Genomic DNA, 121,896 nt, shown 5'->3' on the forward strand with positions numbered 1-121,896 from the left:
TAAATATTTAAAAGCAGTTCTTTTTCTTTCTCTTGGACTAGGAAGGGGTCTGATGACCTTTGCTATAAAATGTGGTGTCTTATAAAGGAATCACAGAAGAAGCTATAATAACATTTAGTCAAAGAAACCCATAGAAGTGACTGGTTTCTGCCAGTTGGCTTAGGGATACATATTTCATATCATTTTTGGAGATTTCTGGTCTGAGGACTAAACATTATTGCTCATTTTATGGGCACCAGAAAGCAGTATCTAGTGAAGGAAGCATATTCATTGGTTACCTGGGTGTTCTTTGGAAGGACTGATGCTAAAGCTGCAACTCCAGTACTTTGGCCACCTCATGCGAAGAGTTGACTCATTGGAAAAGACTCTGATGCTGGGAGGGATTGGGGGCAGGAGGAGAAGGGGACGATAGAGGATGAGATGGCTGGATGGCATCATCGACTCGATGGACGTGAGTTTGAGTGAACTCTGGGAGTGATGGACAGGGAGGCCTGCCGTGCTGCAATTCATGGGGTCGCAAAGAGTCGAACATGACTGAGCGAGTGAACTGAACTGATGTTTGTTGCATATATTTAGACGTTGCAGAGTCTTCATTTTTAATATTTCTGTTCTGGTTGGTCTCAAACCAAGACACTGACCTCACACCCCAGTGGCTCTGTGATATTCTGGCAAACAGAGCACAGCCCAAGACGCACATCCCCCACCCCTGCTTTCAGAGCCTCCCTAAGAGGAACTAAGGAGCCTCTGGATGAGGGTGAAAGAGAAGAGGGAAAATGCTGGCTTGAAACTCAACATTCAGAAAACTTAAGGGCTTCTCTGACAGCTCAGGGGTAAAGTATCTGCCTGCCAATGCAGGAGGCACGGGTTCAGTCCCTGATCTAGAAAGATTCCACATGCCACGGAGGAACTAAGCCCGTGCGCCACAGTTATTGAGCCTGTGCTCTAGAGCCTGGGAACCACAACTGCTGAAGCCTGCATGCGCTACAGCCTGGGCTCCACAGCAACAGAAGCCACTGCCGTGAGAAGCTGCTGCTGCTGCTAAGTCACTTCAGTCATGTCCAACTCTGTGTGACCCCAGAGATGGCAGCCCACCAGGCTCCTCCGTCCCTGGGATTCTCCAGGCAAGAACACTGGAGTGGGTTGCCATTTCCTTCTCCAGCAATGAGAAGCTGGCGCACCACAACTAGAGAGCAGTCCCCGCTCACTGCAACTAGAGAAAAGCCTGCACAGCAATGAAGAACCAGCACAGCCAAGAAAAAAAAACAACCTAAGATCATGGCACCTGGTCCTATCACTTCACAGCAAATAGAAGCAGAAAAAGTGGAAGCAGTGACAGATTTTATTTTCTTGAGCTCCAAAATCACTGAGGACAGTAACTGCAACCATGAAATTTAAAGACACTTGCTCCTTAGAAGGACAGTTATGACAAATCCAGACAGTGTAAATATCACTTAGCCAGCAAAGATCCATATAGTCAAAGCTATGGTTTTTCCAGTTGTCAGGTATGGATTTGAGAGTTGGAGCATAAAGAAGGTTGAGCACCCGAGGACTGAGGCTTTCAAATTGTGGTTCTGGAGAAGATTCTTGAGGAGTCCCTTGGACAGCAAAGAGATCAAACCAGTCAATCCTCAAGGAAATCAACCCTGAATATTCACTGGAAGGACTGATGCTGAAGCTCAAGCTCCAAGGAACAGAAAATCTAAACTCTAGCCCTGCATTTCATTAGCTGTATGACATGAATATGCTACCAGATCTCTCTAAACAGCAGTATGACTTTGAGACATACCTAGGACAGAAAGTTGCCCTTCCTTTTTTCTTTCCCTTCAAAAACTAGAGAATTCTGTTTTATTTTTAAAAGCGGTTGTCTTGGAACTACTATCAAGCTTCATTCCAATCTTCTGCGTCCTGTGTCTAGGACTTACTCAGACTCCTTCGCCCAAGCCACTGAACCCCTTGTCCCCTGGCTCCCTGTTCCCTGGCCATGTAGATTGGGAATGCGATCCCTGCCTTGGATGACCTCCCAGATTTGCTGTCTAGACCACCTGTCAACCCACTGCTGATTCTGGATTTTCCTGCTTGCTGCTGAAAAGCCAAGCATGCCACACAGCAGACTTTTGAGTTTGACCTTCGAGATCAGGTAGGAGTTAGGATTTGGATCAATGGAGAGAATGGGGTTGGGCAGTCCAGCTAGTGGGACATGAAGAAAAAAAGGAAGAGGCAGGAAAACACAAGGTATCAGGGAACATGGAGGGGCTTGGAGGGGATTTCTGGAGAGTAAAAGCGCAAACTAGGAACCCACAGGCCAGATCCAGCTCATAGTTGTTCTGCTTAGTGTCACAGGGTTTAAAAGATTTTTAATTCGTTGCTAATTTTTTTTTTTTTTTTTGGCTGCGTGGCATACCGGATCTCAGTTCCCTGACCAGGGATGGAACTTGTGCCTCCTACAGTGGAAGCATGGGGCCCTAACTGAAACAGATGCCCAAATTCTCTTGAAAAAGATAACAATTTGACAACACTGGACCCACAGTCCACAGAAACAATGGAGAGAGCAGTAGATGCTGTCTGTTCCCTTGGGATGGGGCTCCTCCCTCCAGCCTCTGTAACCCCCACTGCCACCGGCTTCATGTCTTCATTTACTGACCTGCCTCTCTAGGTGATCAATAATTATTTAGTCAATTAGAATGGGAGGTAGAGAAGAAGAGGAGGAGGAGGAAGGAGAACCCCCTATTAATACTACTAAAGTGTTATATCAGTGGGATGGAGTGGGAGGTGAGGGAGAGATTCAAGAGAGAGTGGACTTATGTATACCTATGGCTGATTCGGGTTGATGAATTGCAGAAACCAACATAATACTGTAAAGCAATTATCCTTTAATTAAAAAGCAAGAAATTTTAAAAAAGATAATGCTAATGAGTTATATCAAATCCTCACACTGTACGAACGTACAAAATGTTGTATGTCAACAATATCTCAATAAAGATATCTCAATAAACTGTGTCTCAATGAAAAAAAGAAAATACTAGAGTGTGTTCTTGGAAGACCTCCAATAGCACACCAGTAAGTGTGGACTATGGCCTGGGGTGAGAGGTAACTATAGGCATTTTCCCACGTAGTAACACAACAAGGTAAGTGCTTGAAAATATTTTAGGTACAACTTGAATAAATAAGCACATATATCAAGAGCGCTTACTTAACTTTATGAGACACTGGCAAAGCCAGGCCCTCCAACCTTTCATATGCTGTACAGTTGGGAATAAACAACAAAAAATAATGCTAAGAAAATGAATAATTATAAAAAAAAGAAAACCTACTTTAAAGGTAAGTATATCTTCATACCTCACCAAGTTCCATGAAGAATTTAAGATGACACTAGAAGGTAGGATGAGCTGAAGTGTGAAGTACCACATCCAGAAATAATAATAGCTGGAGGGATTTTTAGAAAGTATGAGCATGAAGTAAGTGAAGCAATGGAGGCAGCTGGGATAGCGGGACACAAAAGAAGGCCAGGCTTTGAGAAGGGCTAACAGTCAAGACTTAGGGACAGCCAGAATAGCCCTATGGCTTAAGGCCCAGTGCCCGGGAGGCTCAGCCCATGAGGGCTGGAACACAGCACTCGTGGGGCTGGGAAAACACAAAGCAATTGATTGGGAAGGGACGTGGTAACACTCATCAGCACTTTCACGGCCTCAGCAAAACAGGCTTCAGACCTAGAGGGAAAGTGAAATTCTTGGAAAAAAAGACAAGCAGTATTCTGGTGCCCAGGAGGAAAGGTGGTACAACTGTAGCCCTTGCCAGGTACCACAGGCTCAATTCAGGCCTACCCAGGTTATAGCAGTAAGACTCAATTCTAAGATCTATCAAACTGTGATCCTTCTCGGTTGCTACCATGATCATCTCCTAAACAAGTTGAGTCCAAGCCTGGAGGTGTTGGGTGTCCGAGGTCTCAAGTTTGTTTGTTTTTGGCCTTTTTTGGCTGTGCCATATGATATGCAGTATCTTAGTTCCCCAACCAGGGATTGAACCTGGCCCCCTGCAGCAGAAGTGAGGAGTCTTACACCACTGAACCACCAGGGAAGTCCCCAGGTCCTAAAGTTTAAGGCAGGAGTTGAGCTAAGAAGTCCAAGGTGAGCCAAATAAACTTGGATATCCCCAGAAATTAACCAGAAACATGGGAAATAAGTTGAGCTTGAAAGAGAGACTTGGGAGCCAAAGAATCGAAGCTAAGGAGTGAGTTGTAAGACAGAAGCACAGGTGACTCTCACAGCCTGAAGTGGAGCTGCAATCAAGGGATGAAGGGAGAGGAAGCAGCTACCATAGTCGTCAAAGACTCACACGAAACATGGGAAGAACAGAATCACTTAGCATCGCAGAGGATAAGAGGACAAGAAGTTCAAACAAAGGGCCTCTTAATAGTCACTTACCAAAGAAAGGACACAGCACAGAGACTGAAATGATGTCCAGAATCCGGCTGGTAACCTTCGAAAGAATTTTCACAAAACCAGATCTCAAGGAGTTAAGAGTAGGATGTTAGAGCTGCCAAACAAATCGGTTGGTATTTATGGTAGTAAAGTTTGAGCTGTGTTTGTTTTGGCTGTGGAGTTGCTAGGCTATGACAAGCACACACTGAACTCCTGCCCCACTACCCCCCTTTTACGTCAGGAACTCTAAGATATCACCTGAATTACTCAGTCTTCAGTTCAGTTCAGTTCAGTTCAGTTGCTCAGTCGTGTCTGACTCTTTGTGACCCCATGAATTGCAGCACGCCAAGCCTCCCTGTCCATCACCAACACTCAGAGTTCACTCAAACTCATGTCCACACCCACTCCTAATTAATAACTGTACTGGTTGTATTTCTTCTTTTTTGATGTGGAAGTCAATGGTTCTCTAATTCCATCTCTGGTTGCCAACAATCCATCATGGAGTGGGCTGTGTTAAACAAAGGACCATGGGGCTCATGCCTTTGAGAACAGAAAGGGGGTTACCAAGCAGCAGACTGTGAAGAAAGGGATATGGTCTTCCCCTCCGTTTCATATTTGTTTTTACTTGCCAGTGCCCAGCGGCCTTGGCATAAAACACTGAAAAGTGTAAATAATGCAGGCATGGCCGACAATTGCCAGCCTTCTAGCAGTTGTCCCCAGCCATCAGTGTCATCATGGAAAGAGGACTAAATCAGGAATGCGGACACCAATGGGCAGGCTGCTAATTTTATAATTGTAATCCTTTTACACAGTTCCCTCTTCGCATGCGTGCAAAGGGTAACATGAAGTTGAATTCACAGCATTTTCCACATGGTAGGTGCTCAAATAGACGTGTTTAAGAAGTCAGAAAATGGTCACTTCTAAAAAAGGTTAAGAAAAAAGAAACATGACTCCCTTAAAAGGTAAAAAACTTACATTTGGACTTTATTTTCATCCTCTTTAAAAAGACAAGTGGATTGGGCTTTTTCATAGGCAGTTTCAAACCAGAAACCTTAGTGAAAATTTTAAGAAAATTAATATCATAAAGTTAATGTATTTTGCTGAAATATTTATGGACAAAATGAAATGATATCTGGCATTGAATATGACAAATAACATAGGGGAAGTAGGTAAGAATACAAATAAGATAAGGTGAGCTTTGAATTGATCATTATTTAAGCTTGGTGATAAATATGTGGAGATTTAATATAATAACCTCTCTACTTTTATTTGTTTGACATTTTCCATAAGATAAACTTTGTTAAAGTAATACTTTTATAAGTAGGATAATATTTTGTAAACAAAGTCGAAAAGCAAGCACTGAACTAGGGGGAAATAATGCAAGATGCTGCACTGTCAGGGTTTATATCCTTAAGGGAGAAAGACTTCTTACAAATGAATGACAAAGACTAACAGCTAATAGAAAAAAAATGTCAGGAATGGGTAACTCACAAAAGAAGCAACACAAAAAGCTAATAATCATATGAAAACATATTCAATTTCACTAATGATGGGAGACAGAATAATGACCCCCTGAAGGATGTCTGAGTCCTAATCCACAGACATGTGAATATGTTATTTTACATGGCAAAAAAGGGATTCACCAGATGTGACTGATTAGGATCTGGGGATGGTGAGGCAGTCCAGAATTATCTGGGTGGGCCCCAAGTATCCCAAGGGTCCCCTAGAGAGGGAAGCAAGAGGGCCTCTGTCAGAGAGGAAGGACAAAGGAAGCAGAGTCGGGACGGAGCTTCAGTGATGTTATGTGGCAGGTTTTGAAGATGGAGGAAGGGACCCATGAACCAAGAAGAGCAAGCAGCTTCTAGAAACTGGCACAAGCGAAAAAACTGATTCTCCTCTGGAGCCTCTGGAAGGAAGCAGTCCTGCTGACATCTTGACATTAGCCCAGTTCCAGTACTGGAAGAAAACACAACGCTGGCTGGTCTCACTTTAAATTCCAGCCCACTGACTTCCAGCGGGCCCTTAGGGACCCTACCACCATAGCCACTGCAATCATGCAACATTTCCTATCAATTTACTCTCCTTAAAGACTATATCACAGCTTCTCTGTCATCTTCAAGGTGCCAGCTTCCCCCACCTCCCCCCCAGTACATGCTCTTTGGTGGTGCTGTCTGCTAGCGAGACTTAATTCCACAACAGTCAAGAGTGACCAAGTCACTTGCAAACTCTCCCAGCTGCCAGCATCTGCACCCACCCACTCTTCTGTCGCACCTGCTGCTTTGCCTACACTGTGCTCCCACCTAAGGCCAATCCTCCCTTCTCATGTACTCAAGAGCATCACTCCTGCAGTTCTCCAGCATCACCAGTCTTTCTCTCCACTGGATCATTCCCATCAGCACATGCTGCTCTGCTCAGTCGATTCACTTGTGTCTGACTCTTTTCAATCCCATGGACCATAGCCCACCAGGCTCCTCTGTCTATGGGATTTTCCCAGCAAGGATTCTACAGTGGGTTCCCATGCCCTCCTTCAAAAATCTTCCTGACCCAAGGATCACACCCACATATCCTGTGTCTCCTGGATTGCCGGTGGATTCTTTACTGCTGAGCCACCAGGGAAGCCCCAATAAACGGACTTCAAAGCAATAACAAACTTTCCTACCACATTCCCCTCTAGCTACCATTCCATTTCTCTGCTTCTCCTTAGAGTAAAATTCCTCAAAAAAGAGTTTTCTATACTTGCTGTCTCTAATTCCTCTTCTTCTCTTTTTGAACCCATTCCCGTTGGTTGGTGCCATTCTCAGTACAGAGCTGCATGGCAGGAATCATTTCCATTTACAGAAGAAAGAACTTGTTCAAAACCACACATCAGTTCACAGCTGACTCTGAAGGCTGGGCTGTTCCTGTCCACTGCTTCAGCTTGGCCCTCCCACTGTCCTTTCTTACTTTTCTCCTACGAATTGGACCACTCAGCCAGCCTCCTGTAACATTAGGCCTATGTGCATGTCTTATAAAGTGTTTATTAGATTTGATTCTAATTAGTTTATGAGCCACAGCATACTATATTGATTTTGAAACTATTATATTTCAGATTTTATCTGCCTGTTATCCTGTAGCTCTTGCTTTTAGGGAAGATCTCATGAATATTCCCCCATATCACCCATTCATTTAGTTTACTCATTATTTTCATTTTCAGTAATACGTACTCAACACAAAAATGTAGAAAATGGGAAGCAAGACTACATCAGCCATAATTATACCACTGAATACAAATAATGTTAGCACTTTTATTTCCTTCTGTTTAAATATGTATGCTTTTTCTAGTTATAAGCATAGCAAATATGGAAAAGTAAACCTGTATTATCCATTAAGATATGCAAAGAAATCAACATAAATAAAAACAGGAGTACTTAAGGACATGAATGGATGTTTTAAACATATGAATGTTTAATTCAGCATGAAAAAAATAAATATCCATCAATAAAAGATTAACATAAGTTGTTTCCTCTTCTTTAAAGTCAAAATACTAGTACTTTATGAGATTGTTATAAGAACTAAATCAAAAAATGTTTAGAAAGCATATAATATATCAAACACAACTGATCAGAAAGCATATTATTTGTATAACAGCTTATCTCCTCAACTCTATATTTTCTAATTAGCCCTTTCCAGCTCAGGTCAAACTTCTTTAACTTGGCATCACTATTCTAGAAAGCCTCATTACTCTTTGGATTTCTAGGTTCCAAAGAGATGAGGTCATTCTGTCAACCCAACCGATAAAGGATATTTCTTCTTCTGTGTCCTACTTCCCAAAAAGATAAGGTCTGCTACATTACTTTGTAGCTATTAGGTCTTTTCTCCAACTTTAGCCATAATTTACCAATTCTAACCGTTCAAGAGTTGACCGCTCAGCCTGCACTTTTCCCTTTCTCTTTTGGTGGCTGGCTTTTGCCTTTCTTGGCCTACGCTTTTCCCTTTCTCTTTTGCTGGCTACTTCCTCACAGTTTTCATTCACTTCTTCTCCCTTGGGGTAGCAAGTTCTGGTCTTTTTCATCCTGTATTTAGTTTCCATGTCCGTCTTTGGCATATCACAGAAATCAAGGTAAAATAAAACTCCCAGCAAGTAGGAGAATGCTTGTACAGTAAATATTTCTTGAATGACCAAGATTATTTTTTACTATCATAAAAAGCAAAAAGGGTGCTGAAAATATACTATTAGAGTTTATTAATTCCACACGTAATACCAGGGAAAGATTAACTAGAATTAGACTAATCATTTTAAACCATTTGGTTTGAATCAAATTGTTTCCTTACTCCTCTTAATTTGCTAAAAGGAATCATGTTGAGTAAACAATATTTTATGCTTGGAACAAAGTGTCATCTGGATCCAGTAAATAATATCCTGGTCACTATGTTTGTTTTTATTTGTTTTATATTCTAGTCACTTGTTTGAAGGTTTCTGGCCTCAAATACAAATACTGATATAACTTGGGAGAAGAATTTCATCCAATTATCTTCTACCCACTGGAATATTCTAGAGTAAAAAAGAAAGGTCCAGAATATGTCACTGTAGCATAACACTTATTTTGAGCAGAAGGCATTTGAGTTCTTGAAATCTCTTATCTGTATAAGAGCAGAGCCTCCCCAAAGAACTCAAAGAAACTGTCAGAAGTCAACCAAAGAACATTCTTATCACCAAAGATCATGAGAAGTCACCACACCACACTTACACAGACATTGTCCCAAAAACTACCACATCTCTCATGTTACCTGTCTCCTGCCAAACCTGTATGCAGGTCAAAAAGCTGGACATGGAACAACAGACTGGTTCAAAATTGGGAAAGGAGTACAACAATGCTGTATATTGTCACCCTGCTTATTTCACTTCTGTGCAGAGTACAGCATTCAAAATGCTGGGTTGGATGAAGCACAAGCTGGAATCAAGATTGCCAGGAGAAATATGAACAACTTCGACTAAGGTCCGCCTAGTCAAGGCTATGGTTTTTCCAGTGGTAACGTATGGATGTGAGAGTTGGACTGTGAAGAAGGCTGAGTGCTGAAGAATTGATGCTTTTGAACTGTGGTGTTGGAGAAGACTCTTGAGAGTCCCTTGGACTGCAAGGAGTTCCAACCAGTCCATTCTGAAGGAGATCAGCCCTGGGATTGCTTTGGAAGGAATGATGCTAAAGCTGAAACTCCAGTACTTTGGCCACCTCATGCAAAGAGTTGACTCACTGGAAAAGACTCTGATGCTGGGAGGGATTGGGGGGCAGGAGGAGAAGGGGACGACAGAGGATGAGATGGCTGAATGGCATCACTGACTTGATGAACATGAACCTGAGTGAACTCCGGGAGTTGGTGATGGACAGGGAGGCCTGGCGTGCTGCTATTCATGCAGTCACAAAGAGTCAGACACGACTGAGTGACTGAACTGAACTGAACTCAGATAAGGAGATGATACCACTTTAATGGCAGAAAGTGAAGAGGAATTAAAGAGCTTTTTTATTTTATTTTTTATTTATTTTTATTTATTTATTTTTTTTTAAAAAGAGCTTTTTGATGAGGGTAAAGAGAAGAGTAGAAAAGCTGGCTTAAAATTCAACATTCAGAAAACTAAGATCATGGCATTCGATCTCATGACTTCCTGGCAAAGAGAAGGGAAAATGGAGAAGGAAATGACAACCCATTCCAGTATTCTTGCCTGGAGAATCCCAGGGACAGGGGAGCCGGGTGGGTTGCCCTCTATGGGGTTGCAGTCAGACACGACAGAAGCGACTTAGCAGCAGCAGAAGCAGCAGCAGCAGAAGGGGAAAAAGTGGAATAACAGATTTTATTTTCTTAAGCTCCAAAATCACTGCTGACAGTGACTGCAGCCATGAAATTCAAAGATGCTTCCTCCTTAGAAGGAAAGCTATGACAAACCTAGACAACATATTAAAAAACAGAGGCATCACTTTGCTGATGAAGGTCCATATAGTCTAAGCTATGGTCTTTCCACTAGTCATGTATGGATATTAGAGTTGGACCATAAAGAAGGCTGAGTGCCCAAGAATTGCTTTCTAACTGTGGTGTTGGAGAAGATTCTTGAGTGTCCCTTGGACTATAAGCAGATCACACCAGTCAATCCTAAAGGAACTCAGTCCCGAATATTCATTGGAAGGACTGATGCTGAAGCTCAACCTGCATCCAATACTTTGGCCACCTGATGCAAAGAGCCTTCTCACTGGAAAAGACCTTGATGCTGGGTTAGAGTGAAGGCAAAAGGAGAAGAGGGTGGCAGAGGATGAGATGGTTAGATGGCATCACCGACTCAATGGACATGAATGTGAGCAAACTCTGGGACATAGTGGAGGACAGAGGAGCCTGGAGTGCTACAATCCATGGGGTCACAAAGAGTTGGACACCACCACCAACTCCTGTGATCCTTCTCAGGGCCCATTTACCTTTCCAAAAACTCATCTGTTTTCCAATATAGGCCCTTTCTCCCTCTCCCTTCTCTTAAAAAGTCTCTTGTTTTCCTGCAAATGCCCTTCTCCCCTTCCCTTTCCTCCATTAAGATGGTATATAATCCCCAAATCCTAACTTCCCCCAGAGTCACAGTCTCTGTGAACTCCTATACACACATTAATAAAAACAAATGGTTGAATTTAGTTTTTTTCCTTAACTGTCCTTTGTCAGTTGAATTCAAAGGTACCCCAACAACTGAACCTAAGAATATAGAGCAATTCTTTCTCCTTGACAACCTGATAACCCAATATTTCACTGCAAATACTCAACTGTAAATCTCTAATAGGCCCTGCTATAAGTATAAGCATTATTTACGTTTGTATCAGCAGACGTATGGGCTTCTCTGGTGGCTCAGATGGTAATGAATCCACCTGCGATGCGGGAGACCTGGGTTGGGAAGATCCCCTGGAGAGGGGCATGGCAACCCACTCCAGTATTCGTGCTTGGAGAATCCCATGAACGGAGGAACCTAGCGGGCTACAGTCCATAGGGTCATAAAGAGTTGGATACAACTGAGTGACTAAGCACAGCACAGCAGAAGCATATTTGGAAGCTACAAGCAAGGTGATTACTGCCCTGGACATCCCTGCCCACCAGGCCCATGCTGGAGTTTGGAAATGAGATTGGCATGAGAAACAGCAGAGATGTGTCAATGGCCCAGAAGAGACTTCTAAATGCTTCCATGAGGTAAACCTGGACCTAACCGGACTGAAGATGTAAACAGGAGTCAGTGAGAAGGGCAGCTGGTCAACATTGAAAGGATAAAAGAAAGGCACCCGGGGCCCAGTTTGGGGGCGATTCCTGCAGCCCAGGGCTAGCGCCACTCCACCGCTATGGTGCTGCCTCCATAGCACAGAGAGCAGTCTCCTAACTGCCTCTGCTGAAGCACTGTCCTTAAAATCACTCACAAGCTTCTGTTCCAATGGGGCAGGCACTTAACAAGTAAATGCTTACAGAAGGAAGGAAGGAAGAAGGCTCTCACAAGCAAGCTTCTGAGTGTAATCTGGCTTCCTTGTAACTTCCTGTGGGAAGAAAAAGTGCTGACAAGTAGTCTCTTCCTCCCGACAGTTACTACATCTTCTTACACATTAACAAATGAACAGACTTCAGGCTGGTGCAAGGTTCAGTTAGCAGAAGCCAGTTTCTCTGGGTTTCAAGCAATTTATGGGCCAGTCGTAAGGACTAGACACTCAGAGATCTGACACAGAATGAGGGAGCAGTCCCTAGTCCACAAAACTCCACCTATCCATCCTCCCATCCGGGACACTTATCAATTATGCAGCTTCCACTGGTAGCCTCTCCCCCGGCCATCCTTTCACTCAACAGCTACTTACTGTCTACAAGAGTCTTCCCTGATAGCTCAGTTGGTTAACAATCTGCCTGAAATGCAGGAGACCCCGGTTTGATTCCTGGGTTGGGAAGATCCGCTGGAGAAGGGATAGGCTACCCACTCCAGTATTCTTGGGCTTCCCTTGTGGCTCCGCTGGTAAAGAATCTACCCACAGTGCTGGAGACCTGGGTTTGATCCCTGGGTTGGGAAGATCCCCTGGAGAAGAGAATGGCTGGCTACTCACTCCAGTTTTCTGACCTGCAGAGTTCCATGGGCTCACAAAGAATCAGACACGACTGAGCAACTTTCATACACAAGTCAAACACTAACCTGGATGAAGGCCTGTGAAACAGACAAAGCTGGGTTCTTGGCCTTCTGTAGACCGAGGTCTGCTGAACTATACAACACGGAAGTTTAACACAGCCGGATAAAATCTGTGAGAGAGGCAGATTCTGGGGGGTGGGGCACTGAAACGGAAAGAGAATAGGCAACTTTGTGGATGGGAAGTGGCCTAGGTAGAGGGTAAGCAGGGGCAAATTCCTGAAAGGAAGAACAGTTAGGAACTGAAAGTTATTTACTGAAGCTGGAGTTTAGGAAGCTGGGGTAATGAGAGGGCAAATTTGAAGCCTCAAGGACTTTTATAAATCAAACATTTTAAATTTAATCTGAAGGCAGTGGGGAAGTACTGACTTATGTTAGCCAAGAGAGAAACCAGAAGTGCTTTCCTTCTTAAAAATATCACACAGGCTCCAGTAAGAACAAAGGAAGGAGCAGGAGAAAGACAGACGGCAAGGTGTGCCTTTAATATCTTAGGCAGCTGGCCTAATATCTTACGTTGCATTCATAATTCCTCCCCCACTTTCACTATTCATTTGACTCATAAAATGTTTTCAAGGTCATTTCATTTTTTTTTTTATTATGAGGTGTCTTAGAAGATCTATTTTAACCTAAATATAATTTCATTTTATGGCAATGTCTCTTGTCTATCACAGAGGAAATGCTTCTCTTGATAAATATACTTTGGTTCTTAGGCTAAATGCTCTCTGTAATTTTTCTAAGAATTTTTATTATTTATTTATTTATTTTTAATCTCTAGCCCTGCCTTGAGATTTCCTAAACTCAGTGCCCAATTTAGAGAGGATATGCCCAGAAGGGATAATCCCCACGGAGGGGAGGGTACATTTAACTGCCTGAGGTCCCCACCTGTAGTTCCTCAAAGATGCAAATTGCCCGACGGAGGAAACAGAACACCCACACCAGCCTGAGCTGCACCTTCAGGCTACCTAGGAGGTAAAAGCCCACCAAGAGAAAATAAGATCTGTTTTATTCTCAAAAGCAAAAGCACAGAGGCAGAGCCTGAAGGAGGCTCTAGTTTACCATTTCAATGGAAGTCAAGATTATGGACTAGAGCCAAACTAAGTCACTTTTGTAATTTCTTATAGATTTTCCTAGGCTTGTTTCCAGTCAGTTCCCCAGCAGGGATTAGCTGTAAAGCTTATTTAGAAAACAAAAGGCTTGTGCTGAGAGGACTGCCTGAGCACTTCCCACCCACACTGGGCCTGGGGAGAGGGGTCTCCCAAGAAAGAGTGAAAGTGGGGGCAGCCTGGCTGGGAAAGAAGGCGGCGGGGCGGTGTGGGGGGGTGGCAGCACGTGGACCCAGGTCCCTAAGGACACTGGAAATGGTTTTCTACAGTCACCTATGACAGTTCACATCTGAGCACTGGCAGTGCCCTTTAGAGCTGGAAGAGGGTGAATAAGGACCTGTAATATAGCAGAGAACTATGTTCAACAACTTGTAATTATCTATAATGAAAAGAATCTGAAAAAGAATATATATATATATAACTGAATCATTTCGCTGTACATCTGAAACACAACATTGTAAATTAACTATACTTCAATAATAATAATAACATAAAGGGCTTCTCTGGTGACTCAAAGGTTAAAGAATATGCCTGTCAATGTAAGAGACACAGGTTCAATTCCTAGTCCAGGAAGATTTCACATGCCTTCAGTTCAGTTCAGTTGTTCAGTCATGTCCAGCTCTTTGGGACCCCATGGACTGCAGCACGCCAGGCTTCCCTGGCCATCACCAACTCCCGGAGCTTGCTCAAACTCATATCCATTAAGTTGGTGATGTGATCCAACCATCTCACCCTCTGTCGTGCCCTTCTCCTTCTGCCTTTAATCCTTCCCAGCATCAGGGTGTTTTCCAATGACTCAGTTCTCCTCATCAGGTGGCCAAAGAATTGAAGTTTCAGCTTTAGCATCAGTCCTTCTGATAAATATTCAGGACTGATTTCCTTTAGGATTGACTGGTTTGATCTCCTTGCAGTCCAAGGGACTCTCAAGAGTCTCCTCCAACACCACAGTTCAAAAGCAACAATTCTTAGGTGCTCAGCTTTCTTTATAGTTCAACTCTTACATCCATACACGACTATTGGAAAAACCATAGCTTTGACTAGACAGACCTTCATTGGCAAAGTAATGTCTCTGCTTTTTAATATGCTGTCTAGGTAGGTCATAGCTTTTCTTCCAAGGAGCAGACACCTTTTAATTTCATGGCTGCAGTCACCATCTGCAGTGATTCTGGAGCCCCCAAAAATAGTCTCTCACTGTTTCCATTGTTTCCGCATCTATTTGCCATGAAGTGATGGGACCAGATGCCATGATCTTAGTTTTCTAAGATTATGCCTTGGAACAACTAAATCCCTGAGCCACAACTACTGAGCCCACGTGCTGCAACTACTGAAGCCCGTGTGTCCTAGGGCCCGTGCTCTGCACCAAGGGAAGCCACTGTAATAAGAAGCCGGTGCACGGCAACTATGAGTAGCCCCCGCTTGCCACAACTAGAGAAAGCCCACACAGCAGCGAAGATCCAGCACAGCCAAAACTAAATAAATAAAATTATTAAAAAGAAATAAAAGTGTTGGTAGAGAGTAAACAAGCTGTGGGAAAGGGCTATGAAGGAGGAATGAGTGTAAGGGCTTCTCAGTACCTAGACCACTGGATATCAGAAAGCCTTCCTAGCCTTGAAACCAGTGGATTATTGTAAGAACAGCTATAACTTATTGAGCACAGGAAGAGTGCTTAGCATAATGAGTGCTTGCTATATGCCGGGTCCTGTTTAAGATTCTTCACATATGCATGCATACATATTGATATATAACATAATACACACATCTTACTCATTTAATCCTCAAGTAGTCATATCAGGTTGGCTCTATTATTCTATTTTATAGTTGAGGAAATAGTCTCAGAGAGGGTATATACGTAGCAAGATATCATTCACAGGTGAGTCCTTTGGAAACTCTACTAAGATTCTACTAACTCTTAGACTTCAGCTAGTCTAATACACCTGAATATTGAGGCAGTATTGAATATTCTTGCATAGTGTCATAGACTCTGTAGCCCCAGTGGATTTGAATCCCAAGCTGTGCTTCTTTCTGGCTGTGTGACTTCGGCCAAAAAACCACAAAGTGGCATGATAACAGTAGGTACGCTACTAACCATCTAAGAGTAGTTATGAGGATTGTTTTAGCTAATACCTGCAAAGTCCTTAGAACAATGCCTGGAACACCGTACATGTACAATAAAAGTTAGCCACTACTAAGGGTCCACGTTAGATCACAAATAGCAAATCAGAGTGCAAAGGACTATCCTGATAGCAGCGAGAACTGAAAGCTAACAACCTTAATAACAAAAGGGAAATGTAAAAGCATAAATAACCAACTATAAACATAGAAATGTGTTTGATGGGAGAAGAGCATAATAAAAAAATATGTGGGCATGACACATGGTCCTTCAGTCCTGCATATTCATAACCAGGTGAGGGAGAAGGAATGAACTTGAGATAATATCTATAAAATTTCAAATAATAATCAAATTGATGAATGAGGATACCATTCACCTTTCTTCTATTGGTTAGCTTTATTAAAATCCTGAAGAAAAAGTAAACGTGTCAGTTACTCAGTCATTTCCAACTCTGCAACCCCATGGACCGTAGCCCACCAGGCTCCTCTGTCCATGGAATTCTTCAGGCAAGAATACTGGAGTGGGTTGCCATTCCCTTCTCCAGGCAACTTCCACACCCAGGGATCAAACTCAGCTCTTCTGCATTGCAGATAGATTCTTTACCTACCATCTGAGCCACCTATTGGATAGCTTTATTAGAATCCTAGGATTTAACATATCAATGCAGAAAAACGTTGATTGACCATAGTCGTGCCAAATGTAAATTTTATAATATTAAAATAAATTTGTATCATTCAAATTTTATGACATTTATTCAGAGCAGAATTGGATTTAATAAAAGTAGAATCTATTATTCAATTTTAAAGATTGAATCTTGAGAATGAAGATGTAAACATAATCCCATCCCAATGGAATGAATTAGCTAATTTGATTTTCTTAGTTGTTATTCTTAATATCTGCTTTTGGGCCAATTTATATAGATACTTATTTCATAGGAAATTCAAAGGCATATGCAACAAACAGACCCTCTATGATAGACTATGTGGGGTGGGAATTTACAAAATCAGTTAGGACAGTGCTGAGTGCTGGAGTGTCTACTCCCTGCTGGGGACAGGTGTTGTCTGAAAGGAAGCAGCCTCAATGTCAAACCAGGCACCGTGAGGGTGGTTCTAAGGAAGACTGGCAGGCCTCTCTCTTGCCATGTCTCTGACTCTGATAAGGGACCTTGCATTTTGTTCTGCCAGACCCCAAGCACCAAGTCTGGTAAATGATTCTTCAGTGCTGGGAGTAAACGGGGTCAATCTGCATCAATAGTTCAAGAGCTGGAAGACAGGATCAATACACTCTCCTCATAAACCAGATTATAAAGACTGGCGTCACTGTCACTCTGGGCGTTTATTTTCCTGTGGTTAGCTCCTAGCAGATAGAACTCAGCTTGAGTCAGGCTCAGCTGGAGATCTGATTCATAGCCAGCGATGGGTCCACAGCCACCGAGGGGAAACGGTGCCTCCTAGAGGCCACCATGTTTGTGGCAGAAGTAATTTGTGAGAGACCTACAGAGGCACTCTTGCCTGGAAAATCCCACGGGCGGAGGAACCTGGTAGGCAGCAGTCCATGAGAAGAATTGGACACGACTGAGCGACTTCACTTTCACTTTTCACTTTCATGCATTGGAGAAGGAAATGGCAGCCCACTCCAGTGTTCTTGCCTGGAGAATCCCAGGGACGGGGGAGCCTGGTGGGCTGCCGTCTCTGGGGTCGCACAGAGTCGGACACGACTGAAGCGACTTAGCAGCAGCAGCAAAGAGGTACGTCGTGGGGACACAATGATGACATTATGGTCCTGCTGACCTCACTGCACTGGGATCTTCTTCAAGTATAAAATCTGAAAGTTTGTGGCTAATTTTTACTTCAAAAGTATACTTTCTCCCCCTACAAAATCATCTATCAGAAACATTGCTAACCTGTTAATCATGATTCCTTTCAATTCCATCAACTCACCTTCAACTGCAACTTGGTGCTAAAGTCAGAATATTTGTGTCCCCCTAACAGATAGGGCCTTTGAGAAGTGATGAGATCATAGTACCCTCAAACTGGAGGCCTAAGAAACCTCCCTTGTCAGGTCTGCCTTGGGAGGACACAGCAAAGAGACCAACGTTTATGAACCAGGAAGTGGATCCTCACCAGACATGAAATCTGCTAGTGCCTTGGTCTTGGGCTCCAGTCTTCAGAACTGGGAGAAATAAATTTCTCCAGTCTACGGTATTCTATTACAGTGGCTCAAATGGAGTAAGACCCTTGGGTAATAACAAACCAGCTCTAATGATGCTTGGCTTCAATTTTATTAGAGGACATAAGATAAAGTTGGCTACTTCAGTGTAACGTGGGAAAAAAGCTTACTGAACGTACCACCACATACCAGGTACTAAGCACTAAACTATTACTGAACACTAACGATAACTTATAACTTATTTAAAAGCCAAAGTGTAGGCTGTTTGGACTATTTCTTAAGTTGGTAGATGACTCAATATGAGAAACCAAGAGAGCAGCCTCTTCTTGCCTACATAAGTTCTGGCAAGATCACAGCTTTGTTTCAGACTGGAAACTGGGAAACACTGTTACAGGGTGGACCTCTCTGTAACCCACTGGTGAGAGTTCCCCTTCTCACAATGTATCTATTTCTCCAAAGAGAGAAAGCTTACTTAGGGGAAGTAGCCTGGTTAAGCTATGGCAGTGGTCAGAAGCAGTCAGTGACACGCCCCCAGGGAGAGATGTGGAAAACCAGGAAAGGGCACAACCTCTCCTTTCTGAAAAATCTCAGCTCAAATCCCAGTAGTTGAGGTCTGTGACCTCTGCAAGTTACTTAACCTCTCTCCTTCAACAGTTAGTTTCCTTTTGCATAAAGGAGATGAATGTAAGGAGGTTGGGACCTTTAGGAGACAATATATATAAATGGCTTAGCACAAGAACTTGCTGGTAGTAACTACTAGTACTACTGGAGTGGCCTATCCCTTCTCCAGGGGATCTTCCTGATCCAGGAATCGAACTGGGGTCTCCTGCACTGCAGGCAGATTCTTTACCAAATGGGCTATCAGGGAAGCCCAGTAACTGCTGTTGTTAGGAACTAATACCAACTCCCACTACACTCAGGTAAAACCTAACAGCCTAAAGGGTCTTCACAACAGGATGCAGCAAATCGTCTGTCTTCCCACCCCCCGCCCCCTCCCACTACACTGTAAGCCAAGATAAAAGAGAACGTAGGCAATGATAATGAGGGGGTTGAGTTGTGAGGTTACACTGAATATGGGCTGGGGTCCAGGCAATGGCCAAAGCCACTTGCAAGCTTGGCAGCCGACAGGCAGTGAGTCTGCAGAGAAAGCAGGAGAATGGAACAGACTCGCTGAAAAAAGCACAGACGAGACTATGACTACAAAGCCTGACACAGATAGAAACACATACATTTCCACCACACACACACTACCTGCCTGTCACTCTTCGGTTCTCATGAGGCCAGCCTGGACTTTCTAAAGACTTCTTTGAAGATTTCCCTCTATCCTTAACAAGAGACCCTTCTTGAGCTGAGTTCCTTTGCAAGATTCAGGATGGACTCCAGACTCTCAGGGAACTTCTTCACAACCTTAAGTGATGCAATCTCAATATAACAGGAATAGAAGCACCATCATGGCTGAGGAGGAAAGTGAACCAGAGAGAGGACGGAGGATTTGGAGACAGAGATGTACGTATGAACCTCAGTGTCTATGTGTTTTAAATCTTGTAATTTTCACAGACCTAGAGGTCTCTGACAGTTAATGAACTGTCATTTAAAAATGTTGAGGCAAAAAGGAAAGCATCTGAGTCAGTTCTAATGAGGTGGATGAACCTAGAGTCTATTATACAGAGTGAAGTAAGTCAGAAAGAGAAAGATAAATATTGTATAGTAACGCATATATATGGAATCTAGAAAGACGGTACCAAATAATCTATTTGCAGGGCAGCAATGGAGAAACAGACATAGAGAACAGATTTATGGACACGGGGGAGAGGGGAAGAGAGGGAGAGATATATGGAGAGAGTAACATGGAAACTTACCTCACCAGATGTAAAATAGATAGCCAGTGGGAAATTGCTGTATGAATCAGGGAACTCAAACAGGGGCTCTGTATCAACCTAGAGGGGTGAGATGGGGAGGGAGGTCCAAGAGGGAGGGGACATACGTATACCTATGGCTGATTCATGCTGATGTTTGTCAGAAAATGACAATATTCTGTAAAGCAATTATCCTTCAATTAAAAAATAAATAAATTTTAAAAAAATGTTGAGGAAGAGGCAAGCTACTGAATGAGTAGAGGACCTCCATTTTACCCCAGTGGGACTGTTACTGATTCTTACACCTTTTCAGAAAAGGTATTCATTCACTCTTTTATTTATATCTTAAGCATTTCATGAGAGAAATTACACATTCTAGGAGTATTTGACAATGTGAGGATTTAAGAAGGTCACAAGCATATACCTCAGAAATGTCCTGGTCCTAAGACACTCTTTAATTGGCTAGCGAGGGAAGGAGGAAGGGGGAGCTATCTAAACCTGGGAAGACTTCGGCATCTTTTCCCAAGACAAACTCATAAATGTTAAGAATGAAATTTATTCCTGGAATTCTACCACTGTTCTCTACCACCGTTCTCTTTTTATCCCTGCATTGTCCTTTTTACCTCTGCCTTGCCCTTCTGAAATTGCCCCTTGATACCGGACCCTCCTCCTGCTTACTCTGAAACCCACTTAGGTCTCCCCTTCTCAGATAGTACCTAATGGTCCTCTCTTCAATTAAAATGTTCATTCTTACAAAGCATGGCTTTCATTTAGCTCCTGAGGTATACGACAGAATTAATTCATACTAACCTACGAAGGGCAGTTAAGCGTGATGATGACGTACTTTTTCCACCGATATTTGCATTTTAAAAGAAGATGTTTGTGGATCCAAAAGGCTAAGTCCTTCATGGCGTACTTTTATGCATTACAAACAACTGTTGGGAAGATATTTTTTCATCCAAGGGCCTTTCCTGGACCTTTTAAATCACACTGTCTACCCCCACCAGAACATGTTTCACAAAGATGAACATTTTTATCTGTTTTAATCATTGCTGAATCTCCGATGCCTACAGCAGGACATGGCATACTCATTGCTCAATTAATGTTTGTGGAATGAATGCCAGGATTTAAATCTAAGTCAGTCTGACTTCAAACTGTAATGTTCTTTCTACTGTATGAAGCTCTCTTTCTTATAATTAATCTCTTCACCTGCATGCTAAGGCGTTTCAGATATGTCTGACTTGTTGTGACCCCATGGACCCCACTAGGCTCTTCTGTCCATGGGATTCTCCAGGCAAGAATACTGGAGTGGGCTGCCATTTCCTTCTTCAGTCTCTTCACCTACCTTACAGTAAAAGAGAAAAGAAGTAAAGAAAGAATGGAAGAGAGGGAGGAAAAGAGATGGTACCAAGATGGATAAAATGAAATAGGCTCAGGGATTAGCTGCAAATTGCGACCTCTGGGGTCTCTCCTCCAAAGCAGACTAACTTTTGTCTGGAGCTCCTGATGTTTCCTTCTGAAAATGTTTCTACTTAATATCTTTTCTAATCTTGCTATTATTTGTGATTATTTGGGGGGGGGGAAATGCATGTTTGTTTAAAGAAAAATGTATCCAGTAGAAATTATGGAGCAGTTGAAAGAAAAACACATGACCCATATCCTTCCATCAGAATACAAACACTCTGAATTCATATCCTACATTTCTTTCTAGGTTTCTTCCTATGCATACATTTAAAATATTTACTCAATTTTATTTGCTTATTTTATCTTTTTTTTTTTTTTTGGCCATGTCATACAGCTTGCAGGATCAGCTTACTGCTGCTGCTGCTAAGTCACTTCAGTTGTGTCCGACTCTGTGCGACCCCATAGACGGCAGCCCACCAGGCTCCTCCATCCGAGATTCTCCAGGCAAGAACACTGGAGTGGGTTGCCATTTCCTTCTCCAATGCATGAAAGTGAAAAGTGAAAGTGAAGTCACTCAGTCATGTCTGACTCTTAGCGACCCCATGGATTGCAGCCTACCAGGCTCCTCCATCCATGGGATTTTCCAGGCAAGAGTACTGGAGTGGGGTGCCATTGCCTTCTTCGGCAGGATCAGCTTGCTGGATCTTAATTCCCTGACCAGGGATCGAACCTGTGCCCCATGAAGTGGAAGTGTAGAATGCCAACCACTGGGCCACAAGGGAATTCCCCATATATTTTAAACTTAGCTGTTAATTTCCCTGGTAGCTCAGATGGTAAAGAATCGGCCTGTAACGAGGGAGACCCAAGTTTGATCCCTGGGTTGGGAAGATCCCCTGGAGAAGGAAATGGCAACACACTCCAGTATTCTTGCCTAGAGTATTCCATGGACAGAGGAGCCTGGTGGGCTAGAGTCCAAGCAGTCACAAAAAGTTGGACACAACTGAGCGACTAACACTCTCAGTTTTCATATACAATTTTGTGTATCCTGATTTATCATTTTTCTACCATCATATTTTATTTCTGTCATGTACTGATATTACTCTCCTCCATGATATTCAGTGTAAAATTCTAAGTTAAATGAACTGAGGTTTTCTGCTGCCAGTTGGTATTAAAATTTCATGTTCTTTCATACTGATTCTGTGACAAGGGAATTTTAAAATTCCAATTCTTATTGTTGGCAGGAGACAAAAGAGTTTTACAATTCTCTCTTTCTGTTAAATATTTTAAAAACTACAAAGAATCAATAAAACATGTGGTTGTATTTATTTATAATGCTGAGCAAATACACTTATTCTCTAACCATTCTTCCCTCCCAAGTTTTTCCAGATTATGATTCCTGGAAGAATAGCCATTGCCCCAAAAGAGAACAATTGCCTGGGACTACACAAAAAGGAACATGCCCAAATATAAAGAAATTAAGTCAGGTTTTTATTTATTGAACATACACATAATGTTATCTTCATCTAGTGAATAGAACCATTCCACAAGAATTATATAGATTAATGTAGAGTTTTATATATTAAAATACTATAGAGGTAGTTTTAGTCATATAGCTGAGAAGATTTAAGAGACTGCTGCTGCTGCTAAGTCACTTCAGTTGTGTCCAACTCTGTGCGACCCCATAGACAGCAGCCCACCAGGCTCCCCTGTCCCTGGGATTCTCCGGGCAAGAACACTGGAGTGGGTTGCCATTTCCTTCTCCAATGCATGAAAGTGAAAAGTGAAAGTGAAGTCGCTCAGTCATGTCTGACTCTGAGCGACCCCATGGACTGCAGCCTACCAGGCTCCTCCGTCCATGGGATTAAAGAGACTACAGAATGTTTAAAACCAGCAAAAGGAAACTATAGTGTAGGAACCAGACTAAGGGTTGTAGACCTGTTCTGTTATTTACCAGCTATGTGACCACAAGTGATCAAAAAAACAAACAAATTTCTGTTCCCATAGGTTGCAGAGGAATATTTTAAAGTATCAACCATGTTATAGGTTCCTTGGTAGATGTTTTACAAAGACCATTTAATTTAATCCTTATGACTCTGTGCTTCTAATGCAGGGGCTCTGGTTTGATCTCTGGCCAGGGAACTAAGAACTAAGATTCCACATACCCCTCGGTGCTGCCAAAATTTAAAAACAAAAAAGAAAAGTTAATTCTTATAAATTATGCTATTGGGTTGGCAAGTTGTAGTAAGCTTTTATTCTCCCCTCTTTACTAAGAGAACCCCAATTTTCCTGGGGAAACAAATATGCTTATACCAAAAAATATATATATATATATATATATAATAATGCATTTCCCAGGCTCTCTTGGGATCCAATTAAGCTTGGATGCAGTTAAGGTGGAGAATCCCAGAGACGGGGGAGCCTGGTGGGCTGCCATCTGTGGGGTCACACAGAGTTGGACACGACTGAAGTGACTTAGCAGCAGCAGCAGCAGTTCTTAAGGGGCTTCCCTGGTGGCACTAGTGGTAAAGAACCCATCTACCAATTCAGGAGAAGCAAGACATATGTTTGATCCCTGGCTTGGGAAGATCCCCTGGAGAAGGGCACTGCAACCCACTCCAGTATTCTTGTCTAGGAAATCCTATGGACAGAGAGGCCTAGTGGGCTACAGTCCACAGTATTGCAAAGAGTCGGACATGACTGAACCAACTTCACACGCACAAGGACGCAGTTCTTAGCAAAATAGGTAGAGGCTGAAAGATGGAGCTTCCAGGAAAGGCTTTATGCAAACAGCAGACTGTGTGTGCTCAGTCGTGTCCAACTCATTTCCTCCTCAGGGGATCTTCCCAACCCAGAGATCAAACCCATATCTCCTGCATCTCCTGCATTGGCAGGAGGATTCTTTACCATTAGTGCCACCTGGGAAGCCCCTAAACAACAGACTGGCAACTACTATTGATTCAGGTAACAATTATCAACGGATCCTAAAAAAGAAGGGTGAAAGTTTGAGGAGAAACAGGATATCTAGCAATATTAAAGCACATTCCTCAAATGATATACATTAATATCAAAGGGAAAAATCATTAAATGTATAGTAGAGAGGCAGACAACACCTTAAACAAAGGATCAAAATTAATATTACTAATAGCGGGGCAATGTATGTTATGTATCTCCTGAGATGATGCACTGTGAGAAGAAGAGCATATCTGGGATATTCCTAGCAAAGATGCCAAAGATGCACCATCCAAACTTAATCAGGATGATCCAACAAACTCCAGTTGAGCAGCGTGCTGCAGAGTAACTGATCTAACCTGTACTCTTCCAAATATCAAATCACAAAAGACAAAGACAGAGAACCATTCCAGATTAAAGGTGACTATAGACAGATAACATCTAAATGCAATGTGTGATCCTGGTTTGGATATCGGGCCAGAAAGGAAAATAATTGGGACTCCTGGCAAAATTTGAATAAGGTCTGTAGATTAGATAACTGCATTGATATCAGTGTTAATTTCCTGGATTTGATCACTGCACTGTGTTATTTAAGAAAACATTTTTTTAGGAATTAGGAATTAGGTACTAAAATAAAGGGACATCATGCTTAAAAATTCTTTCCCAGATGGTTTAGAGGGAAATGCATAATTTAGAGAGAAAAAAATGATAAAGTAATTGTGATTAAAATGTTAGCATTCAAGGAATCTGGGTGAAAATATTTAGGAATTCTTTGTATAATTTTTGTAACCTTTTCTCAATTCTAAAATTAATTCAGAATAAAAATTACATGAGTAAAAAAGTAGAGGATGGACAGATAACTTGTCCATAGATAACTTTTGATCTTGACCTTTCTCCTTCTTTCTTCCCAGATAAGGATACAACCACAACCAGCTTTTAACAAAAAAGACAACGCTTCGAGCCAAGCATGGCTTAGCAGAAAGGTACCATCTTAGATCCCAGACAATTTGTTTTAAGGCATTCTTTGTTTTTCTTTTGCAATGCAGTAGGTAATCAAAACCAAGACACCAAAGTTAAGTCTAATTTGCCCAAGACTACACAATTCCAAAGAGGTAGGACCCATTTCTGTTTAGGCTTGCAAACAAAACATTCCTTTCTACTTTATACCATGCTGAAGCCCAGGCTTCCTCTCTGTGAAAATACAAATAAGAATTTCAGCATTCCAGAAGGAACGTATAGTGGGAAAGAAGCTATAGCAGGGCCTGGCAGAGAGGACAGACACTCAAATGTTTGCTGAATCAGTAGCTCAGGAAACCAAGCACATCTGTTTTCAGTATTCTGCTATACTGAGCTATTTTTAAGTACTGAAGAAAAAAAAAAAAAAAACACTGTATTTATGTGGGTGTAATACTCTAGCTGCAGATATTAGTCAGCAGTTTCATTCAGTTTCTCGGATCTCTTTCTCTACTCTCTCCCCTTTCTCTTCCGTGACTGTTCTCTCCTTCACAGAAGCCCCACTAACCCCCTCTAAGCCCCTTCCTTATCAATCAGCTCTTGCAATTCCATCTCCCACCCCAACCCACCCTCAAAAAGGGAGGGGCTGAGTATGAATTAAGAGGAGAAAAGTTCTATAAATAAAGGGGCTCATTCTGCCAGGGAGGTCAGGAGTTAACCCACAAGGACCATCTTTCCTAAATTTGGCAAGGAAAAATAAAAAACAAGGAGCCCAAGTCTCTGGCCAGAGCCGAGTAGCTACCTACAGACCAAGATTCCAAAAGCCCCAAACAGAAAAGTGAAAGGTACAGAAAGGTGCTGCATTCAGGCCTAACCAGCCCATCAGGTATGCAAGATACAGCAGAACACAGAACCACTCATTCTGTTAAAATGAAATGGGTTAAATTTGTAGTTTCATTGATATGTTTTCAATGGTTATGAATTTTGTTTTTAAAAAAACAAAGATCTTGGTATTTACTATACCATGAAAGAAGTACCCAAATACAAGTACAGTCATTTTGCTTCCCAGGTGCCAGTAGTGTAAAGAACCCACCTGCCAATGCAGGAGATATAAGAGACTGCAGCTCGATCCTTGAGTTGAGAAGATCCCCCATGGAGGATACCCACTCCAGTATTCTTGCCTGGAGAATCCCATGGACAGAGGAGCCGGGTGGGCTACAGTCCATGAGGTCACTAAGAGTTGGACACAGCTGAAGCTACCTAGTATGCACACACAGAAACTTGTACCACATCTAGACAGCAGCACCTGCACAAGAAGACTGGTTGCTATTTAGGACTCATCATGCATATACCTGGGAGAGAGGGGGCAGTTTAAGGACTTGGGTCTGGGTCATCTTGGGTCTCACCAACTATGGCCCTGCCCTGGAAAGGCCATGTGTGTATTGGGGTATTAGAGGTAGGGAGAGGGTTCATGCATGCATGCATGCATGCAAAGTTGACTCTTTTCGACCCTATGGTCTGTAGCCCACCAGGCCCCTCTACCCATGGGATTCTCCAAGAAGAATACTGGAGTGGGTTGCCATGCCCTCCTCCAGGGGATCTTCCCAACCCAGGGACTGAACCCGCATCTCTTACATCTCCTGCATTGGCAGGTGGGTTCTTTACCACTAGCGCCTCCTGGAAAGCCCAAGGAGAAGGCAGTGGGAGAATAAGCTGGAGCTCTTCTATTTCTTTATATTACCCATTAGTGTGGTATTTGAGATCCTGGGCAAGACAGCATCAGGAACAGTCGAACCAGAGAGAAGGCTTCTGTCCTCGGCCTCTCTGTGCTCATAATCTTCTATCTTCTATTCCTATGCGCATAGACTCTTGAGCTGCTGGCAGACAATTACATCCACAGCCAACTCCCTCTTCTTTCTTCAAACTGTATGCCAGTTCTGGACCCTCCATCTGATATCTGCAACTTATTGAGCTTCCCCCAATTATTCATGTAGTATGTTGGTTGCTTATAGTCAACATCATTAAAGAACTGGAACTGGGGAGAGAGGAGACCTTGGAGATCTGGGCTGGCTTTGAAATGCTCTGGTCCAAATCAGTTACCACCCTGCTGGCCCTGGAGGCCCAATCTACTTTCCCCTGATCTTGTACTCACCTGACCACAGACTCAGGCAGATGAGACAGTCAGCTGCAACTGCCTGGTCATGGATTGCTAATGAACATGGCAATGACTTCACAAGAAGTTACCTTAAACTTCCAGGAAGTCTTAGCATCATCCAGTAATTCGAACTTCAAAAGACTCAGTTTAGCTGTGGAATGGGGCAGTAAAATCTTCAACCCTATTCTGGCTATGCAGGACTTGCCTGTTTAGCTAGCTGCAGGGAGTTGGGGAACACAGTGGGTGTGGAGAGATGACAGTCAAATTCTCTACAGGAGATAAGAGTGCCTGGGCCTCGAGCTGATAAATTTATCCCTCAATAAACACTCTTATAGGACTTCCCCAGTGATCCAGCGGTTAAGAATCCCCCTGCCAAGGCAAGGGACATGGGTTTGATCCCTGGTCCAGGAAGATCCCACATGCTGTGGAGCAACTAGGCCTGCGTGACACAACTACCCAGCTCACATACTTAGAGCCCGAGGGCCACAACTACTGAGCCTGCGTTCTAGAGCCTGTGCTCCAAAACAACAGAAGCCACCGCAATGAGAAGCCCACACACCACAACTAAAGTAGCTCTCCACTTGCAGCAATGACGACACAGCACAGCCAAAAATACATTAATTAACTTAAAAATTTCAGTCTTACAAAAAGTCCTTTGGAACTGAAAATGGGATTTCCTAATTTAAGTGCTTTATTAAATAAGCACTTCTCTTATGTCTTCTGAAGAATGGAAACATACCTGGACTGTACTCTTGTAAAAAGTGGGTATAGCTATAGCTTTGCTTGCAGATATAAATACAAAGCAATGTGAAATTACTTTTATTAAGTAATGCAACATGATCTTTTGAACATTTTGTAGAGCAACAGTACTTATGCTAGCTAGTGCTAGTGGCACTGCAGAAAAAAAAAAAAAAAACTGGCAAGCAGTCAAGTCCATCAGGGATGTAGCAAGCATCTATTGTTTTTCCTATCCTGATAAATTTTCTGCTGGCACAGTAGTCCAGCTTCCCTTTGAAGAAAGTCCCTATTTCCCTGTTCTTACGCCATATGCCCATTGCTTATTTTAGAGGTGGGCAGGTAAACCAAGGCTAGTCAGAGCATCTCACACACTGGACTACAGGAACTCGCCCAATACAAAGGTACATGCCCCGGTGAGGTCCAGTGAGTAATAAGAGGACTTTTGCTGGGATTCGAAGGAGAGAGGTAAGGAGCCTTCCTCTATAAACTCGGTCCTTGGAGGTTACAGGACTGCAGGAACTGACAGCAAACTTGTCCTTGCATGGAGTCAGAGAAGGAAACCAACAGAAAGAGCAGAGTCCAGATAAAATCCAGATCCTCGAGAGATTATCTGGATGTTCCCCAGAGCAAGCCATGTCTGAAGTAACAGACTTTTCTGTAACATGAGCCAACAGTTTGAAGTGAGTACTGTTATAGGGTAATATCTTTAAATGTTCAGTTGTTAAGAAATTGATGATATGCACCAAAGATACCTAGGTCTCCACTCTGACCTTTACTGAGTATTTACTCTGTTTCATGCACTAAAGTACTAAGCACATTAAAGCTATTATGTAATAAAATTCTAACAACAACCACATGAGGAGGATATTATTATCCTTCTCAAAACAGGTAGAGCAGGAATTTGCATCCTGGACTCTAGAGCATGTGAAACTACTTGACTATTCAGGTCCTTGCCTTGGTCATGTTTCACATCTCTTAAGAGAGGTGGCTATCCAACATTTTAGCCTCTTTTCTTCCAAATAACACAGGAAGTATAAACAAATGAAATCCATCAAATGGAGCAGGATGGGGCCCAAGAACCCTCTGTCTTGCACCCCTCTCTTCCAAGGAATTCCTAGGGCTTCAAAAAGTATTTTAAAAGCATTTCACAGAACACAATAAGAAAGGATAAAGAATACTTCTTGTATGGAACAATTTCCAAGAATTATTAAACAGGAAAATGTAAGGTGCAGAACAGTTTATACAATCTGCTACATTGATTTGTGTTATTAACAGAGAGTACATATACATATATGTGTATCTGGAAGGATAAACAAGAATTGTCTATATTTGCCTGGGTGGCCAAGGAATTGTAGGGAAACTTTTTGCTAAGTACACTTTTGTCACTTATATTTTAACCATGTGAATGTATTACCTGTCTTAAAGAAGGAGGAGGAGACCACCATGATGACAATAATTGCATTAGTGTAATGAATTTCAAGCCAAAGTGAGCTTGCCACTGGGAGGTTGAAATGGTTCTCCCAATGGGCTGCTATCTGATCCTCAAAATTTAACCCCTTTCTTTGACATTTATCTTTACATATGACTAAGTGTTAATTACGAAATTGATTGCTGAAAGCAAACAAAATATTCAGAAACTAAATTTAGTTAATCAAATTTTTGGAGGAAAATTTTCTCAGACTCTGCTGAGGAAGTGTGGATGCCATGCAACATAGCACTGCAGAATTTCTGCTTCCATGCACACAAGCTGAACTGGGAATTTCCTCATTTGAGGAGTTCATTCATCCCTTAAAGAGCTACTAAGTGCTGATCATGTGTCATATACTGTGCTAAAGCACTGAAGACAGAACCTGAAAGTGTTAGTCGCTCAGTCGTGTCTTGACTCTTCGTGACCCCATGGATGTACCCTGCCAGGTTCCTCTGTCCCTGGAATTCTCCAGGCAAGAATACTGGAGTGGGTTGCCATTCCCTTCTCCAGGGGATCTTCTCAACCCCAGGGTCAAACCCGGGTCTCTTACATTGCAGGCAGATTCCTTACCATCTGAGCCACCAGGAAGAGCTACTGAAGGAAGAGCAATTTACAAAAGGGAGCATTTAAAATCCCTACCTTTATGGGTTTACATTCAGGTGACAGTGGAGAAATATACTATAAACAAAATAAAGATGTAAAATAAATACTATATTCCATTAATCCTATGATGAACATTTCTTCCCATTTTATGAAACCTAAAATTGGCATGCATTTTTTGATAGGTGGCATCTTACAGTCAAAGCTATGGTTTTTTTTCCAATAGTCAGGTATGGATGTGAGAGTTGGTCCATAAAGAAGGTTGAGCACCAAAGAACTGATGCTTTTGAACTGTGGTGCTGGAGAAGATTCTTGAGAGTCCCTTGGACTGCAAGGAGATCAAACCAGTCAATCCTAAAGGAAATCAACCCTGAATAATCATTGGAAGGACTGTAGCTGAAGCTGAAGCTCCTGATGTGAAGAGCTGACTCACTGGAAAAGACCCTGATGCTGGGAAAGATTGAACGCAAAGTAGGAGGAGGTGGGATGAGATGGTTAGATAGCATCACTGACTCTATAGACATGAATTTGGGCAAACTCTGGGAGACAGTGGAGGACAGAGGAGCTTGGCATGCCATAAACCATGAGGTCAAAAAGAATTGTTACATGACTTAGCAAATGAATAACAATAACAGTCTTTTTTTTTCTTTCTCTGAGGTACACTTGATGGCATCTTAGATCTGATGAAATACGGAAAAATTATATATATATATATATGGAAGAATAAAGTAAGACTGATAAGGACTACAGAGGACCACAAGCAGAGCAGAGGAAGAAGGAGTATGGGGAGATGGCAACTTACAGTCAGGAGAGACCCAAGTAACATTTACGTGTACGTCCATGTACAGTTGTGTCTGACTCTATGCGACCCCATAGACTTAAGTCTGCCAGCCTCCTCTGTCCATGGAATTCTCCAGGCAAGAATAATGGAGGGGTTGCCATTCCCTTCTCCAAGGGATCTTCCCTACCTAGGGATCGAACCCAGGTCTCCTGCATTACAGGTAGATTCTTTACCATCTGAGCCACCAGGGAAGCCCAAGTAACATCTGAGCAGACTTAAATAAGGTGAAGGGAGTGAGGCATTTCTCTATGTAGGTAGAGGAGCAGGCATCCAAAACACAGCAAAGACAAGCACAAAGGCCATGAGGGGAAATCAAGTTTCAGAAACCTAAGGAAGCCAGTGTTGCTGGAGTGGAGGGAATAAAGCAGGAAGTGAGTGGGGTCAGGGAGACAACAGAGAGGCCAGATTCCACAGGGACTTGTAGACCACCTCTCTACTTAGTGCAGGATCATTGTCTTGAGTCTAGAGAGGTCAGACAGGGTAGTACATAAGAGCACAGGCTTTGGAGTCAGATTGCCAATTTACGTTCCAGCTCTGCCACTTTCTACCTATATGACATCAGGCAAGTTACTCTCTGTCCCTGTTTTGTCACGGGAAAAATGAGGCTAATAAGATTATTCAGTTCATAAGGTTGTTGGGAGAATTAAGCAATTTATTTCTTGTGAAGTCCTTTGAATAGTCTGGCAAAGAAACAGCACAAGTGTATTTGATACTGTTATTATTGGTTGGTTCTGAATGTCAATTACTGCTTCATCATTTTCAATTTATTTTGCTGTGTGTTGTTTGGTTAATGAATAAAACTTAATGCAAAATTTTATCAACAATATTTTTGAACCCTGACTTTTCCAGTAACTAGTCTTTAAAAACCTGTATGTGACTGATACATTTTAGACACAAATTATCACCTCCACTCATCCTCCAAAGCAGGTATGCACAAAACTCCACTGCATTACCACCACCCTCAACCAATCTTGTGCAGTGATATTTCATTGTTATTGTTGAGTTTGCTATAGAAAATAAAAAAGGATTAGGAAAGTGGGCCACTGAAGAGAGCCACTCAGCTAGGGGATTGGAAGCAAGTAAATCTAAAAATGAATTTCAAATCAATGAGTTTTGTTAGTTGTTCTGTTCTCAGAAAAATCACTTTTATTTACCCAAGTTAACATTTTGAAAACGGAAAGTCACTCAGTCGTGTCTGACTCTTTGCAACACCACAGACTATACAGTCCATGGAATTCTCCATGCCAGACCACTGGGGTGAGTAGTCTTTCCCTTCTCCAGGGGATCTTTCCAATCCAGGGATCAAACCCAGGTCTTCTGCATTGCAGGCAGATTCTTTACCAGTTGAGCCATGAATTATATGTATTTTAATGATTCGCATTCTTCCATTGAATATTTAGATTTATAAAAGTGAGAAGTATAACGGCATAAGTCGGGCAGTCACAATTTTTTCATGTTTTCTTTTCCTTTATTTAAGAAATGGTTCTTGAGCGTCTGCTATACTCACGGAAATTTAAAACAAAGCAGGGCATTTTGGAAAGGTTGGTGCCTTAAAATGATTCTGCTAAAATGTGAAGGCGCTGCTTTTTATCACCAAATAATACATGTAATAAACATCCATGAGCCCCACTCCATCTCAGAGCTTTACCCCTAGAGGTGAGGAGAGGCTCAGGGAGGGGTGACACTTAAGGACTAGATGAAGTTCTTTGCAGATATTACTTGGTAATAAAAATGCTGAGCATTTATTGGTTACTTTTTTTAGGCTGCAAGGAAATGCCCTGGTGGAAAATGTCTAAAGCAAACTGTCAAGTGTCCAGTTTTAAAACAGAGGACAATGCTTAGTGTACAATATTTTTGGCAGTATAATCCCCACTGTTCTCCAACTCACAGAAGCTTAAAACCTTGGCACTAGCAAAGGAAACTGCACCATAGCCTTTGTGATATGTGTTATCTGCAAACCCACCTTACAGATGAAAAAAAGGACCTTCCTCCTCATCATTATATTCATATACCCTTTAATGCTTTCTTCATGTATCTATCAATATCACCTTTTATGTGACAATGCTAAGCCACAAAGATATAAAAATGAATAACACATTCTGCCATTAACAGTCTGGCTCAATAGGCATTTATTGAGAGCTTCCCACATATCAACAACTGCAAAGGAATAGCATATACACATGTATCTAGATTTCAGGGAGAGCTTTCTGAAGATACCAAAGTTAAATTTTAAGGAACTAGCAGGAGTTTCCTTGATGAAGTGGAGGGAGGGGAAGGACTTATCCAGGCATGTATCCAGAGTATGTGTGGGAGGCAGGAGCTGAAAAAACAGGCAAGAGCCAGAACATAACAGGCCTATACATCAAGCTAAGGAGTTTGGATTTTATTTTGGGGTGAATGGGCGACAACCGGAGGATTTTCAGACGAGGACTAACATGGACAGATGTTTTGTCATTGTCAGGCTCACCCAAGGGTGGACTTGGGTGACTGGAAGGAACCCAAGGCTTAAATGCTGACAAACTAGTTAGGAAGCTATTGCCCGTAATCTTGGTGAAAAATGATGAGAACATAAACCACGTCAGAGGCAGACAGCATGGAGAGCAGAGACCTATTTGAAAAATAGTCTATAAATAGGCATGACAGGATTTGACTACTGGACATGCGGGGGTGAAATCCAGAGTTTCAGATTCCTCCCAGCCTCCTCCTTCCAGCTTAGGCAATTATTTGGCTAGTGGTACTGATGAGTGCAGCAGGGCACATGAACGAAGCATACTGATTTTTTTTTTTTTAAAGGAAGGTTGGGGAGTCTGAGACCTGTGGGGCATCCAAGGGGAGTGGTGTATGAATCAGTTATAACTAGACTCTGCGCTTTCACGTTCAAGACATTGACAAGACTACTCCATAAGCATGTGTATCTGGCACTCTCATTTCAAAAGAAACAAGGCATACCGATTTGAAAAACGAATATTTTTCATGCTAACCCCCCCCACACACACGCTGAAAATCTAAGAGTTTAGCATTAATAACAAAACATCATGTTCCCTGCTGCCAAAATGACACTGCAGATCAACGTATTTAATCTAGTAAGCCAAACGCAGGGTTGGATTGGTTTCCTCTTCACACCCCTAGAAAATAGCGGTGTACCTGGTGTTTAGATTCAGGAATTCCTTTTAGCAGGTTGGAAGAGCAAAAGCTGAGAAATGCGCCCTCCCGTGGCAATGGAATGAGGGGGCTCAAGTACCCTTTTTTTCACCAAACAAAGCCCTGTAAAGAAATGCAATTTGTGGGGATGAGAAGGCCACAAAGCTCGTACTGCTATACCGCAAAACCAGATGAACCCTCCCAGAGGCCGGGACCCCTTACCTGTCACGTCGGCCGAAGGAAAATTTCTCTTTCTACTCAACAAAACACAACCCCAGACTTGACAGCTTGCAGTAAGTCCCGCCCGGCAACAATTAAACACCTTGCAAGCCAAAATGCGTACACAATCCGTAAGGTCCCCTGCCGGCAGGGCCGGGCTCGCACCACGTGGGTCGTTGGGGCCAGCAGGAGGCACCAGCCGAAGGCGGGAGTGGGAGGCGTGTTCTTACGGGGGAGGGCGGAGCCTTCACAGTGGGCGGGGCTTAGGAGGACCTGGGCTACCAGCCGCCTCTCGCCTACTATCCTCGTTTGCCTTCGCCCTTCGAGCCGCCACGTAATGCCACGTCGCCGCGCATGCGCATCTCAACTGGTGGCGGACGCTGTTTCCGGGCTTAGGGGGCTGGAGCGGCCGCCGAGTAGGCTGTGGCGGTGGCGGCCGGGGAGTGCAAAGTGCAGGCTTGGGGGTCAGGCCCTGCGGAGGACAGGGGAAGTTATCTCTTCTCCCCCGAAAAGGCCGGTAGAGCCCGTGGCTGAGCGGCAAGATGAATTTCCTCCGCGGGGTTATGGGGGGTCAGAGTGCCGGACCCCAGCACACAGAAGCCGAGACGGTGAGAGGAGCGGCGGGTCCGGGACTTGGGAAGGGTCCGGGCGGAAACCGGGACGGAGGACATAGGGGCCCGGAGGTCACCCCCCTGCGCGTCACCGTGGGCCGGGAGTCTACATGCCGCCTCCCCTTTTGCCCCCGTGCCTCTTTTCCTCTCCTGAAACCCGCAAGTTATTCCCTCACACCCGCAGCACAACCCCCAGCGCGGCGGTTTGGCCCTGCTGACAGCAGCCGCGCCCCGAAGCTCCACAGGCCGCTTGGTGGTGGTCAGCGGTGGTACCGCCGGGAAAGGCATCAATCCTGGGCAGAAGTGGCCTGACCTGCCTCCCACGCCCTTCGGGGCCGCGGGCCTGTCCCTCCCTTTTCGCCAGTGTCTTCATTGGCGGTGATTAACCTAAAGCCCACCTCCCTCGCAGTCTGGAATGGGGCTTTGAGGAAGACTGCAGGAAGGTTTAAAAGCAGCAGTTGACCAGAGCAAGTGGCTAAGAATAATACGATAGTTTGGGTCACAAAGCCACCTGCCCCTGCCCATTCAACTGGAGGCAGGTCGTTCTTTCAGGTGTCATTAGTTCGGACCCCGTTTTTCAGCCTCGCCCACTATTTGGGAAATACTCGCTTGGACGTTGTGGGGATCTTTCGCGCTCAAAATGCTTTGGGAACACGCGTCCTTTCCATTCTCCCCATTCAGAAGTCTGAACTCGTGGTAACAGGATTTGCAGCGTCACTTTAAAAAAACTGTTAGCTACTCAACACAATTTTTGATAAGTTGGTTCGATTTTAGGTTTAGGACAAATCTCGAAGTTTGGTTAGTGTCTGTTAGGAATAAGTGTATGACTTTTTTTTTTTTTTAACTTGGTTTGAGAGTAATTTTAGGTCTACAAAAAAGTGACAAAGTATGGCATTGTAAAAGTAAACTGTGGTTAGTATTCGTAGACACTACTGGATTGTCTGTGAATGTTGATCCTATGTTCTGTGTTACTAGGATCCTAAAGTTTCAATAATAGCTTTCATTTGCCAGGTTCTTACCTTGTGCTGGGTTCTGTGTTCTTTGTAGTTTACATTCTCATTTTCCTTAGCTCCCCAACCACCTTGTAGGATAGGTGATAGTATCCTCACTTTACAAGTGAACACTTGAGGCTTAGAGAGGTGAAGTCACTTGACCTAAGTCACACTAGTAGTAATGGAGCCAGGATTCAACCAAAGCTTGCCTTACATCAAAGCCTAGACTTTATTGCTGATGTCTGTATTTTAATACATATCTGGGAATTTTGGGAATTTATGTAATTATTAAAATTAATGTCATCTGAGTTAGAACTGTTTAAAGCAGAAGCTGAAAGCTGGTGAATCTGCTTTCCTTCATTTGAAAATCAGGAGATTTCACACACGGTCATGTGCACACACACATGCGCGCACACATACACATGCTCTCTTCAGGTTACCATAGTCACAGCCCACCTCTTCAGCTTTTGTTCATGTATTTTATCTATCAGATATTTTTGTTTGAGGCACTAGGTTTTAAAGTGTGGTTTATTAGAACTTGATTTGAATCCTTGCCTTCCACCTCTCATTAGATTGAACAGGCAAGAGATGACTAATACCCTACGAGTAAAATCAGAAAAATGCCTACTCTGATGGGTGTAATGAGGATTAAGTGAAATAAAAAATGGAAAGAAACTAGCACTTAGTATGTGTTCAATAAAAGCTAAGTTTTTATTACCTTTTTTTTTTTTTTTCTTTCTTTTTTGGCTGTGCCATGCAACATGTGTGATCTTAGTTCCCAGGCCAGAGACTAAACCTGTACCCCCTGCCTTGGGAGCTTGAGGTCTTAACCCCTGAACTGCCAGGGAAGTCCCTTATTACATGTTTTCAGGAAAAGAATACTTTCTTTTTTGTTGTTGTTATAGTCTTGTCACAATGTCCTCTCCAGAAAAGATGGTGTACGACTAATTGAGTATAGGATATTAAAGCAGAAAGGCCCTTTGCGCATCATCCAGGTGGAACCGCATTATTTTACAAGTTAGGAGACTGAAGCACAGAACATTGAAGCCACTTGCACAGTAATGCAGGGCTGAGACTAGAGCACTTTGATCTTGTCATAGTGAATGGAACAACACAGCTTTTATATCATGATTTCAAAGTGAGACTGGAATCGCTTGTGTATCACGTGTATATAAACTGAAAGGGAAGTGGGGGGCCCTTGTTCTTGCCTAACCTTGAACGTGTATATTCAAAATTGGAAAACCAATGTCTTCTGATGAGAATTAATAGTTTACCCTGAGTTACTATTACACTGTTTACTCAGTATGAATAAAATTTATTTCACCATCTCGTTCCATCAGGAAGAGTAATTGGTATACAGCCTCATAAGCCACCAATTTAGGAGTATTTGTAGAGCATTGGTAGACTGTTGGTATAATATTAGATCTTTTAATTGGTGATTTGATGTGACCTGGATATTCTAGTTGCCAGAGCTTAGAATTTCTAACTTCTGCTTTATCAGTATTTTGTAGTTTTGTCCATTTCTGCAAAATTACATTATTTCCATTGTGGTTTCCCTTCTTTCTTGCTTCCTCATCTTTTCCAGTGGAAAGCCTCTTTTCATTGTCCTAAGTTCTACCTCTCCTTCAAATCCATCATGGATCCCTTCCCTAATTTGCACCCCTTATTTTTCCATCCAGTTAACTGCAGATAATATTTCTCCTCTGATTATCTTCAGATTAGCTAGATTGTGCATTTGTTAGACTTTCTACCCTTTATATCTGCCCCATCTCTTCTAGATTCTTAAGCATCTTTGGTGCAGTGTTCATATATATTTTAAACTGTTTTTCCATAGTAGTACTCAATATTTGTTAAATTATTTATTACAGTATAATGAAAGAAATCACAGATCTATAATCATATCAACTGCAAATTACTAGGTGTTAAAACAATACTTTTTAAAGACTGTAGAAGTCAAAGTTCTGAAATGATTGAAATTAATTATGTCAAACTTTTTACTTCAGGGATTTTTCAGATTCGCTGTGCTTTGACTGCTTTCCTGCTTTTCCTTAATTCAAATTTCTTCTAAATATTTGAGTTGTATTATTGATTGTATGTTACCTAGCTTTTCATACTCAGTTAACAGTAACTTTGGACTGGTATTAAGATGTTCTCTCGAAACAAAGTAGTAAATATTTGTGTTTATATCATATGATGGTCAATAATTCTATAAAGTTTGAAATATTTTAAGTCTGGAGTTTCATTCACATTAAACCTTTCATATTTCAAATACTTTTTAATTTGATTTCTCTTTTTTACTTCAGTAGAGAAAGGCAGTAACTGATTTCTGATGATTAAAGCCTCCTTAGCCTTGGCATGGGAGAAGGCGGTGGCACCCCACTCCAGTACTCTTGCCTGGAGAATCCCATGGACGGAGGAGCCTGGTAGGCTGCAGTCCATGGGGTTGCACAGTCAGACACGACTGAAGTGACTTAGCAGCAGCAGCAGCAGCCTTGGCATACTTTGCTAGGTCCAGATAAACACTGATTATAGTAAATATCCTACTCGTTTGTTTGAGTGCTCATGCTAAGTGCTATGTCACCTCAGTCCTGTCCAGCTCTTTGTGACCCAATGGACTGGTAACCCACCAGGCTTCTCTGTCCATGGAATTGTCCTGGCAAGAATACCAGAGTGGGTTGCAGTGCCCTCCTCCAGGGAATCTTCCTGACGCAGGAATTGAACCTTAGTCTCTTGAGTCTCCTGCATTGGCAGACAGGTTCTTTACTACTAGTTCAAACTGGGAAGCCCTTTTGAGGGCTCAGACATGCTTAATTTTCCATCTGCCTTCCAACTAATATCTTCTTTTCTTTTTTGAAGGTGAGTTTCTTGCAGATTCCAAGAAAACTGTTAACTATTTGTGATGATAAATCATAGGGGTGGAGTTCTCCTCTCAAATTGTGTCCCAAAACATGAAAGCTGCAAAAGTCCAGAAAAGATATGTACAATTACTGTACTGCTAAAGTGTCTTTTTTTAGATCAGACTTTGGTCAGCTGACTTGAAAAGCAAAAGGGCTTTATGGACACAGCTGTAGTTTCTTTTAATAAAAATTGTTATTAAGGAATGTGCGCTTAAATTTAGACATAGTTTTGGTTTAGTCGAGCACATTATATACCACGTTACTATAAAATATGTAGCCTGAAACTCCTATATCTGGATTCGTGGTTCATATTCTGTATTAATAACCCAGTCAGTGTTGGAACTGGTATGTGTTTTCTCTCTTAGCTCTCTTACAATAACAGTATCAGAGAAAGCCATAATAATGATTTGTGTTTTGATCACTGCTGCTGCTAAGTCGCTTCAGTCATGTCCAACTCTGCGTGACCCCAGATGGCCTCCCACCAAGCTCCCCCGTCCCTGGGATTCTCCAGGCAAGAACACTGGAGTGGGCTGCCATTTCCTTCTCTAGTGCATGAAAGTGAAAAGTGAAAGGGAAGTCGCTCAGTCGTGTCCAACTCTTAGTGACCCCATGGACTGCAGCCCACCACTATACCCAACCAAAGGTGTCTCATAGTCTTTAAAAGTAGTGCCTATTGAAAACTACATGGCTTTCTTGAAGGTTAATTATGTAGAGTATTTGTATCATTTAAATTTTACATATCAAAGGATATCCCAAAGAATGTGAGTAGCTTTAGTTGAAAGGATTTTGTTACTAAAGACATATACTGTGTGATGGTCAAAAACAAAACAGAAAACCTGATATTTGTACAAGGTTTATTAAATAGACAGTATGTTAAGCTTCAAATATTTTCAAGATGGAGTTAGAAAGTAAGTTGTGTTTGCCAAATCTGATTGATCATATCCTTTTTCTCCCTCCAGGAAACCATGTAGGTCTAGTGTTCTGAGAAACATATATTGGATAAAATGTTCCTAGAGGATATATTTTTTAAAGGAATGCTGCATTTAAAATAGAAGTCCTTTGTTATCATCAGTTTTATAGAGTTCATGAACTCTTGCCCTTTGGGTAACCTAAAAGACTAAATAATTCTTGATGTTTTATGATTTATAATTGTAATCACTTGAATTATCTTTTAGGAGAGAATAGAAGAATTTCTTATATAAATTTGTCTTTCTTTTTGTATATGTTCCTCTTATTATTTATACTGCTTTGTCTGGTTTTTCTGTTGTAGATATCCTAGAAAAGGCATGCTTATATTTTTATACCTCAGGCAGAAATGCCATGAACTCTGTATAAAAAGTCACAAATTTTTATAATTTATAAAATTTATAATTAAAGTTTATAATTTGGAAACTTATATACTGTTAGACTTTGAAATGCTAGCATTTGTGATAGGTTATTTGTTAGACAAGTTTCAGTATGATGCCTTGCTTAAAAGCGTTTGCTTTTGGAAAACAGGTAATTTCTTAGAGAAAGCATGGGGAATACATGAAGCAGTATATTATGTTGGCTAACTTATTAGTAATTGTAATGGAAATAGATTGTGTTAGGTTTATGGATTGATCTGAAAAGAGACTGGTGTTTGACTTTGTAATCCGACCCCCCCCCCCCCACTTTAAGATTGAAACAGTTCAGATCATCTGAAGATAAGTCTGGCTCTTGCTTTGTTTTTTGTAAAATCTTCTCAGTGATAGAATTTGTTTTAAAACAAATTTCTGGCTCTTTCTGTAATCAAAACCAGTAACTTTTTATTTCATTAAAACAACATAAATCGAATTGACTGTTGATCAGCATGAATTATTTTAGTCCTATAGTCATAGTTAGGGAAGTTCTCTCAAAAGAATTTATAACTATGTTTTAAACCTCATGAAGGCAAAGTTATATCAAATAACTTGGGGGATTTCCCTGGCAGTCTCATAGTTAAGACTCTATGCTTCCAGTTCCGGGGGTACAGATTCCATCCCTGGTTGGGGAACTAAGATCCTATATGCATAGCAGCCAAAAAGATGTTTTTAAAAAGGAAGGAAAGAAAAGAAAAAAGTTGGTGTTAGGTGCTTGATAAGTATCTGTTGAATAAATGATTGAATGGTTGAATTTGATTTTTTTTTAATGGGCATTACTGACTTTCATTTTCACATGTCAGTCAAATAGTTACTGAATACTAGAAAATATGAATTTCTAATAGGAATTGTGAAAAAATATTGCAAACTGCTTTATGTCAGAGTCCTTTAAACGTACCTCAGCATCCTAGTTTTATGGTACCTTCTCTTTTTCCCTTCTTAATTCTCAGTGATTTCTTATTTTCATATTCTTCATCTCAATTTTTTTTCCCTATTCATTCCTTTTCCTTTTGCTTCTTTTTTGGTCTCTTTTGTGTATCACTGAGTAAAAATAAACTATTAGTAAACAAATTTGCACTATTAGTAAACAAGCAAACAAATTCAGATTATGCTGTGCTTTCATGCTGTGTCCAACTCTTAGAATCCCATGGACTGTAGCCCACTAGGATCCTCTGTCCATAGAATTTTCCAGACTAGAATACTGAAGTGGGTTGCTATTTCCTACTCCAGGGTATTTTCCTGATCCAAGGATTGAACCCCCATCTTCTGCATTGGCAGGCAGATTCTTTACCACTGTGCCGTAGGTTATGAGGTTGTAATTCTGACTATGCCCGCTTTACCAGTTATTAATGGAATTTTTTGTCCTTTTCATATTTTTCTTGACAAGTGAACTTGTGAATTTCACATGACAATCTCATCAGGCAAGGGTCCTGATACGTAATCACCTCCATGAGCTACATGATGTTATACATATTGTTTTACTAGTTAGCCTTTTAATTTTATTATACAAAATGGCAAACAATACTGGTAAAGTTTAAGTCCTCTTTGACTACCGTCTCCAATTTCAGTTCTGTTTCCTGAAATAATTACTATTCTTATTTTGGTATAAATCCTTCCACACGCTTATAAATAATCATTCAGTATGGAATTATATATTTGTATGAGCGTGTTTATCTCTTTTTCATAAATGATACACTGTTTATAGGGTTCTGCAGCTATCTTTTTCATTGGTATGTCTTGGAGATCTTGGCATATTAAAACATAAAGCTACTTTATTAGAAATTACTTAAGACACCGGATTTTTTTGTTTGTTTGTTTGTTTTACTCTATTTTACTTTACTGTATTGGTTTTGCCATACATTGACATGAATCCACCACGGGTGTACATGCATTCCCAAACATGAACCCCCCTCCCACCTCCGTCCCCATAACATCTCTCTGGGTCATCCCCATGCACCAGCCCCAAGCATGCTGTATCCTGCGTCGGACATAGACTGGCGATTCGATTCTTACATGATAGTATACATGTTACAATGCCATTCTCCCAAATCATCCCACCCTCTCCCTCTCCCTCTGAGTCCAAAAGTCCGTTATACACGTCTGAAGACACCAGATTTTTAGTTTTCTTAACTACGTACCTTCTTCTAAGAGACTATATCTTGATAACAAGAGTGAGTGGTCAGTTCAATTTTGTCTGACTCTTTTTCAATCCATGTCTAGTTCATCATTGTATTTATCTCTGAGAAAATCTAGTACCTAGTTAGCATAGTATGAATTAGTTGAAATACTGCTGTCTCTGAAGTTTTTCCTTCTTAATTACTCCCATCAATCCTTTTAAATAAAACTGTCGGTTAAATTTTGCTCATATGTATGTTTTCTCATTAGAACTGGGTTTGTTGTTGTTGTTAATACATAGTACTCTGTTTAATGCAAGAATCACAATATCAAATCCCAGCAGTGTCAGGTGGGTAACATCATTATTCAGTGAAGCAAATCAGGTTAGAAAAGAGAGCAGAGAGGCCTGGGATGGAACTGAAGCCTGCACATCCTGCCTTGAGAATGTAGCTAGTGTTCAGCTTCACCTAGTTGCTGCAGAGCTTAATGGTTTTAAATCCCATCCCCATACTGTAAACGTGCGTCTTTTTCACAGTCTGTTTAGTGTCATGTGTTTTGCATTTTTGTGCTTTTTGTTGATTTCACAGTTAAAACTGGCCCCAAGTATAGTGCTGAGCTCTTACCGAGTGTTGCGAAGGATAAGGAAGTTGTGATGTGCCTTATGGAGAAAATATGTTTGTTAGATTAACTTTCCTCAGGCATAAGTAGTAGCACTTTTAGCTGTGAGTTCAGTGTTAATGAATCAAGATATATATTGAGCAAGGTGTCTTTAAACAGAAGCACACATTAAACAAGCTTATGTATTTGATCCAATGATGAAAATGTTACCAGAGGCTTATAACATCCTGGGCCTGCATTTCCCTTAGGTACAGTGGTTCTGCTGCTGCTAAGTCACTTCAGTCGTGTCCAACTCTGTGTGACCCCATAGACGGCAGCCCACCAGGCTCCCCCGTCCCTGGGATCCTCCAGGCAAGAACACTGGAGTGGGTTGCCATTTCCTTCTCCAATGCATGAAAGTGAAAAATGAAAGGGAAGTCGCTCAGTGGTGTCCAGCTCTTAGCGATCCCATGGACTGCAGCCTACCAGGCTCCTCCATCCATGGGATTTTCCAGGCAAGAGTACTGGAGTGGGTTGCCATTGCCTTCTCCAGTACAGTGGTTAAGTATCTGCCAATTCAGTGTCCATGATAACTGTAGAGCATAACTATCAGGAATTACAAGCACCACTTGTGTTCAGAAAGTAGATGAACAGTGAGTCAGTCAGGTGATCTGTTAAAGCAGGTACTAGAATAAGAGCAAGGGCTGATATATTCTGGAAGTGTCTTTAAATGTTTCTGTTATTGAAGCACTAGTTGAAAATGTGCTTTTTATAAATAATCCAAATCAATATATAGGCTCAAATTGCCCCTTTCTTCCTCTCTCCACAATCTTATTTCCCGTTACTAGGAGTAATCTCAAAGGAAGTTTTGTGTACATCCTTCCAGAGTGTTTGCTTTGCATTTACCAATGTTTATCACATAAATGAGTTTATTTATAAACTAAGATAGTTATATTCACAGATATTTGATTTTTTTTTAATTTTAGCAGTAGGTATTAGAATATTTCTATTTACTAATTAATGAACATAGTTGGGTCCCCACAGCAAGAGTTGTGTTTTTTTTTTAATTTTTATTTTTTTAATTAAAAGTTTCTTTGTTTCAAGTAAACAGGCTGAAGTGTCTTTTTTGGTTGTTACCAGTATTCTGTTATATAACCTTACATGTATTGACTATGCATTGACTTTTGAACAATACCAACCTTCTGCACAGTGGAAAATCCTCTTGTAATTTATAGTTGTCTCTGTGTATCCTCTGTTCCTCCATATCCTCAGATTTAATTGATTGAGAATCTATAGTATTTACTGTTGAAAAAAATCCAAATATAAGTGGACCTGCACAGCTCAGATCTGTTGTTCAAGGGTCAGCCACATTTGCATCTCTGTTGATTCAGGCAGTAGAATTCTTTGAAGGTCACTTGTTTCAAGTCTGCAGAATGGTCATCTGAAATGTTGTGCCTTGGTAGTATGCTGTGATGAGTACTTTGCTAAAAAGCCTGGGAAATAATTGACTTTTTACAAAAGTAGACTGGATTCATATTTTCTGTATTGTAACTCATTCTTTTCATCAATAATGGCAGCAAAATGTTACCTGAAAAGGAGCAAGGTAGCATTAAAATCTGTGGGATTTAAACTTGTAATTCCTTTGTAGGTAAGAGTGTCAACTAGGATAACAGCCTTTGACTAGTAAATTCATGCATTTTCTTTAAATTACTAAGTGGCCTCATCGGTCAGTTTCTGAGAGAGTGAGTGAGTTGCTGGCAACAAAGTCCCTCACCTCAGGATCCCATGTGGGACACTGAATAAACATATTCTTCAGTTCTAAAATACTGTCCTTTTTTCTTCTGATGGTAAGGTCCTCTTTCACTCTGCTTCCCTGCTTTTCTGCTTGCTGTATTCTTGTTACCCTTAACCCACACGTCCACCAAATCCAAATCACTGCTTAACTTGAGGCCTTCTGATCGGCTGTACTATCCAAAGCAGTATTGTCCTTCCAGTCTCTGTCTCATTTCTCTATAATCATTTCCTTCATCATACTTAGTATTTTCTATATATTTCTTACTTGTTTTTAATTTATTCTGTTGTCTCCTTGCTTTTATAGTTTCATTTGAGTATGTACCTTCTAAAGTGATCCACTGCTGTTTTCCCAAAATAGAATTTTGCAGGCCCCAGCAAAATATTAAGCAATTTAGCTGTATTTCTCAAACTGACCGTGGTGAAGGACCAGTGGATTGGTTTCCCCGTGCCCCCTGTTCCAATTCATCACAGACCAATACTTTCATAAAACATAGTAAAAATGGATTGCTAGGGAAAATGAAATGACAACACAGACACTCATACTCATGAACATATAATATGCAAGCCCAGTTATTTTTAATTAACCATAAACGTAACCAATTGTTACAGAAGTTGCTAATGTATAATCATAGTTTCTTTCTTTTTATTGAATATAATTGATTTATAATATAAGTTTCAGGTGTATGATGTAGTAGTTTGATATTTTTATACATTACAAAATGATCATCACTATAAGTCTAGTTACCATCTGTCACCATACAAAGCTACTGCAGTATTATTGACTATATTCCCTATGCTGTACATTATATCTCTGTGACTTATTTTATGACTGTACCTCATCTCCCTCACTGTTTTACTCATGCCTCGTGCCTTCGCTTAGTCCAGTTTCTGAATTTACCTTGTCACAAACACAACTCTGATTGCACTGACGATGGCTCCCATGAGGGTAGCAGCACTCTGTAACATTTTTTGAATGAATGAATTACCAGCTTCAAAATTACGGCACCGACTTCTTCAGACTCTGTCACTCCTTTAACCTTACCAAAGCTAGAATATTCTGAGATATTGAAGAGTGATTGCTGATTCATGTCAAACTTCAGCTAGCTTATTCACTGATGCTTTTTGATTCTCTGAATCTTTTTTTTTTCCTAATGATAAGAGAGACATTTGAATACATACTTGTTGAAGGAAAAGCTGTAGAAGTATGTAAAGTGAAAAATGAAAGTCCTCCAGGAATGGGCATTGAAGGTACTTCTGTCTTGTTCCCTTTCTGTTACTGTGCTGGAGTGGTGGTTCTTGTAATTATGAATGCACATGTGCATGTATTGCCCAAGGACAAAATGCTAGAAGTTGAATTCTAAACAGTAGCTGTTTCGGACAGTTTATTCTTCTCAAGCCTCTTGGCCTCTTAAATTCAGTTTTTTCAAGTATCCTTTTGCCTTATCTATCTCTACAGCTCTTTGCCCATTGTCCGCACCCTAATATCTTTTTTTAAAAAAACCTTACTTCATGTTTGTTATAATGAACTGACATATTTTCTATAACCTCCTTCTGTTCCAGTTTGTCTTTGTTATCTCAGCCAGATTCTTTCAAAGTGAGTGTATTAATTTCTCAAGTACTTATATATGGTGCTGCCTTTTTCTTAAATACCTGATAGCTTCTGATTATCAGAGAAGGCAATGGCAACCCACTCCAGTACTCTCGCCTGGAAAATCCCATGGATGGAGGAGCCTGGTGGGCTGCCGTCTATGGGGTCGCACAGAGTCGGACATGACTGAAGCAACTTAGCAGCAGCAGCAGCAGCTTCTGATTATAGCTTTCCCAATGTAAAGCTCCAACTCCCTTGGAACAAGGGGCTATTCCATCTGTACTGTGACTGGACAGTTAAGGCCAAGGTTAATCAGCATCGTTGGTGGGGTGTACTGCTAGTGGAAGCATTTCACAGAAACTGTGTTACCATGTTCCCTTGTTTCCAAGGAAGAAATCTTGCAGTGCCTGTAGTTTGCAGCAGGTGCTCAGGCTCACATTTCCCTGCACAGTGTAAGATAAGTGTTAGGCAGTGTAAGAATAGTAGAAACAGCGTGGGCTTTGGAATAAGACCTCTATGGCTCATTTAGAATCTAGACCGTACCACCGAACTAGCAGTGTACTTTGGGGTGCATTTCTTCACCCCTGAACCTTAGTTTCCACTCCTGTAAAATGTCTTAGAAGTTTAGGTATTGGATTAGCTACTATAACAGAGGTCTAACCAGGATAAGGGAGAAGGCAATGGCAACCCACTCCAGTACTCTTGCCTGGAAAATCCCATGGACGGAGGAGACTGGTAGGCTGCAGTCCATGGGGTCGCTAAGAGCCGGACACGACTAAGTGACTTCCCTTTCACTTTTCACTTTCATGCATTAGAGAGGGAAATGGCAACCCACTCCAGTGTTCTTGCCTGGAGGATCCCAGGGACGAGGGAGCCTGGTGGGCTGCCGTCTATGGGGTTGCACGGAGTTGGACACGACTGAAGTGACAGCAGCAGCAGCAGCAACCAGGATAAGAGTTTGTGTCTTTCTCCAATAGAAGTCTCATTAGAAGGTGATCCCTTGGGTAGGTTAGTTATGCCCCTCAGGGTCGTCCAGGGGCCCAGCTGCTGCTTTATATTTTGTTCTGCCATCCCCTACGATAGTGTATTGTGGGCGATGCTTCACTAGCATCAGGTTCAAGTCCCAGGCTAAGGGAAGGAGAAAGAGAAATGAGCATATAGCTTCCTTTTAAGGACATGACTTGGAAGGTACAACTCACTGGCCAGAAGCTAGTCACTTTCTATGCCTGAGTGTAAGGAGAGCTTGGAAGGTAGTCTAGATGGACAGCCTTTGTGCCCAGCTAAAACACAGAGGGTTCTAATAACTCAAGAAGAAAAGAATAGATAATGAACACAATTATGCTGCATTTCATTCATGTTTCAAGTCAGGAATAAATAGAATAAGTGTCTTTGAAATATTCAGTGGTCTTTGAAGTATTTGAAATACTCTGAATAGGAGTTAAGTATATTTGACATTTACCAAGGAAAAAATTTGTAGCACAAATATACTTAACTCCTATTCAGAGTATGAAAGAGGAGAGTGAAAAAGTTGGCTTAAAGCTCAACATTCAGAAAACGAAGATCATGGCATCCTGTCCCATCACTTCATGGCAAATAGATGGAGAAACAGTGGAAACAGGGGCTGACTTTATTTTGGGGTGCTCCAAAATCACTGCTGATGGTGATTGCAGCCATGAAATTAAAATATGCTTACTCCTTGGAAGGAAAGTTATGACTAACCTAGACAGCATATTGAAAAGCAGAGACATTGACCACAAAGGTCCATCTAGTCAAGGCTATGGTTTTTCCAGTAGTCATGTATGAATGTGACAGTTGAACTGTAAAGGAAACTGAGCGCTGAAGAATTGGTGCTTTTGAACTGTGGTGTTGGAGAGGACTCTTGAGAGTCCCTGGGACTGCAAGGAGATCCAACCAATCCATCATAAAGGAAGGAGATCTGTCCTGGGTATTCATTGGAAGGACTGATGTTCAAGCTGAAACTCTAGTACTTTGGCCACTGGATGCGAAGAGCTGACTCACTGGAAAAGACCCTGATGCGCTGGGAAAGATTGAGGGCAGGAGGAGAAGGGGACGATAGAGGATGAGATGAGTGGATGGCATCACCGACTCAATGCACATGGGTTTGGGTGAACCCCGGGTGTTGGTGATGGACAGGGAGGCCTGGCATGCTGCGGTTCATGGGGTCGCAAAGAGTCGGACACAGCTGAGTGACTGAACTGGACTGAAATGTCACCTAAAAGATACAGACCTGTGTTTGACCTAAAATATGGCTAAGTCTTTGTAAGGTTTGAAACATATATAATAATTTCCTTCGTTTGGTTTCCATTGTCTGTAAAAACTAGGAGCATAACACTTCATCTTGGAGAGATCACTTACTCAGAAACTCCAACTCTGTGAAATATTATTACAAGGTAATAAGGCTTTCCTCACAGCAAAAGTAGAAGTTGCAAAGTCCATGTACTCAGTCTTGAGTTGAAGCCTGAATAGTTTGGAGTTATAGACATATTACTTTCTAGCTTAATGATCAGATTTCTCACTGAAAATCTGCAAAATTTGAATGATCTGTTAGAAACATACGTGATGTCAATGTCAGTCAAAAGCCTAATAGGATAGAAAAATAATACAAAGGAATCATAGAAGTTTAGTAATAATTAAGTTTGTTAACATTTATTGAGCATTTATAGTGCCAGGTACTGTTCAAAGATTTTTATATTCATTTCTTCATTTACCACCTAAAACATCCCTGTATCTGATATTGGAGAGGACTTAGGTTTAAATGCCAAGAAAGCTTATAATTATGTTCTTTAAGAAGCCAGAGAAGGTTGTAATTAGTTTTAGATTGCTATCAGAAATCAATAAAATGAAAAGGCCGTTTTGGTGGCTGACAGAAAGTATCTGAAATAGCTTAATTTTGGCTCTGGATAAATAAGTTGTTCTTACATTCATTTTTGACTTATTGATTTTGCAGCGTGGTGATTTAATTGTCTTAAGGCACTAGAGAGAAAGTTTGGATTAAAATCACCAGTTGAGAAGAATATGTGCTTGCCACTAAAACCCAAGTTTAATAGATAAAAAGCATGTTTATAGTCTTTTTTTCTTTTCATTTTGTTTGGCTGCATCAGGTGGCTTGCAAAATCTCAGTTCTCCAAGCAAGGATTGAACTTGTCTACAGCAGTGAAAGCCTGGAATCTCAACCACTAGGCCATCAGGGAACTCCCAGCATGTTTGTTGTCTTAAAAATAGTCTTGAGACATATTTACCCAAACTCAGGAATTTTCATATATACATAGTACACTTTAGTAATTAGTTTTTAAGTTACATTTTACAACTTTCTGAAAAAACTAGTGATTTTATTTATTAATCAAGTTAATTGAAGATATATAATTTGAACTCATTAGAAAAGAAATCTATCTTTAGCTAACAGTTTTACAGTCATACTCAGGAAAACTCTTTAGCTTTAGGAATTCTTTAAGTTGAGAATAGTGAGATTCGTGTTTGCAGAAGATAATTGTGTAGTTTTCCTGGTTAAAAAAAAAAAGAAAAACTGTCAACCAATTACTTAATAAAGAGAACGTTTTATTCCATTTTTGAAAATCAGTATAATTACTAAGAAATAAATTCAATTTAAGGTATGAATAATTTCTAAATGTGAGCAGGAAAACAATGGGAAAGAATGGGAAAGACTAGACATCTCTTCAAGAAAATTAGAGATACCAAGGGAACATTTCATGCAAAGATGGGCTCAATAAAGGATGGAAATGGTATGGAACTAACAGAAGCAGAAGATATTAAGAAGAGGTGACAAGAATACACAGAAGAACAATACAAAAAAGATCTTCACGACCCAGATAATCACGATGGTGTGATCACTCACCTAGAGCCAGACATCCTGGAATGTGAAGTCAAGTTGGCCTTAGAAAGCATCACTATGAACAAAGCTAGTGGAGGTGATGGAATTCCAGTGGAGCTATTTCAAATCCTGAAAGATGCTGCTGCTGAAGTGTTGCACTCAGTATGTCAGCAAATTTGGAAAACTCACCAGTGGCCACAGAACTGTAAAAGGTCAGTTTTCATTCCAATCCCAAGGAAAGGCAATGCCAAAGAATGATGAAACTACCGCACAATTGTACTCATCTCACACGTTAGTAAAGTAATGCTCAAAATTCTCCCAAGCCAGGCTTCAGCAGTACGTGAACCGTGAACTTCAACATGCTCAAGCTGGTTTTAGAAAAGGCAGAGGAGCCAGAGATCAAATTGTCAACATCCTCTGGATCATGGAAAAAGCAAGAGAGTTCCAGAAAAACATCTATTTCTGCTTTATTGACTATGCCAAAGCCTTTGACTGTGTGGATCACAACAAACTGAAAAATTCTGAAAGAGATGGGAATACCAGACCACCTGACCTGCCTCTTGAGAAACCTATATGCAGGTCAGGAAGCAGCAGTTAGAACTGGACATGGAACAACAGACTGGTTCCAAATAGGAAAAGGAGTACATCAAGGCTGTATATTGTCACCCTGCTTATTTAACTTCTATGCAGAGTACATCATGAGAAATGATGAGCTGGAGGAAGCACAAGCTGGGATCAAGATTACCGGGAGAAATATCAATAACCTCAAATATGCAGATGACACCGCCCTGATGGCAGAAAGTGAAGAGGAACTAAAAAGCCTCTTGCTGAAAGTGAAAGAGGAGAGTGAAAAAGTTGCCTTAAAGTTCAACATTCAGAAAACGAAGATCATGGCATCCTGTCCCATCACTTCATAGCAAATAGATGGAGAAACAGTGGAAACGGGCTGACTTTATTTTGGGGTGCTCCAAAATCACTGCTGATGGCGATTGCAGCCATGAAATTAAAAGACGCTTACTCCTCGGAAGGATAGTTATGACCAACCTAGACAGCATATTGAAAAGCAGAGACATTACTTTGTCCACAAAGGTCCGTCTAGTCAAGGCTGTGGTTTTTCCTGTGGTCATGTATGGATGTGAGAATTGCACTATAAAGAAAACTGAGCGCTGAAGAATTGGTGCTTTTGAACTGTGGTGTTGGAGAAGACTCTTGAGAGTCCCTGGGTCTGCAAGGAGATCCAACCAATCCATCATAAAGGAAGGAGATCTGTCCTGGGTATTCATTGGAAGGACTGATGTTCTAGCTGAAATTCCAGTACTTTGGCCACCCGATGTGAAGAGCTGACTCTTTTGAAAAGACCCTGACGCTGGGAAAGATTGAGGGCAGGAGGAGAAGGGGACAACAGAGGATGAGATGGTTGGATGGCATCACCAACTCAATGGCCATGAGTTTGGGTAGACTCTGGGAGTTGGTGATGGACAGGGAGGCCTGGCATGCTCTGGTTCATGGGGTTGCAAAGAGTCTGACACGACTGAGCGATTGAGCTAAACTGAACTGAGAATAAAATCAAAAGGTCAGGCTAAGCTTGGTTAACATACTGCATCTGCAGTGTGAAGAAATGGAAATCAATATAGTAAAGACTTAGAAATTCTGCATTGCAGAAACCTGATTTTGTATATAACCTTATGTTTCCCATTGGTTGTGATCTTAGAAGTCTGTTAATATCTTCTGGGACACTGGAAGTCTACAGAACATAATTTGGAAAACACTATATGTATTTAAACACCATTAATTTTGATACATTGGATGCAAAATTTGTGACATGCCAAAATCATTTATAGAATCTGAGTAAAAACTGTTATTAGAGTGAATAATAGCATAATAAGACAGGAAAAAACTGTTGGAGCTATAAAGGACCCGAGTGTAATGGTTTTAAAAACTGTTCTTTATCACATGTTTTCCATGTTTTTTCATCCTTTCTATGGCTTATCTTTTCATTCCCTTAACAGTGTCTTTTGAAGAACAGGAGTGATGAAGTCCAAATTATTATGTTCTTCTTTTATGGATTGTACTGTTAGTATATGTGTCTGAGGAACTCTTGCCTAATTTGAAGCCACAGCATTTTCTCCAGTGCTTTCTTCTAGAAGTTTTATAGTTGCTTTTAAGTTTCCAGATTCTTCTTTAGTGCAGTTTTACATACATACATAGTTTGGTTCTTTTGTTACAGTGAGCTCACAATTTACATAGTTTTACAACTTGCTCTTTTTTTTTCACTATTTATTAAATCAGTATTTTTATGTCAGTACAGTTAACATCTTTTGAGTAGTTTTAATAGTATTTGACTGGCAAATATACCATAATTTATTTAGTTTTTCTTCTCTTGATGGACAGTTGTTTCTAATCTTTTTCTATTCTAAATAATGCTCCAAGGTTTATTTTAAAATTCAGTTCAGATTTTAATTCCTGAAAATTTATGAGACGCTTAGAACATTTTACCCTTCTAGATTTTTGAGGCACACTTAAAACTAAATTTTTGGTAAACAGTTTCTGACTGTTCTCATTCAGATATGTAGTGGAAACATTAGGGTGAAGTTATGATGTAAGCAATCATCACTTTAAAAATTTTTGTTTATTAACTTTATTAACACATCATATACCATAGCCCTAATGGATCCTTCTTAGTTCAAAGAGCTGTAATAGGTACATTTGCAAAGCTCTGATTCTACTAATTTCTTTTAATTTTTTAGTTTATATGACTTAACTTTGACTTCTCTTGTACCACTTCCATTTTTCAAGTCTCTGTGAAAAATCTATTTGATATCTGTAATACTACCTAAATAGTGACATCCTTTCTTTTCCCCCTCAGATTAAATGGTATAAATTTTGGAGGAAACTTTATGTATCTTTTTTTTCCTTTTTATTCTATTTATGTTATTTCATTTTTCCACAACAGATTCAAAAGCTTTGTGACAGAGTAGCTTCATCTACTTTACTGGATGATCGAAGAGATGCTGTGCGAGCCCTCAAATCGTTATCTAAGGTCTGTAACACTTTATCAGTTAGTAAGGTTATTAAGTTGGATATTCCTTTCTTAAATAACATTTTTCTTTTGTGCAGAAATACCGCTTGGAAGTGGGTATTCAAGCTATGGAACATCTTATTCGTGTTTTACAAACAGATCGGTATGTCTCTGTTTAATGATTTTTCTCCCTAATTTTTCTTAAAATTTTAATTAATTTGTTTTAGAGTCCCTGTTCCAGAAATGATTAAGGCTACCTAAGTTTTTACTTTCAGTTGTCATTTCAGTAAACAGTTAATGGACACTAGATCCAAACCATTGTGCTAAGCATTTAGGACAGACATAATCTAAACCTTCAGGGATTGAGAGCTTACCATTATATAAAAATGGAGTGAAGTAACTGTCAATTAAAGGTTTAAAATTTGGAGTTTGAATTGAACAAATTAATGTATTGATTTTCACTTAGATATACTATAGCGTACTATTCTGTAATATACATATTATATGTTATATCACTTATCTAGACTTTGTTTTTCTGAGGGGAGAGAATTAAACTCATACTAATAGAGTGACGTCTTAAGAGAAAAGTCACTCAACCTAGTTTTTGTTCTTTCAATTTCTCTTTAAGAGAGCATCTGCATCTTTGTTTTTAATTAACAACTGTGCATGAACAACTTTAGATCTTATCCCTAGTTAAAAATATCTTACAAGCTTTAGCTGGTCAGTTTACATTTCCACCATATCAAGATCTCTTCACAGGTGTCTTAAATTCAAAATGTTCAAAAGTAAATATGTCTCTGGTTGTCCTGCTAATATAATACTCCACCACATCCCCTCACCCGCCTGATCCACCTCAGCTACCTTTGACCCAAGTTCATCCCAGTATCACCTTTCCATTAAAATGAGAAACTGGAAGTTTTGTGCTGAACTCATCCCTCTGCTTAACCCATTATGTCCATCCAGACCAAAAAAAAAAGCTGGAATCCATGAATTCTCTTGATGTCAGTTGTCAGTCCTAGTTTTGGTTCTCAGTATCAATCACTTAAGTCATTTTCATAGCCACTGTATTAGTTATCTATTGCTGTGTAATAAATTACCTCAAAGCTTCCTGGCTCAAAATAACAAATATTTATTATGTCATAGTTCCTGTGGATCAGGAATTCAGAAGTGGCTTAGCTAGCTGGTCCTGGCTCAAGGTGTCTTACGAGGTTGTACACAAGATGTCAGCCAGGACTGGAGTCATCTGAAGGCTTGATTCGGGCTGGAGTATCTGATTCCAAGATGGTGCACTCACCTGAGGCGAGAGGCCTCAATATCTCACCTTGTTGCTCTTTTTAAAGGACTGCTTGAGCATCCTCATGATATGGGAAACTGGCTTCTCCCAGAGCAAGTGATCTTAGAGGGAGAATAGAGAGAAAGCCACAATGCCTTTTAGGACTTTGTCTTAGGAGTCACCTATCGTCAATCCCATTACATTCTACTTTACTAGAAGCAAGTTAATAAATACAGCCTGTACTTAAGAAGAGGAGACTTAGGGTCCACCTTTTGAAGAGAGCTGTAACAGAGTGGTTTGTTTGTGTTTTTTTTTTTTTTACATAATTTAAAACCACTCACCACCTCCAGACTCTATTCTTTGCCTCTGACCTGTCTTTCCATTCATTTCAAGAATTATCTGTCTGAAGTGTAAATCTTCTATTACTCACCTGTTTAATGCATTTAACCAACTGAGTGCAGTGTGAAGTCCAAGTTCCTCAAACAAAGCAAAGCATACAAGCATTTAAAAATATATATATATTTCTTTCTTTATTTGGCTGCATCAGGTCCTAGTTGCAGCACACAGGCTCCAGAGCTTGTGGGCTCAGTAGTTCCAGCATGTGGTTCTGAGCACATGGGGGAGCTTATTTCCCTCACCAGGGATTGAACCCATGTCCCCTGCATCAGATGGCAAGTTCTTAACCACTGAACCACCAAAGAAGTCCCACATGTAAGCTTTTTAAAGGCTTAGATGCTGCCTGTCTGTCAAAACTCATAACCTCTTTTAAAATTGTATTTCATCAATGCCCAGCTGCTTGTTCATACTGAATAGAATCTTTGCTATCCTCCTCAGTGTAACTCATGTTGGCCACCTTTCAAAGCCAACTAATTTTTGTTTTTGTTATGCATTTGGCTGTACTGGGTCTTAACAGCCCATGGGATCTTTGCTCTTCGTTGCAGCATGCGGACTCTTAGTTGCATTTAGAATCTACTTCCCTGACCAGGGATCAGTCCTGGGCCACCTGCATTGGGGTCGCAGAGTCCTAACCATTGGACCACCAGGAAAGCCCCCCAAAGCCAATTAATTCTAATGTGTTTGATTAAATCCATCAGATGTTATTCTAGAACTGTCTGTTATTAACACTGGAGTGGGCAGCTGCAGTACTGTTACTTTAACACCAGGTGGGCAACTGCAGTAGGAAGATAATGGTCACCCAAAGATGTTTATATTCTCTCAGCACAACCTATAAATGTTGCCTTAGATGGCAGAAGGAACTTTGGAGATATGATTAAGTTATGGATTTTTAGATAGTGAAATTATGTTGGAGTAGCCAGTTGGGCCCAGGGTAATCCTAAGGCTTCTCAAAAGTTGAAGAGGAATGCAAAAGAGGAGGTCAGAATGAGGTAAAATGAAAAGACCTCCATCTGTCTTTGCTGGTTTTAGAAGTGAGAGGGGACCTCTAGACCTGGAAAAGGCAAGGAAATGGATTCTTCCTGAAAGGCATCAGAAAAGAAGGCACCCATGATGAGACCCTGACTTTAGTCCACTGAGACCCATTTCAGCTCTCTGACTTCCAGAACAGTATATTTGTGTTGTATAAACCACTGAATTTGTAGTAATTTGCTACAGTGTCAATAGAAAACTAATAAAGTAACCCAAGATTGCTATCTGCTTTAAACAATATAGATCAAAAAAATTAGTGTGATTATTAAACATACATGTAATTTTTTTCCATGTATCTTTATGCATGCCATTTCTTATTGAGTCTTACAAAATTGGTTATGAAACAACTACTATTTTGATACAGAAAGCAGAATGCTACCCCTTATATAAAGTGGCCCTTATTGTCATTTTTAGGGCACAGTAGAAAATAATAGTCTTGATATAAAGGTTAAGAAGTACATTTTAAAAAACATTTATTGCACATTTACTCTGCCAGGCATCATAAGGTGTACCATATAGAAATAAGGTGTACCACGTAGCCTTGTGAATGTGTGAACTAATAATTGATCGTATTAGAGGCTGATGGGTATTTTGTTATGCATCTTAGACAACAAAGCCAAACGTCTGTGAACCTTCTTGTGTTTTATTTCTTTTCTTGTGTCAAATTCCATATCCATTTGTCTGCTATATGTATCTGTTATCTTCTATTCTCAAAACATACTACGAGTGCTTTCTTAACTTCATTGATTGCAAAGGTATATATTCTGCAGCCATCTCTTTCCACTTCTCATCTTCATTACTCTTTTATGCTTATGCTCTTGGCCCATCTAACTAATACTCTAAGAATCCTTCAACTGAATCCCCTTCATCCTTGGCTGCATCACAGAGAGCTGTGTTCCCTTTCTTGGCATGTCTTGAAACTCCATCTGTCCATGGGTCCATTTCTATTAAAACTCGAGGAGCGACTCCTTATTCTCCCAAGTCTTACATTCGGGGCCTGAAAGTTGTCTGATAGAAACTAATGTTTCCAAACCATGTCATCTCAATAGTTGTTTTTTTTTTTTTTTTAAGTGTACATTTCAGTCCCTGGTGGCTCAGAGGTTAAAGCATCTGCCTCTAATGCGGGAGACCTGGGTTCGATCCCTGGGTCAGGAAGATCCTCTGGAGAAGGAAATGGCAACCCACTCCAGTTTTCTTGCCTGGAGAATCCCATGGATGGAGGAGCCTGGTGGGCTACAGTCCATGGGATCACAAAGAATCGGACACGACTGAGCGACTTAACTTTTCAGTGGTTTTAGTATATTCACAAAGTTGTATAACTATCACGACTGTCTAATTCCAAAACATTTTCATCACTTCAAAAATGATAGTATCCATTAGTTGTCATTGCCTAATGCCTACCAACCCCATTCCAAGTGCCTAGCAACAACTAATCTGCTTTTTGTCTGTATAAATTTGACTGTCTTGAACATTTCATATAAATGGAATCATAAAATGTGGGACTTTTGTGTCTGGCTTCTTTCACTTAGCATAATATTTCAAAGTCCATCCATGTTGTAACATATATTAGTATATTCCATCCCTTTTGATGGCTGAATAATATTCCAGGAAAGATCCCCTGGAGAAGGAAATAGCAACCCACTCATTTTTGCCTGGGAAATTCTTTGGACATGGAGCTGTCACAAGAGTAGGACACAACTGAGCGACTAACACACACACACACACACACACACACACACACACACACACGGATATTGCCTGTTTGTTTATTCATTCATCTGTTGACAGACATTTGGGGGTATTTCCACTTTTTGACTTTAGGAATAATGCTGCTATGAACATTTGTGTACTGGTTTTTGTGTGAACATATATTTTGTATAAAAGAATGCAATTGTTGGGTCATGTAGTTTAACTTTTTGAGAAACTGCCAAACTCTTACGTGAGGCGGGGGCTGTGCCATTTTACATCTTAGTCTGCAGGTGTAAAGGTCCAGTTTCTCTTCACCAACATTTTTTATTGCCCTTTTTTAAAAATGGCCATCCTAGTGAGTATAGCTGGTAGTTTTCCTTTGCACATACCTAATGACTTATGCTTTGCATATTCCTAATTATTGTTGAGTGTCTTTCCATGTGCTTATTTACCATTCATGTGTCTTTATTAGAGAAATGACTGAGCCTTTTGCCTAATTTTAATTTGTTTACTTGTCTTTTTTTTAAGTTCTTTTTATTGTTCAGTTGTATATTATTCTAGATACAAATCCCTTAATAAACATATGATTTGCAAGTATTTTTTCCCATATTTTGGGTTTTCTTTTTACTTTCTTAACTGTCATTTGAAGGACAAATGTTTTTACTTTTGACAAAATCCAGTTTATCTGTTTTATCTTTTCTTGCTTATGCTTTTAGTATCATATCTAAGAAACCATTGCCTAATCCAGGGTTTTGAATATTTGTACCTGTGCTTTCATCTAAGAGTTTTACAGTTTTAACTCTTATTTTTAAATCTTGTATCCCATTTTGAGTTAATTTTTTTTATATAAGGTGTGAAATTAGAATCCAACTTTTTGCATGTGGGTGTTAATTGTCCATCACACCATTTGTTGAAGATACTGTTCTTTCCTCATTGAGTGGTCTTTGCACCCTTGCCAAAAATCAACTGAAATAAACTGAAATAAATGTTTGACTTTATTAATCTGTGTCTGTCCTTATGCCAGTATTGTCTTCATTACTATAATTTTATAGGAAGTTTTGAAATCAGAAAACGTGAGTCCTTCAACTTCATTCTTCTTTTTGAATATTATTTTGGCTATTCTAGATATGTTGCATTCCCAGCATTCCCATACAGGTTTACTATCAGCTGGTAGCTGGGATTTTTATAGGGATTGTGTGAATCTGTAAGTCAAGTTGGGGTATATTACCGTGTTTACAACATTACATCTTCCTATTCATGAACACAGAATACCTTTTCATTTATTTGAGTTCTAGGTAATTTCTTTCAACGCTTTTTTGTAGTTTTCAGTGTACAAGTCTTGGACTTTAGTAAAATTTATTTCAAAGTATTTAAAACTTTTCTATGTTATTTAAATGGAATTTTAAAAGTTTTATTTTCTGATTATTCGTTGCTAGTATAGAGAAGTACAGTTGATTTTTTTTTTTATGTTAAGCATGTGTCCTTCAACCTTGCTGAATTTATTTACTAGTTCTAATAGGTTTTTAGTGGCTTCCTTAGAATTTTCTATGTACAAGGTCATGTCATCAGTGAATGGGATAGTTTTAGTTCTTCCTTTCTAATCTGCATGTTTTTTATTTCCTTTTCTTGCCAAATGCTCTAGCTAGAACCTCTAGTTCAATGTTGGTTAGAAGTGGCTAAAGGAGACATCATTATCTTGTTATTAATCTTAGGGGTGAAGCATTTAGTCTTTCACCATTACATATGATGTTAGTTGTCAGATTTTCATTTTGAGGAAGTTTCCTTCTATTCCTGCTTTCTCAAAGGTCTCTTAAGAGATGTCCCTCTTAAGTTTCTCAAAAACAGGTAATAATAATTTTAAAGATCTGTTTTATTTGATATTTGCATCCTCTGGTTGTGACCCTCTGTACCTCATTTTTGCTTTCACTCCTCATCACTTCTTTATATTTATTAAATCTTTCTGACCTGTGTCTCATTCTTGCTTTTCACTCTGAATGCCATCATCTTCCATTGTGCTTTCAAATTTTATCTGTTTATCAACAACAAAAATTTATTTCCTTAGACTTCCTTGGCAGTCCAGTGATTAAAAGACTCTGCACTTCAAATGCAGGGAGTATAGTTTCAATCCCTGCTCAGGGAACTAAGATCCCACATGCCACAAGACAAAAAAACAATTATACTTCCTGAAACAAAAGAGAAAAAGATTAAAAAAATCTTATACCTCCTGAAACAAATGAGTAAAAGGAAATTTTATACTTCCTGATGTTTTAAATGTCGTAAATGTTTACTGTATTTTTTTTTTAAAGAAAATAAAATACAGATCAAGGAAACAAATTCTAGAGATCCAACTAGAGATAACACTTTATAATACATTTATGTTATAAAACATATATGTAAACATACACACAGACCTAAAAAATTACCTGGCTTGTGCTGATTTTGCTTGTTTTAAAGTTGGGTTTCTTTTCCAAATTGATTTATAAGGTTTCCTTAAAATATATACATACACACGTGAATATATATATATGGTTTTTCATAGATGGGATCATTCTTCACATTGATTGTTGTATTCCATTTTTTTCCTACTGGCATTAAATCAGGGGTGTTTTAATTACCATGTCATTAAAGATTCTTTAAAAATACATTTTTAAATTGCTGCTATATATGGATTTACCACACTTTTTAAAAATATTATTGGACATTTAGGTTGCTTCCAATTTTTCAGTATTATTACAAAAAATAGACCTTTATATGTCTTTACAGTTTGCACTCTGATATTTTCTTAAGGTAGGGTCTTCAGAAGTGAGATTAGTGTTTTATACAATCTTGTTAAAGAAAAGTCTAAAATAGTCATAACAGCCTATACTCTTAACTGGCCGTGTGTAAGTGTAATAATTTCTTTCTTCCAGTTCGGATTCTGAAATAATAGGTTATGCTTTGGACACACTGTATAATATAATATCTAATGATGAAGAGGAAGAAGTAGGTAAGTTTCTTTCACTGTGTTTCTGTACATAAAATTAACTGGATTGTGCCATTTTTGCTGTTTTAGGGTTGATTTTATAAATTTATTTTTAAGATTTTTTTTTCTTTTGTTCTAATCAATAAAGGGAAAACATTAGAAAATATCTTTAAGATGACTGCTTTGTATGTGATTTGGAGGTGGAATTAGATTCTTTTTAAAATATATTATTCTCTATTGGTTTAGTTAAGCAGAATGATTATTAGTAATCTCTCAGTTAAATAATCATTTTTGGCTATTGATTAAAAATCAAACTTTTATGTTATATGGTGAGCAGTATGAAGTTAGAGGAATTGTTCTTGATATATACTTGAATTTCTAACAGATCTTATGTTAACTTTTTTATATTTAGAAGGTTTTTTGTTTTTGTGTGTTTGATTTTTGGCTGCACCATGCAGTTTGCAGGATCTCAGTTCCCCAACTGGGGATTGAACCCAGGCCATGGCAATGAAAGCCTGGAATCCTAACCTCTTGACCACCAGGGAAATCCCAGCATGTGAAATACTTGACTGGAAGTCCTTACATTTTATTCCATGTATTGTAAAAACAGACACTGAGTAACATTTTACAATGCTATTGAAGAGTGCTTTCCTTATTTCACATTGACTGTTGCAATAGGACATAGTGGGTTTTTCATTTTTCTAGACCATCTAAAGGGTGATATTCATGTATATTATAAGTCTAATTTAGACTGAAATTATAGGGTCCTCCAAAATCTGAGTAGGTATCATAAAGAAATGTACAGATAATATAGTTTACACACATTTTATTAAAGTAAAAGTGAAACAAATATATATAGATACTAATTTCACAAAATACCAGTAATAACATTTGAAACTGGGTTGTGTTACAAAATCACAATTTCTTAGAGTCGAATATCCTTTCTCTTAAATTTTTATTTCTCTGTGATATCTGCCTCACAACTTTATTAATTTCTCAGGGGTAAAAAAATCTTTAGTAAACATAATTTTTTTCTCATTGAAAAAGAGGCTATCAGTTACATAACAGTACTTAAATACAGTACCACCATTTTGAAGAAAAAGATACTTATTTCGACTAGTCATTTCTCAGAAAATTAGATGCAGTTACGCTTATTAGCAAACATTAAATTTTTTCTTAGTTGTTTCAGATCAAAAATTTAGCTCTTTTTTTTATAATTTTTGTGTTTTTAAGAAACTGTTTAGCATCAATTAGGTGATTTTCCTGGAGAAAGCAATGGCACCCCACTCCAGTACCCTTGCCTCGAAAATCCCATGGACGGAGGAGCCTGATAGGCTGCAGTCTATGGGGTCGCTAAGAGTCGGACACGACTGAGCGAATTCACTCTCACTTTTCACTTTCATGCATTGGAGAAGGAAATGGCAACCCACTCCAGTGTTCTTGCCTGGAGAATCCCAGGGACGGGGGAGCCTTGTGGGCTGCCGTCTGTGGGGTCACACGAGTCGGACACGACTGAAGCGACTTAGCAGCAGCAGCAGATGATTTTCCTTTGTTATAAATTCATAATCTAGTAATGTTTAAGTCCATTTTTTTGCTTCTGTTTAATGTATTTGGGCTCCTTATTTTTAATTTACCATCCAAAAAGTGATTCTTTGGATGAAACCGGGTAAACATTTCTAGAAACTATAATAGTGGAGTCATTTTTTTCTAGGAAAGATTAAAATATGAACTTAGGCTAATAGCCTGAGTCAATTTTTAGAAATCTAGATACTGAGAAATAGGGCCTTCAGTTTCTATTATTGATACTTTCTCTTTACTGCTTCATTAAAAGATATTTCTTAGCAGACATAATGAACTTCATTTTAAAATGAATTCAACTTCATTGGAGTTATTTTAATAATCCTTCAATTGATTGGTAAATATGTCTTATAACTCTGCATATATAGCACATGCTATATCTATTAGAATATCTAAAGTATTTGAGTAAAATGAGTATGAAGCGCTTCCCTTAAGAAATGATATTGCTTATTTGATGTTTTTAAGCTTGTATTTATTTTATTGTGAATACTACTACATAAAAAAGTTTTATCACCCACTTTTATTTATTTTGTCTACCTTTTCAGATGATGTTGAAGGTAAAAGATAGCATTTAATATGCATGATGCTTTTAGGCATAATTTCTGATAATATAAAAGGACACTGTCAAGTGAGTTTCTTCTGGCTGGTAAAAAAAAATCTTGAGATTTATTTTAATATATAAGAATTCCTTCATTAAAAAGGAATATTTTATAACCTTATTATTTATCATTTCTGTGACTACTAAATTATTTATTATCCAGGACACAGAAAATATTCTAGTACATATTTTAATGAAATTAAAATTTTTTCTCTGGTAGGACAATTTATTAGAATTACTTCTTATGTGTTTGCAAGGGGGAATTTTTGAGCCAGTTTATTTTAAAATAAAAATAATATTTGAATATGTATACATATATATACATGTATACATATAAATTTTACCTATATTCAAGAAGAACTGGAAGGTATTCCAGTTCAGAGAATACTTATATGTTGATATTGTCCCTTTAAAATTATGCATGCACAAGGCCTGGTTACTGACATTTTTTAATATTAATTTATAAAACTCAACAATATTGCCTTTTTTCTAGTGGTCCGATTCAGTTTCCATTTACTTTTTAACATTGATTCTTCTTTTCCTCATACTTAATTTAAAGTAACCACACTTTTTTTGTTTTACTATTTTTCCTGAGATCCTTAACTTTTTAAAATGAAGAAAAAAAATCCTCATCTAAAGTAGGTTTAAAATGGGACAAAATTTCCTATACCTAACAAAAAGCTAACAAAGAAACTAACTTTTAAGCTGTATAACATTACCTTTTGTGAAATTTGAACCCCTTGTTTCAAAATAGATAATATTGACTGCCTAATTAATTAATATGCCTTGACTCTTGCGAAAATGCTGTGTCCTTGTTGAGTAGTACTATTATTGTTTCGTCCTGTTTATAGAGTTTAAATTTTACAGTGCTTTTATGTCCATTATCTTATTTGATCCTGTTAGCAAACTGTGAGGTAGGTAATATTTTTCTCTTTACTAAAGAGAAACCCCAGAGATATATAACTTACATAATATTGTCTACTAAATACGGTAACAAATTTTTTTATACGTTTTTTTGAATTCCATAGTTTTCTGATTTAATAGTCAGAAAAGCAGAGAGATGTTTAAAAGTATAGGTCTGCTTCTTTAACTAATTGACCACAGTGTAAAAGATTATTTGGTATTCCCTCACTCTGAGTTATAACTACTTTTATCAGAATATCTCTTTTGTCCTCCATAATACGGATTATGAACTTAATGTGGAGTTTCAACGAGAAGGTCCAGAAATGTTTTTTAATATTGTATATGTAACTGAAAAAAACACAACTGTAAATACATTTGAAGAGTAAATGTATATATACATATTTAGTTAAAAGCCACGTAAATAGGTGTGAAATGTTTCCAGAGGTTTATATGGACTTTTTAAAAAGCAATCTTTAATTTGATATGCCTGTCTTAGGTTTATTTTCACTATAATTTCAAAAGGTCATTTTGTTCTTAATTTTTCATTTGGGATTGCCTGGTGGCACACAATCTGCCTGCCAGTGCATGAGACTGGGGTTCAGTCCCTGGGTGGGGAACATCCCCTTTAGAAGGAAATGGCAACCCACTCTAGTATTCTTGCCTGGGGAATCCCATGGACAGAGGAGCCTGGCGGGCTACAGTCCATAGGGTCGCAACAGAGTCAGACATGATTTAGTCACTAAACAACAACAAAGGGATATTTACTTTTATAAGTTATAATAAGTATACCAAATAATGCATAACCTATAGGATGTTAAAAAATAGACTTAACTCTGGAATTTTTTAAATTATGTTGAATGAAAAGGGATTGTTTACGTGTTTCATACTTTTGCCTACTTATAAAAACATAGTATTTCATGAATCTAGTTTTGTTTTACAATCTTTAGATATAATTAGTATTGTAGTTTTAGCTTGACTAACTTCTACGTCAAAATAGCTTTGTATGTTACTTTAATCACTTAGCAAATTTTTGTGGGACTCTTCATTAAAATTTAGAAGTACTGTCTTATGACTGTAACTTGAAGGAAGTAGAGTACATCTCACTAACACTTTTTTAGTTAATATTAAATCAGAAGGAACAATAGATCCTTGGAACAGGCTCATACTTTACTAGTTCAATTCAAAACACAGATCTTAATTATATACTGCTAAGCTATAGTATTTTATAGAGTATAGCTACAGAATAAATTGCATGTATAGTATTAAATCTACTTCTTGCTAAGTTATTAGCTTGTGCTCAATGCCTGCACTAAATTAAACTTTTTCTTCGGTTAAACTTGTGTTCCTTATAGTATAGCACAAAAGTTCTAGAGTTCTCTGTATTAAAAGGTGTCTGTAGTTAAGCATAACATACTGTATCTCCCTCTGAAATGTCACAAAATTTACATTAGTGTAGAAAATATTGAGAATTCTGCAAAAAGGAGCCTATTCAGTTTTGTTTAATCCAGATATATTTGTGTACCTGTTCTTGCTTTCATGAGATACCTGTTAACAACACATGCCGCGCAATCCTGGATTTTGAGAAATACTAACCAAGACTTAAACCCACAGCTTGGTTATTTGCATTTGTCCACATAAAAATATTTCATAGGAAGAATCCATCAAATCTGTGTTTGGTTTTCCTCCCTTCCTTTTAAGATTAACTTATAAGTTTGAATATTCTCCCAAATGTCAATCTTTTTTTTTTGGCTGCACTGTGTGGCATGTGGGATCTTAGTTCCCTGGCCAGGTATCAAACCCATGCACCCTGCAGTGGAAGCATGGACTCCTCTAACTACTGGAGCGCCAGGGAAGTCCCCCAAATTCCATTGACTTTTATTTTGAACCCTTCTCTAGAGGTCACAGTCCTTGGGACCAAGGGCATTGTCTGTCTTACATGAAAGGTTGTTTGACCACTTAGTATTTTAAGTAATAAATAAGTTGCTAACATTAAAAATGGGGTACTTTGATATCACTTTTTAGATTTTGAACTGCTAAAAAAATCTGAAGACTGATGACACCTGGGCCTGCACTGTCCCATGGCAGCAGTCAGTTGGAGCTGAGTAACTGCTGCTTTCCTTAGATGAACACATAGTCTCCATCCTCCTTACAGTCTTACACCTGGCCTGCTTCATTCATGTACATTACTGTCTTGTCCCTGTAGTTGAGTTTATATTCTCTACTATATTCACAGCACTCATAAAAACCATTTTAAAATAAATTATATTTCAAAACATTGTTACTTATATACCCAAGTGTGCTTTCATGTAATAAATATGAAAATATGCAAATGTAAAATAACCTTCAAAGCATCACAATTAGGTCATTGCATTGCTGTGACTGTATTAATACGCTCTTAGAAGGAAACAGTTCTAAGGGGGAGACAGTTAAGCTACTTGCCTTTTCAACATTTCTCATGTATATGGAGTTTTTCTCTTGACATGTGTGGGCCACTTTTTGCACAGTTTTCTTTGCTTTTTTATCTATAGATTTTGGCTAAGTATTTGTTCTTGGTACCATCCGCCACATAGCCATGGTTTGTTAGGGTTCCAGGGTAGCTATAAACAAGATAGGCTCATTAGCCCAGCAAACCTTGTGAAATTTTATGGGATTAAAAAAAAAAAAAAAAAGAAAAGAAATTTTATGGGATAAAGGGCATTTACCATACCATGGGAATCAGGGCTGTTTTTCATAGCTGATTCTAAAGAGGGAGATCTTCAAAAGGTCTTATTAGCTTCCAAATTCTCATATCTTTCCCAGTTTCTTTGTTATCTCCCTTCCCATCATCACATCACCTTGCAAATAAAATGGAAAGGGGGTGCAGTTCCTGCTACTTACCTAGTCTGAGTTTTTTTCCAACTCCATAGATAAATTCAGCTTTGAGTATTGAAAACCACAGTGTACCATGCAGAATTTTACTTTCAGAGATGTGTGAATAATCAGGGCACAGGATTTTATCTGCTCCCAAAGGAACAGCAGAAAATCTTTTAAGCAGATCAGTGATAGATATTGTCCCTTGAGTCTATGCGAGTTATGTTTGAGTATTAGACTTCCTTATGATTTTATTAGGCCTTTTTTGCATCAAGCCTTTGCCCCTTTAATTTAGTACCCTTGACATAATAATTATGCAGTAACATGATGATAGCTTTCAAATGTAGTTTTTTAAATCCCTTCATGTCGTCCTTTACCTGTTTTCCCTGAAATAATGGAAATATTTCAATGGAAATAATGACCGCTTACCTAGGCAATTCTTCTGAAGCCACCATTAATCTAAAAAATTGAACTAAAAGGAGAAAAAATTGTTTACTAATGTTTAAAAAAAATGAAACAAGTTTATTTGGCATCCAATCAATCATGAACCCAAATAACTACTTATTTTAGTAGATCGCATGCAACTTTTATGAGAAAGATACAAGGTAAAATATCAGTGACAGGATTTGTTTACAGATAAGCATGTTTCTGGGAATATCATAGGTTATACTTTTTCTTAGACATCTCTTGCATCTTGGTATAATACTCATTGATAGTAACCTTATAAGAATCTGAAAATTTTTTTAAATCATTAAAAGAAGATTGTTATGTTCTGTATAATTTTGAAACTTGAGGGAATTCCCTGGTGGTCCACACTTTCACTGCCAAGGACCCAGATTGGATCCCTCGTCAAGGAACTGACCAAAAAAAAGAAAACTTGATAATATTAATGCATGTAGATATATAATATGTTACAAATCTTAGGACTGTGGTTCTTAAGGGCAGTTCGGCCCCTCCTGCCACCTGAAGGACATTTGTCAACCTCTGGAGACCTGTCTGGTTGTCCCAACTTGAGTAACTGTAATGAATTGCAATTGGCATCTTGTGGGTAAAGGCCAGGGGTGCTGCTAAACATCTTCAATGCTTGGGGAGCCTCTCACAACAATGTCATTGTCAGTGGTGCCAAGGTTGAGAAATCCTGTGTTAGGGATGATGATGACCATGTTGTTACTGTTACTGAGCACTTACTATTCACCAAACACCGTGCTAGATGTTTTAGTTACTTCAGATCCTTAAAGGAAACCCTGTGTAAAAGAAAACTGTTCCATTTTACAAGTAAGGAATCTGAAGCTTGATATAGTAGGGCTCTTTGCCCAAAGTAATGTGACTAAATGGATGAATATGGGTATAATCAGTCTCACTTAAAACCTTTGTGAGCTTTCTTTTCACTTTACTGCCTTTCAGAAAAGTGACTGACTACACCACACACGCTAGCCATTCTGTTCATAAACAAATTCTGCCTGTTAGCAGTGCTACTTTATTTCTCAGTCATGTTAAGTTCAGAGATAGTATTTGACAGGTAATTGCTCCTCTCTCCTTGAAACATTTCTTCATTCATTTCTCAGTCTCCCTGATTTTCTTCTGGTCTCCCTGGGCTACTTTTTCTTTTGTCTCATTTGTTGTTTTCTTTCTTTTCTCGCCAGTCTTTAACATTGGAATGTCCCAGGGCATGGATTTCTTTCCTTCTCTATTTTTTCCTTCGGTAGCCTCATCTAGGCTTGTGACTTCAAGTACAGTCTGGATGCCTGCCTCTCAAATATATATGTCCAGCCCAGACCTCTCCACTGATATCCATATATGTATATTCAAATACTTAACTTGATGTCTCCAATTAAATTTTTTCCTCCCACACACGTGTATTGAATTATAATTAAAATATAATAAATGTGTAAATATACAGTTTGATGAATTTTGACATATGTATAAACCCATGAAACCATCACTACCACCAAAATAATGAACATACCCAAGTTTCTTTGTGCTTGCTCATAATCAATTCCTCCTTCTAGCCCCATTTAATCATAGATCTGTGATTACTATAGATTATTTGCATTTTTCTGGAATTTTTATGTAAATAAGATCATACAATATATACTCTTTTTGGTTTATTTTGGTCTGGCTTCTTTCAGCATAATTCTGAGTTTCATTCATAGTGAATATCTAGAGTTTAATCCTTTTTTTATTGCTGTTGTATGAATATATAACAATATGTTAATCCCTTCCCTTGTTGGTGAGCATTTGGATTGTTTGTCCAAGTTTTTAGCTGTTACCCGTGAAGCTTCCATGTACAAGTCTTTTTGTGGACATATATTTTCATTTCTGTGGAGCAAATACTTAAGAATAGATTAGCTAAGTGATAGAGTAGATGTATGTTTACCTTTACAAGAAATAACCAGACTGTATTTCAAAGTAGTTATACCATTTAACATTCCCACTGGCAGTGTATAAGAATTCTGTTTCCTCCGCATCCTGTCCAATACTTTCTATCTTTTTAAATTTTAGCGGTTCTGATGGACGTGAAACAGTATCTCATGGTAGTTTTGATTTATATTTTCATAATAAATAATTATATTGACAGTTTTTCATGTGACTATTTGCACCCATATACTTTCTGTGAAGTGAAGTGAAAGTCGCTCAGTCGTGTCCAACTCTTTGCAACCCCATGGATTATACAGTTCATGGAATTTTCCAGGCCAGAATACTGGAGTGGGTAGCCTTTCCCTTCTCCAGGGGATCTTCTCGATCCAGGAATTGAACCAGGGTCTCCTGCATTGCAGGTGAATTCATTACCAACTGAGCTATCAGGGAAGCCCTTTTACTTTCTTTGGTGACATGTTTATTCAGATCCTTTGTTCTTTTTTTTTTAGCTCGATTGTCTTCTTATACTTCAGTTTGTAAGAGTTCTGTATATATTCTGGATATAAGCCCTTGTGATATATGTTTCACAAATACTTTCTCTCAGTCTTTGAGCCTTTTTATTTTCCTAATGTATTTTGAAGAGCAGAATTTTTAATTTACATTAATTCCAGTTTATTAATTATTTTTCTTATATAATTTGGCCTTTTGTTTCCTATTTATGAAATCTTTTTTTTTCCTATTTATGAAATCTTTACCAAACCTAAAATCATTAAAATTTTCTCCTGTGGTTTCTTTTAAAAGTTGTATAGTTTTAACTCTTGTAATTAGGTCTGCGAACCAATGGGTCTGTTTCTAGACTTACTATTCTGTTGGTCTCTGTGTCTTTCATATTGCCTGCATGACATGGTATTGGTTACTATTTGTGTGAATATGCTCAGTCATGTCCAGCTCTTTGCAACCTCCTGGACTGTAGCCTGCCAGGCTCCTCTGTCCATGGAATGTTCCAGGCAAGAATACTGGAGTTGGCTGTCATTTCCTACTCCAGGGGATCTTCCTGACCCAGGGATCTAACTTGTGTCTCTGTGTCTTCTGTATTGGCAGGTGAATTCTTTACCCCTGCGCCACCTGGGAAGCCCCTGTTGATTACTCTTATCTTTATAGTAAATCTTTACCAATGTAAGTCCTCCAACTTTGTTCTTTCTCAAAATTATTTTGGCTCTTTTTGGCCCTTAACACTCCCATATCAATTTTAGAAGCAGTTTGTCAGGTTCTACCTAAAAAAAGCTTATTGATATTTTGATTGGGATTCCATTAAATCTGCAGATTGATATGAGAGTAAACTGATATTTTAACAATCTTGAGCCTTCTAATACAAAAGCTTTTCCCTGGTGGCTTATTGATAAAGAATCCGCCTACAAATGTAGGAGATGCTGGATTGGGGCAATCCCCTGTAGAAGGAAATGGCAACCCATTCCAGTGTTCTTGCCTAGGAAATCCCATGGACAGAGGAGCCTGGTGGGCTACAGTCCATGGGGTCACAAGAGAGTCAGACACTACTTAGCAACTAAATAACAACAACAATAATACAGGAATGCAGAGTGTGTATTATTTAAATCTTAATTTCTCTCATCACCATTTTGGAGTTTTCAAAGTATATAGATTTTATACATCTTTTATCAGATTTACCCCTAAGTCTTTAATACTTTCTGGCACTCCTAATTAGTGCTATTTTTTAAATTTTGAATTTCTAGTTTTTTATCATCAATATATAGGAAATGCCATTAATTTTGTATATTGGCGTTTTATTCAGAAACTTTGCTAAACTCACTCTCTAATAGGTTTTTTATAGATTCCATAGGATTTTCTACATAGACAAGCATAAATACAATTCACTTCTTTGTTTTTAGCCCGTATGCCTTTTATTCCTTTTCTGCCCTGTGACACTTAAGAACTCCCGTATGATGTTGATTAGAATTGGTGAAAGTGGATATTCTTGCCTCTTTGCTCATCTTAAGTAAAAATCATTCAGTCTTTTACCATTAAGTTCTGATGTTAGCTATGGTTTTTGTAGATGTCCTTTATCATCCAGTCTTATGACTATAACCATTTTTATGTTTACCATTCTAGTATATATGTCCAACCCAAACCTATCCACTAACAGTTATGCTTTCATTTCTCCAGTTGATTGATAACCCCAGTCAAGTTTTTATGTGCCTCAAACTGAACACATTCAAAACTAAACCTCTGGTTCTCTATGTATTGTCAGCTTCCTTCTTCCAGTGTTTGCAATCTTCAGTAAGTGGCAGTGCCATCCTTCCACTTCTTCAGGCTGAAACCTTAGAATCACTCTTCCTTTTATTTTTCTCCCCTTTTCACACTCCTCTAAGGAATATGCCAACAAATCCTGTTCCTTCTGTTTTCATGAGAATTATGACCACTCTCTAAGCCACCTTCACTGCTCACCTCGATTATTGCCTTCTAAATGAACTGCCTATTATTTCCCTCCTTCCCTTGGCATCTTCTTAGCACAGCCAGACTAGTCGTTTTAAAAGTAAAGTATATTTTAGTAATATAGTTTTAAGGTTCAGAAACAGTGAATTCTTCTACTGATAAGAAAAGATGATAAGAGAAATATTTCTTAGGATTTCTGAAGGATGAACCCAGCATATTAATTAATATGCTAGAAAATTAGGTTATATTAATAACTTTGTGAAAACTTGTTTTCTACTTTGGTCTCTTTCTTTTCTCTTCAAATAATGAGATTATCACTATCGGTGTTGGATTGCTTTTTTGGTCTGCTGTGTTTTTTCTATTTCTAAAGTATATTAATATTAAAACCTAACATTTGAATAAGGAACAATTTGAGGGATAATAAATATGTTTGATCTTGACTGCCAACTCCATTGTCTATAGTCACTGCCTGGAGCAATATGTGGAAAAGGAATAGATGTGTCTGGAATAGGTGAGGGGATGGGAGTAGTGTATTTGCCATCTCTATATTGCATTTATAGGGTAGGCAGATTTTAAATGCTAATTTGCTTTGGCAATTGTTGCCTCAGTTTTTAGTGACCCTTTATATTTTTTTTGACAGAGTACATTGAAACAACAGATAAAGAATTAAATCTTAAGGACAAATATAAAATCTTTTAAAAAATGAATGAAAAATTACATGCAAATTGGTTTTACTGCCAAATAACTTTCTAGGATGAATGTGTTAATTTTTTTGAAAAAGATACTGAAGAATCTTTAGATGTTTGGTTTAACTTTAAAATTAAATTATTTAACTCAGTAACACTAAGAGACTAAGAGTCAGCAAGGACTATGTGTTAAGTAATCTTTTGCAGTGAGGGGATTTTGGGGTATAATTTACGTCCATTAAAATTTATTCTTAGGGATTGTATAGTCCTGTGTGTTTGGTCAAATGTATATAGTAGCGTAGCCAGTATCCAGTATCACATTTGAGATAGACTATTTTCATCACCCCAGTAAGTTCCCTTGTACTCTAATTAGAAGTTTAACCTAAAAATGACCTTGAGAAAATGTGGAGATCTAAATACATTTTCTTTGAATACATAAACATTTAAAGAATAAAAATTTATTTAAATGACACTGAAAGTAATTTTAGGGATATGTCCTTCCAGCATAATCGTGATACCACTTCCAGCCACACTGTTCCAAGAAAATTATCATTTCTGCTTAGCATCTTCAGCAAAACAGATACTTTAAAATAATAAAGCATCATGTTCAAGTACTTTATCTTTGAATGTTACAGAAGAAAACTCCACAAGACAGAGTGAGGATTTGGGAAGCCAGTTTACAGAAATTTTCATTAAGCAGCAAGAAAATGTCACTCTTCTCTTATCTTTATTGGAGGTAAGTAAAGAACTTTGTTGTTTTTGTCATCTTAATAAGCTTCTTTTGTTGCCCTTTTGGGTGTTATTGAGGAAGCAATACATATGTTCCTTTTTAAGATAGTGAAATTTGTTGTATTGTTGCAGGAGGTTCACATGTTTGTTTTAAGACCTAAATAATCTCTTCAAATACTGTCTTGCTTGTTTCCATTTTTACAAAGTACAACTATATCTAGTCAGTAATAGTTTAATCGGTTTGATCATTTATAACTTTTCTTTTTATTTCTTAAATTACTTTTTTAAAGTTTGCTAAACTCTTTTTGTTTGCTTATAGTTTTTGGTACCATACTACTAATTGAAAAAAAAAAAAGTTTTTCTTGAAAATATGAATTACAGATGTTAAATATTTCGAATTCTTATATTGTAGGAGTTTGATTTCCATGTCCGCTGGCCTGGTGTGAAGCTTCTTACTTCTCTTTTAAAACAACTAGGGCCTCAGGTTCAGCAGATTATTTTAGTCAGTCCCATGGGTAAGTGACTCATCTTCCATATATTATTTTTATTTAAAAGTGAGGATCACAGACTTCTCTGGCAGTCTAGTGGTTAAGACCCTGCACTTTGAATGCAAGGGGTGTAGGTTCTATCCCTGGTCAGGGATCTAAGATCCCACATGCCTCATGACAAGGCAAAAAAATTTTTTTTTTCTAAGTGAGGATCATAAAAAACAAAACAAACAAACAAACAAAAAAATAACAAGAAAGTAAAAGTAAGGATCACTTTTATAACTGAAATGATGTGTTAATAAATTGTTTATAATTTGAATCACTATTGGTATTTTTTATCTACCAGTGTTTTACACATGGTTATATGTTCTAGGTGTTTCAAGATTGATGGACTTACTAGCAGATTCCAGGGAAGTTATACGTAATGATGTAAGTTGAAAATAATTTTTTTTAAGCCTAAGAATATGCAGCTTTTATTCTCTCTTTGCAAATGAAATCTTTGTTGACCCTTTTTCAGAGTTATAAGAAATTAGATTTGGAAAATTGGGTTAATGGTTTAGACCTTTTAAAGTTATATACAAGGCCCCATTATTTCTTTGTTTTCTGCCTATTCAGTATTTTGGTTAGACAGATGATTTTGCTATCCAAATTTATGCCTTCTACAAGATTAGGATTTCTTCCATCTTTTTCTGAAAGGTTGTACTGATCCCAAACTGTGTCTCCAGAGAGAGTACAGGAAACATCCCTAAACACTGAACTGCATAAACTTAACAAAGTGCTGCATTTGAACTCTCCACCCTTAATTGATTGAATATATTTCAAAGGATTTTCCTTGTAATCTCTATTTAACTCACATGATTTGCTCTGGAGTTAATTCTTCATTCTGATTTATTTTAATATTTGCATATACATTTGAGTATTTTATGTTGACCTGTACTGTTTTGTTTTGATGCAGTACTGTTTTGCTGCTTGACCATTTTTTTCTGTTATCTACAACTTGACCAAACCACATTACTTTAGATGGCAATTGGAAAAATCTTTAAAATTAAACTTTAGAGCTAGGAGATCTTATCAAACTAATTTAGTCTCCATATTCACACTGAGAGACCCAGGATGCACAGAAACCAAGTGACTTGTTCTTTGTTAGGGATGTCTTAAGATCTTTGTATTTATGGCACCCGGCCTTGTTCCTTCCTCATCTTAAGTGCTAATAAATACCATTTGGATCGTTCTTGGTCTCACAACTGGTTCATGGCAAAGCAAAGACAAAACTGAAGTGCTCTTGACTTCTTATCCATATAGACAGTATTTTTAGTTTTGTATTTAAAACTTTGTAGTATGTATGTGAATGCAGTATTATAAGTGATGAAATAATATAGTAATAAAACTCGTAAGAAGGGCTTTTTTATTTTTTTAAGTTATTTTTTAATTGGAGGAAAATTGCTCTAAAATTTATTGGTTTCTGAGGACATTTTTTTATTCCTTAATATTGTTTTAAGAATTGTGTACCTCTTAGGAATTTTGAGTGTCTTTTCTTGACTAAAATACTACTGTGTGTCTTAAACCCAAATTTGTTATTCTGTTCCTTTCTTGGTCCTCAGTTCAAATAAGATACATACCAATTAATAAAGAAATTCTCTCTTCCTATATTGTTATTAGTATTATTATCATTTATTTTCATTTTCAGATATAATTTGTGTGTGTATATAAATGCATTATCTTGGTTTTTAAATACAACACTTCTTTTAACTATGTAGTGTTTTTCTTTTTTCCTACTCCCAACCTTTTTTCCTGTTTTTATTTGAGACGGATAAAATGATTCTCTATTTATGTTGGTTTTCATTGATTTTACAATTAGGGATTAAGTTATATTTTTGCTATAATGTTTCTTAGATTTTGGAGTTTTACAGCCACCTTTCCTGTGGTTTAACAAATTCATTTCAATTTTTTGTGCATACTTACTATTGAGCGTTAAGTAATAAGCAGCATATTATACCATATAGCAATCAGAAGAAACTAACCGGCACCCTGGCGGTCACTAGTGGCACCCTGTGACTGCCTAGAATAGTATACTGCTTCCCCTCGCTCTTTTGTATTGTTTTCTTTCTTCATCCTTCTTTTAAAACTTTGATTTCCTTCTTTTCTTTCTTTTTAATATTTCTCATTGCATTCAGTGATAGTTATCAACATGACTAAATCTCTCAGGGAGCCTATTGGTAAAGATTTTTAGTCTCAGTTTGTTCTGTATTTGAAAAATTGATTTTGATCTGGATTTAGAGAATTAGTTGGTCATTTTTCATAGGTGCACTGAAATATCATATTTATTCAAGTTAGTGCTTAAAAATTAGTGAGAAAGGTTGAGAAAACTCTAGGTACCAGCTCACTTCTAAGTGATAGTCTGTAATTGCATTCTTTAGTTTATTATTATGAGAAATGTAAGCACACACAAAAGTAGAGAAAACACAGACAAACCCATCTCCTAAACCCCTTAATTTTCAAGATTTTATTATACTTGCTTCATCTACCCCTCCCCTCACCGTTCTCCTTTATTTTTTTTAATTTATTTCTCCTCCTTTATTTTTAACTGAAATATTTAAAAAGAATCAACCTGTCTGATTTCACTATTTCTGTATAATTTCTCTACTGCATACTTCAGTATACATGTAGTGTGTATGTGTTTCCTTATATAACTACAATGCAATTGTCACATTTAATGAGATAACAAGTTTGTCTTAGCCCTCAGTTTAAATACGATAACTATTCTGTACTCAAGTTTCCCATTTCTCTCATAAATGTCTTTCACAGTTGGTTTCCAAATCAGGATCCAGACAAGGTTCTCTCATTACATTTGATTGTTAATGTCTGTTACTTTTCTAAAGGCCTTGATTAGGTTTTGGTTCACCTCTTTGCTTTGATGTTCCCTGGGTGATGCAGTTTGCAACACATCAGGAAATGAAATACCTGGCTGTCTCACTTGTATGATCAGTGGATTTGATTCAGGTGATGACATTCGGATCCCTGCGTGGATCCTTTCGTCCATTATGGCCTATCATTCAGTAATGAACATTGCCTGAATCAGTTATTTTGTTAAGAGTTTCAAAATGATTTCTAGAACTTGTCATTCTTTCACATTTATTCAGCTGTAATCTTCCTCAAAGAGGAAGTTTACTTCATGGAACAGTGTATTTTATTACCCTGAATTACAGTTCATACTTGAAAGAAAGGATAAATTGATAAATCCCTTTAATTGCCAGTTTTTAAAGTCAGGAATTGGTGCCCACTTACTTTCAATGACCAATGAGTGTATATTTTGATTTTCAATAACATTTTAGTGGATATGTTTGAATAGAGGAATACTTCTCATAATAGGTAAAAGAAACTGATATGCAGTGAAAACTTGGGCTCTGTGGAGGCTATTTTATTTCCTTTAGTCCTCATTAAAACCCTCTGACAAAGATACCATCCTCATTTTACACATGGGTGTGCTGAGACTTACATTGTATAAATTACACACAGAATTTATGCAATTTGCTTCAAGTTGCACAAGCAGTAACCAGAACTTTAAAAAACCCGCTGTGTCTAATTCATAGCCTTAGTGTTCTTCCACTGTATTTCTTCCTCCTTTGTTAGCAGTTAAACTCATTAAGTAGGAGAATTTGACGTAACCACTTTCTCTTTCTCTCTCATATTGATGTTGAGAGTGGACAGTCAGAAAGATGAATAGGACAAGTGCAATAAGGCTCTAGGCATTTTTTGTCTTGTATGAATACTGACCTGCCAAGTATGGACAGCCAACAGCTAATTGGCCTCTTAGGCACTTTTGAATTAGTTGCTATTCCTCTTCCTCTAAGTAATATCTGCTTTTTTCATTAAATATTTTCTATCTCTTTGACCATTATGATACAGTTAGACTCCCTGTGAACTCGTAAAATTCTTGTTTGATAGTGAAATAAGCAGAAATGGTTAACAGTTTTTCTTGAATGATTAAGTGGTTGCAGATATATAAACTAAATCTGGCTCAATAGGAACTGAGTAAAACTAAAAATCATAATCAAAGACTACAGAGAATTGTTTTGTACTAGACATGCCAGTCATGAGATATGAATTCTCATCCTTCCTTTTTTTTTGTTTTCTCCCAAGTGTCAACTTTTAGAATTAAATCTGGAGAATTTGTAGGCTGAATAATTACAAGAATAGTTGAACTTTCCCTGCTAGAATGTGGTGATGTTTATTGACTTATATTATTGATTTCACAGTTTCTTACTGTTACTGTTGTGAAGTCCATACAGAGGCATTACTGAGGTAGATAAAATCATGTTCAGCTCTCTTAGACCACAGTGAAAACTATGTAATATAGACTGATGAATGTGCAAGAATTGTTGTATATTTGTAATTGAGTGGTGAAAAAAGGAACTGAATTAGGAATTGCTAGACATGGATTCTAGTCAGGGGGTCTGTCTTTTGAAGTCTGTATAGTTTAGGGAGGCAAATTGCTCACCTTCTGTATCCTTTTTTTCCCTATCTGTAAAGCAGAGGAGTTGGACTTGTAAAATTCCTGCCACTTCTAAATCTCTGTGATTTTTAAAGTAATCTTTAAATGTCTTTAAAAAGTTGTATTGCACTCAACATTATCTTTCTTCTCCATAAGGGCGTCTTACTACTACAGGCACTAACAAGAAGCAATGGAGCAATCCAGAAAATTGTTGCTTTTGAAAATGCTTTTGAGAGACTACTGGACATTATTACAGAGGAGGGGAACAGTGATGGAGGTATAGTATGAAGAGATTGATTTGAGAAGGTTCCTTTTGCTCTCATTGAATTGTTAACTTCTGAGGAATGCAACTGAAGGGAGAAAGGAGGGCTTATGCCTTTTTTTGTTGTTTTGTTAGATGTTGAAAGAGGCTTTCCTGAGGGAGGATGGATGCTTTATAGTCTTTCTTTCTTCCTCTGTGGTTTGTTGAGTATGGGTTTCTTTTTATTTATCCTGCTTAATATTTCTTAGACTTTCAGAATCTGTTGGTGTCTTTCCTCATTTCTGGAAATCTCAGCTATATCTCTTCCAATACTGCTTTGTCACGTTTTTTGAAATCTTCCTAAACTCAGAGTCAGTTCTCTGACATCTGACTAGATAGATTCTCACCTTATCATCGTACATTCTTGTCTGTTTTTTCTGTCTTTTTATCTTTCCAGAGTTTCTTCTGGATTATTTCTTCTGATCTATTTCCTATTTCACCAATTCTCTCTTCACCTGTATTTGATCAGCTTTTGCATGTATCATTGAGTTTAAAATTTTTCCTTTCTATAAGTTCTGTCTGGTACTTTGGCACATTTGCTAGGTAATTTTTTTACAACTTCCTTTTTTCTGTATGGAGCTTCCCTGGTAGCTCAGACGGTAAAGCGTGTGCCTACAATGCGGGAGACCCGGGTTCGATCCCTGGGTCTGGAAGATCCCCTGGAGAAGGAAATGGCAACCCACTCCAGTATTCTTGCCTGGAAAATCCCAGGGACTGAGGAACCTGATAGGCTATACAGTCCATGGGGTCGCAAAGAGTCGGACACGACTGAGTGACTTCACTTTCACTTTTCTTTTTTCTGTATATATTTTCAATTTATCTTTTCATTTCTTTAAATGTAAGAAACAATTATTTTATGGTCCCTGATAATCCCAGTATTGTAAGTCTTGGTGGTACTTTGCTCTACTGGTTTTTACACATGGTACAATGTTTTTTGTGTACGTGGCTTTCTTTTACTGTGTTTTGTGTCGTACTTAAGAGAATTAGTTACAGGAATTTGAATCCTAGGATGAAGGTAATTTCTTGCATAGAAAATGTGTTTGTCTTTGGCAAGCCCTGGGGTTACAGTTTATGTGGGATCACCTTATTCCCGATAGAAGGCTTGACATTTCCTGGACCATCAGACAAGGCAAACCCAGGCCAATCTGTGAGTGCTGGTTAACTTTTCACTGTTTGCCCCCTGGGGATATGTCCTTTTGAGTTTATTAGGTGAAGAGTTTTCTGTTAGATTCCTTGCCTACCTTGTGTATACCTTTGGCTTTGATTTATTTTCCTTTTGTCCCATGAGACTATCAAAATGAAAAGTTTAGATTTATCAAAATCGAGAAATGTACCGCCAGCCAAAAGGTATTTTTATACTTAGCTAGCTGTGTAGATACCCATTTTCTTGTCAGTTTTAGCCTGCTGTGCTGTCACTTCATTGCTCTTAGACTTGTTTTTGTTAGTTCAGCATTTTTAGATATTTTTAGTGAGAAATTGATCGAAAAAACCTAGCTCTAGAGTCAGAGGAGAAAAATGAGTATATTTGCATTCACTGAACTGGAGTTAGTAAGTACCATAGTATGGTTGAGAGTAGGCTCACTAATCTGGAGGGCAGGGCCATGCTGGTGATAAAGATTTGGGTCATTAGAATATAGATGAAACAAAATTAGATAAGCAGAAAAGATTGGATGAGTTACTTAGGGCTTCTGCAATGGTTCAGCAAGCAAAGAATCCAACTGTAATGCAGGAGACACAGGTTCAATCTCTGGGTAAGGAAGATTCCCTGGAGAAGGAAGTTGCAACCCACTCCAGTATTCTCTCCAACAGATAGAGGAGCCTGGTGGGCTATAGTCCACAGGGTTGCAAAGAGTCAGGCATGGACTGAGCGCACATGCAAAGAAAGAGAATTATCTTACTGAGATTTTATTTCATTACTTAAATTAATACTGAGATTGAGCATATTTTCATGGGTATCTTGTTGTTCAGTCACTGTCATGTCTGACTCTGCGACCCCGTGGACTGCAGCATGCCAGGCTTCCTGTCTTTCACTATGCCCCAGAGTTTGCTCAAACTCGTGTTTGTTGAGTTGCTGCATCCAACCATCTCATCCTCTGTCACCACTTCTGCCCTCAGTCTTTCCCAGCATCAGGGTCTTTTCCTATGAGTCAGCTCTTTACATCAGGTGGCCAAAGTATTAGAGCTTTAGCTTTAGCTTTAGTTCTTCCAGTGAATATTCAGGATTGATTTCCTTTAGAACTGACTGGTTTGATCACATTTCAGTCCATGGGACTTCCAAAAATCTTTTCCAGCACCACAGTTCAAAAGCATCAATTCTTCGGCGCTCAGCTTTCTTCACAGTCCAACTCTCACATCCATACGTGACCACTGGAAAAACCATAGCCTTGACTGTGAAGTGAAGCTGCTCAGTCGTGTCCGACTCTTTGTGACCCCCAAGAGTCACAAAGAATCGGACTATAGCTCACCAAGCTCCTCCATCCATGGGATTCTCCAGGCAAGAATACTGGAGTTGGTTGCTATTTCCTTCTCCAGGGGATCTTCCTGACTCAGGGATCAGACCCAGGTCTCCCGCATTGCAGGCAGATGCCTAAACCTCTGAGCCACCAGGGAAGCCCATAGCCTTGACTAGATGGACCTTTGTTGGCAAAGCAATGTCTCTGCTTTTGAATATGCTATCTAGGTTGGTCATAACTTTCCTTCCAAGGAGTAAGTGTCTTTTAATTTCATGGCTGTAATCACCATCTGCAGTATAGTCACTGTCTATTTTTGTATATCCTTGAACCCTCTGAATTACCTTCTTGCCCATTTTTATATAAGATCATTTTTCCATTTCCAGTTGATTACTTGGAAGCTCTTATATATTCTGGACACTAATCATTTGTTGATTATACATGTTTTAGTTATTTTCTCTTAGTCTGTTTATAGTGTTTCTATTAAAGTTTAAAATTTTAATATAATCACATTAGTTTTTTAATAGTTTATGCTTTTGGGTTTTGTTTAAGAAATCTGTGTCTATCTCATGGTCATAAAAAGAGTTTCCATCACTTTCTTGTACTAAAGGCTTTAAAAATTTGCCTTTTGCATTTAATTAATAGAGATTTTCTTTCGAATGATGGTATAAGATTTGTAATCAAATTTCATACATGTGAAGGTCTTTCTGAGTTCTCTGTTCTATTCCATTAGTGTTTGTCTAGTTCTGCACTAAAACCATACTTTCTTAATTACTAAAGCTTCATAATAATCTCCTATTAGAATATTGAAAGAATTTCCTGTCTTGGCCCTCTTCATAATTTGTCTTAGTGTGTGTTTTCTTTATTCTTCATTTAAGTGAAACTTAATAGCTAGTCAAGTTGTCTGAAAATCCCAGTTGGGATATTTATTGAAAATATACAGAGTTTAAAGATTAAAGAGAATCATCATTGACGTTTTCTCTCCATGAACCCAGGTATATCTTTTAGTCTATTCAAGTCGTCTTTTTATCTCTTTCAATAATGTTTATAATTTTAAACAGAAGAGTCATATACCTTTTTTAAATTAGATTCATTCCTAGGCATCTTATACTTTTTGTTACCTATGAATGAGATCTTTCTCTTTAATTACATTTTCAAATGGCTGCTATTTGATTTTTTTATATATTGATTTTGAATCCAATTATCTTATTGAATCATTAGTTCTCATTGGACTTTCTGTGTAGATACGATGTCTTCCACAAATAGTGAAATCCTGTTTTCTGTCTTTCTTGTCCTCTTTCTCTCATCACACAGACTAGGATCTTTGGTGGTGGTTTAGTCACTAAGTGGTGTCCAGCTCTTGCAACCCCATTGACTGTAGCCTGCCGGGTTCCTCTGTTCTTGGGATCTCTAGGCAAGAATACTGGAGTGGGTTGCTGTTTCATTCTCCAGAGGACCTTCCTGACCCAGGGATTGAACCCAGGTCTCCTGCATTCCAGGCAGATTCTTTACCATCTGAGCCACCAGGGAAGCCCATTAGAATCTTTAATACAGTGTTAGAATAATTGCTGACTTTAATGAGAATGTTGATGTTTCACCTTTAACTCTGATTTTTGCTATGACTTTTTATCATGAGTGAGTCTTGAAGAAAAGAAAGAGGAATGAATAGGTGGATCACAGGATTTTTAGAGCAGTGAATCTATTCTATGTGACACTGTAATGGTGGGTACATAAAATTAATACATACTTTGAAACCTATAGAACTTAAAAAGAATGAGCCATAGTGTAAACTATGACCATGAGTTAATAATGTATCAGTATTCATTCATCAGTCTAACAAATGTACCTCACACTAATGCTAAATAGTAAGAGTAATGGACACTGGCAGGGAGAGAGTATGTGGGAGTTCCCTATATTTGTTGCTCAGATTTTCTTTAAACCTGAAGGTGCTCTGAAAAAATAGTCTTAATTTTTAAAAAGCAATTAATTCTTATAATCATACAGCTCAAGTAGTAGGCACAAAAGTGTGGGTATATATACAGAGGAACCTACTCACTATAAGCATGCAGCCTTCGTCATAGGCTTTGCAGAGGAAACAGAGAGCTCTTTGCCTAGGACGCCTGAGAAGTGACCAGACATCTGTAAGGAAAACCAGGGAGGGAGTCATTAGTGTTTTAGAAACCAAGAGAAGAGGAAGTTTCAAGGAAGAGACATTGAGACAACAATGTCAAGTGCTTCTTAGAGATTACAATAATTGATTCATTTAACAAATGTTTAGTAGGACTAAATATTACAGGACTTCCCTGGTGGCTCAGATGGTAAAGCGTCTGTCTACAATGCAGGAGACCCGGGTTTGATCCCTGGGTCGGGAAGATCCCCTGGAGAAGGAAATGGCAATCCACTCTAGTATTATTGCCTGGAAAATCCCATGGACAGAGGAGCCTGGTAGACTACAGTCCATGGGGTCGCAAAGAGTCGAACACGACTGAGCAACTTCACATGCATACGTGCATACCTTGTATGTGGGGCTTCCCTTGTGACTCAGCTGGTGAAGAATCCACCTGCAATGCGGGAGACCTGGGTTCGATCCCTGGGTTGGGAAGATCCCCTGGAGAAGGGAAAGGCTACCCACTCCAGTATTTTGGCCTGGAGAATTCCATGGACTGTATAGTCCATTGGGTTGCAAAGAGTCAGACCCGACTGAGAAACTTTCACTTTCACTTTATTTTGTACATGTCTGATGTCTTATCTCTATATCTGCTGAGAATACAGAGTGAGTAGGACATTCACAGATTCCTGTCTTCATGAATTACAATCTAGTGGAGAAGACAGATGCTACATAATAATAAAAGGAGCAGGCAACTGTGAGAGCATTATAGCTCGTGATCCTAACGTAGTCATTGGATCTCACTAATCATTCCTGAAGAAATGATGTGTAAGCTAAATGTGAAGAAACAGTGTGAGTTACTGAGATGAGTGGCTAGTCAAAAAGAGAAGTCAAGAGATCCCAGGGGGACCTGAGGAAGAGCAGGCTCACTGCCATGCAAGCTGAGGAGATGCTGTGCATGGAGATTTTTGTTTTTAAAATGTTTGGGGATTGAATTTTCCTTCAGGTTCTGTCAGCCTTCACATTTCTGTTTTTTACATTCTTTCCCCAGGTATAGTAGTGGAAGATTGTCTGATTCTGCTCCAAAACTTGTTAAAGAACAACAATTCCAATCAAAATTTTTTTAAAGAAGGCTCGTATATTCAGCGTATGAAACCTTGGTTTGAAGTTGGGGATGAAAATTCTGGCTGGTCTGCACAGAAAGTGACTAATCTGCACCTAATGTTACAGGTACGCTGTCCTCAGACATAAATGTGATAATTTTCACAACAATCCTTTTAAAGAAAAAAAAATGTTTTGCCTTTGGTCAATCCAGGATGGTGAGTTGGTTTCAGGTGAGCTTTAAAAAAAGAGTAAGAACGTTCTGTTACGGAGATTTGCAGTTATATTCAGAAATAGAGATTCCCTTCCTCCCACACATACGCTTTGTTTCAATAACTGTTAACATCTGACAATACTGTTTCATCTTTTATTCCCCTCTCTTGCCCTGTTGGGTTATTTTAAAGCACATCCAAACATAGTTTCCTGATAGGTTTTGCACTAGAAGATAATAAGTTGAGTTGAATTTTTTAAATCTATTTTCTTCATTTAAGGTTCTAATATCATAAATTTTAGTATTCAGAATATTAAGTTCAGCATAGAAATTCATTCAGTAAACATTTACTGAGAGCCAGACACTGGATGCTTGGAAGTGGATGAAGATGTCCCTACCCTCAAAGATTAATAGTCTTGAGTTTTATGTTTAATTTAATATAAATTAAATTAACAAGTCACATGTAATTTCATTTAAGCTCTGTGGTGAAAGCTTGGTGGTGATGGATAGTAAAGGTGAAGACAGTAGGATCCCAAATGAATTCTGTGTCAGAAAATTATGACATTTTTTAAGTATTTTACTTATTTATCCCTTTATTGAATACCCCTTCTCCAGACCCTTAAGTTTATACCGGTTTCCTAACTTATTCTCTAGTGATTCTTGTGGGTCTTTGAATGTCCCTGTGTTCCTAAAGTTGTGTTCCTCAAAACTAGGTGATTAATGAGACTGATAATTAGAATCTGCATATTGTTGCCTTCTCTGGGAATTTCCCACATAGGGTTGATTGATAATTAGGGTGACCGTATGCCCCAGTTTACCAGGTCAGTATTCATTTTGTAATTACTAATCATGTCCTCTTTCACGTCAGAAGTGTCCCAGTTTGGATAATAAACTATAGTTAGCCTATTTAGAATATGCCTTAAAAACTGTTAGGGAAATATTTTACAGGGAACATGGACAGAATCTGTTGATATTCCCAGCTTCATTGTTTCTGTTTTTACATGTCAGTATCACACATTTCAAGGCTATTAGTTTTTAATGTTTCAGAAATAGTGTCCCAGTGGTAAAGTTGATATCTTTGCTCAACACTGCCTTCTTAACAAAGGAAATTCCTCTAGAAAAATGATTTTTAAAATGTGATTAGAGAAAATGAAGGGTTCTCATGATGTACCAGTTACATATATATTTCCTTCCAGAGTGAAAATCTAAACTGCTTGAGGAGCTTACTCGTATCTTATAGCTTTGAGTACTACCTAAAGAATTAACTTTTGCAAAAAGTAATTGTTAACAAGAAAGTCACTTGTTAAAAAGTAAAGCACTATTTTACCAAAAAAAATTTAGAATAGAATGCTGCGTATAAACAGAAAAACAGTATTCTAGTTATATATAGAAGTAAGTTAGTTCTTTCAGTATTCTTCTAGAAAGTGAATAAAGTAGATAGTAGTTATTGAAGAAGATAAACTTCGAAATAAACTGAGTTTAATTCACTGTAATGTATTCTCCATTCAAAGACGAAGTAGTTGATGTATTTCATAGCTTCACAGACCACAGGTTATCTTCTGGTTTTCAAACTATTAGAACGCTTTCTTGATAGCTTTATTGCTTATATTTAGGGTTGCTTATATTTCAAGTTCTCGGTTATATAACAAGTGAAAATGCATTGTAAATGGTGATGAACAATCCTTTTTGGATATGTATGTCCAAACTGGAATTATTCATCATCCCAGTTATAATTATGATAGAATTCTAAGCCACTAAAGATTGAAATTGATCCACTTGAGGATAGTTCATTTAAATTTCGCAAATTAAATGTGAAGAAGGCGTCTTTTTGAAATTTTTTTAGTTGTGAAACATTTAAATTTTTTCCTGGAATGGTAATTTCATGATTGTTTCTACCTGTAGGAATCCCTTCTATTTCATTTTTTGGACCGATACTGCCATTGACTCTCAGAAAACTCATTACCTAATGAGAGACTCCTTTTTGTTGTTGGATAGTTCTAATTATAAAAAGCTTAATCTATATAATGAGTCAAAATCTGCCTGGATATAACATCTACAAACTTCCCCCTGGTTTTTCTCTCTGGGAAAATATAAGTCAATCTATTGTGATATTTTGCATATTTATAATGTATTTGAATATAACTATTTGTTATCTAGAAATGTGATTATTTATAGCATCAGTTAAGATACCCAACGGCTATTAAATGACATTAAGGAATTATTGGGTTTCCCTCGTAGCTCAGTCAGTAAAGAATCTACCTGCAGTGTAGGTACTCAGGTTCAATCCCTGGGTTGGGAAGATCCCCTGGAGAAGGAAATGGCAACCCACTCCAGTATCCTTGCCTGGAAAAACTCATGGGGTTGCAAAGAGTCGGGCACAGCTGAGTGACTAACACTTACTTAAGGAATTATTGTTGATTTTGTTAGGTATAATAATGGCATGATTATGTTTTTAAAATCTTTTTATCGGAGACATATAGGAATTATTATGGGAACGATGACACATAATTTGGTGTTTGTTTTAAATACAGGTATACCTCAGTTTACTGTGCTTCACTTTATTGTGCTTTGTAGATAATTGTACTTTTTACAAATTGAAGTTTTATGGCAACCCTATGTCAAGCAAGTTGTCAGCTTTTGTTCACCAGCACTTGCTCACTTCATGTCTCTGTCACATTTTAGTAATTCTCAGTATTTCAAACCTTTTCATTATCATTTGTTATGGCGATCTGTGATCAGTGGTCTTTGCTATAAGTGTTGTAATTGTTCTGTGGCACCGCGAATCACGCCCTTGTAAAATGGACAACTTAATCGATACATGTGTGTGTGTGACGGCTCCTCTAACGGACCATTCCCTGTCTCCCTTTCCTTGGGTCTCCCTATCTGCTGTGACATAAGTGTTGAAATTAGACCAGTTAATAACCTTACAGTGGCCTCTAAGTGGCCTCTAAGTGTTCAAGTGAAAGGAAGAGTTGGATGTCTCTCACTCTAAATCAAAAGCTAGAAATGATTAAGTTGAGTAAGGAAGACATATTGAAAGCAAAGACAGGCTGAAACCGAGGCCTGTTGTACCAGTTAGCCAAATTGTAAATCCAGAGGAAGAGTTATTGAAGGAAAGAATAAGTGAATACATGAGTGATGGGAAACTGAAGCAGCATTATTGCTAATGTGGAGAAAGCTTCAGTGGCCTGGATAGATGATCAAACCAGTGATAACATTCCCTTAAGCCAGAACCTACTCTAGCACAAAGCCCTAACTAACTCTCTTCAATTCCATGAAGGTTGAGAAAGGTAAGGAAGCTGCAGAAGAAAATTTTGAATCTAGCAGAAGTTGGTTCATGAGGTTTAAGGAAAGAAGCCATCTTCTTCATAATGTAAAAATATTAACACAGGTGAAACAAGTGCTGATGTAGAAGCTGCAGCAAGTTAATGAAGGTGGCTACACAAAGCAACAGATTTTCAATGCAGATAAAACAGCTTTCTCTTGGGAAAAGATGTCATCTAGGACTTTGATGGGGTTTCCCAGGTGACACAGTGGTAAAGAATCCATTTGCCAGTGCAAGAGATGCAGGAGATGTGGGTTCAGTCCCTGAGCTGGGAAGATCCCCTTGAGGAGGAAATGACAGCACGGGATATTACAAAAACTTAGCTGATTAAGCAGTGTCAGGGTTTGAGAGGAGATGGCTCAGACAGTAAAAAATCTGTCTGCAGTGCTGGAGACCTCGGTTTGATCCCTGGATCAGGAAGATTCCCTGGAGAAGGGAATAGCAACCCACTCTAGTTTTCTTCCTGGAGAATTTCACGGATATAGGAGCCTGATAGGCTGCGGTCCATGGGGTGGCAAAGAGTGGGACATGACTAAGTGACTAACACTTTCACACCAGTTTTGAAAGAAGTGTGTGTAAAATGCTGTCAAAGCATTGAATGCTATAGATCTGGCTGAGCATTTTGGGGAATCCATTACACAGGTTTTCCATTCATATAGATCAAATTTGTCTCAAGACTTTTCCAATCTCTGAAAGACAGATTTTGTGTTCTCTTTCTTTTGCAGCTTGTTCGTGTACTAGTATCTCCCAACAACCCTCCTGGTGCTACCAGTAGCTGCCAAAAAGCTATGTTCCAGTGTGGCTTACTGCAGCAGCTTTGTACTATCCTAATGGCCACTGGAGTTCCTGCTGACATCCTGACTGAGGTAAAATGGAAGCCACTCTGGAAGCTAAAATCAGGAAGCCTGGGAAGAACTAGATATCAGCTGAATGAGAAACAGCAATTGTTAACCATTCTTATCCGTTAAATTCCTTATTGACACTATAAAGTATAATTAGCATAATGAAGACAGTAGCAATTCCAAAAGGTGTATTCATTCCACACGTTTAATGGCATGTACATAATGTTAACGCTTAGAACATTTCTTGTTAATTTTATTGTATTCAACAGGAGTGCACAGTAATGATTTATATTTTTAATTTTGAGACCATTATGACTTAGTCAAGTCAGACGTGAATCTTATTCGTAGAATAATAAATTCTTTTTCCTTGATGTATCGCGTTTTCTGTTTCCTGCCTATTAAGAAAAAGAAGTTAGTTTGAAGAAAAGAAAGGTTTATTTAAATTTCTTTTCTTAAATTAACACATGTACATTAAAAGTACAGATAATAGTGAAAGTTTTATAAGAAAAACTATCTTTGGACTCCCTCCTTCCTGTCTAAGCCTCACTTCCCCCTGTATAACTGTCCCACTTTACTTCCTCCTGTCAGCCTAGTAATTTATTTTTAAATTGATAATCAGAATTTATAGTTTTGTCACTATTCCAATACTGTTTTTTGCTAAGCCAAACAGAGCCCCATGCTTTTTTTAAAAAATAACCTTTTTTTCTTTCCTGAGTTATAATAAGATTCTTATTCATTTTACTGATTTTCTGTCTATCTATGCATATTAACACTGTCATGTGCTTAACAGTATGTTCCCCACTTCAGACCTTCTGGAAGTCCTCTATCCTCCTGCTCCCATATGGGCTGCTTATTCTCTTCTTCCATCACACAGCTCTTATCCTGGAACTTACCTTTCATTTATTTATTTGCATCTTCGTTGTGTGTGGCATGTGGAATCTTAATTCTCTGACTAGGTATTCAACCTGGGCCCCCTACATTGGGAACATTAATTACGTCTTAGCTCCTGGACCACCAGGAAAGTCCCTATCCTGGGACTTTGATTCACTGTCTCTAATGATCCTTTTGCCATGCTTAGTCGCTCAGTTGAGTCCGACTCTGCAACTCCATGGACTGTAGCCCACCAGGCTCCTCTGTCCATTGGGAATCTCCAAGCAAGAATACTGAAATGGGTTGCCATGCCCTCTTCCAGGGGATCTTCCCAATCCAGGGATCAAACCCAGGTCTCCCTCATTGTAGGTGGATTCTTTACCATCTGAGCCCTCAGGGGATTCCTTGGTTATCTAGATTCTGTGTCATTTTCTACCACCCCTTGGTTCATTATCTTATTTTACTTAACTTCCTGAAAGGGGGTGAATGGCAAGATAATTTGGTTTTAGCTTTTTCATGTCATTCCTCCACCTTCAGAATTAGTCTAGTGTTTGGTTAGGTATGGAATTCAGAATTGGAAATCATTAACGCTCAACTTCGGAGAAGGCAATGGCACCCCACTCCAGTGCTCTTGCCTGGAAAATCCCACGGACGGAGGAGCCTGGTAGGCTGCAGTCCATGGGGTTGCAAAGAGTCGGACAGGGCTGAGCGACTTCACTTTCACTTTTCACTTTCATGCATTGGAGAAGGAAATGGCAACCCACTCCAGCGTTCTTGCCTGGAGAATCCCAGGGACACGGGAGCCTGGTGGGCTGCCATCTATGGGGTCGCACAGAGTCGGACACGACTAAAGCGACTTAGCAGCAGCAGCAGCAGCAGCGCTCAACTTTCAGAACATTATTCCAGTGTTGCTACTAAGAAGTCTGAAGCCATTTTGCGTCTTTTTATGTAACTTACTTTCTTTCTCTAGAATCTTTCTTTCTGGTTTCTGAAATTTACTGATGATGTGCTCTATTACAGACTCTACCTCTCAACCCCACTAAATTTTAGTACTCATTGGGCCCTTTCAAACTAGAGACATAAGTACTTCAGTTCTGAGGAAGTTTCATGTGTTCCTTGACAGTTTCCTCTTTTCTGTGTCTTGAACTTTATTAATAGATTATTAGACTTTCTGGACCCAGTGTCTTTTTATTCTGTTTACTTGGAGGTTTTTTTCAGCCTTATCCTTAAATTGAATTTGTAATTTGTTACATTTTAAATTTGTTCTCTGATTTTATTTTTAAGCATCCTTTTTCTTGCTTTGTAGAAATAGATTCTCTCTTTTGGAGGGTATTATTAATTTTAGTTTTTTTGAGATTTTAAATGCATGTGGTCAAGTTTAGTTGGAGGCGCTCAGTGTTTTAAAATATAATCTCACAAAAGTATTACAAGATTATAATGCTGTAACTGACATTTTTGGTATCTAAGTTTTGTTGTTTAAAAGCAAAAGAATGTAACATTTTCTTCTTTTAAAAACAGGATTTTTCCTTCAACTCACCTTCTCTAAATTTTCTTCTCCACTCATGTTCATTTCAGACCATTAATACTGTATCAGAAGTTATTCGAGGCTGCCAAGTAAACCAAGACTACTTTGCTTCTGTAAATGCACCTTCAAACCCACCAAGGTAGGAAAAGAGAAATGCTGAGATCCTGCAGACGAATTAGTATATCTTGTCTGCACGTCTTATTCTTTTAAGGAGTTCAGTTATGTGTTTTGAAACAAGAAATTATCTGACAAGATAAATATGTTGGTATTTTAAGAGTTTCCAGTCTTTAGAACCTATGTATTTGTACTTGGGTATCACTTCCTAGCTGTGTGCCTTAGCAAGCAGATCACTTCGTTTCTCTCAGCTGCAGATATCTTTTCTGTGAAATGGAGATGAAATTGTTAGCTTGCTGGTATTCTGCCTCTGGCTTTTCAGTCAACAAAAATGACTAGCTATTGATGTATGTACGTAGACTGCAATATTTCTGTTTGTTCTTTTCTTTTTAAATGCAACAGACCAGCCATCGTAGTACTTCTCATGTCCATGGTTAATGAAAGGCAGCCGTTTGTGTTACGCTGTGCTGTTCTCTACTGTTTCCAGTGTTTCTTATATAAAAATCAGAAAGGACAAGGAGAAATTGTGTCAACACTTCTGCCTTCCACTATTGATGGTAAATAATTTAATTCTAACTTTTAAAATAAATAATTATCTTTTAATAAAAAAAAGTGCAGTAGATATTTAAAATGTAGAATATTAGTATGTAATGTAATGTTTAAAATATAACATTTCCTCTCAGTTTGTTTTAGAAGTATAGTTTTCAATTAAGGTCATAATTTCTGGAATATACCATCATCAGTTTGATGCCTGAAGTGTTCTAATATTTCTTTGTTTTGCTACTTTTCTTTCAAGATACTTCTTTGTCATCTTTTAAATTTTATTTTGTAAAATCAGACTTTTGAAAGTGTTACTTAATACTGCTAATTAACAGATTTTTAAGTATTATTTCATATTATTTTTGTGTGTTTGGAAACAACATAATTCATTTTCACCTTATTGTTATTTGCCTGCCACCTTTTTAGCAACAGGCAATACGGTCTCAGCTGGTCAGTTGTTATGCGGAGGTTTATTTTCTACTGATTCGCTTTCAAATTGGTGTGCTGCCGTGGCCCTTGCCCACGCTTTGCAAGAAAATGCTACCCAGAAAGAACAGCTGCTCAGGGTTCAGCTTGCTACAAGCATCGGCAATCCTCCAGTTTCTTTGTTGCAGCAGTGCACCAACATTCTTTCACAGGTAAAGTGACCAGCAAGACTTCTCTAGGGAGGGGGTGGGAAGTTTCATTTTGATGTCAGTGACACAAGGATTTAAGGATGTCCTTAGTAGATACAGATGGAAAGGGAACAAGGCAAAGACTGCTCATTAGCTCACTGTTACAAGAAATGGTTTTGTGGAGAGAAAGCAGGAAATAATACTCCTGTCAGAATGGTTTTGCCAAATAATGAATAAGGTCTGCATCAGGATGGAATCACATGTTCTGGACAGAAGGTGGTGGATTTTTTTTGAAGGCGGGGGGATTTGTTTTCTTTTTATATCATCCACACAGTTTCTCTTACTGTTCAGTAGCTGAATTCGGGTCATGAGAGGGAATAGAATAGAGTGGTTCACAGCTTGCTCTTTCTCTTCCCAGGGCAATTGATCTTCCTTTCAGAAAACAGAAATAAAATACCAATCCATTGCTTACATAGTTAAACAGTACACCCCTTGATGTTTGTGAGCTCCCAAATCCTCCGAACCCCAAGGTGTATAGTTTACCTAGTAAGATGCAAATAAACATAAAATGTTTGCGTTCCTTTAGATGCCTAATGAAAGTAGCAAAGCTTCATTGAAACGTGAATGCTAAAGGATTGATATTTAGGAATATCCCTTACTATTTTTAGATGATTTGCCCACATGTGCCAGCCTTGCTGTTAAATGATTCAGGTTGATGCTTAAGCAAAACTTTAAAGTCATAGGTGTTCAGAGTCATTCAAGGAGAGTGAAAATGTCCATAAGTCTAAAATTGCTCTATCCACTGGTATTATCTTATTCCTTCCCCATGATATGTGGAGTGCTTCTCAGTTTTTATTTTTGCCATACTTGTTGAATTGTTTTATTATGAGCTTTTAAAGAAACATCATTACCATCCATAGGGAGTTATAAATGAAGGCTTAAAAATTAGCTAGTGAAAAGAGAGTTGAACTCTCCTTTGTTACTTAGAATCAGTGTACTTTGATTGAAAGCCTGCTTTATCTTTATTATCTATCTTAGTGATTTTTTAGAAGTGGCCAAAATATTCATAGTCTTATTTATTTAATACTTGTTTTTCTCTCATTGCTGTATATGGAAAACAGCTTTTCTTTTTTTAATTTTGTATTAGAGTATATTTTATTTACAATGTTGTGCTAGTTTCAGGTATACAGCAAAGTAAATCAGTTATACATATATCCATTCTTTTTTAGATTCTTTCCTATAAAGATTTTTACAGAATATTGAGTAGAGTTCCCTGTAGAGTTCCCACTACATCCTTATTAGTTACTTATTTTAAATATAGTGGTGTTTAACAGCTTTTCTTAAGCCAAATAGTAATTAACTGTCTGACCATCATCACCACATACTTAGCTCTAACATTGCAATTCTAACTAATGCATAATGAGAAATCCTCAAGATAGTGATGTCTTCCCACTTTTAAGTAATCACAGTGCTATAAAATTAGCCTTTCTCCTCTAAAATGTACATACGTTGGTAAAATAAAAGATTAGATCTATCCTGTTCCAAACTGTTGGCTTGGGTTGCTAGAGAGACTGTATTTGAGGGATTTTTCTGGGTATACATTTTTCTCAAGCAGTAATATTTTCAAATAATCTTTAATGTATAATTTGCAGGGCGATAAGATCAACCGACGGGTATGTATAACTTGTTTGGGCTTAGGCATTTCTTCCTACAGCCAGCCTTTTTCTTTGTCTTGGGTTTTGTTAATTGTTTTTTTTTAACTGCTTGTTTGAAGTTATATCCTACTCACACTTGTATGTGTCAGCAAGTTAATCTCTACCGTGACTCTCGGGTTTCTCTCTGGGTACTGTAGTGGTGTTACTAAGGACTGTGGGAGTAAGCATCTGAAGCTCTTCTTGTGCTTCCTCTGGGGATGCTTGCACTTTCTGGAATTCCTTGGTTTGGGGTTTTTGGTGTGATTTTTTACCCAAGCTTGCTGCTTTATTTCCAGTGAAACCATTTCAGAGGTAGTAAAATTTAAGAGTTAAAAATTTTGTCTTTAAAAAAAAAAAAATTTTGTCTTTAATCAGCGTGTGAAAGAATATGATGACTTTTATATTATATAGGTTATTGAAAATATACAATAGTAAGTATAAATTTGTAATTTGAAAGAGTTTAAACATCTTGAGTTATTCTGGGTGTTACGTATGTGCTACACTACCATTTCGGATTCGTTTTTGATGTGTGCTGGGGGAGAGTGTGATTTGTGTTTGATTTTGATCTGTTTTCTGGGATATTTGGCCAAAAATGTGTGTACTTTTAATTCCATATTTGGGCATGTATTCAGTTATGCAGTGTGGATACTAATAACTGAAGTTCTATTGGGAGTTGTATCTTTGTGTATGAGCATGATTTAACGCGTGTTAATACCTCACACACAGATTTGGCAGCTTTAGCTGTCAGAATTTTCATTACTAAGGAAAGAATTTTATAAGTGTGCATGTCATTCATTTAAAAGGGAAATTTTGGAAAGTATAATTTATATACAGTAAAATGCACAGACCTTAAGTGTTCAGTCTGATGATTTTCATGGTTGAATATATTTCTGTAACCACCACCCAAGACAAAATATGCAGCGTAGTGTTCATAATCCCACAAGTTCTATCTTGTCCCTTTCCTATTAGTTCTCTGTCTCCAGAGGCCACCACTAGAAAGTAAATCTGATCATAACACTCTTGAACCTCATTTTAATACTTAAACACTAGTTGTTTAAAATGTTAACTTTACATATCTTTTATTATTAATGTATTTTTAGGAATAATACTTTTTTTCTTCTGAAATGTTCGAGGTTCTCTGCAACAAGATTTGAAATAATTCTCAGCCATTTTTTTTTCAGTAGCTGTGTAACTCAAATGCATCATGCAATTTGTGAATGGCAGGCAAAAGTATTCTCAGATAGACAAAGGTTCCAACAGTATTTTGAAACATTTTTAGTTTAGATAGAGCTTCCCCCCCTCCCTAAAAAAAGAGAGCATTTTTCACTAGTTAACAAACTAAGATTTTTGGTCAGTTTTAGCCTCTCCCACTTTTTTAAGGCTCCCTTTAATTATACTTTTATCTATTTATTTTTTCAAGCTGGAAAAAATTCCAGTAGTAGAATGAGTACATCCATGTTGTCAACATGTAGAAATATTTGACTTTGGTTGTTTCTTACAGTGGGGAATAATTGATAACACTGAGAGAGAGTTTTTTTTCTATTTTTGGCTGTGCTGGATCTCAGTTGAGGCACACAGACTTTTCAGTCTTCATTGTGGCAGGCAGAATTTTTAGCTGTGGCATGTGAACCCTTAGTTGCAGTATGTGGGATCTAGTTCCCTGACCAGGGATTGAACGTGGGCCCCCTGCATTGGTAGTCGGAGTCTTAGCCACTGGACCACCAGGGAAGTTCAGGAGAGAGAGATTTTAGTAGCAGTTAGTTTCACTATAATTAAATGACATCATGATATAGCAGTGAATTATTTTTTCTAAATCATATATTAAAAAATTAACATTTTGTTATTATTCTTATAATACTATTGATGAGAACATCTTTAGAACTTTCATTTCTAAATAAAAAGAGCCCTCCGTGACTACTCTAATTGAATTTCCCTCCTATTTTGTTTGTTTTGTTTTTGATGTTTTTAATTGGAAGATAATTGTGTTATAATGTTGTGTTAATTTCTGATGTACAGCAGCAGGAATCAGCCATATGTATACATACACCCCTCCTTCTCTGAGCATCCCTCTCACTTCCCCCATCCCACTGCCCCACCTGCCCGGGTCATCTCAGCACTGAGCTGAGCTCCCTGTGCATACAGCAGCTTCCAACTAGCTATCTATTTTACACATAGTAGTGTACATATACAACTTTGATTAGGCTCAATCCTAATCAGAACTGTTGCTGTAATAAACAAGGTGGTCCATTCTATCTTCTACCTGGTTCTAACCAGTTGTGTTTGACTTTGCTCTTTTTAACCTTCATCTAGACCCCAAAGGACATACTTTTCAAAACTGAACCTAATTCCGTTTTTGTTTACTCAGACATCAGTCAGTGATTTGATAGGATGCCCTTGTTTATACAATGTCAGTATGTTTGGTACCTGCAAATGGTATTCCCATAATAAATTTTATTTTCAGTTTACCTGGGTAACATGAAGATATACTGTGGACACAATAATGACATAAAGGCAAGGAAAAAGTAAAACTAGTGCTTTATGTAAAAACTAAATCATGCTAATAAATGCTTACTTGGCATTTGAAGAGGTCTAATTTGAATTTAATTAAATATACTTGAAAAAAGGTTATAGAAAGGCCAAGATGTTGATATTAAGGTTCATAAAATTAGAATAGTCTGGGTGAGTGATAGAAATTTTTCAAAACATAGTAATAGTTACTTTTGAATCCCTCCCTTGTCTTGATTTTTAAACAATTGTATTTTGGATATTTTCTGAAATTAATCCCAGAGCAATGCATTATTGTGCTAATTTCCATTATTTTCTTTCAAGCAAGTTTTGTTTTGCTTAAACAGAAATGCAGGTTATGTAATATAATTTGGGCAAGGGCAATAGTATGGCCATCTGATGCGAAGAGCTGACTAATTTGAAAAGACCCTGATGCTGGGAAAGATTGAAGGCAGAAGGAGAAGGGAATGACAGAGGATGAGATGATTGGATGGCATCACCAACTCAGTGGAATGAGTTTGGGTAGACTCCGGAAGTTGATGATGGACAGGGAGGCCTGGCATGCTCTGGTTCGTGGGGTCACAAAGAGTCTGACACGACTGAGCAACTGAGCTGAACTGAATATTATGAGCTAAGAAAATACCTCATATAAGGGATGTAAATGTGCTGTATGGAAATTTAGGAAAGTGTAATGTTGATGGACATGCTAGTTTTCAATATTGTTTAACATACTTAGCAGCAGTATAGTTAGAGGTTTGAGGAACTTAGTTAATTTAAATAAATCTTTTTCTTCTCCATTATGCTTGTGATTTCTCATTATTTGGCATTTCTCAGGAGTTTGTAACGTGGTTTATTTATTTTCCTGTTAGAGAAATATATTCTTTAATGGAATTTAACTAAATAATTCAGGAGATTATGTCTTTGTTTTGTTTTAATATTTTTTGAAGGAGGTAGGATTTGTGTTTTTATTAGGAACTAGTTTTTTTTTTAATTCCTATTGAAACATATTAAATTTACCAGCAAATTTATGCTAAAGTGTTTTAAGATTGATAAATTATAAGCATCCACATCATATATTTCTTCCTGAGCATATCAGGTTTTACACTAACAATATTTTAGATAACCTGGTGTATGATTATAAATATGGATCAAGTCTAATTTCTGCTCTCTGTTTCGGAAGTACAGTCCAAAGAGGACACAAGAGTGCATTTTCTTGTTCAATTTTTAAAATCCAGATTCCCGGTACATCTTTTATAAGCTGTTAAATGTCTTTTTATGTAGATGGGGAGGGATCTTAGGGCAACTTCAAGTTTGAAAAACATAAAAAGATTTCTGCTAACTTGTTTATTGCAGGGAAGCAAAATACAGACAAGAGTTGGATTACTAATGTTGCTTTGTACCTGGCTTAGCAACTGCCCCATTGCAGTGACACACTTTCTTCACAATTCAGCCAATGTTCCATTTGTATCCTTTATGTTTTAGTAAAATACATGTAAGTATTTATTTTTTCTATTTCTTCTTCTCGATTAGAGGTAGCTGATGCTTGCTTAAGCTGTGTGTTGCGGGGGGTGCGGTGTGTGTACATATATACCACTGTTTTATGTTTTCTTGGGTTGCATATAGAATTTCTTGTTGAAAATTACATGAAATACGTGTCAGATTCAAATTGTAAAATGAATTATTCTTGATACTATGAACCATTAGTTTCCTTAACAAAGATTTCAGCTTACAGGACAAATTGCAGAAAATCTTGGAGAAGAAGAACAGTTGGTCCAAGGCTTATGTGCTCTCTTGTTGGGCATTTCAATTTACTTCAATGATAACTCTCTTGAGACCTATATGAAGTAAGTAAGGGGAAAATGATTTGCTGATGTCATCAATAGATAATGATAAATTTTTTTCTGCCAAAGCATAATGTAGACCAGGCTTTTCTGTTTTGTTATGACTTTTTAAGCATCTCAATATACTTATCTCTGTAGAGAGAAACTAAAACAACTGATAGAGAAGAGGATTGGCAAAGAGAATTTCATAGAGAAACTAGGATTTATTAGCAAACATGAGCTGTATTCCAGAGCGTCTCAGAAACCCCAGCCAAACTTCCCCAGTCCAGAATACATGATATTTGATCATGAGTTTACAAAACTGGTAAAAGAACTTGAAGGTAAGACGACAAGAGTTCATCTTGATACTCGTTAGAAAGTACCTGTGATTTTACTTTATATGTATATTCTGGATGCATGCAGATTATATGATCAGCCTAAAAGTATCCTTTTTTTAGCTCTTGGTCTGTAGCCCATTCAAGGACTTTTGGCATTCAGTAAGATTGGAAAGATGACTTCTGATCTCTCATGCAGTTGTTGTTTAGTTGCAAAGTCATGTCTGACTCTTGTGACTCCATGGACGGTAGCCTATCCATGGGATTTCCCAGAAAAGAATACTTGAGTAAGTTGCCATTTCTTACTCCAGGGAATCTTCCCAACCAAGGGACTCAACCCACGTCTTTTGGATTAGCAAAAGACTTTACTGCTGAGCCACCGAAGCCCAAAGCCTCATGCAGTTAGGCCATGTGTTTTTACTGATAAGTCTTGATAATAAAACAGTATTTTTAAATGTCTTCTTTTATAGGTGTGATAACTAAGGCTATTTATAAGTCCAGTGAAGAAGATAAAAAAGAAGAAGAGGTGAAGAAAACATTAGAGCAGCATGACAGTATTGTGACTCACTACAAAAATATGATTCGGGAGCAAGTACGTACTGATTAATTGTATACAGTCTCTGTTATACTAGAAGCTTAGATACTTTTCTGGGGCTTCCCTGGTGACTCCGATGGTAAAGAATCCACCTGGAACACAGGAGACCCAGGTTCAGTCATTGGGTTGGGAAGAGCCCCTGGAGAACGGAATGGCTACCCACTCCAATATTCTTGCCTGGGGAGTCTAGCGGGCTACAGTCTGTGGAGTTGCAGAGTTGGACATGACTAACCACTCATACTTTTCTGCTTTAGGGAAGAATTTCTCTTGGCATTTCCAAATGCAAGAGGATACACAAAGTAAAACTCATCATTTACCTAAATAATTCAAAAGCATCCTAGTGTTCAGCAAACTGAGAGCTTAATATGTGTTTAGCAAGTCGAGTAGTAAAGATAATCAAAGGTGTATAGCAGCACTGAGAGGTACCTAATTTATCTAGGTAGAAGCTTGGGGAAAACAGAGAAGCTGAGTCCCCCTAAAAGGATAACTATGAGTAAGCTTAGCAAAAGGAAAAAGAAGGAAGACAACTGTTGCTGATGTGTACACAGAATCTTTGTTGGCTATATAAAGGGAAATTTGAGAGGCAGGGCTGGAGGGAAGGAAGGATATGGTTGTGATGGCTGGAAATTAGGGAGCTGACAGTGCTGATGGTGACTGCTGGTTTTTGTTTCCTGTGTTGTGGGTACTCACTGAGCACATTTAAATACTGTCACATTTAATTTTCACAGCATTTTCACAATATCCCTACAAAGTAGGGGGAGCTGATTTATTAGAGTAGGTAATGATTGAAGTTGAAACTATAGTTTCACAATCATCAACTGACATTTTCTCTGCAGGATACCAGTGAAGCCCACACTTGAATAGTATTCAGCACCTTAGCTTCTTATTCCTTCAAGCTGTGTTTCTTGATTTTCTTCTCTCATTTAATTCCTCACTGTGGCATATGTACCTTTATTGGAATGGAATCCTAGAAAGTGCTGCAGTATTATCTGTAAAATGAGATTACTGGTGTTAAAGTTCAAGGGTCATGGAGACAGTTTCACGTGAGGCAGGTCCACCATCCCTTTCCTGCACTGCCCTCCACTCCCTGCTGACTGTGCACAGCTGAGGCAGGTGTGGCAAGAAGGAGCTTTAGGGTAGAGCCCTCTAAATGAGAGCTAACTTCACTTTCTTTTCCCCACAATGTATACTGCTGGGAATGAAACTCTAAAAAAGAATAAAAATATACTGGAGGTATATTTAGCATTCAGTCTGAGCTTTTCAGTTTATAAGCAAATTAGTAAATTAGAATCATCTTTGAATGATCCAAATTTGAATCATTACTCTGCTCATGGTTATTAGAATTTTTCGTCTATCTTAGTACAAAATGACAGTCATTTCCAGATGGTAAAATGTAATCTTTACAGCAGTGGGAAATAAGAACTTGGAAGGCAATATTATAGCCTATACTTGGAGCTGATAAATATGGTTGATTTGGAAGAAGAAAAGAGTGATTTGACACAATTACTGTAATGATTCTTCTTTAGAAATGTTAATTTTAAATATTCTCACCAATTAGAATACCATTTGGCAATTAGGCAACAAGCCTCAAGAGCTATAAAATGTTTATATAAACTTTGAATTATATTTGGAAATCAATCCTAAGGAAATTCTCCAAAATTCAGGAAAACAGTTATATTGACTAAGATATTTATTGTAATGATACTATCACTTAGAAAAATGGAGAGCAGCCTTTGTGTTGTTTTTGAATATAAATTATATTGTATCTCCTGATTAATATGAGGAAATTATGATTGAATAGTAGGCAGATTAAAGGTTAAGAAATTATGTATGGACTGATTATGATAAGTTTAAAAAACTTGGGTTGGAAAAACAGATCACATTCCAACCAGTTAAATTAGGAGGTGGTAAGAAGTGAAAGCCTTCTTTTTTAATTCTAAATGTTCTGTGATTGTCTTTTTTTTTTTTTTTAACATGGACTGTTGTTAAAGTCTTCACTAAATTTGTTACAGTATTGCTTCCTGTTTTATGTTTTGGTTTTTTGGCCAAGAGGCATGTGGGGTCCTAGCTCCTGACCAGGGACGGAACCCACACCTTCTGCATTGAAAGGCGACGTCCTAAGCTAACCGCTGGACCAGCAGGGAAGTCCCCTGCATGTCTTTTAGTGTTAAAAGTAATAGAGGTACATACATATGCTAAGCTTAAATAATTTGGTGTACATTTTTTTTGTGTGTGTACATTTTTTAGTTTGATGGACCATAAAATGAAGTTTTCAAAATTGACACTACCACCCCCCTCCCACCGCTGCCCCCAAACCAAAACTCACAGTGAGATTGCAGGTTGTATCTTGTAGTGAGGCCTTGAAATCTTACAGTTCTGCTACATGTTAACTGGCCTTAGTACATATATTAATATGTTATTGCTTAATTATTGAATGATTTTGAAAATGTTGAATAGTTTAACATCCTCATCCAAAGTAATCTCTAATTTTTAACTTGTTCTTAATTTTAGCTCATTAGTATGAATTTAAAACACTTGAGTTATGTTTTGTTTCACAGGATCTGCAACTGGAGGAATTAAAGCAGCAGATTTCTACATTAAAATGTCAAAATGAACAGCTCCAGACAGCAGTCACACAACAAGTATCTCAGATTCAGCAACACAAGGATCAATATAATCTTCTTAAAGTACAGCTAGGTAAGTGTAGCTAGCCATTCCTATTGTAGTGTCCCCTAGAGATTATTCTTGTGGACTCATCTTTCTTTAACTTTAATCGCTATGACAGAAGTGTAAGTCAGAATTTGAAGTCTAATCTCTTTGTTTTCCATTGATTCTCAACCTTAGCTACCTGCACATTGAGATCCCTTGAGATTTTTTTTAATACCGATACTGAGACCCCCACTGAAGTTTCTAATTAAATTAGTTAGGGATTGGGTCCAGGCATCAGTGATTATTACAAGCTCCCCAGGTGATTCTAATGTATATAGCCAGTTTTGAAGGACTGGTCTAACCTTTCCATTTTTTTTTTTTTAATCTGCAAAGTGGAGCTGAGATTTAAATAAAATAATATACATAAAATTCTGGTTTGGTGTCTGGCACATGCTAAGGGCTCAAATGCTTGTAAATAGTCTCATTCTATACTGCTTATGATTGTAATGCTGGCTACTTAGAAACATAGTTTGACTTCCCTGGTAGCTCAAACGGTAAAAGCGTCTGCCTACAATGTGGAAGACCCGGGTTTGATCCCTGGGTCAGGAAGATCCCCTGGAGAAGGAGATGGCAACCCACTCCAGTACTCTTGCCTGGAAAATCCCATGGACATAGGAGCCTGGTGGGCTGCAGTCCATGGCGTCACAAAGAGTCGGACACGACTGAGCGACTTCACTTTCACTTTCACTTTATTTATATGAAGGTAACCAAAATTTTCAGAAGAAAAGAACTTTTACTTCCTCTATTTATGACAATAATTCGTCAGTTCTTTTAGGCCTTAAAGGAAGCTATTCTTTTGTGAAGATTTCTAAAAAGATTTTATTTTCTCTTATATTAAGTGATGGAATTGAAACTACTATAATTCTTAATTTTAGATCACTAAGCCAGTTTAGTCTTAAGACTATGCTGTTTTTCCTCCCAGAAACCGTGAAAACATCAGTTCGTTATTTTTGTCAGTGCACTGGTTTGCAAAGATGAAATGTGCATGCAAAAGTGCCTCCAAAGTAATTATTCAGGAAATTATGTATTTATTTTATGCTTGAATTATCAGCTCAAAAAATGAAAAGTTTCATGCTGACTTCTCAAATTTCATGGCTAATAGGAAAAGACAGTCAGCATCAAGGTCCTTACAGTGATGGGGCTCAGATGAATGGCATTCAGCCAGAAGAAATTAGTAGGCTGCGAGAAGAGATAGAAGAATTAAAAAGTAATCGGGAACTTTTACAAAGTCAGCTGGCTGAAAAAGACTCTTTGATTGAAAATTTGGTAAGTGAATGTTACAAAATTTTTAAACGAGATCAAAAATAATTCTCATTATCCTGCTTGTTTCTATTTCTGGATCCCTTAAGCTAAAGTTATCATTTTAAGGTTTTAGAACGTGAGCTCTGGAGTCAGACAGTCTAAAGAATGAATGCATCCTAGCTAACTGAATTTGAGCAACTTAGTTAACCTCTTTAAAGTTGTTTCCTGAGCTGTAAAATGGTGGTGGTGGTATCTGTCCCATTGCTGTGCGATTTAAATGAGGTACTCCATATGAAGCTCTTTTAATACATGGAAATCACTCAGTAAATACCTGCTTTTATGCTCTTTTCTTCATATTATCTCAGTTAAGTGCTTAGATTTAATAAATTACTTGGTATGAGTTGATTAGCTATGGAAAATTTGTTGGCAAGATGTGCTATGTTGAAATGTTATTTTGGGCATAAAATTTTAAATGTCAGTGTGGAATTTTTTGGTATACATGTACCAGGCATAGCTTATATGTGTACAGTTTTTCGTTTTTTCCTATTTAAACTGAATTTATTTCACAGTTTATCTTTCTGCTCTTTGTAGAAATCTTCCCAACCATCACCTGGCACAAATGAACAGTCTTCAGCAACAGCAGGAGATTCTGAACAAATTGCAGAGTTAAAACAGGTCACTTTTCAGCTTGATTCAGGCTCTGTTTTGTCTTGTTTTAATTATAATAGCATAACAGCCCTGCATTAATCTAGAACTGCTTTGTCAGGCGTCTTCACTTCTCTATCAAGTGAAAACAGCCATTTGAAAATACAGAAGCTGTTTTAATTGTACAATAATGGTATTTTGCTTTTTATGGTGTATATTTTTCAGTGGTGTTCTTTTTTTTTTTTTTTTTTAGCCATGCATTGATCTTTATTTTTATTTTTTTTAGAGTTGCCAATTTTAATTTTCCAAGTATTGTCAGTTTTAAAATTACAAACAGAGAAAATCAACATTATTAATACCAACATTTCATAAAAGCTAGGGAATGGCCTTTTAACACCAAAAGAGTAGAATAAAACATAGTATAAGATACGTATTAATAATATTATGAAAATTTGCCCCATTCTACTTATTTTTCTCATTGCACTGTATATTAGTGGAAATAAGCATAATTTAGGAAGCACTCCTTATAGGTGACTGGTTTCCTTCCTACTTGTGCAGTCTCTCTCTCTTTTTTTTTTTTTTTTTTTAATTTTTATTTTTACTTTATTTTACTTTACAATACTGTATTGGTTTTGCCATACATTGACATGAATCCACCACGGGTGTACATGCGTTCCCACACATGAACCCCCCTTCCACCTCCCTCCCCATAACATCTCTCTGGGTCATCACCGTGCACCAGCCCCAAGCATGCTGTATCCTGTGTCGGACATAGACTGGCGATTCGATTCTTACATGATAGTATACATGTTACAATGCCGTTCTCCCAAATCATCCCACCCTCTTCCTCTCCCTCTGAGTCCAAAAGTTCGTTATACACATCTGTGTCTATTTTGCTGTCTTGCATACAGGGTCGTCATTGCCATCTTTCTAAATTCCATATATATGTGTTAGTATACTGTATTGGTGTTTTTCTTTCTGGCTTACTTCACTCTGTATAATCGGCTCCAGTTTCATCCATCTCATCAGAACTGATTCAAATGTATTCTTTTTAATGGCTGAGTAATACTCCATTGTGTATATGTACCACATCTTTCTTATCCATTCATCTGCTGATGGACATCTAGGTTGTTTCCATGTCCTGGCTATTATAAACAGTGCTGCGATGAACATTGGGGTACATGTGTCTCTTTCAATTCTGGTTTCCTCGGTGTGTATGCCCTGCAGTGGGATTGCTGGGTCATAAGGTAGTTCTATTTGCAATTTTTTAAGGAATCTCCACACTGTTCTCCAAAGTGGCTGTACTAGTTTGCATTCCCACCAACAGTGTAGGAGGGTTCCCTTTTCTCCACACCCTCTCCAGCATTTATTGCTTGCAGATTTTTGGATCGCAGACATTCTGACTGGTGTGAAGTGGTACCTCATTGTGGTTTTGATTTGCATTTCTCTAATAATGAGTGATGTTGAGCATCTTTTCATGTGTTTGTTAGCCATCCATATGTCTTCTTTGGAGAAATGTCTAGTTCTTTGGCCCATTTTTTGATTGGGTCATTTATTTTTCTGGAATTGAGCAGCATAAGTTGCTTGTATATTTTTGAGATTAGTTGTTTGTCAGTTGCTTCATTTGCTGTTATTTTCTCCCATTCAGAAGGCTGTCTTTTTACCTTGCTTATATTTTCTTTGTTGTGCGAGCTTTTAATTTTAATTAGATCCATTTGCTTATTTTTGCTTTTATTTCCAGATTCTGGAGGTGGATCATAGAGGATCCTGCTGTGATTTATGTCGGAGAGTGTTTTGCTATATTCTCTCTAGATTTTATAGTTTCTGGTCTTACATTTAGATCTTGAATCCATTTTGAGTTTATTTTTGTGTGCAGTGTTAGAAAGTGATCTAGTTTCATTCTTTTACAAGTGGTTGACCAGTTTTCCCAGCACCATTTGTTAAAGAGATTGTCTTTACTCCATTGTATATTCTTGCCTCCTTTGTCAAAGATAAGGTGTCCATATGTGTGTGGATTTATGTCTGGGCTTTCTATTTTGTTCCATTGATCTATATGTCTGTCTTTGTGCCAGTACCATACTGTCTTGATGACTGTGGCTTTGTAGTAGAGCCTGAAGTCAGGCAAGTTGATTCCTCCAGTTCCATTCTTCTTTCTCAAGATTGCTTTGGCTATTCGAGGTTTTTTGTATTTCCATACAAATCTTGAAATTATTTGTTCTAGTTCTGTGAAAAATATGGCTGGTAGCTTGATAGGGATTGCACTGAATTTGTAAACTGCTTTGGGTAGTATACTCATTTTCACTATATTGATTCTTCCGATCCATGAACATGGTATATTTCTCCATCTATTAGTGTCCTCTTTGATTTCTTTCATCAGTGTTTTATAGTTTTCTATATATAGGTCTTTAGTTTCTTTAGATCAATATATTCCCAAGTATTTTATTCTTTCCATTGCAATGGTGAATGGGATTGTTTCCTTAATTTCTGTATTTTTTCATTATTAGTGTATAGGAATGCAAGGGATTTCTGTGTGTTGATTTTATATCCTGTAACTGTACTATATTCATTGATTAGCTCTAGTAATTTTCTGGTGGAGTCTTTAGGGTTTTCTATGTAGAGGATCATGTCATCTGCAAACAGTGAGAGTTTTACTTCTTCTTTTCCAATTTGGATTCCTTTTATTTCTTTTTCTGCTCTGATTGCTGTGGCCAGAACTTCCAGAACTATGTTGAATAGTAGCGGTGAAAGTGGGCACCCTTGTCTTGTTCCTGACTTTAGGGGAAATGCTTTCAATTTTTCACCATTGAGGATAATGTCTGCTGTGGGTTTGTCATATATAGCTTTTATTATGTTGAGGTATGTTCCTTCTATTCCTGCTTTCTGGAGAGTTTTTATCATAAATGGATGTTGAATTTTGTCAAAGGGCTTCTCTGCATCTATTGAGATAATCATATGGCTTTTATTTTTCAATTTGTTAATGTGGTGAATTACATTGATGGATTTTTGGATATTGAAGAAGCCTTGCATCCCTGGGATAAAGCCCACTTGGTCATGGTGTATGATCTTTTTAATGTGTTGTTGGATTCTGATTGCTAGAATTTTGTTGAGGATTTTTGCATCTATGTTCATCAGTGATATTGGCCTGTAGTTTTCTTTTTTTGTAGTATCTTTGTCAGGTTTTGGTATTAGGGTGATGGTGGCCTCATAGAATGAGTTTGGAAGTTTACCTTCCTCTGCAATTTTCTGGAAGAGTTTGAGTAGGATAGGTGTTAGCTCTTCTCCAAATTTTTGGTAGAATTCAGCTGTGAAGCCGTCTGGACCTGGGCTTTTGTTTGCTGGAAGATTTCTGATTACAATTTCAATTTCTGTGCTTGTGATGGGTCTGTTAAGATTTTCTATTTCTTCCTGGTTCAGTTTTGGAAAATTGTACTTTTCTAAGAATTTGTCCATTTCTTCCACGTTGTCCATTTTATTGGCATATAACTGCTGATAGTAGTCTCTTATGATCCTTTGTATTTCTGTGTTGTCTGTTGTGATCTCTCCATTTTCATTTCTAATTTTATTGATTTGATTTTTCTCTCTTTGCTTCTTGATGAGTCTGGCTAGTGGTTTGTCAATTTTATTTATCCTTTCAAAGAACCAGCTTTTGGCTTTGTTGATTTTTGCTATGGTCTCTTTTTTTTCTTTTGCATTTATTTCTGCCCTAATTTTTAAGATTTCTTTCCTTCTACTAACTCTGGGGTTCTCCAATTCTTCCTTTTCTAGTTGCTTTAGGTGTAGAGTTAGGTTATTTATTTGACTTTTTTCTTATTTCTTGAGGTATGCCTGTATTGCTATGAACTTTCCTCTTAGCACTGCTTTTATAGTGTCCCACAGGTTTTGGGTTGTGGTGTTTTCATTTTCATTAGTTTCTATGCATATTTTGATTTCTTATTTGACTTCTTCTGTGATTTGTTGGTTATTCAAAAGTGTATTGTTCAACCTCCATATGTTGGGATTTTTAATAGTTTTTCTCCTGTAATTGAGATCTAATCTTAATGCAATATGGTCAGAAAAGATGCTTGGAATGATTTCGATTTTTTTGAATTTATCAAGTTTACATTTATGGCCCAGGATGTGATCTATCCTGGAGAATGTTCCATGTGCACTTGAGAAAAAGGTGAAATTCATTGTTTTGGGGTGAAATGTCCTATAAATATCAATTAGGTCTAACTGGTCTAATGTATCATTTAAAGTTTGCGTTTCTTTGTTGATTTTCTGTTTAGTTGATCTGTCCATAGGTGTGAGTGGGGTATTAAAGTCTCCCACTATTATTGTGTTATTGTTAATTTCCCCTTTCATGCTTGTTAGCATTTGTCTTACATATTGCGGTGCTCCTATATTGGGTGCATATATGTTTATAATTGTTATGTCTTCTTGGATTGATCCTTTGATCATTATGTAGTGGCCTTCTTTGTCTCTTTTTCACAGCCTTTGTTTTAAAGTCTATTTTATTGGATATGAGTATTGCCACTCCTGCTTTCTTTTGATCTCTATTTGCATGGTATATCTTTTTCCAGCCCTTCACTTTCAGTCTGTATGTGTCCCTTGTTTTGAGGTGGGTCTCTTGTAAGCAGCATATAGAGGGGTCTTGTTTTTATATCCATTCGGCCAGTCTTTGCCTTTTGGTTGGGGCATTCAACCCATTTACGTTTAAGGTAATTATTGATAAGTATGATCCCGTTACCATTTACTTTATTGTTTTGGGTTCGGGTTTATACACCCTTTTCGTGTTTCCTGTCTAGAGAATATCCTTTAGAATTTGTTGGAGAGCTGGTTTGGTGGTGCTCAATTCTCTCAGCTTTTGCTTGTCTGTAAAGCTTTTGATTTCTCCTTCGTATTTGAATCAGATCCTTGCTGGGTACAGTAATCTGGGCTGTAGGTTATTTTCTTTCATCACTTTAAGTATGTCTTGCCATTCCCTCCTCGCCTGAAGAGTTTCTATTGAAAGATCAGCTGTTATCCTTATGGGAATCCCCTTGTGTGTTATTTGTTGTTTTTCCCTTGCTGCTTTTAATATTTGTTCTTTGTGTTTGATCTTTGTTAATTTGATTAATATGTGTCTTTTTAATAGATTTCAGCATCTTACCCAGATTATTTGTAGATTACCAGTAAGCAATTAAGGAAACTTTAAATATATTTATAAGCTGCAAATATGAACATACAAAGTCTTGTGCTTAATTTTCTTGGTGACTGCTTGGTTAAATGTATCAGGCATTTAAATTGTTCTATCCAGAAAAATGCTGGTTATTAGAATTGGAAAAGGGAAAAACAGAAAGTAAACTTGTATATATTTCAGTTAGATGACTCTAGCTAAAAATAAAGCAAAATAACTTTTTCTGCTGTAGTAATGCAAATGTGCCTTTTCTTCCTTCCATCCCCCTCTGCTTCCTTCCTTTTCTATAAAAGGAATATTTGTTTCTTTTTTTTAAAAAAAGTAATACTAAAAAAAGAAATTAACAGCTTGACCAACCTAGGACTGACTTCCTTCTCCAGTAGTCAGCTGGTCGTCACCCTCTGACATGCCTGATCAGATGGGAATGCCTGGACAGAGAGAAGCAAAATGACTTATTTTGGTAATGTCTCTGTACCCTAGAGTGGATTCTACAATGAAACATTTTAAAAAATAATAATAATTTGTCAATAATGATTTACAATTCTCCAATAATGTGGCCATAATGTTTTCTTCTTATGAGGAAGAGTTAATATGCTGTTCTGATTTTATGAAATCTAAAATTATATTAAAATGAAATTAATTTATTAATATATACTCTTAGTCTATAACTCCTAAGTAAAAATTTACTTTTCATATTTGCCAAAGATATATTTTAAATAACAGTTTTGGATTTTTTTATAATATATAGTAAAATAGAGTATAGAAAGAAGACCAAACGGTCCATAATTTTTACATAATTTACTTTGATAACCGAAGAAACAAAACGGTCAGAGAAAAGACATACATGTACATGATGGAAAATATTAAGAGAATAAGAAACTTTTTACATGACAGCATCCTAGTATCTCCAGACACTGCCAGATATCATGGGGGAAGATAGCCCTTGATGTTGCTTCATTTTCCTGGACTTGTTTTGAGGGGAGTGAGCAAGAAGGTTGGAAACTTCAACCTTAATACATAAACTTCCAGTTAATTCCACCACTTTCACTACAGTACTACTACTTTCATCAGTGTTTGGTGGCCCCCTAGTCTATAACCATCTTATTTTGCCCATTCCAAATAATATACCTCTAGTCTTTAGACAAAAGAAAAGGAGACGTTACCTGAGGCATGAGTTAGGACAGGGATTCAGTGCTCTATTTCTAAGCAGACTTTCAACCAACCCTGCTGGGTTTTGTTATTGTTGTTTTTATTTATTTGGCTGAATCGGGTCTTAGTTGCGGCGTGTGGACTTCGTTGCTCCGTGGAATGTTGGATCTTAGTTCCTGGGCCAGGGATCAAACCCATGTCCCCTGCATTGCGAGACGGATTCTTAACCACTCTATCACCAGGGAAGTTCTAAGCCTACTGTTTTTGACCCCAGTTTTACTCACAGTTCCAAAATATCTGGTGGTACCAGTTCCCAGGCCTTTTGGTAGTTCTGCATTATAAATCAGGCAGCAGAGTGGCTCTCTAAAGGTCAGCTTCTGTGTCAGCTCTCTCTGGTGTGCCAGTTGGTTACCACTGTCATTTGCTTTCTGAAATTCCACACTTTAGTGCTGTTTTCTCTTCTCTTGTTCTCTGTCTCTGTGGGTTTCTCCCTCCTGCCTGTCCTTTCTCACTCCCTCTCTCCCTCCTTCTTCCCCACCTTCCTCCCTCCCTTCTTCCCACCTTTTCTTCCTTTCCTCCTTCTATCCTCCCTTTGTGATTTTTTTACACTGGATCTTGCAAGGAAGCAGTGGTAAACATGTTTAATGTATGCATTTAATTCTCCATCTTGAACCCAAAGTTCAAGAGTAGTTCTTTCACTTAATTTTTAAAACTTGGAAGTGATGATTTTAGAGAGAAGGGCCAAGGAAGGAAATAATTTCTTCCTGTAAATAGGCGTTTCCTTAACGAAATTAATACTATTTAATGTTACAACCCAACTATTTTTGTCCCTTAGGAACTGGCAACTTTAAAGTCTCAGTTAAACTCACAGTCTGTGGAGATTGCCAAACTACAAACCGAAAAACAGGAGCTGTTACAGAAAACTGAAGCATTTGTAAGTTGTTTTTTGTTTGTTTGTTTGTTCTGAAAGGTAGTATATACAAGGTCAGGAGGTTATTTCTCAGCCACTATGGAAAAGAAGCAAATTTGTCAGATAGCACCTTCCATGGTTATTCATTAGCCAGAGTTTCAGATACATAGGCTTCTTGGCCATGCAAACAGTGTATTATAGTCAGACTTGCCAGGTCAGTTTTATCAGTTAGTTATGGTTCATTTTGTTGGCATTTTATTTGTTTATTTGGCTGCCCTAGGTCTTAGTTGCAGTGTGTGGGCGCCAGTTCTCTGACCAGGCATTGAACCCCGACCCCTGTATTGGGAGGGCAGACTCTTAGCCACTGGATCCCCAGGGAAGTCCCTGTTGGTATTTTATATTTCACCCCATCTTTCAGTCTAAGCTGGCAGGTTTTCTACTGGTATAAAATTATCAAAAACCTTATTGATGACCCATGCAATTCCCAGGGTTCCAAGCCAACAAGCAAGAAGGTTCTCCTGGATCTCTCCCGGGGAACTGCATCTCTGTTCCAGCTTCTGCAGAGATGGTTGATTGGGTCCGTGTGTCACACGAGTAACCTCTTCCCAAATGGTTGTGCAGCCACACACTGGTGTTTCACTGGGACGTGCTTTGTCGTTGATTGCAGTAGGGATAGGCCGGGAATTTTCTAAATCATCAAGTTCTGACTCCCTTTTGCTTAACAGTTCCCTTTTCAATCCATCTTCATCCTCTCATATTTTACTGTAAGCAGCGAGGAGAAACCAGGTCACACCTTTAATGCTTTGCTTAGAAATTTCCTCAGCTACAATAGTTCATCACTCACAAGTTCTGCTTTCCACAACACTAGAACATAAGTCAGCCAAGTTCTTTGCCACATTATAACGAGGATCACCTTTTCTCCACTTTCCAATAACATGTTCCTTGTCTCTATTTCTGTGTGTGCGTGCTCAGTCACTTGAGTTGTGTCTAGCTCTTCGCCACCCCATGGACTACAGCCTGCCAGGGGACCCTGTCCATGAGATTTTCCAGGCAAGAATACTGGAGTGGGTTGCCATTTCCTACTCCAGGGGATCTTCCCAACCCAGGGATCTAACCTGAGTCTCCTATATTGGCAGGTGGATTCTTTACCACTGAGCCATCTGGGAAGCCTCTACCTCTATCTGAGACCTCACCGAAACTTTTAACATCCGCACTTCTACCAGCATTCTGTTTATGATGCCATGTGTTTTCTCTGAGACCATAGAAACTTTCTCTATAGCCTGCCTCTTTCTTTATGAGCCCTTACTGGTATTGCCTTTAATGTTCATATTTCTACCAACGGTGTCTTCAAGGCAGTTGAGACTTTGTCTAACATGAACCTCCAAATTCTTTTCCTCTTCCAGTTCCAAAGCCCTTTCCTCATTTTAAGGTATATGTGAGATCAACACCCCCACTTCCCAGTATTTTGGAAGGAAAAAGATGAGGGAAGGACTGAAAATTTTTGATTTAGGATTATTTCCTATAGCTCTTAAGAAAATACTTGCATTTTACCAGTTAATGGGATTCAACTCAATTTCCCCATCTGTCTCTCTGAAATGATAGTAAAGTTTTAACTTATAGGAATTTTATGAGGAAAAGACTGAAAAGTGTTCTCTACGTATTAAATGCTATGCCGTAGCTACATTAGAGCTGCGTCATTGATAACTTGCCTGACCTGGCCTTGAGGCTGCTTAAACCAACCTTCCTTATACTCTGATGAGTGCTTATACCACACCCCTCCTGACCCAGCCTCCTGCTCCACTGTAAGGGCAACTCATCTGTTTAGGGAGAGCACGATACTAAGGGTAAATACTGAGGGAATTAGATTTTTCTGTTACTGGAAATAAAATTTCAAAATAGCAAGAAAAATCATCATTAGAATTTCATATTGATTATAACTTTAAAGAAACTTTTTTTTTTCCCACTTTTTACTTTCAGGTGAAATCAGCTCCTGTACCAGGAGAGAGTGAAACTGTAATAGCTACAAAAACTACTGATGTAGAAGGAAGACTGTCAGCATTATTACAAGAAACTAAAGAGTTAAAAGTTGGTTTGGTTAAACTTTTTATTCATTGTATATTATGTGAAATGAATTCCAGGGAATTTGATTTTATTTCATTTAATTTCTCAAATTCTTGGATTTATGAAGAAAGTAAATGGGACATGATCTTACCTCACAATAAGTCCATTCCTATTTTGATGACTAAAGGTGGCACAAATGAATATTTTTAAATGCTGTTTCAAATAATGGTATCAAATATGTAAAATAAGATTGTATATGAGTGTACTTGAAAGTAAAAGCACATGTTTAGTCAAAGTAAAAAAAGAGTTGAGTTTTCTTATCAATCTCTAATCACAGTAAGAAACAAGGAATATAGCTTTGGCTAATACACAAGCCATAAGCTAAAGAACACAGACACCTTAAATCCTGCCAGCCTATTGTGTGACAGAAAAATCAAAACAGATAGGATGAAGTAAAGAATGAGGTAACAGTAATAAAAATAGAAAGGTAGCAATTAAAACATGGCAAGAGGAAGATAACATGTGATTTTGCATTTTGGATTGTGGTCAAATTATTTTATATTTAAGCTATGGATTTTACTTGAAGCTATCTTTCCCATTTAATTGTATATGTGAAGTTGGGACAAAATTTTTTTTTTTAATTTGAGTCCTAACTCTGGTGCTAACCAGGCTTCTGCTGTAAGATGTTAATGTCTTTATTTATTCCTCTGATTATCTGAAATAGTAGGATTTTTTGAGGAGTAGGTAATTAAAACTATTTTTTTGTTGTCGAACTCTGATTTTCACAGCAATCATCTTTGATGTATAGCCTAACATAAATTCTCATGTTACTAGATGACTTTGTGTGTGTGTGTGTATTTTAAATCTCCTGTCCCCCCAACACCTAACCCCAAACTCTTTAGATTGCATGAGTACAGAGATCTGTCATAGAAAGAATATATTTGTTAAAACCATAGGAGAGTGAATACTAATTTTTGATGGTGATTTTCACCATTCTTCTCTTAGAATGAAATTAAAGCTCTGTCTGAGGAAAGAACTGCTATTAAAGAACAGCTGGATTCATCTAACAGTACCATTGCCATCTTACAAAATGAGAAAAACAAGCTCGAGGTGGACATTATAGATGCTAAAAGAGAACAAGATGATCTCTTGGTGCTGTTGGCCGATCAAGATCAGAAAATATTTTCATTAAAGAATAAACTCAAGGAACTTGGTCATCCAGTAAGATTGTTATGTTTCAAAAAATGGTTTATATGTGTTTCTTTATGATGTGTTTTTAAACATTGTCCTGTGTCATGGGAATGTTGTTATGCTTGTATATCAGCACTACAGGCATAGATTTGTAGGTATGTGAATTGACTTAAGACACAGATTAGATGCAGTTTCCAGCTTTTGTTAACTCTTCTCTTTCAGAATCTGAGCCTGGAAAGTGACTTGATTTATTTGCTCCTGTGGTAACAGAGACACTCACCATCCAAATGTACCATCCCCATTTTGCTGTGTTGGTTCAGGTTTATGTGTAGAGAGTTGTAGCCATCTGGCAGCAAGTTTACCTGTGTATCTTGTCTCATATTAAAAATAACAGGAAACCTTGAATATTAAATCAAGGAAATCAGATGGCCCATAATCTGCTATAATTACTAGAGTAAAGAATTTATCCATGGAATAGATATCATTTTGTGTTGAATGTGACGTGACCAGATCTTCATAATGTTAAATGAGTATTTTCCCTTTAGGTTGAAGAAGAGGATGAACTTGAATCTGGAGACCAAGATGATGAGGATGATGAAGATGAAGATGATGGCAAGGAACAGGGTCATATCTAGCTTTAAAATCTCTAGGAATGATAGAGACTGTATTGTAACTTTGAAGATGGAGTCTTAAGACAGTGCTCTGGTTTGCCTCCACAGAAAATAAAGATTTAGAAACCAAGTGGAAAACATTCACTAATATGACTATTGATGTATTTTTTAAATGATGCCACCCATGTTGATAATCCTGTTACTCTAACTTTATGTAGGATACACATCTTTTATTGAACCGAACTATCCCAAAATATAATTTGCAAAGAACTATAGACACCAAAAATATACCTTTTTTTTTTCAGGCATGTGGTGGCAGTGCTATTTGCCTTAGTTCATTGGTTGTTTATGGAAGTTCTGTGTTTGTCTGCTATTTTTACTTTTCAGAATTTGTGACTTTTAAGTACTAACACATTTGATTTAATATATGTTGGAATCACTGTTTCTAAATTAAGTATTGGAGTTCCTAGCTAATGATTTCCTTTTGAAGAAATGGATGTACTTAAAGGCAAGATAGCATGGTCTGGGGGTAACACATCATCAGCCCTTCACCCAGTATGACTCCTAATGTGAGCAGGACAAGACAGTTCAGAGTGAGTGCCTTGACACTTGACACGGCGGTGTTCTGTACCTCAGTGAAGAAGGCTGCAGACACGCAGTGAAGAGGAGGAGGTTTCTGAGAAACTTTTCCAACAGTGTATTAGCATGTGTTTGGTTTTGGTTTTATTTTTAGCTAAACATTAAAACACATTACAAATTAACAGCTCATAACAACTCAGATTTAGTATTATTGTTTGATTATTATAAAACATATTATGTTCCTAGTTTTAAAAAAGACTCAAACTATGGTTTATATAATTTATTGGCATTTTTGCTGAATAGGTTTAAGTCAGATCATAGATTTTTAAAAAAGCAATGAAGCAATGTGTCAAAATTTAATGTTTTCGTAATAAAAATAGATATTATGTTCACTTAATCCCTAGTCTTGGTTCCCTTTTTAAGATTTTGAGGGTAGTATTTTGTTCTTTGTAAAGGATGAGGCAGGGGGAAGCGGTGAGAAGCGTCCTCTTACTAAGAGGACTTTGCTATAACTGGGTGATAACAGCAATCTTATCATTTAAATCTAACAATTGGGATTCCATAAGATTGGAGGGGACTTAATTGAACAAAAACAGGTGAAGTAGGGTTTGTAAACTGAGCAATGGAGTTCTTTCTTCACAATGATTTTTACTTAGAGTAGCTCCAGTACATTTACCACCTGATGTGAACAGCCAGCTTATTGGAAAAGACCCTGATGCTGGGAAAAATTGAAGGCAAAAGAAGAGGATAGCAGAAGATGAAATGGTTGGATGACATCACCATTACAATGGACATGAACTTGGGTGAACTCTGGGAGATGTTGAGGGACAGGGCAGCCTGGTTGCTGCACTCCATGGGGCCACAAAGAATCAGACACAGCTTAGTGACTGAACAATGACAACAGGCTTATTTAAAGGCAAGACAGCAAGAGAGTTGGGGCATAATATATTTCATCTACCTCCTGGTTTCAGTAATAATTTGAGGAATCCACTAAGAGGCACAAACGTTTAAAGGAAGTATTGAAAAGGAAGATGGTTGTGTATTACAGAGCGCCCATGAATACGCACCACATCCCACCCCCTCACACTGCCACGCCTCTGGAGATGGCATCAGCCATCAGAGGACCATGTGATTATTACCAGACCAGCTCACACTGTGTGACGTTTCTTCTAAAGTTGACACCATGTTATGACCTTTTCAGGCCAATATTATAAGAATAAAAGTGGGTCAGGAAAAGAAGACTTCCAAGAATAACAGAATACCAAAGATCTTCAGAAAGAAATAGCTGCAAAATCAGTGAGAGTTTGCCAGAATTCAATCACTCAGGCTGGCTTGGAGTAGAGAAGATGCAAGAAGCCCTTGAAGCTGCACAGTCCAGCCTGGAGCCCAAAAGGTCACCTTCCTAACGTAGCCATAGTTTGGGGGTCTTGTTTGTTTGTTTGTTTTTACCTGAATTGCTTCTGAAGCCTCCTAACCCAGTCTCCACCTCCAATTGGTCGTTGCCTCTCCAGGCCGTCCTCAGTATTCACCACAGTAGTCCGTCTAGTCAAGGCTATATGGTTTTTCCAGTAGTCATGTATGGATATGAGAGTTGGACTATAAAGAAAGCTGAGCACCGAAGAATTGATGCTTTTGAACTGTGGTGTTGGAGAAGACTCTTGAGAGTCCCTTGGACTGCAAAGAGATCCAGCCAGTCCATCTTAAAGGAGATCAGTCCTGGATGTTCATTGGAAGGACTGATGTTGAAGCTGAGACTCCAGTACTTTGGCCACCTGATGGGAAGAGCTGACTCATTTGAAAAGACTCTGATGCTGGGAAAGATTGAGTACAGGAGGAGAAGCGGGTGACAGGATGAGACAGTTGGATGGCATCACCGACTCAATGGACGTGATTTTGGATGAACTCTGGGAGTTGATGATGGACAGGGAGCCCTGGTGTGCTGCAGTTTTGGGGGTCGCAAAGAGTCGGGACACGACTGAGCAACTGAACTGAACTGAAGCTTCCTGAAATGAAAACAGGAGCCAAAGAGACTCCAGTTGCCTACTGTTTGGAGTCCTTAGCGAGAAGAATAAGACCCTCAGTGCTCTACCACTCTTTAATTTCGCTTCCTTCAAGAATATTTTAGATCTATACCAATATATTAGCTATCAGGGCACATAACCTTCTTTTTCATCCTTTACTTTGCTTTTGAACATGTTCTTTCAACTTTCAGCCTTCACATTAAAGGCTATTTCTGGACTTCCCTGGAGGTTCAGTGGTTAAGACTCCACACTGCAAATGCAGGGGGTGCAGTTCCAGTCCCTGGTCAGAGAACTAAGATCCCACATTCTGTGTGGCACAGCCAAAAAAGAAAAAGGTGGAGGGCGGGTCTTCCCATGTATTGGAAACTACAACAGTGGAGTAATCATAAAGCACAAGACATACCTTTCCTTATTTTAAGTTTTATTCAAGTACAGTTGCATGTCTCTGGCATGTCAGAAAAGAATAATCATCCAAGATTACTACAAGAGGTTAAGTAACAGCTCACATTTTAAATGTGTAAGTTCAGTCGCTCAGTCATGTCCGACTCTGCAACCCCATGGACTGTAGCATGCCAGGCCTCCCTATCTATCACCAACTTAGTTACTTTGAACTTATGCTGATAGAAAATCAAACCTGTTCTTGAAAGTTCTGTTTCAGCGAGGTAGAGGCCTCATAATGTTCATCAGAACAAAAAGCTTTACTGTTAGAGCAAAATGCATTCATTCAATGAAAATTTACTGAGTTTATAAATAAGACAAAGTCCCTTCCCCATTTAACTTCCCCATATATCTGGCAGTGTAAACAACAGTAAACACGTATGTATCAAATGCTTTGTAGCTTCTAGAAAGGAGTTTATATTTTACTCTAATGGGAAGCCAGAGTAGTGATTAGATCTGGTTTGTATTCATAGATTACTTTCTCCACTATGTCAAGAATTGTCTTTGGGGAAGAGGTTAAGAGAGAAAGCCAGGGGACTAGTGGGAGGCTATTGGCCTCACCTAAGCAAAAACACATACAGTTCAGACTACACTGTAGGGGTGGTAGGGTCTAAAATGGTGGGATTGGGGATGCATTTTACGGGTAGACTCAAGAAGACTGGTTGGTGAATTGCACGTGTCTGGGGAGTAGAGGAGCAAGACAAGAATAACTCGGGGAAGGTGGGAGGAGCAGGTTTGGTGTGGGATCTAAAGTTGGTGTTAGGCTTGCTAAATCTGAAACTCAAGGAGATATATTTCTGCAAATAGATGTTTGGTAGGCTGTTTGGAGCTAATTAGGGCTGGAAAAAATAGTATATAGAGGGAATTTAAGCCCACCCATCAGAGTAAGTTCTCACAGAGAGTGAGTATAGGGAGAAGACAGCCAAGAACGAAACCTTTGGATGGCTCAGCCTTGAGTCCTGGGGAAGGATCTTAAGATATATTAAATGCACAATGAAATCATCTTATCCACAGCAAATTTGAGCCTTGGAATTAAGGGGAAAACAGCAAGCTATGACCTTCAAACTGGTTTCTTACTGCAATTCTGAAAAATGAAAAAAGCCTTTTCCAACAGCTTAAATGAAAGACATCATCAATGTAGACTAGTTCTTTACTAGTGAACCTAATCGAACTGTTTTCTTGTTAAGAATCTGTCCTGCTAACCAAATAGAAGATATATATCTAAAGAAAATCATATCCTTTGAAAGGTTTCATTTTAATGCAGATTACTTTATCAAATTGTCCCTTTTGGGGATTAATGACTTTCCCTTCCAGAAACTCTAAAATTATTCTTGCAGTTTTCTATGTCTACAACTCAGAAGCTTTATGGTTTTCTGTAACCTTTCAGAATGAAAATAACTGTTTGCAGAGGGAAAAACATTGAGGTATGACACACGTATCTTAAATATAGTTTCCCTTCCTTTGGATTAACTCATTTTTTTTGTCTTGATGTAAGTTTTTCCATATTCACTCTAAGCAGTTGTGACTAGTCTTAGTTTGAAAAAGTTTTACACAGCAACCTTGGTACAATTATATATTACCTTTGATTTTTCTTATTACAAAAACATGAGACAACTTTGTAATTACATTATTCTACCTATGAGAATGTAAACAGGAGTTCCATTAATTGCTTTGCTAGTCTCTTTTTAGCTCTGGCTTTTAATTCTAGATTTATTTAAATGTATTGAATCTAGTGGGATATCTATAGAGGTAAAGCGCACCATTTTGTGACTCTTAATAAGCTCTCTCACCTCTCTATGGTTTCATGTTGCTAATACCCTGAAATAATAATAAATATCAGGGAAAAGGTGAGATGTAAATTAGTTGCTGCACTGGACATGATGAGGGCTTTCTGATCCTTTTTTCACCCTTATGTACTAGATCCAAAATGAGATTGCACAAATAAAGCCTGTGAAACAAAAAAAGCAGGCAAGTGTTATGCAACAAAAATGGTTAGCATGTTTAAAAGTAGGATGAGCTGAATAAAAGCTTAAATATTACCTAGGTTTCTATTCTGCATTACACCTTACCAGGAATTTAGTGACTTAACACTTACTATCTCCACAGTCACTGGGTCATGAGTCAGGGCACAGCTTAACTAGATCCTCTGCTTTTGTCCCAAAGCTGCAATCAAGGTGGCAGCAAGGCTGTATTTCCATCTGCAGGCTCAACTAGAGGAGAATCGGTTTCCAAAGTTCATTCAGTTGTTGGTAGAATTCATGTCCTTACAGTCATAGAAGTGGGGCTTCAGTTTCTTGCTGGCAGTTGACCGAAGCCTGTTCTCAGTAACTAGTGGTCACCCGTAGTTCCTTGCCTCATGAGCTCCCTCGACATGCTTGCTGACTTCATCAAGACAGCAAGGGAAGGTGTAGCCACAGCAGACTGAGTCTTATATAAAATACATCACAGGAGTGGCTTCCACCACCTTGCCATAGTCTGTTGGCTAGAAGCAAGTCAAATCTTGCCCACTCTTGAGAAGGAATTACACAGAGGCATGAATACCAGGATGTGGAGATCATGGGATGCTGCATGCTTTTATTTTATTAAACCTTAACTCTTCAAAACAAGGTGTTGAGGGTGGGGGACATGATGAGTGCAGTTGGAAGGAGGTAATAAATTTAATAGCAAGTATCTCTTAACTTCTGAATGTTTAATTTTAAGCCTACTTTTTCCACTCTCCTCTCCCTTTCATCAAGAGGCTCTTTAGTTCTTTGCTTCCTGCCGTAAGGGTGGTGTCATCTGCATATCTGAGGTTACTGATATTTCTCCCAGCAATCTTGATTCCAGCTTGTGCTTTATCCAGTCCAGCATTTTGCATGATGTACTCTGCATATAAGTTAAATAAACAGGGTGACAATATACAGCCTTGACGTGCTCCTTTCCCGATTTGGAACCAGTCTGTTGTTCCATGTCCTGTTCTAACTGTTGCTTCTTGACCTGCATACAGATTTCTCAGGAGGCAGGTCAGGTGGTCTGGTATTCCCATCTCTTTCAGAATTTTCTATAGTTTGTTGTGATCTACACAGTCAAAGGCGTTGGCATAGTCAATAAAGCAGAAGTAGATATTTTTCCGAAACTCTTGCTTTTTTGATCATCCAATGGATATTGGCAATTTGATCTCTAGTTCCTCTGCCTTTTCTAAATCCAGCTTGAACATCTGGAAGTTCATAGTTCATGTACAGTTGAAGCCTGGCTTGGAGAATTTTGAGCGCCACTTTGCTAGCGTGTGAAAGTGAAAGTCACTCAGTAGTGTCCAACTCTTTACGACCCCACAGACTTTACAGTCCATTAAATTCTCCAGGCCAGAATATTGGAGTGAGTAGCCTTTCCCTTCTCCAAGGGATCTTCCCAACCCAGGGATCGAACCCAGATCTCCTGCATTGCTGGCGAATTCTTTACCAGCTGAGCCACATGGGGGTGAGATGAGTACAATTGTGCGATAGTTTGAACATTCTTTGGCATTGCCTTTCTTTGGGATTGGAATGAAAACTGACCTCTTGCAGTCCTGTGGCCTTAAAACTCAACATTCAGAAAACTAAGATCACAGTATCCGGTCCCATCACTTCATGGCAAATAGATGGGGAAACAATGGAAACAGTGACAGACTATTTTCTTGGGCTCCAAAATCACTGCAGATGGTGAAATTAAAAGACACTTGTTCCTTGGAAGAAAAGCTATGACCAACCTAGACAGTATGTTAAAAAGCAGAGACATTGCTTTGCTGACAAAGATCCATCTAGTCAAAGCTATGGTGTTTCTAGTGGTCATGTATGGATGTCAGAGTTGGACTATAAAGAAAGCTGAGCGCTGAAGAATTGATGCTTTTGAACTGTGATGTTGGAGAAGACTCTTGAGAGTCCCTTGGACTGCAAGGAGATCCAACCAGTCAATCCTAAAGGAAATCAGTCCTGAATATTCATTGTAAGGACTGATGCTGAACCTGAAACTCCAATACTTTGGCCACCTGATGCGAACAACTGACTCACTGGAAAAGATCCTGATGCTGGGAAAGATTGAAGGCAGGAGAAGGGGAGGACAGAGGATGAGATGGTTGGATGGCATCACCAACTCGATGGACATAAGTTTGAGCAAGCTTCGGGAGTTGGTGATGGACAGGGAAGCCTGGCATGCTGCAGTTCATGTAGTTGCAGAGTTGGATATGACTGAGCAACTGAACTGACTGATCTCTTAACCTCACCTTATTCCAGGCTGGGATCCCTGCAAATGAATGATTAAACAAGTCAGAGTAACTGTAATAGTGGTCAGTAATAAGTATAACAGTGTAAAGCTATCAACCACCATCCAGACATACTGTCACAAATTTTTTTGTGTTCAGGCCAATTCTGTGTTCAGAATTGTCCACTTCATTGTCTCCAAGTGGTATCACAAAGCTATCTCAGATACAACATGTTAAAAACCAAATTTATGTTCCTTCCCTCCCTAAGCCTGGTCCTCTTGTAGGCTCGTTTCAGGTGGACTGGTTCCATCCTTTTTTCCTATTGCACAAACATGAAACTTCAGTCATCCTTAATACCTACCTCTCAACTTTGGTTTCAGTTACTAAGAAGTTCTCATTTCTATTTTCTTCCATTT

General features: G+C 38.3%; 1 protein-coding gene across 4 annotated transcripts; it reads left to right on the top strand.

The window, feature by feature from the left end:
- Positions 34,606-115,202, top strand: USO1 (USO1 vesicle transport factor). 4 transcript variants are annotated; one of them, XM_018049589.1, is made up of 26 exons: positions 34,610-34,888; positions 53,057-53,143; positions 53,221-53,285; positions 60,419-60,495; positions 62,595-62,606; positions 72,531-72,631; positions 73,037-73,139; positions 73,486-73,541; positions 77,761-77,881; positions 83,514-83,692; positions 87,825-87,965; positions 90,387-90,475; positions 90,853-91,007; positions 91,417-91,628; positions 93,257-93,277; positions 97,157-97,267; positions 97,529-97,647; positions 97,783-97,964; positions 98,429-98,550; positions 101,112-101,250; positions 102,365-102,528; positions 103,096-103,179; positions 110,289-110,387; positions 112,341-112,448; positions 113,430-113,645; positions 114,161-115,199. In XM_018049589.1, exons 1-26 carry the CDS (start codon positions 34,823-34,825, stop codon positions 114,248-114,250), a joined length of 2,919 nt encoding a protein of 972 aa, XP_017905078.1. In that variant the 5' UTR covers positions 34,610-34,822; the 3' UTR covers positions 114,251-115,199. The 4 variants fall into 4 exon arrangements, with proteins under 4 accessions (XP_017905081.1, XP_017905078.1, XP_017905080.1 ...); XM_018049591.1 differs by lacking the exon at positions 93,257-93,277 and having other exon boundaries at positions 34,611-34,888; XM_018049590.1 differs by lacking the exon at positions 62,595-62,606 and having other exon boundaries at positions 34,611-34,888.

The sequence above is a fragment of the Capra hircus genome, chromosome 6 (assembly GCF_001704415.2).
Source record: "Capra hircus breed San Clemente chromosome 6, ASM170441v1, whole genome shotgun sequence".
Classification (NCBI taxonomy): domain Eukaryota; kingdom Metazoa; phylum Chordata; class Mammalia; order Artiodactyla; family Bovidae; genus Capra; species Capra hircus.

Excerpts from the sequence above, each read along its gene's own strand:
- USO1 (XM_018049589.1), top strand. The coding sequence starts at position 34,823 with ATGAATTTCCTCCGCGGGGTTATGGGGGGTCAGAGTGCCGGACCCCAG. Across the intron at positions 77,882-83,513 it reads GGAGGGGAACAGTGATGGAG|GTATAGTAGTGGAAGATTGT; the intron begins GTATAGTATGAA and ends TTCTTTCCCCAG. Across the intron at positions 91,008-91,416 it reads TCTGCCTTCCACTATTGATG|CAACAGGCAATACGGTCTCA; the intron begins GTAAATAATTTA and ends CCACCTTTTTAG.